This window comes from Pleurodeles waltl, chromosome 1_2 (assembly GCF_031143425.1).
Source record: "Pleurodeles waltl isolate 20211129_DDA chromosome 1_2, aPleWal1.hap1.20221129, whole genome shotgun sequence".
In the NCBI taxonomy this organism is placed as follows: Eukaryota; Metazoa; Chordata; class Amphibia; order Caudata; family Salamandridae; genus Pleurodeles; species Pleurodeles waltl.
This window is the reverse complement of record NC_090437.1, coordinates 852,299,054-852,443,232: the sequence shown is the minus strand read 5'-3', so window position 1 is coordinate 852,443,232 and position 144,179 is coordinate 852,299,054.

Genomic DNA, 144,179 nt, shown 5'->3' with positions numbered 1-144,179 from the left:
ATTATGACACACACATACCAATCCGTCACTATACAGCCACACACACAAGTCTGCCAGCCCAAACGTCAGTGATGAACTGGCAGTAGCAAAACCCACACCATTACGCCAACAGAACCCCCCCTCAACATTATGACCCATGAATCACTGTGGCGGACATTCAATGGCGGTAAACCATTGGAAGTACATACCGCTGCGCTCAAAATACACACACTCAAACAAAATTACACCACATTGGACAATTCAAATTACACACACACCTGACACCCATACACACACCACACCACTATAAAACACACACCCACACTACCCACATCCCTTTACGACTAGAAAGAATTGCCACAAGAGAGAGATACAGCAAGAGCACCGACACAACCAGAGCCACATAACACCATCACCTATACACCATCCACACACCTTACAACACACAACCCAACACATCACCTCACACACCCTCACCCACACCACTACACCCATGGCACCACAACAACACCCCAGGTTCTCAGAGGAGGAGCTAAGGTTCATGGTGGAGGAAATCATCAGGGTAGAGGCACAGCTATTTGGATCACAGGTGCAGCAGACATCCATTGTTAGGAAGATGGAACAATGGTGGAGAATTGTGGACATAGTCAATGCTGTTGGACAGCACCCCAGAACAAGGGATGACATCAGGAAGAGGTGGAACGACCTACGGGGAAAGGTGTGTTCTGTGGCAGCAAGACACCAACTACCTGTACAGAGGACTGGCAGTGGGCCCCCACCTCCTCCCCCACAACTAACACATGGGAGGAGCAAGTCTTGGCAATCATGCATCCTAAGGGCCTAGCAGGAGTAGGAGGAGGACTGGACTCTGGGAAGTCAAATCTCTATTACTATCACCCCACCTACCTGCATGCCATCACAAACCCCCAACCTTACCCTCACTCCCATCACTTCACCACCTCCCACATACCCCACCATCACAACCCACTCATCTCAATACCAAGCCCTGCATGAAACACCAATGCATAGACACCCCTCACAGACCTGCATGGACACCTATCACCACTGCATGCACACTTCAGAGAATCACCTAATCACCACCAAATAGCAACTCACACAAAGGCAAATCTGCCAGGTCAACAACAACCATAGAGGGCAATACACCCATGCACAATATGTCACACACAGAAACAATAACACTGCATTCACATCCCAACAGGTGCCCAAGCCAATGTCACAGGAGAAGAGGTGCCAGCAACATCCAGTCCCCGACCAGAAGAGGCCCACAATGATGACAGCAGCTCTGCTCGCCTGAATCTGGATGACCAACCTGGCATCTCCGGACAGTCAGTTACCCAGGCACAGTCACACACCGCCACAGAGCTTCCCCCTCAGGAAACACTACCACAGCACCCACCAAGCGGACCCATACCTCTGTCCCCAGGACACATCAATCAGCAGTGTGTCCACCAGTACAGGGACCCCAGGCCACCCCACGAACACAGGACAATCAGGGACCTGGGGTCAGTGGTAGTGGGCACACAGTTCAGGGGACAGAGGCACAGGACAACAGGGAAGCTGGGAGGACTGCTGTGCGACAGGGGGAAGACAGGCCCAGGGAGCCGACTATCCAGGAGGCACTCACTGTGTTCCTGGGAGCATACCAACATTCCCAGGATACGCTGGGCCAGATACTGGACAAGTTGCAGGAGAACATGCGGCTGCGGGAGAGACAGTACCTGGGGATCAGGGAGAACTTGAAGGACATCAACAACACCCTGGTCTCCATTGCAGGGGTGCTGGCAGACATGGCCAACACTATGAGGGAAGCAGTGGCACACCAATGGGCCTCTGACACTAGCCAAAATGATGAACAGCCCTCCACCTCCGCTGCCGCTAGTGGACAGGAGGCCCCACCACAGGACCAACAGGCCACCAGCACCTGTCCCCTGCAGAAGGAGAACCACCCCGCAAATGTTCCCTGCGATCCAGGCAGAAGCCAGAGACTATTGCCAATACCCCACCAGGAAATAAGACTTTCCTGATTGTCACCCTTGTGTCCCACTCTGTCACCCTGTCCTCCTTGAACTGCCATTGCTCCCCTTCCTATGCTCCTCTGGACAATGGACCTGTGATACAAATATACTGAACTCTATCCTGGACTTTCCTCCATCATCAACCCATCCCATTCCACTACCCCCTCTACGTCTTAGCACTTTAATAAACACCCTTTGAAAAAATAAAAGTATGGAGTATGTCAAATGATTGAAGTATGTTTTCATTTATCCAGGTTTAAACATTGCAATTCAACTGTACAGTAATGTATACATAGGAAAGACCTGTAGTTGGCTGTAGTCAATACACCAGGAGCAATAGTGGTGCACAAATATCTGCAAATAGAGATGCCAATGGGTACAGCGAGTGGCCATAGAATTGGGAAAAACAGCCTGCCAGTGACAATGTCAAACACAAAACTGTCAATTAAATGTGAAGTCACACTGTCTTACCTGTGTGTCATTGGAAGTATTGACAAATGATTGCATTTCTATTGTCCTCATCCTCATCCTCTGCCTCCTTATCTCCACTGTCTACAGGGTCCACTGCTGCCACATGGCCATCTCCAGCCTTCTCCTCTTGCAGAAAAGGCACCTGGAGACGCAAGGCAAGGTTGTGCAACATACAGCATTCCACGATGATCTGGCAGACCTTCTTCGGTGAGTAGTACAGGGATCCACCAGTTAGATGGAGGCAACGAAACTTGACCGTCAGGAGGCCAAAGGTCCTCTCTATAATTCTGCTTGTTCGCCCATGTGCCTCATTGTAACATTCCTCTGCCATTGTCCTGGGATTCCTCACAGGGGTAAGTAGCCATGAGAGGTTGGGGTAACCAGAGTCACCTGCAAATATCGAGGGGCACCTATTATCCACACACTAACCCTTAGGGCCCACACCATACCCATATACCAACATATACTGGGTGGGAACAAGGGCTCACCTATTAGCCACACCCTGTGCCTCTGGAGTTGAGCCATCACATGTGGGATGCTGCTATTCCTCAGGATAAAGGCATCATGCACAGACCCAGGATACTTTACATTGGCGTGGGAGATGTACTGGTCCGCCAGGCACACTATCTGCACATTCATGGAGGGAAAGCTCTTTCGATTTCTGAACACCTGTTCATTTCGCCGGGGGGGGGTAAATGCAATATGTATTCCATCATTAGCCCCAATAATGTTGGGGATATGTCCCATTGCATAGAAATCAGCTTTCACTGTGGCCAAATCCTCCACCTGGGGGAAAACGATGTAGCTGCACATGTTTTTAATCAGGGCAGACAACACTCTGTTCAGCACTATTGAGAACTTTGGTTGAGACATTCCTGCTGCCAAGCCCACTGTCATTTGGAAGGAGCCAGTTGCCAAGAAATGGAGCACTGATAGCACTTGCACAAGAGGGGGGATCCTGGTGTGGTGACGGATAGCAGAGATTAGGTCAGGCTCCAATTGGACACACAGCTCCGTGACTGTGGCCCTGTCAAGTCTATAGTTGAGGATAATGTGCCTGTCCTCCATTGTTGCCAAGTCCACCAGGGGTCTGTACACGGGGGGATGTCTCCATCTCCTATTCATCCACAGGGATTGCAAACTATGGGGTAAAATAGTGAGCAGCTGGTCATTATCTCTTAATTCCAAACACTACAGTTCAATGCATGATGTGATTGTAACAGCATTCTGTTGGAGATGTCCAAATGGTGCAGTTGTGTACTGTGACGCAGTTAGGATCCATGGCGTCCTCCTGTCCTCTATGGAGGGACAGGTGGAAATTTGGTAATTCCGCTGATGTTGTGTGCTGTTGCGTGAGGCGGTCAAAAACCGCAGTGCAACTCCTCATTGGTTAACATTGGGCCCGATGGGGTACAGTGGCCAATGGTGATGTACGCCCGCGGTGACCGCCATTTTTTATCTGTTCAGTCACTTGCTACCTGACCTTCAACAGGAGAGGACCTACACTGCATGTGCTGCTGTGACCTGTGTCTGGAACTGACCATGGCTCATGTGACTGGGGAAAGGGCCCCTGTCTTCACCTCGGCGGAGATGGAGAGACGGGTGGATGGGATCCTACCCCAGTACCGAATGCTGAATGGGCCTCCAGACCAACAGGTGAGTACAGCCTGAGTATGATGCATGGTGCGTGAATGCATGGGGGGTTGTGTGTGAAGGCCTCATGTAGGGGGTGGGTGGTGGATGCGCCCTGGGCAGCATGCAGCATGTATGGTGGGCCATGTCTGTGCTAATGGGGATGGGCAGGGGCATGGTGGGCCATGAGTATAACAGGCAGGACGGTCAGACTAATAATTTTCCCTGTGTCCATTTCCCTGCAAGGGTATATGGCGTGTCATCGCCAAGGGTGTGCGGACCCTGAGGGTCTACGGCAGGTGGAGCACCCACTGTCGGAAACAGTGGGAGGACCTGAGACGCTGGGCACGGAAGACCACGGAGGCCCAGCTTGGGATGGCCTCCCAATGAGGAAGGGGTGCCCATCAAACCCTGACCCCCCTGATGGCCTGTAGACTGGTGATGGCCTTTCCAGGAGCTGGATGGGCGTTTCGGGGCATCACAGCAGCCACAGGAGGGTGAGTACAGTGCCCCAATATACAACTTGCGCCTAGTGGGGTGGGATCCTGGTGGGGGGTTGGTCCCATGTTGGGCAGTGTTCTGATGTGAAAGTACTCCAACCAAGCTCGTAGGCATCCACTACTGGGCAGGGGTCTGTGGGTCTCAGGTATGCTTCAATTGGCATTAGGCGTCCCTATCCATGACCTGGTGACTAGCATAGTGATTGGTAGTGCATTGCCTAGTGCGTAGGGCTGTTTCCTGTGTGTGTGTCGTGTACGCCAACGGTGGAGATGTTGGCGCCATTGACCAAGTGTATCCTTTGTGTCTCCCTCCCTTTTTGTTTTGTTTTGTCACCCTATTCTTATTCAGAGGAGCAGAGGCACCAGTGACAGAGGGAGCTGCATCCCACAGGTCCCTGGAGGCCGAATCCACCGAAGGTGAGGGCACCAGTGGGACGGAGGGTGAGGGGAGCACCACGGCGGTGAGATGAGGGGACAGCTCGGACACGTATACCGCCTTATATGGAAGCTCCCTGCTGGTAGCAGACACCTCGGTGCCCACCCCAACTACAGGTACAGCCGCCACCCCAGTCCCAGCAGCGCCCTCCCAGCAGCCCCTCAGCGAGTTTCCCGTGCCCGCTCACCCAGGAGGATGGGCATCTCCTTCTCCCCAGGCACCTCAGGCCCTGCCCCAGTTAGCCCTGTTGCCCTGAGTGAGGAGGCTATTGACCTCCTGCGATTCATCTCTGTTGGGCAGTCAACCATTGTGAATGCCATCCAGGGTCTGGCAGCCCAAATGCAACATACAAATGCATTCTTGGAGGGCATTCACACTGGCATGGCAGCCCAACATAGATCAATCCAGGCTATGCCTCCTCTCTGATGGCAGCCATTGTCACTATTTCCAGCCTCCCCCCTCCAACTTCCTCTTCCCTAACCAATTCCCCTCAACCCCAACCTATCCCCAGCACACAGTCAGACCAGCATGCACCCAGGACAAAACACAAGAGTGGACATGAAAAACACAAGCACCACGCTTCATCCCACAGGCACTCACACAAACACCATCTAGAATCAGACATACCAACATCCACTGCTTCCACTGTGGCCCCCTCCTCCTCAACGTCCACCTCCCTCCCAGTTTCGCCTCCACTCACACCTGCATGCACTACATCCTCATCCACTACCCCCATCACCAGCACACCTAACAGCACACGCCCCTCACTGGCAGTCACCACCCCCACTTCCATACACACATCACCTGTGTCCTCTCCCACTGTGTCTGTGCCCCCTCCTGCCACAGTACACAAACGCAAGCACTCCGACACCCAACAGCCATCCACCTCACAACAGCATCCAGCCCATGCCCCTGCACCCAAACACATCAGACAGACACCTCCTACCACCACTCCCTCTTCCTCCACTCCCAAACCATCTCCCTCTTCCCGCCCCAATGTCCCTAAGAAGATTTACCTCTCCACCATTGACCTCTTCCCTACCCATCCCCCACATCAGGCAAGGGCAGTCAAAACCTAGGCAAGCACCTCAGCCAGCCATTACATGGGTACAGTAGTGTCCCCAACTAATCCAGGTGGGAAAGGATCCCAGCCACCAGCCAGGCAGAGGGATAGGGTGCCAGCCCCAAGTGCGTCGAGGAAGGGCAAGGAGTCGGCCTCAGCTGCAGGATGGAAGGGCAAGTAGGCAGCCCAAGCTGCAGGACGGAAGGGCGAGGAGGCAGCCCCAGCTGCAGCAAGGAAGGGCAGGGAGGCACCCCAAGCTGCAGGAAGGAGGGGCAAGGGGCCTGCAATGGCAGGAAGGACAAGGGGCCTGGTGTCGTGACTCAGTCAGAGCCCCCACCACCAACCATGGTGGTGCAGCCATCCGAGGTGGCAGGGGAAGGGCTGGAGCCTCCCCCCACCACTGCCAGCACCGCCACCAGCACTGCCACCAGCACCACTGCCAGCAGCAGCAGCCGAAGTGGGCAGCTGTCTGAGGCTGCAGGGGAAGGGTTGGAGCCTCCCCCCCACCACTGCCAGCACCGCCACCTGCACCGCCACCAGCACCATTGCCAGCAGTAACAGCCCCAGTCTGCAGCCATCTGAGGCTGCAGGGGAAGGGCTGGAGCCTCCACTCACCACTGCCAGCTCCACCAGCAGCACCACCACTACCACCACTGGGCATCCCTCACCGCCGGTACACAGTGTGCAGTCCTGCGTCCATGGGCTGGTGTGTGGCCTGGCCCGAGCAAATCCTGTGGGTCTGACACCCAGCTGAGAGACTGTGACCTTGCACTCCCCATGATCTGCATCACAGGGCACAATGCCCCCTCCAGAACCAGAGGAAGAAGCCATCCACTCACCCCATTCTCCCCAGGACGAAGCACCCTCCAGAACCATTGAGCAAGTCACTCACTTGGGAGACTGTGGCCTTGTACTCCCCAGGACCAAGCACAGGGCATGTTGCCCCCACCAGAGCAAGTGGGCAAGTCACGCACTTGAGAGACTGTGGCCTTGCACTCCCCAGGACAGCACACAGGGCATGTTTCTCCCTCCAGAGTTAGTGGGCAAGTCACCAACTTGAGAGACTGTGGCCTTGCACTCCCCAGGACCAGTGGCATTTTATCATCTTCCGGCTGAGGTGCCCCTCCATTCCCTGTCCCCCTGAGGTGCCTGGCTATTTTCAACCTGATTCCCTTGCAGTGTTCTGCTCATGTTGTTGCAGGAGTGAGGAGGGACCTTGGACTATGTGATGTAGCCCTGTGGCCCACGGACATTAAGGACTGGGCAGTGTTCCTACATTTGTAAATATGTATATATTTGTTGATCTGGATGCATGTATTGCTACTGTATTTATCTTATTACACTCACTTTAATCAATTCATTTTGTCCTTGCATTATTCTCGAGGGGTATGGGGTGAATATGTAATGTTTTTGCAGCTGCTTGTGTGTATGGTGTTGGGGTGGGGGTGTTGCGTGTGTGTGTCACTCTCTTTTTTCTCCCCCTCCCCTGTGTGCTAGGCGGCAGTACTCACTGTGGTCATTTTCACCAGCGTTGGTATTTGTAGTGGAGCAGAAGGTAGAAGATTATGGGGAACACATGCAACTCGGGCTCCATGGTGGGGTGGTTCTTTCTTGAGTCTCTCAAAGTGAGTCGTTTCCCTTCTGTGCAGTGTTTCTGCCAGACTTTTGATGTTGTTGGTACCGCCACGGAAAAGGTGGCAGATTGCTGTCTCATAATACAGTGGGTGGAACATTGTCTTCCACCTGGCTATAGGTGGTTACCGCCGTGGTGTCTGTTGATTTCACCCTGGCGGTCGGTGTGTTAAAGTGGCTGTCTGTCTGAGCAGTTTCTGCCATGGTCATAATTTCATATTTATTACCCCCGGCCTGTTGGCGGTATTACTGCTGCTTTATCACCAGCTGCCAGGGTTGTAATGAGGGCCTTAATTTCTCAGTACTGTGAGCGCTGTTCCTCTCACAGGAGTGCATTGGGAAAGGCCTTACCTATGTCTAAGTGGTATCTTCTGATCTACTGTATGTGGAATAGCGTGGGCATGGTTAGTATGTTTGGAATGGAAGTGAGAAATGCTGCTTACTGGTGTAAGTGGATGTTTTATTACCATTATAGAAATGCCACTTTTAGAAGTGAGCAGTTCTCTGGGCTTATAACTCTAGTGCTTTTGCAGCCTGACTCCAATCCATGTCTAGAACAGAGTGATAGCTCCACTTGGTGCATACTTTCCAGACAGCCATCATACAGGGGGTCTGGGGGTCTGGGTGTGACAGAAGAGGTAGCTGCATACTGATAGTCTTCCTCAGTTGGGGCGAGGGAGGGTCACTCACTCCTTACATGTGAATAGGCTGTGTCCTGCCCTCACACAATGGGCTGATTTCCCCCTACCGATGTCCGGAGACAGGGATGTGTTGAAAGGGTGTTGTACTTGTCTTGAAATGACTCCTTAGCAATTACCCCCTGAACAAAGGCATTTTCTGAGTATAAGTAGTAGGGGCTCTGCCCCTGACAAGAGAGCACTTTTGGAACCAGGACCGAGCCTCTGTCAGAGACACTAGTGGACTTCACAAAGGATTTATCTGAATTGCTGTTTGGTTTGTTGCCCTGCTGCCTGGAGACTGCTGGATGACACAAAGGACTCGTCAGGAGTATTTTTCTGGTTGTTGCCCTACTGGTCAGCTGCCCCCCCTAGACTGGGACTGGACTGACACTGCTGGACTGTTTGTAGAGATCACCCCTACCTGCCTGCAGGGTGCTAGTCCCCCAGTCTGCTGCTGTCAGCCTCTGTGCCCCCCTGAGTGTCTCTGTGGAGCCCAGTGCCTGGGGAGAGCTGTTTCCTGCTCCTTGGTACTTTGCAGTCTTAGTGCATGGAGAGTGCTTTGTTATTGCAGTGCAGCATTGGAAGAGTGCTTTTTAGCCTGCCCAGAGCGCTCCTTGCTTTCTTGTCCACAGAGAGTACTGAGCCCTTTTTTTGTCAGTCTGGGTGCAGGGAGAACACCGTGGACACTGTGGTTGTGCCCCCCTTCCCAACACAGGAGAGGTAGAGAGGAACCCGCCTGCTTCCTCCTGTCTTAGCCTTACTAGCACGCTTCTTGCAGTGCCCCAGGGGCACTGGTAGGTACTTCCTTTGTGGAAGTCACCACCACGATCCGGGCGGGTCCAGAGCAGCTACCACGCAGCTGTGAGGACTGCGGGAGCCAAAGTGGATGAAGGCAGGCTCCCACTGCAGCCAGGGAGAAGTTCTGTGTCCCTGGAGATCCTGCAGGGGGGCCTTACGCAGATGTGACCAATACAGCGAGGCCCAATAACTCTCCCCAATGGCAGGCCTGACCAGGAATCCATGCTGGAGAGGCTGCACTGAACTACCACGGGAGGGGTTAATTTCCCCAGGCACGGCTGAGAGAGGTTGTAAGAGACTTATTCAAGCCCAGACCGACAAGAGTGAGACAGGGTGTCTGGTTACGTGTCAGATCAGACTATCATATTTCCCCTAGTAGGGGGGAATCCTGCAGTGGCCGCAAGCAGCATGCAAGTGTTCCCCAAGTGGGTGGACCCATTGTGTACCCCCCACTTATCAAGCAGCACACCTTTGTTTAGGGGCACTTTTCCTCTTCCTGGCCTCTTCTAGGGATGGAGACTTCGATGGAGGCCTTGTTCCCATGGGAGGAGAAATACCACATCTTGGGTAATAGGAGCGCAGGAGCTCCTGGCTGGACTGAAGTTGTCCTAATTGCCACATTTCATGTAACAGAAGCTCAGTTGCACTGTGGTTTTCGAGTGTTTTTTCCCTCAGTTCATGACCTAATGTTCTGTGATATATTGTTTTCCCCTTGTTTGGAGACGTACCTAGTTCCAGGGTCTATATGATCTAAGTTGGAGGGTGGATAATTGTTTATAAGACTACTGTACTGGTAAGATGTTCCTTTTTGTGGGCACTCACCAGGATGTTATAACATATGCCATATATAAATGTTTTTCAGGATATGTGCATTTATGTTGGTGATAATGATGACTTTCTGTTTGGGGAAGGTTTAATTCTATGTGCATTCATGATGATGTCTTGGCACTAATGATAATGTGTTTATTATGAATATTTGAATTTTTGGTGATAATGATGACCTGACTACTGCTTGTGCTGTGGGGTAGTAGTTACCTAGGTGTTTATTTGACTACTTCTTGTTTTTGCAGACTTAACCTATGTGTTGTTCTGACAACTGCTTATGTAGCAGGGTATTACTGATACATGTTGTGTTGGGTCTGATGTTGTTTTGTGCAATACAGTTTATTTTTATATAACTTGTTGTAACGTTTCCATTGTGGTGTATTCATTGTGTCACTACTGTTGTCTATGTTGTACAAACGCTTTACACATTGCCTCTGGGATAAGCCTGACTGCTCGTGGCAACCTGCCAAGGGGATGAGCGGGGTTATCATAGGTGTGTAGCTCCTTTACCCTGACTACAATAGTGGTCCCTGCCTGGCTGATGTGCCTACCGTAGCCAACCAGGAACCCAATTTCTAACAATGGTGTTCTCCTGTTCTCTCCTGTTCATGCAACAAAGAACAGCAACTTTAGTTGCTGCACTGTGTTGCATGAAATAAAAGTAAATTTGGCTTTGCGTTGCAAAATAAATTCCGCCTATTTAGTATGCCTGGATAGTTTTGATCACCCAGTTTTGAACGTTTTACTGTGGGTGAGTATAATTACATGTGTCTCACACACAGTGATCACCTGGTAATGGACTGTACATGCTTACTGCCAGTGTCAGTCTTTTAAGAAAAGGCCCCTGCAATGCAGCTAGGATAAGGGGCACTTAGCTGGATTCATGCGAACACTTGTGCACACGTGCGTGCCCATGTGTGCAGCCTGCCTGCGTTAGACTACATTTGTGCAGAGCCCAGTAACTGGGCACAGGTAGCCTGGGGTAAACAGGACTGTGCAGGGTTAGGTATTGCCCTGGGATAGGGCTTATCATAGTAGTGGGTACTCCTAGGGGAGGTCAGTATGATTTACTGTTTTGTCTGCATTATATATATGGGTAAATCTACCTTAGAGTGTATTTTTGCTTCCCAGTGGTGTGGGAAAGGGCCTCTTTTTGACATGAATATCCCCCACTTTTTGCCTGATGTTGATGTGTTCTAGAAATTGAAGTGCCCAGGGCCCCTGCTCACCAGGTTCCCTGGGCCAAAGCTCTTTCCCTAAATCTGTAGTGATGCATTGGCACAATTGGATATACCTTTTCTACCACTATAGGTACCTAGTAAAGGGGCACATAGGTGCCCAAGGGCATGGGGTACTATTAGTAGGCCCCTGAGGACAGCAGCACTGATTGTGCCACCCTCTAGGGCCATGCAAGACCTGGAACACCCTCCCCATCCACCTGCAGCTGACCAAGGACCTGCTGACCTTCAGGAGACACCGCAAGACCTGGTTGTTCGAGCAGTGGCAGCACCCCTACTCAGTGCATTGAGACCCTTGCGGGTGAGTAGCACACTCTACAAATGTACTGATTGATTGATTGATTGATTGAATGGATCCAGATGCACCCAGCACTGCCATTGCAGGCTGAGTGTCCTGCTGCAAACCTAAAATGCAGACTCGACATGGCACACTGCATGTGTGCCTTGTACACCATAACTGCATTTGCTATGGGTGAGTCACACCTCTTGCAGGCCTTACAGCCCTAAGGCAGGGTGTTCCATATTATATGTAAGGGAATAGCTACATGAGCAATGTGCCCCCACTGGGTCCTTGCCAACCCTGGGACATAGTGAGTGAACAGAGCAGACATTTTTAAAGCATGTGCTGAACGCTGGTTAAACACGAGTTTCCCAGCTACCTTGGTGGAGAGGCCTGCTTCTCTGGTTTGTAAGACAATGCCCTTCCTGGGTAGAACAGGTAACACCTCTTCCCTCAGGAATGTGCACTGTCCTGGCGGTGAGCTTCAAAGAGTTTACCGCCCTTGAAACTTGACCCCCAAGCCTGATGCTAGTCAAGGGACTTCATGAACATCCTGGACCTTCCACCAGAGTGCCACCGTTGTCCTCAAGGGACATTACCTCCAGCTCCAAAGGGCTCCATTGCGCACAGCTCCTGGATCACCAATGAGCCCTGCATCCGGCTGCCCTGTACCCTGCAACAAGGATCCAGCTGTGCTTCATGGATCCCTAACCCCTTGCGACCTTGACCGCCAGTGGCGACCCCAAGGCACAACCTTTAAGTTTTCAAACCATCTCCTTTTCCAGGTGGCCGCTCTAAGTGGCCCTGTGCCAAGAGACATTCCAGCTATGCTCCCGCCAGAACCGGGAGCCACCCAAGGCTCCCCAGCTAGCACAAGGTGCCCACCGACTGCTTCGCCCATCCTGCAAAAGAAGCAAGTGGTAACTCTACTGTAAGATTTTTAAAATCATAACTCAAAAATTACTTAATGTATCTTGACCATCTTGGTCTTAAAAATTACATAAAAATCTGCAGTATTTTTATGAAATTGGTCCCGAATTATTCCTTGAGTGTGTGTGGTGCATGATGGATACTGTGAGTATAACAAATGCTCAGCACTTCTCCAAGATTAGCCTTACTGCTCGACCAAGCTAACTAAAAAATTAGAGCATTAGGTGATCTAGTTTTTGCCTCTGGAAACTAACATGTTGTTGCCTGGACCCCTGCACAGTGTACCTAGTTTTGTGCAGTACATAGAGGGACGGCCTCCTACACTTGGCCTACAACCTCTAGAGGTATGAAACTGGGTAGAAAGTGTTTACCCAGTTCCTTTTGGCAAATCCCAAGATCAGACATGTACACTTTATGGTTTGTCCCGAATAGTCATGTTTCTCTGGCTCAGGTCACGATCAGATCCCAGGACCTTTGTCACCCTACTAGGCCAAGTTAAATACATTTGACCCCAGCAGAGGGAACAAAGGCCACCCTTCACAAAAAGAGTAACTAAAAGTGCTTCCCTCAGCTCCTGAGGAGGAAGGGGTAGGGAAGAAAATCTGCATCTGTTAATTACCTGCCACACTGTACCAGAGCTGGGAACAGCCCAGTCCCACTGAACAAAGGAGGAAGACTAGACAACTGGAGCCAACACAGGAAGTGGCTCTTCTTAGAAGCTTTGGAAACAAAGGCCCTGGCAGTGATGTCAGTGACTGGAGGAGCTGAGGCCCCAAGAGCAGATGTGACCACTGCCTCCTGGATGACGACATCTTAAAGTGGCCCAGAATGCTATGCAGAAAGGTTGGGACAGGGGTAGAGAGGTGATGTGGAACCCTAGGATTAGCCTGGAGTGCCTGGCTTCTAGAAACATCCATCCCTTGTTAGAAACTTTTCACAAAGGAGAGAGAGGGCTGCTTGTGCTTTTTTCTGCTGAAGCCTGGGACTGTGACAGCCATGAACAACTGGAAGGACAAATCCCCTGATGCCCAAAAGGACAATGGGCTCTGCCTCCAATTGACCCCAAGACCAGCAGGTGTCTCCAAGTGCCAGTGAGGCCTGCCCCTTTACACTCACTGAGGGCCAGTTAGGGGAAGGTTCTGGACCTCTGAGCCCAGAGACATAGACCAGGGGAAAGCTGGTGCAGGGAGCCAATGGAACCAGCTTCTTGTAGGGAACACGATGTTTTAGGCCAGGAAGCCTACTGGAACTGCTCCTAGTGGTTAGGGCTCACCACTATGAGTAAACCTAGGCCTGGATCATCAAAGTCAGCCCAAGGGGTCCAGGGTTATGGCTGTTTTAAGGTTAGCAACCTTTGTCCTTTTCTGGGAATAGAGGCCGTGGAGCTTCACTGCATTAGCTGAAAATACCCTTTGGGAGGGCCAGGGCCTGAAGGTCTCTACAAGGAAACATTCTTTTATAGCAGCAATGGAGGGAGCATGCATAAGGCCCACTCCCCAGGCTCATTTCTCGCTGTAACTGAAACAGTATTAAACACAGGGGAACACAGTCATGCCCTCCCCCCAACAAAAAGAGAGGCCCAGGACTCCATCTTTGGGCCCATTTACAGTGGTGGACCTGTACCCCGCTTACTGTGCCTGTTTCTTCTGAGAGCAGGGCAGACACCAGAAAAAGACACACCCTGCTGCATGGAGCGGGCAGGGGAGAAGCATTCTTCCGGCTCCTGCACCAGCATTCCAAGATGCCAGTCGGGTGGGGAGCCAGATGAGGCAAACAGAAGTGGGCTTACCAGGGTGCCCACACTGTGAGTGACATGTCATGGGTGTTAAAAATCTCAAAGGAAAAGCTATGCAGCTGTCCCTAGCACAGCAAGAGAGCCCCTCTTAAGATACTACTTCTCCTAGATGGAGAGCCACAAAATGCCTTGTGGGATCTTTTGATCTACATATTTTTCTAGATTGTGGTGCCCCATAACGGGCAGGGGCACCACCAAACTGAAAAGGAAAGTGGGGCGGGGGGGTTGCAGGAGTACATCTCCCCCAGTGTGGTCATTTTAAAGGTACTGACCCTATGTTTGAGGGGTCCTGGAAATTAAGACTCCCATAGTATTTTCATCTTTCTATCAAGCACTTCCAAGGGTGGAGTTTTTGCTGGGAGTGTATTGTCCTCTAGGCTGTAGCTCTATTGCAGCATTATTTGTGGCTTAAAAGTGAATAATAAAGACAAATAGAGTGTGATGCTTACTGGGGGATGGTTCTATGGTTGTATTTTATATTGCGTGACTATATATAAAGTGGACACATAAAGAGCAGCGCCCTCTGGGGGCTCATTCTGTTGTTGTATTCTATATGACTTGAAAGTGTATAAAAAGACACAGTGTTAGAAAAGGGGTCTCTGGTAGGCAGTCAGTTTGCACTCTGTCCAAGCAGGGACCCTCACTGTAGTCAGAGCAATGGAGGTACAGCCTGAAGATAACCCCTGCTCACACCCTTGGTAGCTTGGCTTATCTCAAAGGCAATGTGTAAGGTATTTGCACCACAGTAATACAGTGAAAATACTACAAAATGGACACCACACCAGTTTTGAAAAATAGGTAATATTTATGAAAATCAAACAAGATCAAAACTTCAAAAATCCAACATACACAAGTCAAGATATGAATTTTCAAAGTAGAGTCTTACTCCATAGAAAACAATGGAAACGTTGATTTTACACAAAGTACCTGGTTTGCGTCAAAAATAAAGGCGCACGGGTGAGCATGCATTGGAAAAGTCATCAATGAGTTGATTCCTTTCTCACAAGTGAGGCCGTTTATCATTTCTTCTTCGGTTAGGTAGGCGATATGTTGTTTTTCTCCCTCGTAAGAAAGCGATTTCCAAACAGGGTACCTCGAATCCACGCCGGTTCACAATGACTTTGATGCCCAGTGACGATTCATGAGAAATCTGGTCGGACGGTGTTAGAAAACTGCACTGCATGGGGTTTGCGTCATTATCAGCAGCTGCAAGCGGGTGTTGCATTGTTTCTCCAGTCACAATGCGTCAATCTTCCAGCCACGATGCAGGTGGAGCTTTGAAAATGTCCCCGTACAGTGTTCTGTGCGTAGATTTCAGTCCTTGTTCTGCCAACACCACCTTTCAAGGGCACAGGGACTGGATGGGGCACAACTTGGCAGGGCAGGAGCCTCATCAGAGAATCCAGGTGCTGACAGAGGAAGTCTTTGATTTTGACAGCCCTGAAACTTCAAAACAGCAGACAAGCTCAGTCCAAGCCCTTTGAGATTCTTCTTAAGCAGGAATGCACAACACACTCCAGTTTTTGTCCCCTTTCACAGGTATAGGCAGCAACTGCAGGATCGCCCAACAAAGCACAGTCACAGGCAGGGGCAGCACTTCTCCTCAGCTTGTCAGCTGTTCTCCTTGGCAGAGGTTGCTCTTGAATCCAGATGTGATCTAAAGTGTGGGTCCACTACTTATATCCCTTTCTGCCTTTGAAGTAGGAAAAGTTCAAAGGAAAGTCTCTGTTGTTTACAGGATCTTGCCTTGCCCAGGCCAGGCCCCAGAAACACTCCAGGGGGCTGGGGACTGCATTGTGTGAGGGCAGCCCATTCAGGTGTAAGTGACCACTCATCCCTCCACTCCAGCCCAGAAATGCAGGCTACACCCTAGCTCTCTTCACAAACAACCCAACTGTCAGTCTGACCCAGACGGGGAATCCACAAACAGGCAGAGTCACACAATGGTTTAATCAAGAAAAGCCTACTTTCTAAAAGTGGCATTTTCAAACTAACAATCTGAAAACCAACTTCACTAAAATATGTATTTTTAAACTGTGAGTTCAGAGACCCCAAACTCCATATTTCTTCTGCTCTCAAAGGGAAACTGAGGTTAAAGGATATTTAAAGGCAGTCCCCATGTTAACCTGTGAGTGAGATAGGCCTAGGAACAGTGAAAACCGAATTTGGCAGTATTCCACTGTTAGGGCATATAAATCACAGCAGTACATGTCCCACCTTTAACATACACTGCACCCTTCCCATGGGGCTACCAAGGGTCTTCCTTAGGGGTGCCTTATATGTATAAAAAGGGGAAGGTTTGGGCCTGGCAAGTAGGTACTCTTGCCAAGTTGAATTGGCAGTTTAATAACTACACACCCAGCCACTGCAGTGGCAGTTCTGAGCCATGTTTACAGGGCTACTCATGTGGGTGGTACAATCAGTGCTGCAGGCCCACCAGTAGCATTTGATTTACAGGCCCTAGGCACCTCTAGTGCACTTTACTAGGGACTTATTAGCAAATCAAATACGCCTTTCATGGAAAAGCCGCCTACACAGGTAATTTTACATAGGGAGCACTTGCAATTTAGCACTGGTCAGCAGTTGGAAAGTGCCCAGAGTAACAACAACAGTAGAAACAGAGTCTAGCACACAGCAACAACCTGGGAAGTAGAGGCACAAAGTTAGGGGAGACCACGCCAAGGATGTCAGGTCTAACACACAGACACATGTTGTGCTTATTTTTTTTTTTTATCAATCACTTATGTTTACTGTGATTGCTGAGTGTTCTTAAAATGCTTTATTGTCAGTAGTTACTGTATTACACATGGGTATTATGGATTGTTGCATTTACGCCAATGATGGTGTTTTTAAAATGCAGTTTATTAGCCTTTCAATATGGTGGACCTTTCAGAAAGCCACTAGGCTTAACTGATATTTTGATGCCCCTTGATAATGCCAGTAGGCCCATCTTGTTTAAAGTGATATTGCTTATATTGTGATGTGCTGGCTGGTATAGGTGGGGGTACTGTATTTTGAAGGTTCACGACCCTGAGTGGGTCAAATGTGATTTCATAATGTCATCTAAGGTACTTTCAAACTGCCTTATGTATTCATTTGAAAATTAATGTGTAATATTTAGTGATATTTGTGTAATACGTGCACTTTTTCTTTTTCTAATGAAAAAACACTGACTGGTCAATCATTTATGTATTATTATTACATGCCAGCAAGTGGTGATTGCTAGCCCACACCACCTCCCCTACGTAGGCCTTGGATGCTCTGCTTTAATACTGTGAGAGAGTCAAGTGGTACAATAGGGTCCTGTGTTCCCAGTAAGATGATATTGTAGACCTATTACTTGCACACGCCTTTCTTCCTGCACAACGTATAACCCAATTTCCTACACTTAGGTTTCTGTGCTGACTACCAAGACCATGTAAATGTAAATCCTTAAAATCAAGGCATACACAACAACTTTTATCTATTGCTCATGCTCCAGACGCTGTCACTCTCCCCCAATGATGTCAGCAACACACTACTAGCAAGCCTTCCAGATACAATGCTCTCATCTTCTGTGCAGTTGCATAGCTGATTATAGCTCAAAACATGTTTGATTATCTACGTCTCTCTAAAACAATTACAAAACTCTCACTCCCAGGACACAACCTTTTAACCCATTCCATGCTGAGGATAGAATGTTTCCATCCTCAGACAGAGTGGGCGTGTGCTGAGAATGAAACTGTCCTGTCCTCGCACCCACCCACAAGGGAAGCACTTGCACTCCCCTTGTGGGTTGCCCATTTCACCCCCCCACCAGAGATGGCAGTGAAGCCCTTCCTCTGCCACCCAGACACCTCCCCCGTGATCTGCATCAAAAGCCACTTTGACGCATTGCAAGCCATTAGGTAGGTTTCTCCTGCATGGAGTTTTGGCCATACAAAGAGGCATCAGGAGAAAGGAAAAATGTTCTCCTTTCCTCTATGTCTCTTAGCAGTGCATTCCCGCTGCACGATCGCGTGTGGGGGTCGCAATCGTGTAACAGAAATATGCCGACTAGCACAAGGAATTGTGGGGGTAATTGAGGCAAGGGCTGCTCCAAAAAGCTTGGGCATTTTCTGCCCCCCGGTGGCAAATCAACCATAGTTTGAGGCCCATCTGCCCCCAGGGTGGCCAGAAACCCAATAGCACCAGGGAATGATAGTATGTCCATGTTTGGGGGTGGTCCCTTGGGCAAGGGTCACCCCAATTGTGGGGGCACATATATTTGAATTACTTTTGGCCATTCTTTGACCCCCAGAGGCAGATCAGCCATAGTTTGCAGCTCATCTGCTCCCAGGGGGGAAGAAACCCACTAGCATCAGGGAGTAATAGTATGTTTTTTTTTTGGGGTGGCCCTTTCTGCACAGGTCACCCCAATTGTGCGTGCATGTGTATTTTTATTACCTTTGTCTGTTTTATGTACCCCTGGGCAGACTGGCTATAGTTTAAGGCCCATCTGCCCCCAAAGGGGATTGAAAACCACTAGCACCAGGGAATAATATTTTTTTTAGGTTTGGCATCAGCCCCCTGGGCAAGGGTCGTCCCAGTTGTGGGGGTATTTTTTTCTGTATAGTTTGGCCCATTTTTGTGTCCCCCTTGGTGGCAGATTGGCCTTATTTTTAGGCCAATATGCCCCCAAGGAGGGGGGGGGGCAAGAAACCATTAGACACTAGGGAAAGTGTCTGTGTGTGTGTGAACTGGAGTTCAGCTGGTGGTGTGCGTGGTCTGGTGGTGTGTGTGGACTTGCATTTGGGTGGAGACAGCATTTTATAATGTTAACTGTTTAATTTCTTGTCATCATTTGCATTTGTGATTATAATGTTTTATATCTTCTTTTTTATCTAGTGCAAAACTTAGGATTTCTTCTGCTGTGATTCCTACTTGAGGTTTCAGCACTGGTAGATCTGCAGTTTGTGTAGTTGCATGTGTTTGGTAAGAAAAGTTTTTTATACTCTTTACTCTAAATGAGTATCATTCCCCTGCAGGAATGTGTTTTTTTAATGGTGAAATAATAGCAGCATATTTAGCTTCTGTTTATTGTGTGTGAAATTCTCCTTCGATGTGTGCAGGATCTGTATTGTATAGTCTTGTGAGTAATTTTCTTTTGTTTTTCCTTTCTAGCGGGATATTGTTGGTGCTGTGCCTGTACAAAGCAGGTACTGGTGAGTCTAGCTGTCTCTGGCAAGTGAATGGTATCATTTTTGAGTATAGAGGTCTTTGTGTGCCTTGTATTGATTGTTTTTTCCTTCCAGAATACCAGTAGTTTTACTTTCCGTCAGATAAATTCATACATTGTTTATTACTTATGTTGCACATTGTTGGTATTGTTGACTTAGTTGCCAAGTTACTTTTATTAGTTAGGTCTATGGCTGGCTGCAGGATTACTGCTCAGAAGGTTGTTGGTATGCTGTTCAATTTTTCCTCTGACCATGATTATGAGACTGACTTCGCATCTGAGGCAGAGGAGGCAGTCCAAGATTCCGGCAGTGAATTTTATGTCTGAGAGGAAACATCTGATGATGAAGCCACTCTAAGCACACAGGAAGTGCCTCTTTTAGAGGAGGACCCTGATATGCTTATAGTGCAGCAAAAGGCATCTGGATTGCAACCTAGGGCTGAAAGGCTTCCCATTAGAAGTGCTGAACTCTGGGTTGCCCGGAACATGGCACATCTGGCATTGTCTGTCTTTACTGGTGTTGCAGGGTGTAGAATGAATATTGAAAAGTTTTTGCCTATAAATTTCTTTCATTTGTTCATGGACTATGTATTTTTTAATGAGATTGTTGACCGGACGAATTTGCATGCTGAACATTATTTGAGGGACAACAGTGCCGGACATGTGCTCCACTCTAGAGCTAGCTGGTGGACTCCCACAAATCTGGATGAGTAGGAGAAGTTCTTGGGTTTATCATTTTTGATGGGTTGATAAGGAAGCTGTCACTGTCTTCATATTGGTGTACTAGTCCCTTGATGGTAAAGGCTATCTTTCCTGCGACCATGAGTCATGATCAGTATTTGCTTCTTCTGTGGATGCTGCATTTTTCTAATAATGCTTCAGCACTGCCACAAGATCACCTCGATTGTGACTCTCTTTTTAAGATTTTGCCTGTCCTTGATCACTTTGTAGATCGATTTTCAGAGATCTATGCTCCAGGGAAAGAAATAGCTGTGGATGAGTCTTCGGTCCACTTCAAGGGCTGCTTAGTTTTTAGGCAGTGAATTCCTTACCAAGATGGCACATTATGGAGTTAAGATGTATATGCTGTCTGAGAGTAGGACTGGATATGTCTATAATTTCAACGTGTACACTGGTAAAGATTCCAATATTGACCCTCAATGTCCGTCCATGTTCGGAGTTAGTGAGAAAATTGTGTGGGAACTTGGTAGTGGACTTTTTAACAAAGGTCACCATTTATATGTAGATAATTTCTACACTGGTGTGCAACTGTTCAGGGAATTGTTCAAAGTGGACACTGTTGCTTGTGGCAAGATTCACTATACCCATAAAGGTTACCCAAAAGAGCTTGTTTGTAAAAAGCTTGAAAGGGAAAAATGCAGTGCATTGCGTAATGAAGAACGTCTAGCTGTGAATGTTGCAGACAGGAGAGATGTTGACATGCTGACTACCATCCATGATGAAAGTACTTCACCTGTGACTGTTTGGGGTCAGGTTGCTGAAGTGTGCAAACCTGTGTGCATTTTAGACTATAATACGCATATAGGTGGTGTAGATAGAGTAGATCAGAGGTTTAAACCTTACACTGCTGTTCATAATGTTTACATCTGGTATAAGAAGTTGGCTATCCATTTGTTTAATCTAGCATCCTTCAATGCTTTTGTTGTATTCAAGGATGTTTACCAGAGTCAAATATGACATTTGTTCAGTTTCAGCAATCTGTGATAGGTAACCTTGTTATAATCGAACAGGCAAGAGTTCCTAGAGCTGGAGTGGTGGACGGTGTGGCTAGACTGAACGATTCCCGATAACATTCCTTCCATGCCTAAAAACAATTTTCCCAGTAGGAGATGTAAAATCTGTACCTGAAAAGGTGCGCAGAAGGAGAGTCATATGTACTGTCCCCAGTGTCCTTCCAATCCTTAGCTATGTGTGCCCGCATGTTTTGAATTGTACTACATGCAGCAGAGTTATTGGGAGCAACCATAAGTGTAAAAGTAAACTGACTGGTCTGTATCATTTTATATTTTGTGTTCAGAGTTTGCAGTTGGAATTAGTGTGTTGTATTTAGTTAGAGTCACTGTGTTTGTAGGTATGGATTTCATCTTCTTCCAATTGGCTTGTGTTGTCTTTTTTGTTAAAAAATTGTGATGGCAGTGTGCATAGACTGGTACTTATCTGGCCGTGTGTGTGGACTGGCATTTAGCTGGCACTGTGCTCAGTCTGGTGCTTGGCTGGTAGTGTGTATGAGCTAGCGCTTGGCTAGTGGTGTGTATGTGTGAGCTGGCATTTGGCTGTGATGTGGGTGGACTGGCATTTGGTTGGCGGTGTGCATGGACTGGTGTATGGCTGGAGTTGTGCGTGGACTGGTGCTTGGCTGCCAGTGTGTATGATTTGGCGCTTGGCTGGTGGAGTGTGTGAGTTGGCATTTGGCCAAGTGTGTAAGTAGTGACTTACTGCTGATCACTACACACACTGCTAGCAAAACACCAGTCCACACACTCCCCTCATGTCTAGTTTTCAAAATTGTACAGGTTGTCTAGGTTTCCCTAGGTGACATATAAGCTATGGTCCAAAATCTAGAGCTACCACATTGGAAAAAGAGGGTCCGCTTTAGGTGGAAAAATGTGCTGGGTGCATGTTATGTTTTGGCCCATTTCCTGTCGCAGGCAGTAGGTCTACCCACACAAGCGAGGTACCATAGTAATCTGGAGACTTGGAGGAATGCTGGGTGGATGGAAGTTAGTGGCTCCACATGGATTGTAAAACTTTCCATCACAGAAATGTGAGGAAAATGTTTTTATTCGAATTTTGAGGTTTGCAACGGATTCTGGGTAACACAATTTGGTGAGAGCCACACAAGTCACCCCACCCTAGATACCCCTAGGTATTTAGGGCCAGATGTACTAAGGAGTTTCCACATCGCAAACAGCGAATTTCACTGTTTGCGACATGCAAAATGCACTTTGCAATGCACAGACCTCATTTTGTGATTCAGTAACCTGGTTGCCGAATCACAAAACGGGTTTGCGAGTCGCAATTAGGAAGGGGTGTTCCCTTCCTAATTGCAAGTCGCAGTGCAATGCAGGATTGCTTTGTGACCGCGAACGCGGTCGCAAAACAATCACAGTGTGCAACCTTTTGTAATGGGTGGTAACCCATTTGCAAAAGGGAAGGGGACCCCATGAGACCCCTTCCCCGTTGAGAATGGCACTGCTAACAGTTTTTCAGAGCAGGCAGTGGTCCTATGGACCACTGCCTCCTCTGAAAAAATGAAACTAAAACATAAAATTTTTCCTCAGCAGGCCACCATCCCTGGGAGGGCCGCCATTCGCAAGGGGGTTGCAAATTGAGACCCACCTCATGAATATTCATGAGGTGAGCCTTTGCGACCCCCCTGCGAATCGCAGATGTTGTCAGGGACACCATCCAACATTCTGAATTGCGACTCGCAAATTGCGAGTCAGTCTGACTCGCAATTTGCGGGTGGCAATTCAGAATTCTGCTACATCTGGCCCTTAGATCTTAAAAATCCGTGAAGCGGGCGCCATATGGAGGAAAAAACAAATTACGAGAGTCCCACATTGCATGGAGACCAACCAGAACAGCTTGCAGCAGCTCGTATAATTAGGGAAATGTAAGAATCAGTGCGTGCATAATTCACAAAGACTCAGGGCCTGATTACAACTTTTGAGGAGGTGCTAATCCGTCCCAAATGTGACGAATATACCACCAGCCGTATTACGAGTTCCATAGGATATAATGGACTAGTAATACGGCTGGTGGTATATCTGTCACTTCACTGTCACTTTTGGGACGGATTAACACCTCCTCCAAAGTAGTTATCAGGCCCTCAGTGTGTTTTGTTCTTCAGAGATAGTTGGAGCAGTACACTTACAAGCAATGTGCAACGTCGCAACCTTTAAAACAGTAGTCGGCTTTTGGTTACGTTTTTTTGCAGCATTACAATGTGTCTGAACAAAGAACCTTAATACAACTTTATTGCAATGTTCTTTCTCTATGTACAAAAAATGTGGTAAAAGTGCTGAGACAAAGGAGTCAGGCTAAAAACAGACAGGGAACATTTCTCATGGTGGGGGAGGAGTTTGTGTAGCGAGCGCACAGATGTGACAAACTATTTATGGTTTCAGTGAACCAAGACTGTACCCATGGTTTTAGTTCCATTCAGAAATAAAGATAATGCATCCATATGCCGACAGAGACTGAATAGAAGTATTGTATTGGCTTGTTGATAACGATTCTCTGTGTCGCCTCAACATACTGTGATTCTGGGCAAATCATTTCATCACTCTAAGTCTTCAAAAAATGATTATGCCCTTGTTCAATGCAACTGGTGCTCAGGTAAAGTGCTTCAATACTTTCAGGTCCAGTTTGCACTATATTTAAAATAATGCAAAAAAAACTGCAAAATTCATAGACACAACAAGAAAGAAGGTGGGTGGGACCGGGGTTATGAAACAAATAGTGGATGGTTGGGGGTTTTGAAGGAGCAGACTGGAGCATAGGGAAAAACAGAAACATTCACATGGAGTGTTGGAACATAAAACTAGGAGGGATGCCAACACGAGCAGGAAATGCAGCAATGGCTGGGAGGTGGTGGGGTAAAGAAGAAATGCAGGCACAAGCAAACCAGTTAAAATATTAAAAAATATTAAAAATACTATATCACACCGTGAACATACCAATCACAAATTGAACAGCAGGCAGGAGATGGAGGTGGGCATGGCTGCCATATTTAAAGATAGAGCGTGGCATACCGCGCTACAACTATTGAAAAAAAGAGTTTGCCCCAACACCCGATGAAGAATGCAAGTGGAAGGAAACTGTAGTTGAGTGGTGCTCCTATGCGAAAAACAGAAATGACTTATTGCTACGTGGACAACTTAGGAGGCAGCACAGAAGAGTGAATTTGGACTAAACCAATTGTAAGCAGTAGGCAGGGGCAAAATCCTTTATTCAATACAACAGGTAATCCAGACAGAGCACGCACGCTGCCTAGGAATGACCTAGAAAGGGCTCAGCACTGTGAGCGGGGGAGAGGAGTCTTAGCAGTGAAGGGGTTAAAACGCCAACCATTGTCAACACTATCTTGCTGACAAGCTGCTCAGATCGGGGAACCATCTCAAATGCACAGATCTGCAAGTATTGGAATTCCAGATATCGCTCAGAGGCAGAACCAGGAAAAGTGTGCCTGTTCTCTGTACACATGCAGACTCTTGAGCGATCACCCGAAGCAAAACACTCGCCAATCTCCAACAATTTGAGAAGAAAGTTTTCAACTAACTACCACGGAAAGCCCTACCAGAAAACAGTAAGGACTCACCATCAGTGCAATCCACTTCCAGGGGCACGGCTTCCATTGGTGCAGGTGGAGCAACGGCAACAGGGCTTAGAGGTGTGAGGGTCCACTGAACCCTGATTATTTACTGTATTTCACAATTGAAACAACTGCGACGGCCAATTTTCTTCCTTGCACTAGGGCCATGACATACTGGCTATGCCACTGTCTACTGTTAAACTACAATATAAAACTCCTACTCTCATGAACACCGCCTACTTCGAAGTATCTCCTGAGTATGCAGGTGACAGTATTTGCTCAATGTAATCTGCTCACGGGCATTGTAGGAGTCATCATCAGGTGGCACTCAGTAATGAAGCCGTCTGTTGTTCATCTACAAGTGTTACATAAATACTCTTCTGGAGAATATGGTTAAGTCTGTATAACACAACCTCTGAAAATAGATATCGTTGGTGTAGGTAGAAAAATGTTCCTTCTACATTCACTCTCACTGTAGGTTTCAAAAGTGTAGCATTTAGTTATGCCAGTTTACCGGAAATCTGTTTTCTGCATGAGGAACAATCTTGTATGTCTTAGAACAAATTCCCAACTAATAATAGTTCCCTTGCGTCAAATAGACTTAAGACTTTTCAAAGAAAAGCCATGAATCACACAGCTATAGTACTTTCTAAGGATTTCAATTTACACAACCCCATGCCTGTGAGAGCCCAATTGTAACAAGTTCCCAGCAGTGCAGAGGGTAAATACGCGGGCAAGGCACGAGCAGAATCCCTCCATTTGCCGTCCAGAGATTTACTGTTATCCGCAATGGGAGTAGTTTATTTCAAACACCGCAGTTATACAAATGAGCACAGCTTGGGGCAGATGTGGTGCACATAGCATCTCCTTGCTGATCTCGCACATCTCTTGGCTTTTGAGGGTAGTTTGACCAGCAGGAGTGAGCTGATAGATTCCAGCTGGAAATCAAGAAAAAACACAAAATTAGCACCGGTACTGTCAATTGCTGAATCAGGACCTGGCGGCACATCTTCCTTTACTTGAAGTTTTTATGTTTGTTCCAGTCAGTTTTAAAGGAAACACTGAAATTTCGGTAAACGAATGCCATTAACAGCATAGTACTGTATAGAAATAAAAGGGCAGTTCAAGACAATCACTTATTTTATGATCAATAGGATTGCTGTGAATCATTTGAGATTTTTCACATTATCTATTTCAATCATTTATTTTGGTTTTCTATTGCCCAAACCGTACCTGGACCACTGTACAATAAGACATACAAGTAAAAGGATACAAAGGAGATTCAGCGACATAGACAAAAGCAGCCCAGAGGCGTCTAAGTACTGCTAACTTGGCATGAAAGTACTATGCAAGTGGAAGATATTCACATGTGTGTCTTTCTCTATCTCTCTCTCTCTCTCTCTCACACACAGACACAGACACAGACACACACACACACACACAGTGTTAGAAACAAAACAAAACCCATATATTATCATCCAAAAGAGGCGTTCAGCATTTTATGTCTTTAAAAGATAAACTGTGTGTTTGAAGAAGAAAGCCTTTCGTTTAATGTATAGAAATATCATGTCGACCATACATCCAGCAGGATGATGAGCCTATCTAGCACACACTTCAAACAAAAGGGTTTTCTTTTGGTATTTATATAGACCCTTCCCACCTTTTTCAACACAAAACTCTTTATAGATTGTTAAATAGGTAATCTGTAGGACCACGAGGTTGGTTTTTTTCAGGTTTCAGTGAAAAGGGGGAGATTCAATTCAACCTGGAGTCACTCAGTAGGTTAAATATTCTTTCATTAGGTTCTGGACTTCAACAAGAAGCATGTTTGTAGGGGTGACGCAACTAATGTTGGATGGGGTGAGGAATTGCAGCATAAGCCCCATTGTCTGATAAATTAGGCGTCCAGTATTTTATTGACCACTCTGTTAATTGAACTGGCCTATTTGGGCTTTCAGCATGTGGAAAGGGAGTAATGTTTGATCACAGGTGGTAGTTCTGATAGTTGTTCTGAGGGCTCCTCAGAGATTTGCTCTGACAGTTGCTCTCAATGCTAAGGTATTAGGGTTATTGCCGGTTGCCAATCCATACTATGTAACACTTTGGCAATGCTCTGCATTGATTTGCAGCAGGATATGGCCGCAACTAACTATGGGTAGTAAATCATGCTGCCAAAGGATTTTTGACATATGCAGCAGATGCTGACCATAAGGCTCTTCTCTGAAGGACCGTTTATGTTTCTGTTTTTATTTTTGGATATTTTGTGAATTTTGTGTAATTTGCACTTTAAATGACACTTGGTGGAACTGCTATTGCAAACAACCACGGAAAATATTTTTTATTGGTGGTATTGTTGATAGTGCTCTTCCATCTTCCAGTTTCCCAATCCTGGGATTTTGTACTCTGCACGACATTTAGGGGCATATTTATACTCCGTCTGCGCCGATTGTGCGTCAACATTTTTGATGCACAATCAGCGCAAACGTTGCCCCGTATTTAAACTTTGACGCCCGAGCCCGCGGACGGCAAAATTCTGCTGTGTGCGTCATTTTTTGGATGCGGCAACCCGCCTTGCGTTAATTATATGCAAGGTAGGTGTTCCCGTAAAAAAATGGCTTAAAGGGCCGTGCGTCGTATTTATGCTTTCAGGCAAAAATGACGCACGGCCGGGAGGCGGAGCCAGAAAATTACGCACAGCCCGATTTGCGGCAAAATGTAATGCCTGGGTCAGGGCAGGCATTAAAATGGGGCAAACACACCTGTATTTAATCAGAACACACAGAACAAACAGCAGAGCAGCAACAGGGAGCCATGGAGGTGATTCTAATCCAGCATGCACACAGACGCAGAGCCCAGCAGCAACAACAGCAGCTACAACAACACCAGCAGGGACCCCAAAGGCAGCGCAGAAGGCAGGAGAGGATATTCCACCCATGAACAACCCTTCATGGCCTCAGGGAACACGACATCATATAGAGGTACCGGTTGAACTGGCAGGCCATTCAGCAGCTGCTGCGAAACATTGAACAGCAGTTGGCCCCCACTTTGGTGACACCCCGCACCATCCCAACAGAAACAAAGCTGCTTGCCGTACTTCATATGCTGGCAAGTGGCTCTTTTCAAACAACTGGTGCCCTGGTTGGCGGAATATCACAACCATCATTCTCCGCCTTTTTGCCCAAAGTACTGGACGCCATCTTTCAACTGACACCCCGCCACATCTGCTTCCCTAACACACTACAGAAGCAGCAGGAAACTAAACAGGGGTTCTACGCAATCAGTGGCTTCCCACACGTCCTTGGTACAATCGACTGCACACATGTACGCCTTGTGCCACCTGCTGCAACTGAACACCTCTACCACAACAGGAAGCACACACATTCCATCAACCTGCAGGCCATAGTCGATCACCAGGGATTGATCACCAACATCGTGGCTAAATATCCTGGGAGCGTACAGGACTCATACATCTTCCGTCACTGCACCATCAATGAACACTTCCAGGATGGACGGTATGGCAATGGACTACTTGTTGGTAAGTACAAAATCCTACTTATATACACACTGCACAGCAACACTCTAGGACACACAACACATACACCACAACAGCAACTTGTGAACAGGAACACACTGAGGTCGTGACATCGCTAGCCATGTTTCTTAAGTCACCATTGAACCTGTCACACATCGGAATTTACTGTACAGCCTAATGTGAAGACGTCAATGACTTTGGTTGACGAAATGTCACCTTGCAAATTGTAAGTGTCCCAATGACCTTTACAATAATACATTGCATAGGTCTAAAGGTATGGGATGTCCAGGGTACTTTGATATGAACGTGTTAACAACACTTTCAATTTTAACTGTGCATGGAACTGTCATCTCACCCCCAGTGAAGACACACTGACACCTATATCACAAGTCACAATACTAGGGAGGGCACACTGTACTGCAAATCCCAAAACATACTGCTGACAAATGGTTAGCAGACATAACACTCGTTCAGCCAAGGAAACAACACAATGCAGATGGTATAGCCTACAAGCATAGGATGTCACATTAGTACACAAAAGAGTCACAGACAACACAAGACAACTACTGCCCTTAAAGGTCTTTTCAATAGTGCCATCTACATCAACATGATCCCATTCATTTTCTCTTGCAGCTGATCAGGGGTATGGCATCCAGCCATGGATTATGAAACCTTTTGGCAACCCAAGTACTGCTGCAGAGCGTGCATACAACGAGGCCCATAGGAGGACACGCAGCATTGTTGAGCGGACCTTCGGCATCTTCAAGTCAAGGTTCCGCTGCCTCGACATCACTGGTGGTAGCCTCCTATATTCACCCGAGATGGTTTGTAGGATCATCCTCACATGTGCAATATTGCACAACATTTGCATCAGAATAAACATTCCCCTCCTGGAACCAGAGCCACACATGCCTGAAGAGGAAGAAGCGGAGGATGCTGGCCTGCAACTGGAGGTGGAACTACAGAACACAGCTGCTGGTATACGCAGGCGGCAACAGATTGTAAATAATTTCTTCTGAATATGATCACCTTCACCACTTTAGTTAACCAATTTAAATAAACACCTATTATAATCACCATATCATGGTCTGACTATCCCTTTTTACACACCTTCATCTCTACTTATCAGAATAAGAGTGTTGCCTCATGGAGCATTGCTGAGATACTGAGTAGGACACAGAACATCCCAGAGCTTATGGGATCCCTAACATACAATGGTCACATACACACACACTCTTAATGACATATATCATTTACATATCTCCTTTGAAGGCCTATAGCAGAGGACCACAACTATTTCACACATACATGTTGAAAGCAAGGTCCAACGCAGCATATGGCACACAACTATGACACCATCACTCAATAAGGGGAAAACAAGCCTCATACATGAGGATGTCAATGTGCTTTGTCATCACTAACAGGAATGTCTGACAAGACCCTTGACAGCAGTTAGTCCAACTGCATCCAATATTTGCAAGGAATATCTGTGATTAGAGTTCCATAGAAGCAGAACATAGACAGCACAAGTGCCACACATATGACATGCATTGCGCACATGACATTCCATGCACAACTCAGCCCATTTCCTAACTCCTGACACACCCATGCACCTGGTCACAACCCAGCTGTCGGAAGAGATCCCTGGAATACTAAGATGTGTACCCTGATATTACCTCCTCTACAAACACAGACCAACATTAGCAAACCAGTGTGCTACACCCTTTCCTAAGGTATGCATTGTCAAAGAACATCTGACTGCATGGACGTCAGGTCAATTTATACACTGTCTTCTAGTTTCAAAGCCCTGTTAGCACATGTAGATTGCTTCCCCTTGTGAAAATGTCTGTTGGCCCTTAGAATGCAAGTCTCAACTACAGGACTGGTGAGAAACAGATGCAGCCCACACCTGTGATCACCTCCATGCACACCACCCATTACAAAAAGCACTGCCCCTGATGATGCCTGGAACAGCATAGGAGTTGCCATTATGTCAAATACACCGTCAACCATTGATAGTAATTAAGCCGTGTAACACATCCCTTGGGTTCATTTGTCACCTTCAAAAACACAGGACGTACACAGATTGACATGTCAACTATCTAGTTTGTCCTCCAAACAGTCTCAGTCAGACCACTGATTATGTTACTTGTCCAGTAGCTGGCTCCTGAATCATCTTGCATTCTGTCAGCCTGACTGGCAACTGTCTGTGCCTCACACTAAAGTATCCCTGTGTCTACATATGTACCACACTTGCGTTAGCAAACTTGCCATTCATCAGGGGGCATTGGGCATGGCCTTCTACCATGCATACACAAATACATTGTATAGCATCATCTGTCTTTTAACTGTACCATTTGAGTTAAATCCTCTTGGAAATACAAAATTCATGGCCCATCCCTTGTCTGGGTTGCATTTATGCATGAATGACAAAGTGTGACAGTGTCCCAGGGTCATAGGCCAGGATTGGGTACGGGGCTTTCAGCACAACCAGCAACCTCTGATAATGTACATGACTAATACACAAATGTCAGAACCATGACAGTTCACACACAAAATCACAGTGCGCACAACATAGTGATGGGCCATGTGTGGTGAATAGCTGCGAGAATAAACAGCACAGAGTCTATGATTTTTCCCAGATGCAGTGGGAAGTGCAGAGGCCAACCTGTGTACAAATGTTGTAATCACACCTGCCGGAACATGACAATTGAGACATTATCTCACTCAACACACCAAAGTTGCCCTGTTGACTGTCTCATTACACGTCTTTAGTGACAGGGTGGGACCATCCACATGTTGGTTCACATGTCCACATCTACTTTATTCACATTGATCAACAAAGGATACTCAGTAGTTACAGGAATAGCTGCCACTGACTCAGGATGAGTTCTGGTCCAAACTGTGACAAATTACATCCCAAAAAAGCTACAGGATCATCATTGGACCACACACATGAACAAGACACCTATGTGCAATTGATCACTGGAAATATGTGGATACATGCTGTCTTGTATGCTGGTCCACCACAGCCACTTGATAGTTGGGGCTTACTTCTATGGCCTCAACTGTGGTGTCATCATACATATGAGATTGACCCTGGTCTGTCTGTGCAAACAACATGGTACCCACTTCCTTAATACATGTGTATGACTCACTGTGGGATTCATCAACTAGTGCCTAGGAAGCTCTTACCAATACTCTAGGACATAGGTTGTAGAAATTGTGGACCTTTGACATGAACATGCATCTTCCATCAATCTGCTGCATGCTATGTCACAAGTGGTGTCTACGTGACCCTAAAACTTGGAAGTATACTTTGCGGGTGTTTTTACATGTATGACTAACACATGCCCTTGCTCATTCCAATTCTTACTTGCATCTAAGGGTTGGACACATGGACGTCACATTCATACAACCAAATGTACAATAATGCTTCATGTGATGTACACACACACTTGGTCAACCAACAAATTAATTGTCAAAGCACACACTTTGAGCCAAAGTCAATTAGGTATTGTACATATGTGCGTCACATTGCTATCCTCTCCTTATGGCAAACATGCACAATTTGTGCCACACATATATGTAGGCCACACTTATGACCATCTATGATGTCAGCCAACTGTAAACATACTGTGAAGGGTGTAGTGGATGATGTTCCGCTGCAGTATGATGTCACACATGTGAACATACACCATCAACACCATACTGTCTTCAATTAGCCAATCTCTGATGTGTTCCAAATGTAAAATAACCAAAAAAGAAGTAAAAATGCCCCAAACCAGTTAATGCACTGTAATTTTGACGTCCCTAGCGATGTGCCTCATTTTTTGTTTACCAAAACTGTATTTGCGTCATTTTTTTTGACGCACAGGAGTGAAATTTAGCCCGCATCCAGATATTTGTACAGTCCATGTATCATTATGTGGATGCGGGTTCTTATTCACGTCTGTGAGTAAAAAAAAATGACGCAAATACAGTTTTGTGCAACAAAAAATGACGCATAACGCGAAAAAGGCGGGACTTTTCATACAGGAAGTGATGTAATAGGATATCCTGTTTACAGATCATGTACAGTGGGTGTACTTTCACTTTCACTTTGCAGTCTATGATCCTTCCAGACTGTGTGGCTGTGTAGAGAGTGTTGTCCAGAGATTTTGTGCTGTATTTGTTCTGTGTGCTATCTGTAAAGTCCTTTTGTGAAATACATTTTGTTTGTGTATACCGTAGTACTGTGTTTTGTCTACATTTGTCCATTTATCTTGTTTGTGGGAGTCTGTTGTGGGTAGTGTTAGTTTGGGGATAGTTGGGCTCTTTTAGTGTTTAGGTTCACTTTTTTTCTGTCTTTTCACCCCTACTTTCACCCATTTCCCCTTTCTATTTCTTTTACCCCTATTCCTTCTCTTCAATTATAAGTATGTCTGGTAGGCCACGTCTTGGCAGGATGGGGGAAGAGGAGTTGGGGGGCTTCATCTGGCTGGTGACACATTTCTTGCCGCTCATGATCCAGGCAGGGGGCAGGGTCATACAGGGGTACCCGACAGAGGCGCGCAGAATCCGGTTGGGAAAGGTGCTGCATCACCTGCAGCGTGTGTATGCCAGCCAGAGGAGTGACCACCAGCTGAAGCACCGGTGGGCTGACCTCATCACCAGGGAGCAGGATCTCTTGGACCACCTGGGAATCATGATTGGTGGCACTGTTGGTGAGTACGACTATTGTTATTGGGCACAATTAAATGCTCTGTTGTGACATCAGTGGATTAGTGCAATGTTTGCCAGCTAACTTGATGACTGTGTGTAATTTTGGGGAAATATAAGGGGATCATTGATGCACTATGGCAAGGATCACAATTGCTAGCTGTTAAGTAGCACGTGCTCAGCAAACTTACAGGTAACTTTACCATGAAGGAAATTGGTGCGGCCTTTTTGTCAGCACAGCTAACAAAATAGGAGCCAATCATGTCTATATAGGGTATTATTGACAGAGAAGTACAGCTGTACCAACATTTAGGCCAACTATGTTGACGCAATTGCTAGACTGACTTTAGAATCACTACATGATGCTGAAAATGTGTGCTGCCTTCACGACAATTTATAATAGCAAAGTGGCTCAGACATTGGTCTCATGTTAGTCTGATGAATGTGGAAGGAAAGCGTTCACAGAAGTACTATGAATGTGTGGGATTATTGTGTTTCTTGATCTTTTTGGATACATGTCAGTTCATGATTTGAAAACATTGTGAAAAGGTGTAAGGTGCCCTCAGCTAACATCCTAAGATGTTTGTTGGAATCAGTTGAGCCTCAATCCAAATATGGATGGCAGTCCTAGTGAATGCACATGGCTTTACAGCTCCATGGTTGGTGCAAATCACCATAGCTGGGCCACATCAATTGACTATACTGTAACAACAGGATGGCTTACAGGAGTCCCTGCCCCTCCCTCTGTACATTTGGCCTATGTGCACTAAATGTGTCATGGCCACAAGGCATGTTTGACTGGTAATGCAGTCCTCAAGTAACCAGGCGTTGGATGTTTCTCTTGGATGCACATGATGAGACGATGACACTCCATATTTTTTAGTGCTCACCAACTATGGGGCAAGTTTGCAATCACATGATAGTTAGGGCCAATGTACGTGTGCAGATATGTGTGTGACTGTCACAGGAGACCCATGCTATGTACAAGTTGGCCGTGAAATATCAGATGCAGTACCATCATGTCTGAATGGCTGCCATTTACTTATTCAGCCTACATATTGTAAATTATACTGAAAATGTTGCACTGTGCACAGATTTTGAGCACATTTCTTCCTTCCATACCTTACAGGTGGACTGGCGCCCTACACTGTGGGAGAGGTGGCGACATTTGAGGACCCCGACCACTAAAGTAAGTGTTGATATGCCTGTTATGTGTTGTGTTTGCTGGTTATGGACTCGTGTGAGTTGGACGCGTAGCAAGGTGTGATGCTGTGGTCAAGTTTTTCACTTGTTCCATGAGTGGGAATGCAGTTCTCACATGTTTTGAGTTAGCCAATGCGTATCCAATGGTATCATGTAGGGATTGTAGGACATCCCTGTAGGCCCCACTGTGAGTACAGGGGATAGTCATGTCTCTGACACTTGTATCACCAAGAGTCGCAATGGAAGTCAACCCCTATTTAGTCAGCCTGTCAGACCCACAATCTCTAATATTGGTGGAGCTAATAGCTTCCCAATAGACACCTGCTTCCCTATTTACCTACGTAAGTTTGAAACAGTAGGTAGAACATCCTAGCAGCATGTACTTCCACATGTAGTGTATCAAGTCTGTGGAACCTGAGTGTAATGGCCTAGGTGTTCATGCAAGTCATGATCATGGGTGTTCTAGCAACTCTGTGTCTGATGTAAGTCAGGCCTCACTGGAAGTATATGTTGTGTACTAAGTTCTGATTTTCCTGACATGTCTGACCTATGAGTGCTCGAGGGTTTGCTGACTCTAAATTGTAGATAGACCTTACCTGTGGTGTGTCTGTAGAGACAAATATATGTGGATTAGCCTATACACTCCTCAGTGTACATGTTGTTGGCAAATTATAGTTGTGTATCCACCGCCCCCCCTCAAACACGGCCATGGGTTTGTGAATGGGGTACCTAGTACTAATGCTACCAGTATGTTACACATACCTGTGAATAAGTGACGGTTTGGTTGCATACTAGTATACACACTCAGGTTTGGCACTTGGTACCATACTGGAAAGTCCAGTTACAACTTGCAGACCATGTGGCTTTAGTTTTGCTTTCCATACACTGACATTTGTAGCCCAGCTCTTGGTGGAGGATATGCAGCATGATTCTTAGATGTTATCTGTCAGAACTCAGATTGCAAGTCAAGGCCAGTTGTTACCCTTCTTGTGGGTTATGAATGTGCTTTGTGTGATGTGACCTTTGTTGTTTGGCCTGCCATGTACTTCCTCAGGGACATTCGATGCGCTGTATCATGATATGATCTGTTAGACGTACACTAGATGTAATGTCTGATTAATTTGCTGTGCTGTTTTACACAATGCAGTTACTAATGTGGCATATCTGCATTTGTCTTCACAGCAGCTAACATGACTCCAGACCAGGTCCGTGAATTTCAGCGTCGGGCCATGCGATACCAGCACATCCTGCTGGTGGAGTCGGGGTTCCGGAGGATGGCCCGGCGATATCACATGTGTGTCTTTCTCTCTCTCTCTCTCTCTCTCTCACACACAGACACAGACACACACACACACACAGTGTTACAAACAAATCAAAACCCATATATTATCATCCAAAAGAGACGTTCAGCATGTTATGTCTTTAAAAGATAAACTGTGTGTTTGAACAAGAAAGCCTTTCGTTTAATGTATAGAAATATCATGTCGACCATACATCCAGCAGGATGATGAGCCTATCTAGCACACACTTCAAACAAAGGTGTTTTCTTTTGGTATTTATATAGACCCTTCCCACCTTTTTCAACACAAAACTCTTTATAGATTGTTAAATAGGTAATCTGAAGGACCACGGGGTTGGCTTTTTTCAGGTTTCAGTGAAAAGGGGGAGATTCAATTCAACCTGGAGTCACTCAGTAGGTTAAATATTCTTTCATTAGGTTCTGGACTTCAACAAGAAGCATGTTTGTAGGGGTGACGCTACTAATGTTGGATGGGGTGAGGAATTGCAGCATAAGCCCCATTGTCTGATAAATTAGGCGTCCAGTATTCTATTGACCACTCTGTTAATTGAACTGGCCTATTTGTGCTTTCACCATGTGGAAAGGGAGTCATGTTTGATCATACAGGTGGTAGTTCTGATAGTTGTTCTGAGGGCTCCTCAGAGATTTGCTCTGACAGTTGCTCTCAATGCTAAGGTATTAGGGTTATTGCTGGTTGCCAATCCATACTGTGAAACACTTTGGCAATGCTCTGCATAAAATTGCAGCAGGATATGGGCGCAAATAACTATGGGTAGTAAATCATGCTGCCAAAGGATTTTTGACATATGCAGCAGATGCTGACCATAAGGCTCTTCTCTGAAGGACCGTTTTTGTTTCTGTTTTTATTTTTGGATATGTTGTGAATTTTGTGTAATTTGCACTTTAAATGACACTTGGTGGAACTGCTATTGCAAACAACCACAGAAAATATTTTTTATTGGTGGTATTGTTGATAGTGCTCTTCCATCTTCCAGTTTCCCAATCCTGGGATTTTGTACTCTGCACGACATTTAGGGGCATATTTATACTCCGTCTGCGCCGATTGTGCGTCAAAATTTTTGATGCACAATCAGCGCAAACGTTGCCCCGTATTTAAACTTTGACACCCGAGCCCGCGGATGACAAAATTCCGCCGTGTGCGTCATTTTTTGGATGCGGCAACCCGCCTTGCGTTAATTATATGCAAGGTAGGTGTTCCCGTCCAAAAAATGGCTTAAAGGGCCGTGCGTCGTATTTATGCTTTCAGGCAAAAATTACGCACGGCCGGGAGGCGGAGCCAGAAAATTACGCACAGCCCGATTTGCGTCAAAATTTAATGCCTGGGTCAGGGCAGGCGTTACAATGGGGCAAACACACCTGTATTTAATCAGAATACACAGAACAAACAGCAGAGCAGCAGAGCAGCAACAGGGAGCCATGGAGGTGATTCTTATCCAGCATGCACACAGACGCAGAGCCCAGCAGCAACAACAGCAGCTACAACAACACCAGCAGGGACCCCAAAGGCAGCGCAGAAAGCAGGAGAGGATATTCCACCCAAGAACAACCCTTCATGGCCTCAGGGAACAAGACATCATATAGAGGTACCGGTTGAACTGGCAGGCCATTCAGCAGCTGCTGCGAAACATTGAACAGCAGTTGGCCCCCACTATGGTGACACCCCGCACCATCCCAACAGAAACAAAGCTGGTTGCCGTACTTCATATGCTGGCAAGTGGCTCTTTTCAAACAACTGGTGCCCTGGTTGGCGGAATATCACAACCATCATTCTCCGCCTTTTTGCCCAAAGTACTGGACGCCATCATTCAACTGACACCCCGCCACATCTGCTTCCCTAACACACTGCAGAAGCAGCAGGAAACTAAACAGGGGTTCTACGCAATCAGTGGCTTCCCACACGTCCTTGGTACAATCGACTGCACACATGTACGCCTTGTGCCACCTGCTGCAACTGAACACCTCTACTGCAACAGGAAGCACACACATTCCATCAACCTGCAGGCCATAGTCGATCACCAGGGATTGATCACCAACATCGTGGCTAAATATCCTGGGAGCGTACATGACTCATACATCTTCCATCACTGCACCATCAATGAACACTTCCAGGATGGACGGTATGGCAATGGACTACTTGTTGGTAAGTACAAAATCCTACTTATATACACACTGCACAGCAACACTCTAGGACACACAACACATACACCACAACAGCAACTTGTGAACAGGAACACACTGAGGTCGTGACATCGCTAGCCATGTTTCTTAAGTCACCATTGAACCTGTCACACATCGGAATTTACTGTACAGCCTAATGTGAAGACGTCAATGACTTTGGTTGACGAAATGTCACCTTGCAAATTGTAAGTGTCCCAATGACCTTTACAATAATACATTGCATAAGTCTAAAGGTATGGGATGTCCAGGGTACTTTGATATGAACGTGTTAACAACACTTTCAATTTTAACTGTGCATGGAACTATCATCTCACCCCCAGTGAAGACACACGGACACCTATATCACAAGTCACAATACTAGGGAGGGCACACTGTACTGCAAATCCCAAAACATACTGATGACAAATGGTTAGCAGACAAACACTCATTCAGCCAAGGAAACAACACAATGCAGATGGTATAGCCTACAAGCATAGGATGTCACATTAGTACACAAAAGAGTCACAGACAACACAAGACAACTACTGCCATTAAAGGTCTTTTCAATAGTGCCATCTACATCAACATGATCCCATTCATTTTCTCTTGCAGCTGATCAGGGGTATGGCATCCAGCCATGGATTTTGACACCTTTTGGCAACCCAAGTACTGCTGCAGAGCGTGCATACAACGAGGCCCATAGGAGGACACGCAGCATTGTTGAGCGGACCTTCAGCATCCTCAAGTCAAGGTTCCGCTGCCTCGACATCACTGGTGGTAGCCTCCTATATTCACCCGAGATGGTTTGTAGGATCATCCTCACATGTGCAATATTGCACAACATTTGCATCAGAATAAACATTCCCCTCCTGGAACCAGAGCCACACATGCCTGAAGAGGAAGAAGCGGAGGATGCTGGCCTGCAACTGGAGGTGGAACTACAGAACACAGCTGCTGGTATACGCAGGCGGCAACAGATTGTAAATAATTTCTTCTGAATATGATCACCTTCACCACTTTAGTTAACCGATTTATATAAACACCTATTATAATCACCATATCATGGTCTGACTATCCCTTTTTACACACCTTCATCTCTACTTATCAGAATAAGAGTGTTGCCTCATGGAGCATTGCTGAGATACTGAGTAGGACACGGAACATCCCAGAGCTTATGGGATGCCTAACATACAATGGTCACATACACACACACTCTTAATGGCATATATCATTTACATATCTCCTTTGAAGGCCTATAGCAGAGGACCACAACTATTTCACACATACATGTTGAAAGCAAGGTCCAACGCAGCATATGGCACACAACTATGACACCATCACTCAATAAGGGGAAAACAAGCCTCATACATGAGGATGTCAATGTGCTTTGTCATCACTAACAGGAATGTCTGACAAGACCCTTGACAGCAGTTAGTCCAACTGCATCCAATATTTGCAAGGAATATCTGTGATTAGAGTTCCATAGAAGCAGAACATAGACAGCACAAGTGCCACACATGTGACATGCATTGCGCACATGACATTCCATGCACAAGTCAGCCCATTTCCTAACTCCTGACACACCCATGCACCTGGTCACAACCCAGCTGTCGGAAGAGATCCCTGGAATACTAAGATGTGTACCCTGATATTACCTCCTCTACAAACACAGACCAACATTAGCAAACCAGTGTGCTACACCCTTTCCTAAGGTATGCATTGTCAAAGAACATCTGACTGCATGGACGTCAGGTCAATTGATACACTGTCTTCTAGTTTCAAAGCCCTGTTAGCACATGTAGATTGCTTCCCCTTGTGAAAATGTCTGTTGGCCCTTAGAATGCAAGTCTCAACTACAGGACTGGTGAGAAACAGATGCAGCCCACACCTGTGATCAACTCCATGCACACCACCCATTACAAAAAGCACTGCCCCTGATGATGCCTGGAACAGCATAGGAGTTGCCATTATGTCAAATACACCGTCAACAATTGATAGTAATTAAGCCGTGTAACACATCCCTTGGGTTCATTTGTCACCTTCAAAAACACAGGACGTACACAGATTGACATGTCAACCGTCTAGTTTGTCCTCCAAACAGTCTCAGTCAGACCACTGATTATGTTACTTGTCCAGTAGCTGGCTCCTGAATCATCTTGCATTCTGTCAGCCTGACTGGCAACTGTCTGTGCCTCACACTAAAGTATCCCTGTGTCTACATATGTACCACACTTGCGTTAGCAAACCTGCCATTCATCAGGGGGCATTGGGCATGGCCTTCTACCATGCATACACAAATACATTGTATAGCATCATCTGTCTTTTAACTGTACCATTTGAGTTAAATCCTCTTGGAAATACAAAATTCATGGCCCATCCCTTGTCTGGGTTGCATTTATGCATGAATGACAAAGTGTGACAGTGTCCCAGGGTCATAGGCCAGGATTGGGTACGGGGCTTTCAGCACAACCAGCAACCTCTGATAATGTACATGACTAATATACAAATGTCAGAACCATGACAGTTCACACACAAAATCACAGTGCGCACAACATAGTGATGGGCCGTGTGTGGTGAATAGCTGCGAGAATAAACAGCACAGAGTCTATGATTTTTCCCAGATGCAGTGGGAAGTGCAGAGGCCAACCTGTGTACAAATGTTGTAATCACACCTGCCGGAACATGACAATTGAGACATTATCTCACTCAACACACCAAAGATGCCCTGTTGACTGTCTCATTACACGTCTTTAGTGACAGGGTGGGACCATCCACATGTTGGTTCACACGTCCACATCTACTTTATTCACATTGATCAACAAAGGATACTCAGTAGTTACAGGAATAGCTGCCACTGACTCAGGATGATTCCTGGTCCGAACTGTGACAAATTACATCCCAAAAAAATCTACAGGATCATCATTGGACCACACACATGAACAAGACACCTATGTGCAATTGATCACTGGAATTATGTGGATACATGCTGTCTTGTATGCTGGTCCACCACAGCCACTTGATAGTTGGGGCTTACTTCGATGGCCTCAACTGTGGTGTCATCATACATATGAGATTGACCCTTGTCTGTCTGTGCAAACAACATGGTACCCACTTCCTTAATACATGTGTATGACTCACTGTGGGATTCATCAACTAGTGCCTAGGAAGCTCTTACCAATACTCTAGGACATAGGATGTAGAAATTGTGGACCTTTGACATGAACATGCGTCTTCCATCCATCTGGTGCATGCTATGTCACATGTGGTGTCTACGTGACCCTAAAACTTGGAAGTATACTTTGTGGGTGTTTTTACATGTATGACTAACACATGCCCTTGCTCATTCCAATTTTTACTTGCATCTAAGGGTTGGACACATGGACGTCACATTCATACAACCAAATGTACCATAATGCTTCATGTGATGTACAAACACACTTGGTCAACCAACAAATTAATTGTCAAAGCACACACTTTGAGCCAAAGTCAATTAGGTATTGTACATATTTGCATCACATTGCTATCCTCTCCTTATGGCAAACATGCACAATTTGTGCCACACATATATGTAGGCCACACTTATGACCATCTATGACGTCAGCCAACTGTAAACATACTGTGAAGGGTGTAGTGGATGATGTTCCGCTGCAGTATGATGTCACACATGTGAACATACACCATCAGCACCATACTGTCTTCAATTAGCCAATCTCTGATGTGTTCCAAATGTAAAATAACCAAAAAAGAAGTAAAAATGCCCCAAACCAGTTAATGCACTGTAATTTTGACGTCCCTAGCGATGTGCGTCATTTTTTGTTTACCAAAACTGTATTTGCGTCATATTTTTGGACGCACAGGAGTGAAATTTAGCCCGCATCCAGAAATTTGTACAGTCCATGTATCATTATGTGGATGCGGGTTCTTATTCACGTCTGTGAGTCAAAAAAAATGATGCAAATACAGTTTTGTGCAACAAAAAATGACGCATAACACGAAAAAGGCGGGACTTTTCATACAGGAAGTGATGTAATAGGATATCCTGTTTACAGATCATGTACAGTGGGTGTACTTTCACTTTCACTTTGCAGTCTATGATCCTTCCAGACTGTGTGGCTGTGTAGAGAGTGTTGTCCAGAGATTTTGTGCTGTATTTGTTCTGTGTGCTATCTGTAAAGTCCTTTTGTGAAATACATTTTGTTTGTGTATACCGTAGTACTGTGTTTTGTCTACATTTGTCCATTTATCTTGTTTGTGGGAGTCTGTTGTGGGTAGTGTTAGTTTGGGGATAGTTGGGCTCTTTTAGTGTTTAGGTTCACTTTTTTTCTGTCTTTTCACCCCTACTTTCACCCATTTCCCCTTTCTATTTCTTTTACCCCTATTCCTTCTCTTCAATTATAAGTATGTCTGGTAGGCCACGTCTTGGCAGGATGGGGGAAGAGGAGTTGGGGGGCTTCATCTGGCTGGTGACACATTTCTTGCCGCTCATGATCCAGGCAGTGGGCAGGGTCATACAGGGGTACCCGACAGAGGCGCGCAGAATCCGGTTGGGAAAGGTGCTGCATCACCTGCAGCGTGTGTATGCCAGCCAGAGGAATGACCACCAGCTGAAGCACCGGTGGGCTGACCTCATCACCAGGGAGCAGGATCTCTTGGACCACCTGGGACTCATGATTGGTGGCACTGTTGGTGAGTACGACTATTGTTATTGTGCACAATTAAATGCTCTGTCGTGACATCAGTGGATTAGTGCAATGTCTGCCAGCTAACTTGATGACTGTGTGTAATTTTGGGGAAATATAAGGGGATCATTGATGCACTATGGCAAGGATCACAATTGCTAGCTGTTAAGTAGCACGTGCTCAGCAAACTTACAGGTAACTTTACCATGAAGGAAATTGGTGCGGCCTTTTTGTCAGCACAGCTAACAAAATAGGAGCCAATCATGTCTATATAGGGTATTATTGACAGAGAAGTACAGCTGTACCAACATTTAGGCCAACTATGTTGACGCAATTGCTAGACTGACTTTAGAATCACTACATGATGCTGAAAATGTGTGCTGCCTTCACGACAATTTATAATAGCAAAGTGGCTCAGACATTGGTCTCATGTTAGTCTGGTGAGTGTGGAAGGAAAGCGTTCACAGAAGTACTATGAATGTGTGGGATTATTGTGTTTCTTGATCTTTTTGGATACATGTCAGTTCATGATTTGAAAACATCGTGAAAAGGTGTAAGGTGCCCTCAGCTAACATCCTAAGATGTTTTTTGGAATCAGTTGAGCCACAATCCAAATATGGATGGCAGTCCAAGTGAATGCACATGGCTTTACATCTCCATGGTTGGTACAAATCACCATAGCTGGGCCACATCAATTGACTATACTGTAACAACAGGATGGCTTACAGGAGTCCCTGCCCCTCCCTCTGTACATTTGGCCTATGTGCACTAAATGTGTCATGGCCACAAGGCATTTTTGACTGGTAATGCAGTCCTCAAGTAACCAGGCGTTGGATGTTTCTCTTGGATGCACATGATCAGACGATTACACTCCATATTTTTTAGTGCTCACCAACTATGGGGAAAGTTTGCAACCACATGATAGTTAGGGCCAATGTACGTGTGCAGATATGTGTGTGACTGTCACAGGAGACCCATGCTATGTACATGTTGGCCGTGAAATATCAGATGCAGTACCATCATGTCTGAATGGCTGCCATTTACTTATTCAGCCTACATATTGTAAATTATACTGAAAATGTTGCACTGTGCACAGATTTTGAGCACATTTCTTCCTTCCATACCTTACAGGTGGACCGGCGCCCTACACTGTGGGAGAGGTGGTGACATTTGAGGACCCCGACCACTAAAGTAAGTGTTGATATGCCTGTTATGTGTTGTGTTTGCTGGTTATGGACTCGTGTGAGTTGGACGCATAGCAAGGTGTGATGCTGTGGTCAAGTTTTTCACTTGTTCCATGAGTGGGAATGCAGTTCTCACATGTTTTGAGTTAGCCAATGCGTATCCAATGGTATCATGTAGGGATTGTAGGACATCCCTGTAGACCCCACTGTGAGTACAGGGGATAGTCATGTCTCTGACACTTGTATCACCAAGAGTCGTAATGGAAGTCACCCCCTATTTAGTCAGCCTGTCAGACCCACATTCTCTAAGATTGGTGGAGCTAATAGCTTCCCAATAGACATCTGCTTCCCTATTTACCTACGTAAGTTTGAAACAGTAGGTAGAACATCCTAGCAGCATGTACTTCCACATGTAGTGTATCAAGTCTGTGGAACCTGAGTGTAATGGCCTAGGTGTTTATGCAAGTCATGATCATGGGTGTTCTAGCAACTCTGTGTTTGATGTAAGTCAGGCCTCACTGGAAGAATATGTTGTGTACTAAGTTCTGATTTTCCTGACATGTCTGACCCTATGAGTGCTCGAGGGTTTGCTGACTCTAAATTATAAAATTGTAGATAGACCTTACCTGTGGTGTGTCTGTAGAGACAAACATATGTGGATTAGCCTATACACTCCTCAGTGTACATGTTGTTGGCAAATTATATTTGTGTATCCACCGCCCCCCCTCAAACACGGCCATGGGTTTGTGAATGGGGTACCTAGTACTGATGCTACCAGTATGTTACACATACCTGTGAATAAGTGACGGTTTGGTTGCATACTAGTATACACACTCAGGTTTGGCACTTGGTACCATACTGGAAAGTCCAGTTACAACTTGCAGACCATGTGGCTTTAGTTTTGCTTTCCGTACACTGACATTTGTAGCCCAGCTCTTGGTGGAGGATATGCAGCATGATTCTTAGATGTTATCTGTCAGAACTCAGATTGCAAGTCAAGGCCAGTTGTTACCCTTCTTGTGGGTTATGAATGTGCTTTGTGTGATGTGACCTTTGTTGTCTGGCCTGCCATGTACTTCCTCAGGGACATTCGATGCTCTGTATCATGATATGAGCTGTTAGAAGTACACTAGATGTAATGTCTGATTAATTTGCTGTGCTGTTTTACACAATGCAGTTACTAATGTGGCATATCTGCATTTGTCTTCACAGCAGCTAACATGATTCCAGACCAGGTCCGTGAATTTCAGCTTTGGGCCATGCGATACCAGCACATCCTGCTGGTGGAGTCGGGGTTCCGGAGGATGGCCCGGCGATATCGCCATGAACGTGCCTCCGGGGCATGGCGAGCCTTCCCACAGGGTGGGCCTACTGTGCCCACCACAGCCACCACAGAAACAACCACCAATGAGAGCCAGGTGGCCCCACCCACAGCTGCCTCTGTTGAATCTACATCTGCAGGACTTCCTGGCCCCAGCATTGCCACCGGTGCAGGACAGCCCACACAGACCTCCTCCACCGGTACCCAGACTGCCGCTGCTCCATCTGTTGACCCTGCAGCCTTCAATCGACTTGAAAACAAGATAGACAAAGTGCTGCGCAAGGTGAGCCACCTGAGCCCGGACGTGCGGCACATTAAACGGCGGGTCAAGGATATAAAGAGGACCCTCCGGAGGGCCAACCTCTAGACTGTTGATTCAATGGACATGATACCCTCCCCTCCCTCCTCTTTCCTTGTTCTTATAGTTATTGGGCTTAGGGGGCTTAGTGTTAGGTTAGTATAGGCTGTTAGTTTAGTCAGTGTTAGTGGGTGGGCGGTAGGGGGTCCAGCTTGTTTCTTTTTTTTTTACTTATTACATGTGTGGGTGGGGGGCTATGTTGGGATTCTTGTGTGTAAAAAAATAAAAATACAAAAAAAAGCAAAAACAATTTTTTTTTTTAACAAAAATACATATATTTGTTTAGGATAGTATAGTATGTGTTTAGGTTAGTATGTGTTGTCCTCAATGTGTCCGTCTCATAAGGGGGGTGGGAGGGAGATGTTTAGAACGTTTCGTTACATGTGATAAGTAAGTGTAGCTTAGGTTAGTTAGTGACAGTTGTGGGTAATGAGTAGTCAGGGTAGATTAGGGTAGGTAAGTTTTTCCCTCAGTTTCCTCATCTATGGTTAGCTTTTAATAAATATTTGGTTACCCCTTAATAGTATGTGTTGAATGGTACTTGATCGTGGGTTTGGATTCCGTGTACATCTCATTTGTACTATAACATTTGTGTCCAATGCTAAAAACAAATCCAAACTGAGCAGTACGATTGGCAGCTAACCCAGAGCTACCTTGCAAAGTTAATATGGATGACAATGTGTTTCTGTTGATAAGTGTGTTTTCAAAGTCACTAACAGTGCTTCCAGATTTGATATTGGGGAAACAGTTTTAGGTCTGACTGCAGTGTGATGATCATGCACACCCTTATAAGATGAGTTCTCATTGGCAATCTTGTATTCTTGTCTTCATGACCCTCATACATCATTTGTGACACAGTTCAGCATGATTACCTATTTGTATGTTAACTCAGAAGCCTTCATTTGTGCACTTTTTTTTTGTATTTACTTAGATTTGTGTGGCATGTTTATTGTGTTATTTTTGCATGTTGACAACATTTAGCGGTGCACTATTTGATGACTTAGTTATCCCCTGAGGAAGCATTCTTCTGTCCAACACAGGATGGTGGTGTATGTTTTCTCACTTCATCAGATTATTCCCTCAGGATGGGCAGAGTATGATGCAATCATGGTCACTGTGCAGATTTCTCTAACTACATAATATCTGGACAGTTGTGTTGACAAGCTACGTTATTTGACAGTAGGGACATTTCAATTTTCTAATGCGCTGTTGATATGTCACATTACCCAGAGACAAATTTGTTGTGTAAGTGCTATTTATTGAAAAGTGCTGTAGTGCTATGTGTACATTGTCCATGATTGTGAGTCCATTATAGTGATATCTTCCAGTGTGATCCAACACAAGGGGTAACCAAAATGCTTTTGTCATGCTGGGGTTGTTGTTTCAGACAGTGCAGAGGGACAGACTTAGCCAATGAGTAGGAGAGAGACAATCACTGGGCTGGGTGACAAGTTATACAGTGGTTAGCAGAACCGTGCTTGAGTACAGTTGTTGCAAGACTGGCAAGTTACAAAGCGCAGGGCTTTGGTAATAGTTGGCCATGTGGCAGGGACTAGTGCTTCCGGGTCATTTTCCTTGTGAATGTGATCTGTTCCATGTCTTCTTCTTCTTCTGATGTGTATGTTGCCTGCTTTGTCCTTGCTGTTGTTGGTTGTGAAGGGGCAACACACACCTCAGTGTTGAAAGACGTGGAGTCAGACATCCCGGTGGCTGCTCCCTGTGAAGGTCTTAAGGGCAGTACTGCTGCAAGGAGGGCCTGCTGGTTCTTGAGAATAGCAGCCACATCACGATGGTAGGCAGCCAGGTCGGCCCTGATGGGTTCAATGTTGCATTCGTGCATGCGTTGACAGGATTGCTGTTGTAGGTGTTGGGTCAATTGTATTACAGCTGTGCTGATTTCCTTCTGGGTTTTCTGCAGTTCCTGCAAGATAGATGTTAGGGCTTGTATAGCTGCTGCCTGATCTGCAGATGACATCATGCACGAACGCACCCCCTCTAGGCTGGCTGCCATAGTTTGCCTCCCCACCCGCACCTCCTTGGCCAGCTCCCGCTGTACTCCATCTACAGTTCTCTCAAAGCTGGTGCCAGTGTCGTCTGAGTCCTCAGCTGTATTGGAGCTGGCAGGTCTTACAATTGGGGTGGTGGGTGGATCCTCTGTGATGGCTGCTTGTTCTGTGCTTCTCCTTGTGACTGAAGGTGGGGTCTGGAGGGTTTCAAGGACCTTTTGGATAGTCTCCTGGGGAATGTTTATCGGCTCGTCATCCATGTCATCAGGGAAATCTGGGACAGGCATATCGGCAGGAGATCCATCTTCCTCTGCAATGAAACAGGGTACAATTAGTGTGTCTGTGTTGTGGAAATTTTGATGTGACGTGCCTGCCTTTTGGTGAATTCACTTTGTGATCTTGTTTTGTGTTAATATCTCCAGTCCTTCAGATGGGCATTGTTTCAGGCCTATGGCCCACCTGTGTGTCACATGTATGTTATTGAGTTATCAGACTTGTCAGCCTCATCGCCTCTAGGTGTTGCTTTATGCCACATAGAGAATTGCCACCTTCTTGTCCTACTCAACCCTCCGTGTATATCCATTCTCATGGTGAGACCTTTCACTGGCTGTGGGTGTTCTGATGGCCATGGCAGCACACTTAACTATCAGGACCTGCCCCAATCCCTGATCGTTCACATCGACTTATATGTAATTTACATGTGGCATATCCTATGCATGGCAATGTTATGATCCGATATGGATGTTGACATTGTTAATGTGTCCTGCTGATGTTGGGTAATGTGTGTTACATTGGATTGCCCTGATAGTCGTATCAGTGTCCTATTTCGTCCTCTGACTGTGCAGGTGTATTTCAGTGACCAGTTACATGTGTCCCCTCCTCAATGGTGTTGTCTGAGCAGTATGACATTTGTGATGTCGCCTTGTTACCCAGGCACAGGATGGACCCTGACATATGCAGCATGGGTGTGTCCTTAGTGCTGTGCCGCTCCTATTGTTGTTTACTTTGGCTGCCGTTTGTGACAACTATGGGCATTGACATTTGAGTGTACTGGGGCCTTTGTCTTGTTTCAGGAGATTGTTGCAGTTGTCATCCTCACCCCCTAATTTAGGTGTGTATGATCCATGGGGAGGTTACTGCCATTGGCTACTTGAGCTGCACACAGAGCAGAGGTGGTAGTGGCAACTGTTGTCGCAGTTACATTCCAGTTGTCAGTATGGCTAGAGGTTGTTAACAGGGCCCTAGTTAATGTAGGGGGTATGGTGGCTGATGTGTGCAGGGATGTCAGTTTGACGTAGTGGCCTTCCCTCCTGTCGTGGCTTTCCCTTTGCTCCATCGTTGGCATGACAGCATGCCCCAATGGGACTGTTGTTGGTGTTGTGTAATGGTGTGCCCCGGGTCTTCTCAGAACGGGCCCCTTTACCCATGCCACTCCATGTATTAGATGACTTCCATGCATTTAGTGGTCGGTATCCCCCCCCATGCTCACAGTTGACATTATTGCATTTTAATTCCCCATGCGACTTACCCTGCATGTGCGTTGTCTCCTGGTAGTCTGCGCTGTCCTGTCCTTGAATCCCTGTGACGATCTCCTCAGGGATGACGGCTGCGACCATCTCCTCCATGTGGTCCAGGGCCTCCTGGTGTGCTGGACTCCCCCCTCCAGTCTGCAGTGCTGCCTTCCTGTTCCTGGCCATCTTTTCCTTGGTCCTGCGTTTGCAGTCATGCCAGCGTTTTTTGCACTCGATGACTGTTCTGCGTACTTTAGCCACACTGTTAATCTTGTCGACAATTTGTTGCCACATAGCCTCTCTCCTACTGATTGGCAACTTTGATGTGACAAACAGTTGGTGCTGGTGTTCCGTCACCTCTTTAACCAGGATTTCCTGCTCCTCTGCACTGAAGCAACACTTTATTTTCTTCTTAAAAGTGTCCTGGTTCTTGTGTGGGTCCTCCTGGCTGGTTCCTGGTCTGCTGTCATCTTCCTGAGGTCTGTAGTGGCATCTGGGATCCATTTTGGCTCTCCTCTGGTGAAATAGCTGTGTTCGCTGTGTTTAGCGTAAAAAAAAACGGCGCATATCCGGTTTGCGGTGTCGTAAATCGACCCACAATCATTTCCGCCGCTTTAACGTCGTTTTCCTTTACAACTTTACGCTGCGGTGTGCGTAACAAATAATGACTCCCACCTGCTGTTTGCGCCGCCGTGCGTCAAAGTATAAATATGACGCCCGCACGGCGCACCAAAATGCCGTTAGCCAGCGGTAATATTTTTGATGCAAAACTGCGCCGGCGCAGTTTTGCGTCAAAAAGTATAAATATGGGCCTTAATTTGTAGTCCATACAATATAGTACAAAGTTGTTCAGGAGGAGATTGCATTTCTGTTGTATTTTCTGCAGCACCGGTCTAGGTACATGTTGTTGAGTTTCTGTGTGCCGGCAAGCTGGTGCTTGTTCTTTTTGGGCCAGATGTATGAAATCGTTTTGCATTCGCAAATGGTGCGAATGCCCGTTTGCGAATGCAAAAAGCCATTTCAGAATGTTTAAAAGCATTCTGAAAGCAATTTTAAGGAATTGCTAAAATAGCGATTCCTGTTTAGAGAGTCGCAAATTGTGACTCTCTAAATAAGAAATTGCAAATAAGGATTCCTTATTTGCGATTTCTAAGCACATGTAAGAAGCAATTTCTTAATGCGAATTGGGCATTAAGGAATCGCTATTTACCACCAAGTTGAACTTGGTGGTAACCATGTGCAAATTTTAAAAATGCATTTAAAATACATTTTTAAAATGTACATGGAAAGCACACATGCCCTTTTGGCATGTGTGCACCTTACATGTCCTAAAAAACATTTTGGGGTGCAGCAGAGGGGGCCTTAGGCCCCCAGCACCCTGGGGTTTTGCATTTCCAAAATTGCGATTTCCAGTGAAGAAATCGCAATTTTGGAAATGCAAAAATTTTTCAAATATGGGCCTAGAGGCCCACAGGTGCGAATGGGGCCAGTATTGCAATTTGCGATTCGGTAATAGTATTTGCGATTTTTAAGAAATCGCTATTACCGAATCGCAAATGTGATACATTGCATTTTGCTAATCAGAAATAGCGATTTCTTAAAAATCGCTAATTCCGACTCGCAAAAGGCCTTCTTGGTACATCTGGCCCTTTGTTCTTACTGGGATTTTAGAGACTGGTTTCCAAATTATGACTTCTAATGTCTTGTTAATTTTGAAGTTACAAATGAGCACAGACCTCTCTGTCCCATTCTCAGTTGCTGGTCACAGAGGTTGCAATTTACACTTCCATTACTAAGGCCCATATTTATACTTTTTTAGCGCCGCATTTACGTTGTTTTGTGATGCAAAAGCAGCGCAAACTTCCAAAAAACAATTGTATTTTAGAAGTTTGCTCCGATTTTGCGTCAAAAAACAACACAAATGCGGCGCTAAAAAAGTATGAATAAAGTATTTTGTCTCCTGGGGATGAGTGAAAAATTCACAAAAGGTGGCATAGTTAGCATGTGTTTTCTGGTTCCAAATTCTTCCCAGTGCAAATAACTTCATCATCTTTATCTTCTTGTGGTGAAGTAGATGATAGTCCTGGAACCTCCTTATCAGCTTTGTCAGCTCGGACACGGAGGTGGAATACAACACTGACGCTGTAAAGGGAATTCAAAGTACTCCTGTATTTGCAAGATGGTGGATAATGCTGCTAGGTGTGCAGGGTCAGGGGACTTTGGTTGTAACATACTGACATGGTGCATTCCTAAAAAAAATTAGTTCACTATAAAACACAACTCCTGAAATATAATATGGTACCAGACCACACCTACATAAAAATATAATGCGAAAATAATGATTGTACTATATTTATAATGGCGACCAAATAAGCGTGGAGCTGCTGACTCGTGATAGACCAAAATGCAAGTGTAGTCCATGAGCCAAGTTTGCCAGCATAGAGGCCCCTAGCCCACTTTGGGGTCACAAACCATAAGATAAAGTTTTGAGAACCAATGATGGCAGTATGTTTTTTTTTAATGTAAACTCTAATGGTCTAAGTGTGCCTTCCATAACCAGGTGTTGGGGTCAGGGTGTGCTCATCTGGCCCATTATGTGGCCATTTTTTTTTTATCAAGATGCAGAATACCGCATATCTTGTAATGGTTTTTGCAATATAACATTTTCTGTTGCAGTCAGCTATTAAGATCTTTTAGGTTTGCAGGCCCGACCCTTAGTCAGCACACCTGATAATCACTCTCCTGCCACACTATCACTCTACTGGTAGATGGCTAATTACAGGATCTAATTCATAATCCTCAGTCTTGTCCATACAGCCTTGCCCAATAGTGCCAAACAATCTTTCCAAACTTCTGCTTTCATACAACATGTAGGGAGGCCTAGAGTAGGTCTCCTAGAAACATCTCACTATATCTGTTCCCAACAAGACAAAAACAATTATGAGAGTTGATCCTAGCACACACAAAACCCTCCCCATCGCAACTCCTACCCACTAGCTTGCTGCATCAAAAAAGACTTGAAACACACTAATACATCCAACAAAGAAAATAAATTGATCTCACTTATGTCCTGTGCATATTCTTTTTCTGCCACTTTTCTCACCACAGTCCCACAGCACCTAAAAGCATACACCTTGTTACTACAGTTCTGTAAAAGTAATACATAAAATTAAAGTGCAGAATGGATAACTTGCTACTTACAATTAACCCAAGAGCAAACATCATCCATTAAAATTTAATCTAGGCAAAACATGAATGCTTGAATGAGGGAATGCTTCACTTACCCAGGGTGATTTGCCCAACTTGTTTATCAGGGGTTTGCTTTAGAATCAGCACTAAGACAGCCACTCTAAAGGTACTTGTCAGTATTAATTAAATATTAGAACATTGGAATGTTGGGAGCCCCATTGAAAACAATGAAGTGCTCCAGGCTTCTGATGGCCGTTAGAAGCCCGGAGCTCAAACATGCCAATGTTTTTGTTCACAGCTGCTGCTGTGAACGAAGGCCTCATGGAGCCTGTTAGAAATGGGGTCTTTGGTTGGCAGTCGGGTTACCCCCTGTCCAAGCAAGGATTCTCACTCTAGTCAGGGTAAGTCACACACAATTCAAATTATCCTGTGCCCACCCTCTTGTAGCTTGGCTTAACTTAGAAGGCAATGTGTAAAGTATTTGTGCAATAAACCATACAATAACACTATATTGCACCACAAAAATACACCGCACAGTGTTTAGAAAAATATATAATATTTATCTGGATATTTGCAGGTCAAAACGATAAAAGTTGTAATAAGAAATTGTAGCGATATCACTGAAAAGTGATATGAAGTGTCTCAAGTCTTTAAAAAGCAAACAAAGTCTCTTTCAAGCGCAAAGTACCTGGTTTGGAGTGAAAAATCTCTGCAGAGGGCTGCAGAGGAGGAGATGCGTGGAAAATGGTGTGTGTGTCGGTTTCGCCCCTTCACACACGGACTTGTGTCATTATGTTTCAAGAGGGGAAGACGTTGCGTCGATTTCCGGCACACGGACAGGTCTCCTCTGTGGGTCGCAGGGTTTTTAGATGCCCCGGGGTCTCTGCGTGGAATCCTGGGCTTGTTGTCCGGCTGCACGTCGTTCCGGTGGGCTGTGCGTGGAATTTTCTTCCTCACTGCAGGCGCTGTGTCGATTTCCTCTCTGGAAGTCGTGCGGCGTTGTCCAGGTGGGCCGTGCGTCGAAGTTCCGGTCGCACCGCAGGCGTCGATCTTTTCCTCGCTGGGACGAGCGGCGTCTTTCCGGTTCAGTGTGCGGTGAATTTTTCACCGTGGAGCAAGCTGTGCGTCGAATTTTTCGGCGCACAAGGAGTCCAGTTGAAAGATAGAAGTCTTTTTCGTCCTGAGACTTCAGGGAACAAGAGGGAAGCTCTATCCAAGCCCTTAGAGAGAACTTCTGCATCAAGGCAAGAGTTCAGCAAGGAGGCAGGGCAACATCAAGGCAGCAGTCCTCTGTAGAAAGCAGTCAGGTGAGTCATTTAGGCAGCCAGGCAGTTCTTCTTGTCAGGGTGCTGGTTCTGTTTCAGGTTTCTTCTCCAGCAAGTGTCTGAGGTGGTAGGGCAGAGGCCCTGTTTTATACCCAAATGTGCCTTTGAAGTGGGGGAGACTTCTAAGAGTGGCTTAGAAGTGCACCAGGTCCCCTTTCAGTTCAATCCTGTCTGCCAGGGTCCCAGTAGGTGGTGTGGCAGTCCTTTGTGTGAGGGCAGGCCCTCCACCCTCCCAGCCCAGGAAGACCCATTCAAAATGCAGATGTATGCAAGTGAGGCTGAGTATCCTGTGTTTGGGGTGTGTCTGAATGAATGCACAAGGAGCTGTCAACTAAACCCAGCCAGATGTGGATTGTAAGGCACAGAAAGATTTAAGTGTAGAGAAATGCTCACTTTCTAAAAGTGGCATTTCTAAAATAGTAATATTAAATCCAACGTCACCAGTCAGCAGGATTTTGTATTACCATTCTGGCCATACTAAATATGACCTTCCTACTCCTTTCAGATCAGCAGCTACCACTTCAACAATGCATGAGGGCAGCCCCAATGTTAGCCTACGAAGGGAGTAGGCCTCACAGTAGTGTAAAAACAAATTTAGGAGTTTTACCCTACCAGGACATGTAAACTACATAGGTACATGTCCTGCCTTTTACGCACACAGCACCCTGCTCTAGGGGTTACCTAGGGCACACATTAGGGGTGACTTATATGTAGAAAAAGGGGATTTTTAGGCTTGGTAAGTACTTTTAAATGCCAAGTCGAAGTGACAGTGAAACTGCACACACAGGCCTTGAAATGACAGGCCTGAGACAAGGTAAAGGGGCTACTTAAGTGGGCGGCACAACCAGTGCTGCAGGCCCACTAGTAGCATTTAATCTACAGACCCAGGCACATATACTGCACTCTACTAGGGACTTACAAGTAAATCAAATAGTCCAATTGGGTGTGATCCAAGGATACCATGTTTTAAGGGAGAGAGCATATGCACTTTAGCAGTGGTTAGCAGTGGCAAAGTGTGCAGAATCTAAAAGCCAGCAAAAACAGTGTCCAAAAAGTGGAGGGAGGCAGGCAAAAAGTTAGGGGTGACCACGCTAAGGCTGTCAGGTCTCGCACAGACCCTTAGGGGATTTAATGTCCCTTGGGCTCCAAGTGGCCTTTGTTTTGTTTATTAGAACATCTGCCTTCCAGTGGCAGAATGTTCTAATAGCCTTATAGCCCTCTGCAGCTCCCCTTCAGCCTTTAACACTGGAGCAGGCCTTTATTGGCAAGTATAGCCTTCTATGGTGGGCTATAAGGCTATATTAGCCAAAGGTGAACCCCTCTTAGTAGTAATGCTTGCCCTTTCAGCATTATTGAAAACTGCTGACCACCAGAGGCTCCTGACTGTGGTAAAAAAAGAAAGGTGGTCTGGCAAACAAGCATAAGAGTGGTTTTTGTCTTTCTTCTTACAAAATAAACATTTGGTGAACGCAAGAAAGTGGGTTATTAATTGGATGGATGTAATTCCCCTCCAAGGCACAAGACCACAAACTTATTAGAGGAAAACAGAGTTCCAATAATTTAAACCTGGTTTCAACACTTTGGTAGCTAAGCAAACAGGCTTAACTTATGAAATTGTGTAAACTATTTAGCAGTATGAAAACGGTTAGAAAGCTAAAACACAATCCAATAAAAATCCAACAGCCAATTTCCTAAAATAGATAAAAAGTTTAATGAGTAAAGTGACACCAAAGCAATAAAAATGTATTAAGAGTAACTGGAGATATGAATTTTTAAAGTAGTCTAGCAAAAAGCACCAAACAAATTCAAGCACCAATCATTAGCCACTATTCATTGCTAACCAGAATCTATTTGTGATTTGAAGCGGACTGCAATTGAGTGTGGGTCGGATGCATCAAGAGGGCACGCTGGTCCAAAATTTTTCCTTCTCGGTTAGTCTCTGAAATATCATTCAAAATCCTTCAGTGGAACAAGGTTGCAGGCTGTATCCCCAAAAACCCTCTCAAAATCCTATCATTGGACAATGTCCCACTGAGGGAGTTGATTTTGGAAGATAAAGCTCCGAGGAAGAGATATTCACATTTCAGGGCCACTGAATTAGTTGCCTTTGGCAGATACTTTTCGCACCGTAGCCCATTCAAGATTTCTACTTTCAGACACAGGGCCCCATTTAGATCTGGCAGAGGGAATACTCTGTCACAAATGTGATGAATTTCCTGTCCTCTGTATTACGATCCCCATAGGACATCATATGATCATAATACGGCAGATGGGATATCCATCAAGTTTGTGACTGAGTATCCCCCGCCACCCAGATCTAAATCAGACCAATAGTCGTTCTTATGGAGCTACAAGTCCTTCATCAGCGAAAGTCTGAAGCTGTATCTGATGAAGTTTGTTCGAAATGAGACACTGTTATTGTGAGGGTCGACTGACACTACAGAGGGCTTGGAATTACAACCATTTTCTAAGTCTCAGATTTTCAGGGTTTCTGCAACAGCTTCCCTTGGTCACCTCTGAGGCTCCGGACTTCAGGGGCAGCACTTAGGGTCAGTACTCACTCCAGCAGAGGCCACTGGCAGGTTCTAGGCCAGGTTCAGTTGGTACTGGTCAGCTTGAACCTTCAGGAAAAAGACCTAAAAGCTTGTTGTGTCCTTGTTACCACACAGGAGGTCAGCCAACTGACCCTTGTAGTGTACTTCTTAGTCCTGGATTCAAGTGGGGGCAGCCAGTCCTTCAGGCCTCCACACATGCCTCAAACAGAAAGGTCCACTTTAGTCAATGGATGGGGATGACTCCTGGACACTCACTAGCCGATGAGGAAAGTTTCCTGATGGCAAACCTTCCTGCTTTTGCAGCATAGCCGGTTTGCCTTACTGCAAATGATCCCACATTGAGCTATTCTAAGTAAAATCCAATATGTTACAGCCTTTCTGCACTTGGAGGTGGCTTGAGTGCTAAGAAGGCATGTGTTTATGGAAATGAGTAGTTCCTTCCTTGATACCAAACTAGTTCTGTGACCAGCTCCTCTTTCCATTGGCTGATGCCAAACTGTCAACAGAGAGCCCAAGAAATTTCTTTTCGGCTGGGTGCACTTTACACTTAACTAAGAATGGGCAGGACTCACCCTGGTCCTTTTCTGGTTAATGGTATTCCTGAACCCTCCCCAGCTGCCCTTCCTGGGCAGATTGATGAAACATACCTCGCAATCAGGTCTTAGGACCAGATGTATTAAGCTTCCGGTTCGCATTTCTTAATTAGCGAGTGGGTGTTGCACAGCGCTCTATTGAGGAGATACGAAAGCGATGGTACGACATGCGCTCACATGCCAAAGAGTGGGTAGCCAGCAGGCTAAAGGAGGCAAGGAGCACCGGAGGAGGACAACCCACCCAGACACCATCCACACCAATGGAAGACATGGTGGAGTCGACACTGCTTCCTGAAGCTGTCAGTGGTGTCACTGACATTGGCACCTGAGGCACACCCAGCACCAGCAAAGGTAAGGGCAGTAATGATGTGTCTCCCCATATCTGCATGTACACATGCCCCTTAGAAAATAGCTATTGACACCATGCAAAGTGATTAGTAGTCCATGCCACATCTTACATACAACACAACAATGCCTTAAGGGAGTGGTAGTCCACACCCCTAAAGTGAAAATACCACATAAATAACAAGCTAGTGTTAAGCCAAATAGAGACACAACACAAAAGACTCTTAGTAATACTATGCCAGTGTACATTTAATGCTATTATGCAAGTATTTGAGTACTAATCAAAAATTACATGCTGCACATTGTTGTTGCAGCTGTTTCAGGCCCTGACGCAGCAGAAGGTGCAAATGTGGGAGATAGCGAAACTCAGCCACAGTCTGACTCAAACACCAGTGAGTCCTTCATAGATGCACCAACTAGACGCAGTGCAAGAGTGCTATCTCTCCCTGAATATAACTTGGACTCTGATGAAGTGCCGGATGAAGAACCCACACCACCCCCAGAGGCTAGAAGCACAGTAAGCGTCAGTCCACTCCCCTTAGGGGGTGTCGCGAAGCAGGCAGACAGTGCACAGAGGAAGGTGAGGGCCCATCAGTCTTTGGCGGCCTTGAGGCTTCCATGCTGAAAGTGCAGTGCCTGCAATGTAAACACATGAGGTCAATGCACAGGCAGTTGGTGTCAATCGATCATAACATGGGCACAATGCATGGGCAGTTTGAGTCCCACAATTACAACATGGGAACAATGCACAAGCAGGTGAATGCACTCAATGAAAACATGGGGGCAATGCACAAGAAGTTCAAGTCTCTTAATGAAAACATGTGAAAGCTGCATGAGGGACAGCAAACAGCAGCAGAAAACGCAAAGGAGATAACAAATGCCATTAGGGAACTCTGCACTGTGATGCAGCAGGAGCATGTCAGCCACTGTAGGCGCCATCCCCAATTGATGGGCAGGTTGGATGGGTTCTGCAGATCTATCAATCGGCTCACTACCACAACTGCCTTGATATCACGACATGCTGTGGGCATACAAGTGGGGATGGCACATTGCAGTCGGGACGTTGCACAAGGATTGGTGCAAATAACCAATGTTTTGGAGACAATGCAGACAGCCCGGAGGGCTACAAACAGCGAACTGGGTGGTGGGGATAGTGAGGAGCTATCTAGCCTCAGCAGTCTCACAGCCCCTGTGATGGATCCTAGGCATCGCAGTACCAGACACAGTATTGTCTTTGAACCCGCTACAAGAGCTGCCACAAAGGCCACTGAGCACTCAAGTGGAGTGTGTAGATGTAGGAAGTAATGTTGAGTGGTACAGGGGACTAGCTTAACTTGTAGCAAAACAGTTATACTATGATGCTAATGGTGTGAAACTATTACTCGCACTTGTTTGTGTATAGTGAATAGCTATGTCCTAATCACACATATATTACCTGAAGTTAAGGTAATAAAGATGCTACCTACAGCAATACACAAAATAGACGTGGTATTGTCATTACTTACATCAGAAATAGTTGAGCGTGATCTCAACATGTCTTTGTCTGCCCTCTGCTGCACTTCTTCTGTCTGCTGGGTGAAGGTGTGACAAGGGATCATTATCCTCGCATGAGTCTGTCTCTGTGGGTTTTACAAATATGCCCCTCGTTGTAGCAATGTTGTGCAACATAGCACATGTAGCCACGAATTTGGATGTTGTTTCATGGCTGTATTGTAGTGCGCCACCACTCTTCTGTATGTATCTGAAGCGGCTCTTCAGCAGGCCAAAGATCCTCTCAACAATGCTGTGGGTTGTCCTGTGAGTAGCAGTATACTTCCTTTCAGCTGGCATTGCTGGACTCAGGTAGGGCGTCAATATGAATGACCGCACAGCGTAGGCACTGTCTCCTGGAATGACAGAAGAGTAAAATGAGTAATTGTTATCCGTGACATCACATATACATCAATGCAACATTTTCAACTATTACATTACCCAGTAGGTATCCTTCGCCGAACTCCCCAGCAATTGGTCTTCTGTAAATTCCACTGTGCCGAAAAATGTAGGAGTCATGTGTGCTACCTGGGTATCTGGCGACAAGATTGGTTATAATGTTGGAGTCATTGCTAATTACTTGTATTTTCATGGTATGTGTACTTTTACTGTTCCGATAAACATACTCTGTGGCCGATGGCGGACAGCTAGCTACATGTGTCCCATCGATGGCGCCTATTACATGTGGAAATTGGGCAATTTGGTAGAAATTGAGTTTTGTCTGTAGTAATTCCTGTGGGGTGTTGGGGAATCTTATGTGCTGTTGAATTTTGCTCAGAATGGCATTGAGAAATGTATTGAAAAATTGTGAGAGAGCTCTCTGTGAGACCCCCTCCAGCTGCTGCTATGACCCCTTGATAGCTCCCTGAGGCTAATAGGTGCAGGGAGCATAATACCTGCACATGGGTGGGTATATTATTTGTCCTGTATGTGTTGCGCTGCAGTATGGGTTGTAGATAAGCTATCAGGTCAAGTACCATGGCTGAGCTTCACCTCTACTTACCGTATGTTTCCTCCTCTGTCTGGTTAAAAAGGGTAATGCGCACTCTAAAAATGCGTTTCTGTCTCCTCCTCCCTCTCCTCAAACCAGCCAGGATCCTCATCGTCCTCGCCATCACGTTGAGTGCAGCCGTTGTGGAAAAGAGGCTGAGTCATTCTGGGCCTCTTTATATAGGTTGCCCCTTGGTTACCACCTGATTTCACTTCATGGTAAAGTGCACGTGCAAAAGGCCATTCTGCAAATATTCGCTGTTTGCGAATTGTCTTTGCATTGCATCGCGACATGATTTTGCAAATCGCATTCTGCGTATCACAAATATCGACATGAGTTCAAGATTTGCATTCTGTGATTCGCAAATCCAGATCGCAATCTGTGAATCACAGATTGTGATGCGCAAAATCATGTCACTATTTGCGATACGCAGAATGTGACCCACAAATTTATGTCATAGTTGCAAGGAATCGCTATTTTTCCAATTCCCTATTTGCACTGCAAATGCCTTTTGTACATCGTGGAAGTCAAATTTGCATTTCCAAACGACAAAATTTACTGATTCGCACCGTTTGCGAACGCGAAATCCTTTGATACATCTGGCCCTTAATGTTAAAAGACCTACGTCATTGTGTCTGCTTTGGGGAAGTTGGCACACCTCATTATGGGGAAGCACTGACAACCAGGTGGTGGCAATCTAATGCTAATCAGCCAACTGAAGGTTTAGGCAGATAAAGTCTATGGTCACTTCACTTAAATATTTTTCAAAAATCCGATTTCCACACTAAATTGGATTTTAATGAACATTAAAATAGTATTTGAATTATTCTGGTAGCTTGTCCTACACAAAAGTTTATCAGAGTTATGACTTTACTTTTTTGTCATAGGACTACAGCCCTTCACAGTGAAAATAGCTTTTAGGGGCTATTCTCTGTAGGTACATACCAACATTGTATGCTAGCATGTACCACTTTTCAATACTAGGTACCGTAACCTGAGGGCAACAATGCCCCCTTAGGGGTAACTTATTTATTAATTCCAATTAGGATTGTTTTGTGTAAAAATGGTAGCTGGACTTTGTGCATTCCCTCTAGACAGTCACACACAAAGTGAACCCCTGAATAGGGCTGTGCCTGCCTCCACACAAAGAGTTGAATAACCCAATATAGAGTGTTTTGAGCCAGGGAAGCAACAGCTGGGACCTTGTGTACTTCAAAGGCCTCTCTGAAGTCTCCTCCACTTCAAAGGCTTAACTGGGAATAAGTACTTGGCCCCAAACCCCATCAAATCAGAACTCTGCTGGAACAAAGGACATTCTGCAAGGAGGAAGGGCTGCTGTGCTGCCAGGAGGAACTGCCGCTTTGCTAACTGCATTGGTATGTTGGCCTGTGACCTGTTAATTGTTGGGCTGTAGGAGTGTGGGAGCTGGCCTGGTTTGTAGTGGGTACCAAAGGTACTTACACCTTATGCCAGGTCCAGTTATCCCTTATTAGTGAAATGTAGTCAGTGTCTAGACTCAGGAGGGGGAGAAAGAGGGAGGCTCTCAGCAACTCATAGAGCCCTCAGAAGACCAGGCAGTATGCACAGGAGTCCCACAGCACAGGGACACAGAATTTGCAAATGGAGGCCCACGCATAACAACACAAAGCGATCCCACCCCGCTGGAGAACCACTCAGGATGCTGTGGATCACAGGATGGAGTACTGGGGGCCTAAGCTGTGCTGTGCGTGAAGAACTTCTTGGAAGGTCCCACACAAGCCTTGGCAACTGCAAGTCATGGCGTGAACGAGGGTACTGTCTTGCATGGGGAGGCAAGCTCTTACCTCCACCAAAGTTGGACAGCTGGACGTTAGGACTGTCGGATTCACTTTAGTCCACCACCCATTTTGCTGGATCCACGCCTGTCATCTGGAGAAGGGACACAAGCCACTGGTCGCGCTGCAGAGAGGTGTCTGCTGAAGCAGGGAAGTGACCCCATCACTCCACAGGAGATTCCTTCAGTTCTTCTGGTGCAGGCTGAAGACAGGCAGTCCTCGGAGGATTCATGACCTGGAAACTGTTGCAGTTGCTGGCAGGAGCTGAAGTTACAATGTTGCAGAAGTCATCTTTGCTTCTTTGTTGCAGTTTTGTAGAGTTCCTGGAGGATTCAGCTGCCGCTCCATCTTAGAAAATGAAGTAAAGGACACAGAGGATTCCTGATGGAGTCTTGCATTCCGAATCTGAAGAAACACCCAGAGGAGAGATCCTAAATAGCTCTGAAAGGGGGATTGGTCACCTAACCAGGTAAGAACCTATCAGGGCGGGTCACTGATGTCACCTGCTGGCACTGGCCACTCAGATGCTCCCAGAGTGCCCCACCACCTTGGAATCCAAGATGGCAAACCCCGGGGACACTCTAGAGGAGCTCTAGGCACCACCCCTGGGATGTTGATGGACAGGGGAGTGGTCACTTTGGTCCTGGGATTGCCATTGATACATTCATTTCAAGGTGGGAAATATGCCATTTAAAATGCTACCTTTTCTATGTTGTAAAAAAAGTATCCCATTGTTGCTGATACTTTAGGGTTTATGATGTCCTGGATCATATTATTTGTCCTTTAACATCTTCCTGTTAAATTCCTTATAGCAGTTTTGACCAACAGTGTCTGAAATAAGTATGATTGACCAGGTATGATATTCTTTTAAAAGATTTTTTGTACCACCTGGAGCTATCTTCTTCAGCGAGAGAGAGAGAGAGAGAGAGAGAGAGAGAGAGAGAGAGAGAGAGAGAGAGAGAGAGAGAGAGACAATTTAGCATTCATTGTAACCGACCTTAACCTTACCACATTAACACATGTGTATTCCACCACTTACAGCTGTAAATGAGATGACTCTCCACCTTACAGAAGCTTTGGAGTCTGTATAAACCTTTGGGATGGGAGCAGAATCATCGTTATCTTTCAAATTTAGTTTACATAGAATCCGTTTTTGGGGTGGCTAAATTATTCTCCCTTAGAAGCTGTAACGGTAAGCAGACTGATCCGAAACATGAACCACAAACCTTGTTATTCTTACATCATACATCATGCAGATTATGTGATGTTAGTTGATCTTGTAGATTGTTATATACTTACCTGAAATGCAGTTATATCCTGATACTATGTATCGATCAATAGTAACTGTTCTTGTAGATGACGTAGTGCTCAACGAGTCTTTGGTTTGGTTTGACATCTATTTCTATTTGTGCAATGAGGATGGGGAGACAAGACACAATTAAAATGTCCTTCAAATATACGTTTAACCATTCAAGAGAATGCTGAAAATTACTTTCTGCTGCCTTCAGCTCAACTAACTGACAGGCAGTACAATACTGATTGTATTTGTTTTCCAATCGTGTATATCTCATTGTTTCCTGATATGTTTATTTTTACTCTTTACAATGCTCAGTTTTTGTGTTTACAGCAAATGTTCTGAACATTGATACGGTAATTAAAAGAAAAAATATTCAGAGAGTGTTATTAGTTGTTTTGATAAAGCATTCCCAGTATTTGGAAACAGGGTGGAACCATGGTTAGTCTTGCGGGCAAGAAAGTGTGCCCATGCATGACTAAAGAAAATAACTAGCCTGTGTCTTTTTCAGTGGTGTAGACATAGGAGTGGTTTATGGGACATTTGTTTGAAGGAGTTTTATTTCTGCTTGAACAGTAGTCTGAAGTTTAATAAGTTTCCATTTAAGGTCAAAACAACGAGTTTGAACTATATTATGCAAATTGACATGGTTAACAGGAAGCAAAGTGTAATTTCCTTTGAATAGTGATGTGTAGTATCCAGTAGCTGCTTGTCTTTATTTGTCCTAAGTCCGGGATAGAGAAGTGTGCAGGCACTTTGTACAGTTGTTCCTACGAAATAATTAAGAAAACTGCCGTGCCTCTCTGGAGCATTAAGAGATGCAATAGTGGGTTAATTAGCAGAGGTCAGTGGCAGAGAGGTGCAGCGCTTCGGCAAAACTTTAAGATGTGCTGAAGAAAGAAAAGGGGGGATATGTTTCAAATGAATGGAAAAAACAGAAGGCATATTAGTTTAGCACAGCTCAGTGGAATAAAACAGAAGTCACGGTACTTCAGCTCAGCTCGAAGACTTGGGAAGGATAGGACTCCCCATAAATATTAATTCCGCTGAGTTAATGATAATATGTTTTGTTTGATGCTTTGACGACTGAAAGACATTCAGGGATCTATGAACATAAGAGTGTCCATTCACAAAAGCATCCTATGGGTTTTGTTGTGCAATTGTCTCTGTAGAGGTACAAAAATATCATATTAATACTAAAACTGTACTCATATTTCCCTATACTAGTCCACCACAAATTCCTTTTGGGTTCCGGAGTAGCGTGCTACTCGCCGAAAAGCGCTTCGACGCCCCGTCAGGGGTAGCAAGCACTATATAAATACTATTACAATACAATACAATATGTCTTCACAAGCAGGCGTAGCTGAAAGACGCTCATTTGTAGCCTGGATTGTCAAGACTAGCATTCAGAAACATGAGCAAAGCACGTAAGCTAGTGCAAGAAAGAAATGATCAAACACACATCCATGAGTTAATTTAAAGGTTTACTAGGCACATGCCTTTTGCCATTACTTTGGCATTTAAACTGGCACGGTTGGGCAGTTATTTTTCTCTCTGATCATCTTAAATGTATCGTAAGTTTGGCAGTGGATGTTACAAGAGCAGACGGGTTTCATGCAGAAGAGACACAAATCAGAGCTGAAGGTCTCCTCCTTTTGTAAACTCAAAGGATGATCTCACCTTCATGAAGCATGGCTTGTTAGTTTGGCTACAGTGGTGGGGGAAATAGTGTGCACCCCACTCCGCAAAATGTTTTCGTTTTGAGCAATAAGTGCCTCAGTATCTTGAATCTATGAATTCTTGTAGCTCCATTAGTAGATGATTGCATGCTATCTGCAAACAACTTCTAAACCACAACATATTGACCAGCTTTCGCCAGTTATTTCAGACATGTATCCTTGCGCTGCATTTGGAGAGGCTGTGGTTAAATTACGGTAGCGCTGATGTAGTGGTGTAAAAGTAGCCAACGCATTGTGGGGGGTGGGGGGTGGGCACCGAGTTCCAGGGTTGAGGGGGTGGCGGTTCAGCACAGTACACTGAGCAAGGGCAGCAGGTGCCTGGCCTGAGAGCTTCTCAGTGGGTGAGGGGGACCTCCATGTATTTTGCAGGGCTCCCCCTCAAGTCTCGTTATCCATGTTGGAGGTATATTTTGTTATAGACAGAAGTTCTCTCTATGCTCCCTTTGCATTACACATCCCTCTTTACAAATTCCAAGATCCTGTGTGATCTAGTTAGATCGAGACAGCCCAGCGCCTCCCGCGGGCCTCAAAGGTCGTTCTTAACTTGCAATGTGCATAATGCATATGGCTATAATGAGTACCATAGCACGAGGCTCTTGAAAACAACGGACATGTATTTTATAAGGCACATTCCTCATCACACAACCTAAAGATAAGCAGTGGATCAGTGTGATAATGTGCACGATTCAAGCCGGGTGCTACTTCTTCAAATGCAGTTGTTAGCTGAAGCAATCCTACCAAGAGTTACACAGGCATATTTGCCACTAGTTGTGGATGCTTTACAAAGAGATTCAGGCACAAGGCTAGCTGTTTAAATCAATTTTTCTACTCTAATTGAAAGAACACCACTATCAGTAGAGAACAGTATACCTAGATGCACAGACCAGCTACCTCTTATGACTATGAATACTCTGTGTAATGCTTCGGAAAAAAATGAGAAAATTATAATTTTATGATGCAGAACATTTTTATGGGAACCTGTATTACTTTATAAACTACAGCGGATGTTATGATGCCGGGTTTGTTTATTTGTTCGCTTGTTTGTGTTGGCTTCGCTTACACTACTCAGAGACTGGAAATGTGAGAAACGCCTGTAGGCTCCTGCAGGCACATGCAACGTTGCCAGGATATCCTACTTTGTACAATAGCATTAGCTGTCTTCTGGGTAAGCAGGGAAATTATGGAGGCCATGGCATTAATTAATTATTCATGCCATGCTGCAACGGAGGGCGTCTGATGCCATGAGCTCGTTTGATGAAAACTCGCAGTGCAATTTTAATATTAGTAGCAAAACAAAATTGACAAAAAATTCAGCTTTTTCTTTCGTACAAAAAATGTTGGTATCAAGAAACAAAGAGGGTCATTCTGACCCTGGCGGCCGGTGGCCGCCAGGGCCACCGACCACGGGAGCACCGCCGACAGGCTGGCGGTGCTCCAATGAGCATTCTGACCGCGGCGGTTCAGCCGCGGTCAGAAGCGGAAAGTCAGCGGTCTCCCGCTGACTTTCCGCTGCTCATTGGAATCCTCCATGGCTGCGGAGCGCGCTCCGCAGCCATGAGGATTCTGACCCCCCCTACCGCCATCCAGTTCATGGCGGGAAAGCCGCCATGAACAGGATGGCGGTAGGGGGGGTCGCGGGGCCCCTGGGGGCCCCTGCCGTGCCCATGCCAATGGCATGGGCACGGCAGGGGCCCCCGTAAGAGGGCCCCAAAATGTATTTCACTGTCTGCCTTGCAGACAGTGAAATACGCGACGGGTGCAGTAGCACCCGTCGCACCTTCCCACTCCGCCGGCTCGATTACGAGCCGGCATCCTCGTGGGAAGGTCGTTTTCCCCTGGGCTGGCGGGCGGTTTAACTGGAACCGCCCGCCAGCCCAGGGGAAAACTCGTAATACCCGCCGCGGTCTTTTGACCGCGGCGCGGTAATTTGGAGGGCGGGATCCTGGCGGGCGGCCTCCGCCGCCCGCCAGGGTCATAATGAGGCCCAAAGTATCTGCCGTGAGGCAGAGAGCTTAGTGTCATGCATAAACCTCACACAAATCACACAGTGATGCCGACTCCCAATCCATTAGACGTCTTACGGCCTGATAACGGTCTCTAGAACTCTTGGGTGTTAATTAAAATATATACATTTCTCTATTTAACTTAAAAGTCTTAAAAGTACAATTACAATGACCGTTAAAATATCTCTATATGCTTGAGTGACTGCTAATTCTAGCAAAGATTTTACAAATCATAACATTTCAAAAGCATTTTCTGCTAAATCGCCCATAAATCACATATAATTCACCTTTTAAATAATTCCCATTAAACCAAGGACCTAAAAACTCAATATAATTCATCTTACATTTTCAATAATCTATTTTACAATAAAGCGTCCTCGTTTCTAGACCACTGTGAGTAAAATTATTTATGACCAGACAACACATTGCAGTTGGAAGACGCTGAAATGCCATCATTGGTGGCTTACACTGTTTATATTGAATGCTCCTAAGATCGGTAGTAAATAACGTTTCTTAGCGGCAGAATAAAAGGTGCAAAATAAGACAAAGTGCAATGTACTGTGTTCTGAGATTTTATCACATGAGCATAACACAGTAGCGGCTTGTGGGAGGAAGAAGGGGCGGGGCGGCGTGTGGCAGGGGGTGGGAGGATAAAATAAAATAAAATAATTTTAAAAACACTTAACTTAATTCCGTGCTGCGCTGTTCCACTTCTTCGTCCTCGAGTGCCTGAACAGGCTCCCAGCCTGCCCTGTGGCCAATCCTGATGCTGCTCAGAGCAGCGTTAGGATTGGCTTGGAGCCTTTGCCTGCTCTCTTCAGCTGAGCAACATAGTGCCAGGCTGAAGAGAGCCTACTGCACATGTGTGTTTGGCCAGCCCAAGACGGCCTGCCAAACATACATGCACAATGAGGGGGAGTGCTGTGCAGTGCTTGTCACAATCCGTGGCCCCACACCTTTTAATACAAAACGATTATAACACAGTTTATTATCATTTTGTATTAAAAGGTTTGCAGCTGCTGGCAGGGAGCCGTGCCTGGCATAACAAATGGTTCCTAGTTCGATTGGCACTGTCTGAAAACAAGACAAGGGCTATGTACAATGTTCGGTGTAAAACGTGCAGCTAAAACTTATATTCAGGGCTCTTTACTAGGAGACAGGTCTCTGGAGACTGTTCTGCCCACATGCCTAAGAAAGAGGACCTATTTGTTGCTAATCTGAGCCATTCCTAGTCACAAGTAGCCTTTTATTTGTGAAAAAAACATGTGATTTATAGAAATCTAACATGTTCTTTTGACATTCTATTTATAATTCTGTTTATTTTATGTGTTGTTTTTGACCTTGCAAATCTCCACCCCTTTGGACTGTCTTCCTCTATTAATCCATTGGCTGTGTCTCTGCACCCATCTCTGGATTAAGTGCCTCCTTGCTTCCACTTCTCCGTTTGCTATTAACCCTTGGCATTGTCTCTTTGCCTATCCCTTGTCTTTTCCTTCATCCTGGGTTCTCTCTTGCCCATTCAACCATTCACTTTGTAAAACATTCATTCCTATGTATTTTCCTCACCATCTTTCCATTGGCCCTCACTTTCCATTTTTCACCTGTCTCTCCATCAATACCTTGATCTTGTATCTGAAAGTATACCTTTGTCTTGGTCTCAAAACCAGTGTATCTGTTATCCCCAGTTTCTCAGCAAATCCGTATCTCATCGCACATGCACAAGCCATGACTCACACCCCTCCTGTCTTCCTTCAGCCCACACTTTGGCTCTGTTTTTCCACCAATATTTTTAGAGTATCTATCTACCTGTTCCTTAACCCTGGTTTTCCCACTGGTTGCTGGTCACTCCATGCAGCCAATGGCACACGGTCTTCATCTATCCAGTCCTGCAACCTTCCCTTGCCCTTAACCTCCATTATCTGCACACATCCCATGCCCCTCCATCTATTCTGTTTCTTAACCCTGACCTTGCCTCTAACCATTATCATCCTATCTGGGCCACACCATTCCTTGGCCTCCTACCTGCCCCTTTTCCCTCCACCTACCCCTTGGCCTGGTACTTTGAGACAATCCACATTTTAAATTATAGATAGAGCTGATTATGTTGCCATGTTTAAAAGACTTGCACAGCAATGTCTGATATCGAATACCAAGATGGGAAGTGATTTCGATTCCCTACAGGAAAGTACGTTTAGCTCCAGAGATAGCACAGGTGGTTAATGTGCTAGCTGTGGTGATCAGCATGTAGCCTGCCGGTTATGTTCACATTCTGTCAAGGATGGCCTGGCTAAGTATTTCATCCTTCAAGGAAGGGCGCCTGAAGTATGCAGGGTAACACATCTGTCTGCATGACCTTAGAAATATTGTGCCTCATTTGTTCAAGTACCCCACCTCCCTCTCTACTGCCTCACAGCACGCAGTGTTCTCTATCTGACTTTCGAAGGGTTTTCTGGCACTGCTGGCCTCCCAAATGTACTCAATTCTCCTTTCCTCCCTACTTCTACTCCTTACCTCCTTATTCAGTTACTCTACCCCAACACAGCAACTTTTAGACTCATGCTGCACTTTGGATAATTTTGTTCTCTTGTGTGGGCAGAGCCAGCTCCTTCTTAAAAGAGGTAGTATTGCAGGTCAGACTTGTAGCCCCTAGAGTCGGGCTGCCAAATTTGGTTGTTCAGCTAGTTAGTGGACTCTAAATAGTCAGCTGAAATAGGTATGTGTTAGAAATGGGGTTTCTGGTTGGTAAGGGTATGCACCTAAGCCAGGCAAAACCCACCCACTCTAGTCAGGGCAAGGGAGTTACACGTCCAAGATAACCCCTGCTCACCCCATTGGTAGCTTGGCACGAGCAGTCAGGCCTAACCCAGAGGCAATGTGTAAAGCGTTTGCACAACACACACAAAACACATGACACACTATCCTCACCACATAGAAAACACAACACCAAGCTATATAAAAATATACTGTATTGTATATAACGCAATTATTAGACCAAACATCACATATCAGTAATATCCTGCTACCTTAGCAGTTGTCAGAACGTTACACATTAGTTACTCTGCAAAACTAGCTGTAGTCACATATAACACACAGGTTCCTCAGTATTCTGCAACATAAGCAGTAGTCAGGAAACACGTTATTACACCAAAGCACTTGTCATAAGAATATCATAAACACCCATATTAGGAAAATTATAAAACATGTGGCAAGTCAGTAAAACATATTAGAAAGTCATGCCCATAAAAGGAACATTTGCATAAACACATGAAAACATCATAAAAACAGGTAGGCAACATATAAACCAATAAAGTCTCTAGAAAGAACTTATGTCATATACATTGTCTCTGAGTAGTACCTGGTTTAGATGAGTGCACCTCCAGTGCCCTTGGAATGAAAATGAGACCCTGGCGCTCCTCTGCGCCAAACGGGGGCCTCCCAGGAGTCCCAAGGATGAAGGGGGTGCCACACACCTCCTCTGCATTACTGATGGGCCCCTCCTGGGGTCCGTGATCACTGGGGACCCCTGGGCCTCAACTGGCCCTCACAAGGGGGGGCCAAAGTCAGCAAATAATTCAGAAAGGAGGGGAGCACCATCCTCCCCCTCCGCTTTAATAACAGGCCCCTTCTGGGGCCCGCAATCTATGGAGGCCCCCCCAAGGGCCTTCACTGGCCCTCCAACAAGAGGGGGGGGCAACTCAATGGTACTGGCCGACAAGGGACCAAAAAAATGGGACCGGCGGTGCGGGTGCCTCCGACGAGGCTTCCGCCCCGCCTGTGGTCCTGAGGAATGACTTCGGGCTCCGTTGGGGCAGGTAGAGGCTTCCTTCTCCCCTGCCCATGCACTCAGGGGCTTCGGGGGCTGGAGAGCCTCCATTGAGGCTTCCTTCCCCGCCCGCTCCTCTTCTCTCAGAGAAAAACGTCTCACCTGGGCCGCAACAGTGATCGGCCCTAAGTCAGGGGCTTCTGGTGCCCCCGGGCACTCCTCGAGCGAACCTCGCCCCAGGGGCACCGCTAGGAGCACGCTTGCTCCAAGTTCCTTTGTCCTCAGTTTTCTCGTGCCCCGGGGGCACAAAGAGCAGCGCGACTCCGGCGCTGCACCAATCACAGCCCGGGTCGAGGTGGTGATTTCTGTAAGGGCAGCACAGTAAGCGCTCTCCAGCGCTGAGGGAAATAAAGGTGTAGCGCTTTTCCCCAACCGCTGGTTCTATTAAAGGTGAAGTGCTTTCCAAAGCGCTAGTTCTTTCAGGTACTGAAGCACTCCTTGTTCTTCACATGGTTGCAGGGGTCAGGGGCCACAACACCCTGCCACTAGGGAGCGGAGTTCAGGAAGAAGGAGCACAGGGGACAGTGCCCAGCAGCAGACCAGCGCAAGGGGGATGCAGACAGTTCCTTACAGTGACCAAGCAGGTCACAAGTCAGCACAGCAGCAGCAGTCCATTCTTGGTGAGTCCTTCCAGCCTTCTGTGACCAGTTCCAAAATGTCTCCAAGAGTCTCCAAATTGTAGGGAAAACTCCCCTGTACTTATACTCAGTCTTTACAGTGTTTTACAATGGTAGGGGAGAGGAGGTTCCAACCAGTTACAACTGGTTCTGGGAGTGCCCCCTCTCTCCTCCAGCACAGGCTCCAAACATCAGTTGGGGGTAAACAACCCTACTGTGTGAGGCCAGGGCACATCCTTAACAAATATAAGTGTACCCGCCTCTCCCTTCTCCCAGCCCAGGAAGACTATTCAGTATGCAGATGCACCTCTGTGACACCTCCACCCTCCCTGTGAACAGGCTGTCTGAAAAATATGCACAAAGCCCAACTGTCACTCTGCCCAGACGTGGATTGGAGTCAAGCTGCAAAACACCAGAGTCATAAACAGAGAGAAATGCTCACTTTCTAGAAGTGGCATTTCTGTAATAGTAATAAAAAATCCACTTACACCAGTAAGCAGCATTTCACATCACCATTACAACCATTCCAAACATGCCTTTGCTACCCCTCATACATCAGACAATACCCCTTACACATACAGCAGGTTATTTCTAATGCAATCCTATGATAAGGCAGCACTCACAGAAGTGAGACACTAAGTTAGGCTGTTTATCACTTCCAGGACAGGCCACGCAACCTGGCACATGTCCTGCCTTCTACATACATGGCACCCTGCCCATGGGGCTAACTAAGGCCTACGTTAAGGGTGACTTACATGTAGCAAAATGGGAGTTCTGGGCCTAGCAAGTAAATTTAGATGCTAGGTCCCTATGGCAGAAAAATGTGCACACAGGCCCTGTGCTAGCAGGCCTGAGACAGGTTTGAAAGGCTACTTCAGTGGGTGGCACAAGCAGCGCGTCAGGCCCAATAGTAGCGTTTAATTTACAGGCCCTGGATATCGAGATACCACTATACAAGGGACGTATAGGTAAATTAAATATGGCAATTAGGTATAAGCCAATTATACCAACTTTAGATGGGAGAGCACCTGCACTTTAGCATTGATCATTAGTGATAAAGTGCTCAGAGTCCTAGAGCCAACAGCGAGAGGTCAGAAAAAATAGGATGACTTAGGCAAAAAGTCAGGGGATGAACTTGCCACAAGGGCCAGGTCCAACAGTATGCTCATTTTCTTCTCTAATCGGCCCGGTGCTGTAGATGTGTACTGAAGGCTATGAATGTTGGACTATGGTGACTATGTGGCCATTATATGTGTTATGAGTCGTTTTGCTGTCTGGAAGATCTTCTGGTTTTGGAGAAGGCAAAAAATGATAGGCTTTTCAATTGTGTGATACGCATAAACTGTGAGCCCTCTGGAATTCTAATAGTTGTTTGAATTAAAGTTTGAGAAAATAAGGGAGGAAAGCAGACAGGAAGCCTGGTATATCATTTTGTTCTTCCATTTCTGGCACTTCATATAGTCAAAGTTTGTTACCCCTGCTCCTGTTGTTCAGTTCCATGATGCATTTAACCTTATTTCCCTAGTCAGGAGTATTCAACATTGTGGATTGAAGAGCTTCCAGACATCTGTCTGACAGGTCTAGCTGTGTGAAAAAAGTAACTTTCATGTGGAGGGATTTGAGCTCCTTGGCCCTGTCTGTGGATGACTGTTCCACAACACTGACTGAGGATATACATTTTCCATTAGTTCTTTCATGAGAGTATCCAGTATAACTGTTGTAAGGCAGTCTTCCTTTTGGGCAGAGTGTTTTTGCATAGATTTAGATCTTTAGAGAACAATCATTTTCTGGATAGTTTTGAGTTGTGCATTGTGTCAATAGATCACCTGTTGGGAAGAATGAGAGTTTGGCCCAGTGATCCAGTAGTGTCATTTGGTATACTGTTGCCTTGTGCTGAAATTAGGTTAGTGCTGCAGTCTGAATGTCGAAATTTGTCTTCTGTCCACATCGTTATATGAGGGGTTGGACCGTTTTCTGTGGGCAGTGGAGCTCTCCGCTGAATGTTGCTCCGGTATGTAGGAGTGGGCTGGGTCTCTGGTTTCTCACAATCAGACAATCACAGTCTAAACCAATATGGAGAGTGGTGGTGACCCCAGCCAGGGGGCTATAGCTCTAGTTACCAGGTGGCAGGTTGGTGTCAGAATAGTTTGCTGGTAGCATGTTTTGCTGGTGGTGGGGAGATCTTTGAGACCCTCAAGGGGTGTAGTGCAGCAGAGAGTGTACAATACATACCTCAAGGCTGAGAGGAGGTGCCTTACTGCTGTGACTGGTAGCATAGCATCTCCTGATGTAGGCCCCTGTAAGTTCATGGTCCTGGGTATCATTATCAGGGCCATAGGCAGTGAGGCCTGCATAATAGAGGATGGCATTGAGCTGCATTTGGCTCAGACCAGGAGACAGAAAGTGGTCACTATCCATGGTATTTGTGAAACTGCTGTGCCAAGTCGCTCATGGTCTCCATCCTCTAGAAGAGTGGGTGAACCATTACACAGTACAGATGAAGATCATTGGACCATGGTTCAGTAACCGTAGATGACTCATCCCACATAGCCTGTTGTCACGCCCAAACCCCACCTCTCCTTTATTGGATTTTTGTTGTATTAGTTACCTTGAACATTATCTAACTATGTACTAATATGCCCCACAAGGTGAGCATTCTTATAATTGAAAAGAGTCTGATGCTCACCCTTGACTGCATAAAGTTCTAACAACTACTTATTTTAAATACAGCAATCAGTATTACCAACAATGTGATGGGACTTTGATGGGTGCAGTTTTTGCACTGAATCTGGCTAACATTCATGTAGATGCATTTAAAAATCAATTTGTTTTGACTGATGATAATCCATATAGGTCAATCAATCAATCAGTCATTTATAGAGCATGCTACTCACCCATAGGGTCTCAAGGCGCTGTGGGGTGTGTCCTCAGAGTTCAGTCAAACAGCCAGGTCTTGAGGTCCTTCCTGAATTGAGGAAGGGATGGCGACTGTCTGAGGTGGAGAGGTAAGGTGTTCCAACATTTTGCCACAAGGTAGGTGAACGATCTTCCTCCAGCCGATGACTTTTTTATGTGGGGTACAGTGGCGAGTGGTTGCTTCGTGGAGTGGAGGGGTCTGGCGAGGAGTATCAGGCAATGCGGTGGTTGAATTAGCTGGATCCAAGGTTGTAGAGGGCTCTGTAAGCATGTACGAGGATTTGAAATTGATCGTCTTTTTGACTGGGAGCCAGTGGAGGTCTCTCAGGAGTCTTGTGATGTGTTCTCGGCAGGGGATTTTCAGGACGAGTCTGGCGGCAGCGTTCTGGATTTGTTGCAGCTTGCTCAGGTTCTTCTTGGTGGTTCCGGCATAGAGAGCATTGCCGTACTCAAGTCTGCGTGTGATCCGGGTGTTTTGCGGCGGTCACTTGGTATCCATCTGAAGATTCTTCCGAAGGAGCCGGAGGGTGTGGAAGCAGGTGAATGTGACAGAATTGATCTGTCTAGTCTTAGAGCACGCTGAGTCGAGGACGACACCAAGGTTTAGTGCTTGGTCTGTGGGGGTGGGGGCTGCCAAGTGTTGAGGGCCATCTCAGGCTGAGGAGGATGGTCCCAGGATGAGGATCTCAGTCTTGTCAGAGTTCAGCTTAAGCCAGATCTCCTTCATCCAGGCAGGGACTGCTTCCCTCCCGTCTTTGAAATTCTTCAATAAAATGCTAGAAACACTACATTGATGATATTCTTTCTATAACGGAAGCCTTATCCCCTGGAATAGAGAAATTTGTTGCTTATTTCAATCAGTCACAGCCTAATTTACAATTTACATGCCACTATGACAGCCAACAAATCCTGGTTTTGGATCTTCTAATCCAGAAAAATAAGGACGAACTGATCACATCTTTATACAGAAAACCAACCAACAGAAACACACTCTTGTTATACCAGAGCTTCCATCCATGATCCAATGGAGATGGTCATTTTTGAAGATTATGGTGCAATTGCACCAAAAAAAGTGATTATTTTAACCTGGAGATGAGGACATAATGGCTCCATCTTCACCCATGGTGGTCGTGTTCTGAGGACAGAACAATTCCATCCTCTGCACATGACTACTAGGATTTGATTTTTTTTTTTTAGCCTCTGGAGCTGGGGAAGAGCTTCCCCAGCCACTTGAGGCATATTTTTCCAACGTAACGATGATTGCATGCATGGTGCGCTGCCGTCATTACATTGAAAGTGAAATGAAAGGGAAATGACCTGATCAGCTGATTTTACTTTCACTGCTTCAGTGTTTGTGAGCTATCTCAGTCCCCCAAGCACCAAATCTCATGAGAGAGGTATCTTTGGAAAGGGAAGAATTTCCCCTTTCCAGTGGTACCTTTTCCAAGTGGATCCCTGCTTAGAGATTGCCCATGAAGGGAGATCCCAAAGCAGGGATCCACTCCACTAGACACCAGAGATGTATTTTTATGGAAGGGAGCAGCCCCTTAAGCAAGGGCTGCTCCCCATATTTGTAAATATTTTAGGAGTTTTTCTGCCTCCCCCACCCCCGGGGATGGATTGGCCGTATTTCTAGGCCTATATACTCCTGAAGGGAGTAGAATACCACTAGACACCAGGGATTTTCAAAATCTATGCTGGGAAGTGGTCCATTATATGAGGCATTTTTATGGCCATTTTTCGCACCTCCTTGCCCTCCAGGGGCAGATCAGCCCTCTTTGTAGGACAATCTGCCTGGGGGCAGCAAACCACTAGACACCAGGGATTACATTTTTTTATTTGCAGGGGTGGGGGCTGCCAAGCATGGGTATGACCATGCCCCAACCCCCCCAGTAACAGGGAAACAGTCTATCTGCTCCTCTGGTGGGGCAGATAGGGCAAAAACCCCTATCTGCCTCCCTGTGGGACTAGAAAGCCCATTAGACCCCAGGGATTACTTTTTTTTAAAGTTGTATTGGTGGGGGTTGCCGAGCATGGGCATGGCCATGTCACCACATCCCCAAAATAGGGAAACAGTCTCTCTGCCCCCAGTGTGGCAGATGGGGCAATTAACCCCATCTGGCCCTGGGTAGGGGGGGACAGAAAGCCCACCAGGCATCAGAGATTACTTTTTGTATTTCTATCAGTGGGGCCTCCCCAGCATGGGCATGGCATGGCCCCACCCCCAACAAATAGAAAGTCTGTCTGCCTCCCAGGTGGGTCAGATGAGGTAATGCCCCCCATCTGCACCCCAAGGGGCAGAAAACCCACTAAACACAAGGGATTACTTTCATTTATTTGCATTGGTGGGGGCTGTCTAGCATAGGCATGGCCATGCCCAATCCCCAGAAAATGGGGAAACAGTCTTTCCAGGAGGCAAGTGGGGGCGATTACCCCCAGAAAGCCCACTAGAAACTAGGGATTATTTTTTATTTTTTATCGGTGGGGACTGCTCCGCATGGCCATAGCCATGCCCTTACCCTCCTAAAAAATGTAAACATTATATCTGCCCCCATGGTCAGATGACGCAATTACCCCATCTGCCCCTGGGGGACCAGAAAGCCCACTGGACACCAGTGATTACATTTATTTATTTGTATCGGGTGGGGCCCCACCCCCCAAAATAGGGAAACAGTTTTTTTGCCCTGCCAGAGGGCAGAAGGGGGCAATTACCCCCATCTGCCCCACTGTGGGGGAGGGGCAGAAAGCCCACTAGACACCAGGAATTACTTTTTCTATTTGTATTGGTGGGGGTTTCCCACCATGAGCACGGGCATGCCCCCACAATGCCCCCAAAAAAGGGGAAACAGTCTTTCTGCCCCCAATCTGCCCCATCCCCATCTGCAACCCCCCAGGGGGACAGAAAGCCCACCACTGGTTACTTTTTTTGTGGGGGTGGGGGCTGGCCACCATTGGCCTGGCCATCTCCTCACCCCCTCAAAAATGGGGAAACAGTCTTTCTGCTCCCCTGTGGGCTGAAGCATGTCATCCCAATGGCAAGCAGGAGGATATTTTATTCTTTTGGCAGTCACTTTTACAAATGGGCCAGTAGAGTTTCATCCCACTTGCAATAGTGAACAGCTGCACTTTTTGGGCTTCGGTAGGCTGCTACCTGGAAAAAAATTCCGGACCCAAACAGTTCTGAAAACTAGACATCTGGGGAGTTCAGGGTGGTGTGCTTCGCATCCATACCACACCATTTCCTTATCCACAATTCCCCGAAAACCTCAGATATTTAATAAAACATACATTTTCCTCACATTCTGTGATTTTTCCGGAATCCACAAAATTCCTACCACCCAGCATGGCCCCACTTCTGCCGATAGAAATGCTGCACCACTTGTGCGGTTGAGTCTAGTGCCAGTGATAGAAACGTATCCAAACAATGTGACTAGGAGTATCCTTTCAAGGGCCCAATTGCCCTTGGCTTGATAAGTTTCTGACACTGGCACTAGGACCAGCCACACAAGTGAGGTATCATTTTTATCAGAAGAATTACCAGAATGCTGAGTGGAAGGATGTTTGTGGCTCTGTGCAGATTCCAGATCTTTCTATCACAGATATGTGAGGAAAATGTGCTGAGGTTTTCAAGGGAGTCTGGGTAACACAATCCGATGAGAGCCAAGCAAGTCACCCCATCCTAGAATTTCCCTAAGTACATAGGGTCTGGTTTATACTTCTTTAGCACTACATTTGAGTAATTTTTGACTCAAAAGTGGCACTAACTTACAAAATATAATTGAAGTTTGCACTGCTTTTGCATAAAAAATGACGCAAATGCAGCACTAAAAAAGTATAAATCAGGCCCATAGTTTGAAAAAATGTACAAGTTTGCTAGGTTTCCTTAGGTGGTAGCTGAGCTAGGGCCCAAAAACCACAGCTACCCACTTTGCAAAAAAAGGTCAGTTTTGCATGGATAAATTTGATGTCTCCATGTTGGGCTTGACCCATTTCCTGTCACATGAATTAGGCTTACCCACACAAGTGTGGTCCATTTTCATCAGGAGACTTAGGAGAATGCTGGGTAAGGGACCTGTGTGACTCTGTGCAGATTCCAGAGCTTTCCACTGCACAAATGTGAGAAACATGTGTTTTTTTAATCAAAGTTTGAGGTTTGCAAGGGATTCTGGGTAAAACAGCCTGGCGAGAGCCATGCAAGTCACTCCACCCTGAATTCCTCTAGGTGTCTGGTTTTAGAAAATGTACAGGTTTTCTAGGTTGTCCTAGGTGCCAGCTGACCACAGCTACCCACTTTGCAAAAAAGGGTTCAGTTTTGCGTAGAAAAATTTGAAGTATCCATATTGCGTTTTGGGCCGTTTCCTGTCACAGGCACTAAGCCTACCCCCACAAATAAGGTACCATTTTCATTGGGAGACTTAAGGAAACAGAGAACAGTAGAACATGTGCTACTACCAATTGTATTCCTCTGCTTTTGCACCTTCTAAACGTAATACAATGTGTAAAGAAGAGATACAATGAGAAACAGCCTCTAATTCACATGCTAGTATGCATATCCACAAATTTAGAGATGTGCAAATAAGCCCTGCTTCTAAACTTCATATCTTGTGCCCATTTTGAAAATACACAGGTTTCCTGATACCTGTTTTTCACTAATTATATATAACCATATGAATTGCTCTATACCCGGTATATATTGGAAAACTATTGGATGGTGCAACTCAGTTATTGGCTCTGGGTCCTTTGAGATCTTTGAATACCCACAAGCCCTATACATCCCCACCACCAGAATAGTCTAGCAGATAATGTTAATGGTATTTAGCTTTTGTGATCAGCCACTGTGATGAAAAGCTACAAATGAAAACGCTGTCACATGCCTGCTTTGTCCCACTAATTTTAGTATTGTTTTATTTTGACAGTTGATTTCTTTGGGAACACCTTGAAGGTTCTACACAAATGACTACTTGCTGAATTCAGAACTTTGTCTAGCTTTCAGAAACATATAGGTTTCCTGGATCCACCATGTGTTTCACACCTTTTTCCACCACAAACTGAAAATAGGAAAAATGGGCTATCTTCCTGGTAAGTGCCAAAACTGTGTTAGAAAATTATATTTTCTGAATCAAGTCTGCCTGTTCCTGAAAGCTGAGACTTTCTTCTGAAGCACTTTTTTGCACCCCACCTCCAAAAATAAAATGTAGCTATATTTGGCCTCATTTCTCTGTCCCCTCCAGGGAAATGCACAAACCCTGGGCCCCTTTAGATTCCCTAGGATGTTTGAAAAAAAGGATGCACATTTTGTGTGGGTAGCTTATGTGGACAAAAAGCTATGGAGGTCTAAGCCTGAACTACTCTAAATAGGCCAAAAAGGGTTAGCACTGAGGGAGGGGGGAAGGTCGACCAGTGAAGGGTTAAGGAGGCCACTATCTTGAAAGGTAAATTGCGAGGAAGGGGATACCCAAGAAAGACTGTGAAATCTGCCCTCAAGAAGATCTTTTAACAACTAAAGTAAATAAAATGCAACCAAATGGTTTATGTTACCACTTTTTGCTAACATAACAAAATAAAATCATCCCTTAAAAAAACAATGACACATCATACAATCTATAGACCCCTCCTTGGAACTGCCATTCTTTATTTTAAGAGGGGTAAGAATATTTGTGATCACTTGATGCATTCCGCAAACCTAATTGTTGGAAATGGCTCTTTTCAACAGGGTCATCCCCAAACCTTTTGCCTGTTTGAGTGTGTGTGCATCTCCCCTAAACATGGTAACATTGGAACATACACAATTGGCATATTTAATGTACTAGACTCTTGTATAGTGTTATACCATATACCCAGGGCCTGTAAATTAAATGCTATTAGTAGACCTGCAGCACAAATTGTGCTAGCCAGTTCAGTAGCCCTTAAACATGTCTCAGTCTTGCCATTTCACAGCCACTTCAACTTGGCATCTACAACCCCTTGCCAAGATTTAAAATCCCCTTTTATTACATACAAGTCATCCCTAGGTCCTAGTAGCCCGTAAGGTAGAGTGCTATGTACGTTAAAGGCAGGACATGTACTTTTAAGTTTTACATATCCTAGTAATGAAAAAGTCCCAAAGACATTTTTTACTACTGTGAGCCCTACTCCTCTTATAGGACAGCATTGGGAATTATTTAATATACTTCTAAGTTGCAATTCCTGATCAGAAAGGAGAAGCTTTATCATGTTACATATCTTTGGAATGGTAATGATAAATCCTCTTTACTGATAAAGTTGGATGTGAAATTATTGCTTTAGAAATGCCAGTTTAATGTTGTAGGCATGTCTCTACTCTTACTGTTCTGTGTGCCTTGCAACCCGTCTCAATACACGTCTGAGGAGAGTGGCGGCTACACTTTGTGCATTCCCTCTAGACAGCCACAAACACTGGAAAGTTAGGTGTGTCTGAGCACTCATATGTGTTAATTTGCATTCTGAAGGGCATTCCTGGGCAGGAAGGGTAGATGGGAGCTAGCACTAACACATGAATAGGGAAGTGCCTGTACCCACACCTGAGGGCTGATTATCACCTATTGATAAGCTAGAGCAAGGGCTGGATTGAAAGGGGACATGTACACTTCTAGAAGCTGCTTTGAAGTCACCTCCACTTCAAAGGCAGATTTGGGTATAAGTACTGGGACTCTGACCCTACCAAGACAGTAAACTACTGGACCTGGGAAGACATCTGCTGGAGTAAGGACTGCTGTGCTACAAGGATTGCTACTCTGCTTGACTGACTGTTCTGAGGAACTGCTTTACTGTTTTGCTGAGCTGCTCCTGCTGCCTTCTAATCAAAGCCCTGCTGAGGAAAAGGACTTGACCCATCTCACTTGAACCAGGAGTGACTCCAAGACCTAGCTGTTCTCAGCGAGACAAAATACTTTCTCCAAATCACCTACTACAACTGTTGGATCAGTCTTCAACCAGCTCCTGACACCCAAGAGGTGCCTCATCAGTCCTGGGCCCTTGAAATTGGTCTTTGTGCTCTTTTGCTCTTCAAATCAAGCTTTTGGGCACTTACTGTACATGAACGTGCCCGTTCGCTCTGGAACCGCACCACTCACACAATGGATCAGTGCGAGAGGGTGCAATTTCATCTCAGCAGAATCACTGCTCATGACCGCAAGGCTCCAGCCCATCTGTCCACAACACCCGGTGGCTTTTCACACCAGCGAACAGACTCTTGACACCAATCTGAGATAGAAATACGTAAGTAAGATTTACCTGGAACTGTGTTAAACCGAGGCTCTCCAACCCATGCTCCATCGTGGTCCGCCTGAACTTTGGATTTGCCCCGGTCAAGCGCAACCTTAAATAACCTTTTTGCACTATTGACTTCTAAGCACTGTTTTTGGATTTAATGTTTAAAAATTCATATATCAACTTCTACTTATTGGATTTTCTTCTATTTGGTCTTGTTTTACTCATAAGAATATTCTCTATTTTCCTAAAGCATGCAGAGTATTTTTGTGGTGTTTTCATTGTGTTACTGTGTGTGTGTGTTGCACAAATACTTTACACATGGCCTCTTAAGTTAATCCTCACTGCTCTGTGCCAAGCTACCAGAGGATGAGCACATGGTAATGTGGGGTATGTATCTCACTTCCCCTAACTAGAATAGTGGTCTCTACTTGGACAGGGTGGATACATCTGCCAACTAGAGACCCTAGAATCACAGAAAACAACACCCTTGGCAGTTTATGGGGCACCCATCATTAAAAGGTCAATATAAGCATGGAAGTTATGTTGTTTGCCAATACACAATAAATACAAAATTCTTTGCTAGTGTGGTCTATTGTCTATGTGCCCATGTTCTTGTATTTACATTGGACAGACTCCCCAACAGGTAAAGGCACAGATTGAACAACATCAAAGCAGGATCAACTGTGGAACTATTACAGCTCCATTGGTAACACATTACATGGAGGAGCAGCATACTGCTGATTACATCAGACATCAGATAGCAGAGACTGGATGCTACCAAGGTCCAAGAAAGAAGAGGTGATATTTTGGTCATTTTGAAAATACTTGAATGTAATGGATCACATTGTGTCAACACCAGAGCAGTACACGCTCTATTGGCGACAAAAATGCAAAAACCCAGCACTCTCAAAACAAAGTAATTTATGCATTGTGCTGATATGTTGTGGTTTAAACTTTTGCATTGCAGAGTTCAATCCTGAAAACTTATTTTTAATATGCTTACAAATACTGTTCCTTTGCAATGTATTGCTGCAGGTTTTCAGAGTGTGTTAGGGTGTGGCCACTTTCCAGGGCCTTCCAGAGACTCTCCCTGCAACATGCCTGGGCATGGTTCTGGGCTGGGCCAAGACTCTATAAAAGAGAACCAGCCCAACTCCCAGTGCTCACTATTCAGAGGTCCCGGTGCAGAGCAGCAGCTTCTTCCTGAGCTCCTGTCCCGGCGGCCTATTTGGATCTTCCAGACTTCTGCCCTTCATCCTTCATTGGTGATCATTGTTCCAGGCGGTAAGACGGTGGTTGGACTGTCCCGACACCGTTATTGAGAATTTTCATATTCTTGGTTTAATTCTTAAATGAGTAACAGATTACTTGCTCGCTACATTTCTTGGCATTTATGTAGTTTACAAATAGGCAAGACGCGTGATTTGTTTCATAAAGGTTTGACTTTGTTATTCATTGCGTGCTACCATTTCTTGACATTGGCATGGTGGCTTAAGAATCGGCAAGACGCGCAATTCGTTTTATGGTGTTTAAACATTGTTGTCCATTGCGCGCTACTATTTCTTGACATTTACATGATGTTTTATGAATTGGCAAGACTCGCAACTCGTTCCATGAGGATTTAACTTTGTTGTTCATTGCGCGCTACCATTTCTTGACAGTTACATGGTGGCTTAAGAATCGGCAAAAGAAGCGCGATTCGTTTCATTGTACTTTGATCTTGTTATTTATTGTGAGCTGTTATTTCTTGACATTTACATCGTGTTTTACGAATCGGCAAGACGCGCGATTCGATTAATGATGATTTGACTTTGATATTCATTGCGTGCTACCATTTCTTGGTATTTTACATGGTAACACTCGAATCGGCAAGATGTACGATTCTCTCCTCGAGTTTATTTCATGTTGTTTATTGTATGCCACTATTCTAAGATATTTATTATGTAATATTCGAGTTGACAAGTTATGTGATTTGTTTCCTGAATCCATATTGTGTTATTCATGGTGCACAATCCTTTTATGGTGTTTACTATATATATATATATATATACAATATGCGCAATTTGTGTTGAAACATTTTAAGAGTACACAGAAGGCCAGAGTTTCTAGATGCAATATTGTATGGCCCTAGTATACTTTCTCAAAACAGGATTTATATGACTGGTTTAAAATTTAGTCAGAATGTTTTTCTGATTCTCATGTAAAGGAGTCCTTCAATAAGAAAGTTTTCATTTAATTCATCTTGATTCCCCTACAGGTATCCGGCCATCTTGAAACTTTGTCATTTTAAACTTAACTCTTAGATTGTTCATGTTTTCAGAGTGAATAGGCTTAGAATCATAGTCTAGTATTGATTTCAGGAGATATAATTTTCATATTGTGTGTTCTAAACTTTTTCTTACTACAGGTCTCCTTCCCAGCTGTTCCCTTCCTAATCCCCTCTTCCCCTCTTGAACTCTCTCAGTCTCTGTGATTTATCTATCAGAGTCTTGGAGCTGTTCAGTGGTGGACGTGTTGAGAACGTGCACAGACCCTGAGGATCTGGTGACTCTGACACATTGTGTGATTCATTTTCAAACAAACCAAACTCACTAGAAGAATGAACGGGACTTGTTCAGTTACTTCATGAGTAATCTTGGCATGCTCTTCATAAAGTTTAGAGAAGGCTTTAATTTTCATTATGAGGCAATTTGGATTATAGCAAGTGTCATTATTGTTTCCTCTCTTATTCTTCCTTCCACTGCCCCTCCTTTTTCCTATATGTGTGTGTGCATGTGTGTGGATGTGGGTGCATGCATGTGTGAGTGTATATATAATTAATTGTGTATAGATATTGTTAGAAATGGGGTTTTTGGTTGGCAGTCAGCTTACCCTCTGTCCAAGCAAGAACCCTCACTCTAGTCAGGGTAAGTCACCCAGTGTATGGACCCTGATTTGTCACTTTCCCTTTCGATTTCACAGATGTGGGTCCCACTGTGTGACCTCTGCTATGTTACCTCATGGACTAAAGCTGTGTGACATAGGTATGTTGACAATACAATGGACATTGGTATTTTCCGCATGTTATAAATGGGGTTTTTGGTTGGCAGTCAGGTTACCCCCTGTCCAAGCAAGAACCCTCACTCTAGTCAGGGTAAGTCACACACAATCCAAAATTAACCTGTGCCCACCCTCTGATAGCTTGGCACGAGCAGTCAGGCTTAACTTAGAAGGCAATGTGTAAAGTATTTGTGCAATAAATCATACAATACCACCATATTGCACCACAAAAATACACCACACAGTGTTTAGAAAAATATATAATATTTATCAGGATAATTGTACGTCAAAACGAATAAAGTTGCAATGTGAATTTGTAGAGATATCACTGAAAAGTGATATAAAGTGTCTTAAGTCTTTAAAAAGCAAACAAAGTTTCTTTCAAGCACAAAGTACCTGGTTTGGAGTGGAAAATCTCCTCAGAGGGCCGCAGAAGGAGAGATATGTTGAAAAATGGTGTTTGCGTCGATTTCTCCCCAGCACACACGGACTTGCGTCGTTATTTTTCACGCGGGGAAGTCGTGCGTCATTTTCCGGTGCGCGGACAGTCTCTTTCTGTGGTTCGCGGGGATTACCAGATGTCCCTGGTCTGTGCGTGGATTCTCCTGTGTTTTCCGGCTGTGCGTCGTTCTGCGGGGCTGTGCGTCAAAGTTTCGCTCTCACGGCAGGCGTCGCGTCGATTTCTCCTCTGGAGGTCGGGCGGCGTTGTCCTTGCGAGGCCGTGCGTCAAAGTTCCGGTCGTCCCGAAGGCGTCGCGTCGATCAGCGTCAGTGTGCGGCGTTTTTCTCGCCGCGGAACAAGCTGTGCGTCAAAAATGTCGGCGCACGGAGCGTCCAAGTGAAAAAGAGAAGTCTTTTTGGTCCTGAGACTTCCGGGAACAGGAGGCAAGCTCTATCCAAGCCCTTGGAGAGCACTTTCACAGCCAGACAAAGTTCAGCAAGGCAGCAGGCCAACAGCAAGGCAGCAGTCCCTTGTAGAAAGCAGACAGGTGAGTCCTTTGAGCAGCCAGGCAGTTCTTCTTGGCAGGATGTAGTTTCTTCTCCAGGAAGTGTCTGATGAGGTAGGGCAGAGGCCCTGTTTTATACCCAAATGTGCCTTTGAAGTGGGGGAGACTTCAAAGAGTGGCTAAGAAGTGCACCAGGTCCCCTTTCAGTTCAATCCTGTCTGCCAGGGTCCCAGTAGGGGGTGTGGCAGTCCTTTGTGTGAGAGCAGGCCCTCCACCCTCCCAGCCCAGGAAGACCCATTCAAAATGCAGATGTATGCAATGAGGCTGAGTACCCTGTGTTTGGGGTGTGTCTGAGTGAATGCACTAGGAGCTGTCAACCAAGCCCAGCCAGACGTGGATTGTACGGCACAGAAAGATTTAAGTGCCAAGAAATGCTCACTTTCTAAAAGGGGCATTTCTAGAATAGTAATGTAAAATCCGTCTTCACCAGCCAGCAGGACTTTGTATTACCATTCTGGCCATATTAAATATGACCTTCCTGCTCCTTTCAGATCAGCAGCTGCCACTTCAGCAATGTATGAGGGCAGCCCCAATGTTAGCCTATGAAGGGAGCAGGCCTCACAGTAGTGTAAAAACGAATTTAGGAGTTTTACACTACCAGGACATATAACTACACAGGTACATGTCCTGCCTTTTAACCACACAGCACCCTGCTCTAGGGTTTACCTAGGGCACACATTAGGGGTGACTTATATGTAGAAAAAGGGGAGTTCTAGGCTTGGCAAGTACTTTTAAATGCCAAGTCGAAGTGGCAGTGCACACACAGGCCTTGCAATGGCAAGCCTGAGACAAGGTTAAGGGGGCTACTTAAGTGGGTGGCACAACCAGTGCTGCAGGCCCACTAGTAGCATTTAATCTACAGGCCCTAGGCACATATAGTGTACATTACTAGGGACTTATAAGTAAATTAAATAGTCCAATCAGGTATGATCCAAAGTTACCATGTTTAAAAAGGGAGAGAGCATATGCACTTTAGCACTGGTTAGCAGTGGTAAAGTGTGCAGAGTCTAAAAGCCAGCAAAACAGGGTCCAAAAAGTGGAGGGAGGCAGGCAAAAAGTTAGGGGTGACCACCCTAAGGCATGTCAGGTCTAATATATATGTATATATATATATATATATATATATATATATATATATATATATATATATATATATATATATAAATTTACTTGACAGGCCCAGAACTCCCCTTTTACTATATGTAAGTCACCCCTAAGGTATGCCCTAGCTAGCCCTATGGGCAGGGTGCTATGTATGTAGAAGACAGGACATGTGCCATGTAGCGTGGCCTGTCCTGGTAGTGACAAACAGCCTATTTGGTTTCTCACTGGTGTGAGTGCTGCCTTCTCAAAGGATTGCATTGGAAATGCCCTGCATTATGTGTAGGGGGTATTGTCTGATTTGTGAGGGGTAGCGTAGGCATGTTTGGTATGGTTGTAATGGTGATGCGAAATGCTGCTTACTGGTGTAAGTGGATTTTTTATTCCTATTACAGAAATGCCATTTCTAGAAAGTGAGCATTTCTCTCTGCTTATAACTCTGGTGTTTTGCAGCTTGACTCCAATCCAAGTCTGGGCAGAGTGAGAGTGGGGCTTTGCGCAGACGTTTCAGAAAGCCTGTACACAGGGAGGGTGGAGGTGTCACAGAGGTGCATCTGCATGCTGAATAGTCTTCCTGGGCTGAGAGAAGGGAGAGGCGGGGCACACCTGCATTTGTAAAGGCTGTGCCCTGGCCTCACTCAATAAGGTTGTTTACCCCCAACTAATGTTTGGAGCCTGTACTGGAGGAGAGAGGGGACACTCCCAGAACCAGCTGTAACTGGTTGGAACCTCCTCTTCCCTTCCTTTGTAAACACACTGTAAAACTGAGTATTAGTAGAGGGGAGTTTTCCCCACAATTTGGTGACACTTTAGACCTTACTTGAAACTGGACACAGAATGCTGGAGGAACTCACCAGTAACCGCCATGGACTGCTGCTGCTTGGTCACTGTGAGGAACTGCCACTTGCCTGCATCCACTTTGCGCTGGCCTGCTGCTGGGCCCTGCCACCCTTGCACTTTGTCACCCAGGGGCAGGGTGTCATGGCCCCTGACCCTGCAAATGCCTAAAGCACAAGGAGTGCTTCACCACATCAGATAGTGTCTGGAAGACACTTGGCTGTGCCTTTACTGAGCACTCCACTTGTTTTGCCCCATAACTCCTTGGGGTGCTTTTGTGTTCCTCTCCTGCGCTTTGTAGCACATTGCTGCCCGAAATCACCGCCGTGACCTGAGCTGATTGCCTGGATGACGTCTGCTGGCCGAGATCACCGCCACAGCCAGGGCAGGCTGTTTATGTATAACAAGTGAATACCGCTGGTCGGTGCCCCTGGGGCACTGGGAGAACACAAAGAAAGTAAGAGAGGAGCGAGCACGCTCCTATCAGGCCGGTTACCAATGTGGCCCGGGGAATCTGTGTTCGGAGCCGGGAGGGCAAAGGAAGCCTCACCGGAGGCTCCCCCAGGCCCCAACGGAGCCCTTGTTGGGTGGGCTGAGACCCCGGGAGGGGCAGAAGCCTCAATGGAGGCCCCACTGCACCGCAGGTCTCCATTGATGCCCCCACTAGTTGTTTTGGGGCATTGTTTGCCCCCCCTTTGTTGGGGGGCCGTGGAGGATGAGGGAGCCCCCAGAGATTGCAGGCCCCAGGAGGGGCCCGCTACAAATATCCTTGCTGCGGGTGGGGTGGAAGCCTCATCGGAGGCTCCCCACACCACTGGGCCCCATATTGTAGTGTTTAGTACTGTGGCCCCCACCTCTGGAGGGCCAGTTGAGGCCCAGAGGAGGCCCCCTGAGATCACGGGCCCCATATTAAAGAAAGAGGGGGTGCGTGCCACCCCCTCCCCCCCAAATCATCGCAAGGCCCCCGTTTTGCACAGTGGAGCACTGGGGGCCCCCTTCATTCTCCTCTTGGCAGTGGAAGTGCCTTTCTCATCATAATACAGGTACTTTTTAAAGACAAATGATCTATAATGTTCCTGATATGGACATGGCATATTCTTATGTTAACCTGTTTTAATGATGATGTGTTGCATATTTGTGCTGATGTTCCTTTTTATGGGCATGACCTGCTAATATGTGCTTCTGACTGGCTATATGTTTGATAATGTTCCTGATATGGGCGTTTATGATATTTCTATGACAAGTGCATTGGTGTAGTAATGGGATTCCTGACTACTGCTTATGTTGCAGAATGATAAGTAACTTGTGTGTTATATGTGACTACTGCTGGTTCTGCAGAGGAACTAATGTGTAACGTTCTGACAACTGCTAAGGTAGCAGGATATTACTGACATGTCGTGTTTGGTCTAATAATTGCGATGTGTACAATATAGCATATTTTCATATAACTTGGTGTTGTGTTTCCTTTGTAGTGGGGCTAGTGCATCACATGTGTTGTGTGTGTTGTGCAAACGCTTTACACATTGCCTCTGGGATAGGCCTGACTGCTCGTGCCAAGCTACCAATGGGCTGAGCAGGGGTTATCTTGGACGTGTAACTCCCTTGCCTTGACTAAAGCGGGTGTGTTCTTCCTGGCTTAGGTGCATACCCTAGCCAACCCAAAACCCAATTTCTAACATATATATACATATATATTTATATATGTGTATGTGTACATGTATCTATATATATTTATATATGTATATGTGTACATGTATCTATATATATATATACACAATTTTTTCTGATACAAATATTTGGCATTTTTGTATTTTATTACATTTTCAGGGTATTCCACATTTCTATCATCTTTTGAGGGCTGAATATAATATATATATATATATATATATATATATATATATATATATATATATATATATAAATCCTTGAAGTGGCGAGTCACTGGGTATCATCTATCTTTGTTTTTAATTGGACTCAAATGTTGACGTATTCTTTTGTGAACCAGTAGTGTTGTGCTACCAATGGATTTCAATTCGCAATGGGCAATTCAAAACATAGATAGTAAATGAGCTTTACAATTGTAACACCCTTTTATTTGCTTTCTTGTTTTAGAGAGTGGCAAACCATTATCCTCCCTATTTATGCTATGCTGGCATGCTTTGTACTTTCCACATTTCATTAAGCCAGTGATGCCACAAAACCAGTTATCGTTCTGTTCACATTCTGGTGAACTCTTCACTAAGTCATCATTCATAGCTCTAGCCCTTTTAAAAATCAGACCTGGTCTTCTCTGGGCATCCTTCCCTATTACTGGATCGTTCCTAATTAGATGCTAATATTTCTGAAATATTTTATAGATTACACCCACCTCTGTTAAAGATGGCTAGTAAAATAAACTGAGATGCTCCTGTTTGTGCCAATTTCTTTTTTCTCCTTTTGAACATTAACTCTTCTCTGGTCTTCATTTTTGCTTTATGAATTGCTTCATCGGAATTTTTCTGAGTGTGTCCACTCTCCTGAAACCTTTGGGTCACAGCTCTTAAAGTCTTTTTCTCTTCACAATCTTCAATACAGTTTCTCCTGACTCTAAAGCTTTCACCATATAGGATACTTCTTACCAGATTTTGAGGAATTCCTTGACGCTCCCATTCACGCTATGTTTTTCATGTTCAGGAGCATAATGCATGTTCTCACGATGAAAATATTGCACGAAAAGCACCACGCCTTTCGCATGGGTGCAGCCATTTAGTTTTCTATGTATCTCTGTGCATGATGATGGGTTTACCTTTAATCCACCCTTAATCTTTTCAATCCCACCCTTTTCTAAATTATCCACTCCTCGTTTTGCTTTTTGTGTCTTTGTGTTTGTGTATTTTACATTTCTGTCATTTTTTGTGTGTTTTTCGTGACTTTTTTTAATACTTTACTTTTTTTGCTTTTCCCTTTACCTCTTTATTTTTTCTTTCTTCCTTCTTTCTATTTATTCACCTTTCTTTTTTCCACCCAGTGCCATGGCAGTGCAGGGCAGCAGAGGGAGTGACCATGCCGGTGCAGCTGCTAGCCACTTAACTTGTGGACATTAGCGCCACCAAGGGGTGCAACCCTGCTCCACATTTACCAAGATGGAGATGGCAGCACTTGTGTTTTTGTGCTGCACCACCTCCCCTCCATGCTGGCAGCATGTGGCAGGCCTGGGAGCAATTACTCCCTTTTGGAGCGTTCACTACTGTGTGGGAAGGTGTGGCAGCGTGGTCATTGGCACACTGGGGTCCAGCGCACCCACCAGCAGTTGGCCCACTGTTGGGCTACATACTGGACCACGAGCAGGACCTGCTCGACCTGCTGGGCATCAAGGTGTTGGTCTTGGTGAGTAAATGGTTATTTTATTGTTTGTGTGTGTTCCACAATGCTAATTGGTTTTCTAACTGAGGTGCTGACTCTCAGAGGTAAGTTAAGTTTATGTTAGGACGAATATTACGTGATCCAGTTTGAACTATCCAGGAGCTCAGTCAGGGCTTCCTAATTGTACTCATCGGCGCATGTTTGGGCTGAATATTTAAGAAGCCATGCAGACTGAGACTCGTCCTGCCACCAAAAATAAGATAGTGATAGTAGTGGTAAGTGATATCAGTGAGTTAGCATTCTCTTCTCTGTGCCTTTTTTATGTCACTTATGCAGTCCTTACTAATCACAATCTCCCAATGATGTATAGTATCATAATATGCATCTATGCATTGAAAAAAAGGAAACTGAGTAGGCCCATCAAAGTTGGTTGAGAAGCAAAGAGCATTCATTGCAATTTGAATACATTAGTAGTGGTACATAGTAGCAAAGGTGGTTTAAGTTTAGAAAATTTGGAGTAGGGCTTAGGTGTAGGAAATTAATACTGAACTTGAGGCAAGTCAATATTAGTAATAGGGGATCTGATTTAGTAAAGTACAAAGTTATTGTGTTTGCCTTTGCCTCTCACAGTATTTATCGGGAGAGAAACTGTACCACTAATCTATTTTTTTATCCTCTTTATTTCTTACCTCAGCATTAAGGGGAAGAAGAGGGAAACATCTGTGGAGGGGTCCAGGAGACGAAGGTGCCAGTGCCACTACCAGTGCGGCAGCTGGTGGATCTGCTGGCCCCAGTAAGTCTTCCTGTGATATTGTTCTTATTTCCTTAACTTTCACCTCTCATCATTTAGAATAATGTTTCTTTTATTTTTACTGTGTCTGTCTACCTTTTTTGTACTTATTTGTATTCTATCTAAGCTTTGTTAAATTCTTGTTATCCCTTCATTTTGTTCTTTTTCATGTTTCTGTACCTGACGTCCTCCTGTCTGTACTAGTATGTAGCTTTCTTCAGCTTTGTTGCTAAGCTTAGCTTTCCCTTCTCCCCTTAAATATCTTGCAGGCTCATACTATAATACTACGAGGACAGATTTTTAGGACAGGTACTCTACCGACAAGATTGCATGCCCAAGTCAGCTTTTCCATGCATGTTTGTGAAGGTTTGCTTTTCCTTGCTCATCCCCATTGCATTTAGCAACCAAGACCTCACCATAGGTCTCCTGGATGGATCCAAATACTCCACCCCTTTATTGCTCTTAAGTGACATATCTCTACCCCCCCATTATGAAAAGTCGCGGTTTACTTGATCACCTGGTTTTTCTAACATGACAAACTGATAAAGTAAATGAAAGAAGAAGATAGAACAGTAGTGATCTTTTGTGGTCATATTTTGTTCAATTAGTTCTGAAATAACAAGAGGAGGTGTATCTGGCCTCTAAAATGTGTAACATTTTTTCCAGCAACATAGACCATTAGTGCAGGGGCCCACAGCAGCACCAGTGCGCTGGAACTGTCAGCGGTCAGTGGGGGAGAATTAGCAGCAGCAGGGACGTGTGTTGGTAAGTAATATTGTTCTTACTTATTGACAATTACTAGTATACTCTCCGCAAGGGTGTTGCTTGTGACCCTCCTGCTTTAGCAGCAACATCGGGGGTTGAGTGCTTAAGGGCCTCCTCTATCTGTGACTCAGCAGACAAAAGCTCATAATGAACGGACACTACAAATGATAGATTAATGGAAAAATGAACAAAGGATGGACGGCTGAAAGAAAGAATGGGTGAAATTGTATACGAGTGAAAGGATGTATGGGTGGGTGAAAGGATGCACAGCTGAGTGATAACAGATGCATGGGTGGGTGAAAGGATGGATGAAAGGGTATATGGGTGAAAGGATGCCTTAGTGGTGAAGGGTGGATGGCTAAAAGGAAGCTCGGTTGGTTAAAGGAAGGGTGGATGGTACAGAATGATGCGTAGGTAAGTGAATGCATAGATTGTTGAAAGGGTGGATACTAGATAGATGAGTATATGGATGGACAGATGGGCATATGGATGGCTGGATTGGAATGGTGAAAGACTGGATGAGAAAGAATGTAAAGCTTAAATGGTGAGTATCAAAGGGTGACAAGATGAATGAAAAGATAAATGGATAATTGCTTGGACCAAGAAATAAGGGAGCTTTTCTGTAGAGGGACATGTCAGTTCACCTACTTCGCTTGGTTTGCATGGTTATCAAAGCTTTGGTTCAAAGTAGGGGTATTTTAATTTTCTATCTATTCCCTTAACTCACCGTAGATGTTCAGCAAGCCAGATATGTATCCTCCCACCCATCATCACACCTCCCACCCAATTAGTCACCCATGCCACTATTATATAACTGCAGCATGGCTCAATTCAGCAGTACAATAGTGTTACAGTGTACATCTGCTTCCGTTAATGCAGCATTTACAAAGTTGTCAATGCATTGCAAACTTAAAACAAGGTGTGTTTCCCTTCCCTACCAGTGCCCACTCTGTCACTTCCTAGTACTTCAGTATTTTATTATTTCCAAAGTTCTGTCCCAGCCACCCAGCACAAATTGAAAAATCCCTTTTGGTATGTGTCACATTTATGTACAAGTGGGACCTGCAATGTACTGCTACTGTGACACTCTTTTTAAAAAATTGTTTGCACAGAGCACTGTTTATAATTTGTCATTTTCTTTCTTGTTATGTTTACTCCTGGAGGAAATTTTTCTACTCACCAGCAGATAGCAGCCCGGCTGCAGCAGCAGAGATCAGAGGCCATGCGCAGAGAATAGCAGCGGCTGGTAGTTCTTCGGGAGAAGGAGGATGAGGCCCAGGCAGCTGCCAACATGCCCACTGATCCATGCTCCTCCAAAGGGGCCACCAGTGCCTCAACCATCCCAGTGGCACCATCAGTGCCACCACCAGCTGGCATCAGCCCATCTGCATCCCACCACTGCTGCCCCTCCTCATGCTTGGACCACATTTTCCAATGCCACCTAGACCGCAGCGTGGCACACATAGAGGAATCCCTCGATGATCTACAGACTCGAGTGGAGAACGTCCTCTTTTAACCCTTTTTTAAATTAGTTGTTTTGGTAGGAATGACTCTTCTGGTTAGAGAGGGTGGGAAAGGGAGTTGGGACCAGGTTTTTTCACTTTGGACTTTCGCTGGACCTTTGTTTGAATTTGGTTGGGAATGGGGTGATTTGGTTGGGGAGAAAGGTGGGCCTGCTGTGGGTGGAAAGGATGGGGCTTGTGTTTGTAAAAAATAAAAGGGGAATCATTTATTTGCATAATTTATGCCTCAAATCTTTATTTTGGTCTGTTTATTTACACTGCCGTCTTTTCGTGTAGCCTGTTTTTTTAAATCTGCTTTAAAAAGTTTATGTTTGTTAGTCATACCCTTGCTCTATTGCCCTCTATAACTATATTGACCACTAGGGAAGGAACACCACTGCCTATTTCACTTACATAAATCTACATACACACAAACAACATCTTCTTCAGTAGAAGTTAATTACTAACTAAACAAGTTCACTTCAATCCATAGTTCTCTCACCTAAATAGATGAAGTGAGGGCTAGAAACTCAGGCCCTCATTACAACATTATCCGTAAAAGCCGCTTACCGCCATGCAGAAGACCGCCAACACACCGCAGCGGCCGTGGAATCCTGCTACAGCTATTACGACCCACTGCTCAGAAACCGCCAAAATCTAGACACCCTCACAAGTCCGCCACACCAAAGGTCAGTGATAAACTGGCGATAACAAAACCTCCACCGTCACGCCAACAGGAATACGCCCACACTATCACGACCCACGAATCCACGTGGCGGTCTTTCAACCACGGTAAACAATTGGTGGTACACACCGCTGCGCTCAAAATACACACACTTTTACAAAACGCAACCACATTGGACAATTCCAAATACACACACCTGATACACATACACACACCACTCCCACACACCCAATACAATATAAAACACACACCCACATTACCCACAAACCCTTACTACCCAAAAATCCTAAGAAGGCCAGAGAGACAGCAAAAGCAAAGACCACACCAGCATACAGAGGCACACAACATCATCACTTACAACAACATCCACACACAAAACACCACACACCCCTAAACATCACCCCACACATCACAACACATACCACCTCACACATCACCACACCACCCCATGGCACCGCAAAGACACCCCAGATTTTCAGAGGAGCTCAGGGTCATGGTGGAGGAAATCATCCGGGTAGAGCCAAAGCTATTTGGATCACAGGTGCAGCGCACCTCCATAGCTAGGAAGATGGAGCTATGGTGCAGAATCATGGACAGGGTCAATGCAGTGGGACAGCACCCAAGAACACGGGATGACATCAGGAAGAAGTGGAACGACCTGCGGGGGAAGGTGCGTTCCGTGGTCTCAAGACACCACATTGCGGTTCAGAGGACTGGTGGCGGACCCCCACCTCCTCCCCCAAAACTAACAACATGGGAGGAGCAGGTCTTGGCTATACTGCATCCTGAGGGCCTCACAGGAGTAGATGGAGGAATGGATTCTGGTAAGTTACATCTTTAACTACTTCATCCCCCACCCTACCTGCATGCTATCACATACCCCCACCCTCGCCCTCACCCCCATCACTCCAACTCCTCACATATGTCCCACTATCACAAACCACACATCCCAACACCAAGCCCTTCATGCAACAACAAAGCATGGACACCCATCACCAATGCATGTCCACTACACATACCCACACAGACCTCTAAACAACTATCACACAAGGTCCTACACAGGAATGGAAGCACTGGGGTACAGGGTCACCCACCCATTGCACACCATGGCACACACAGATACTAAAACTATGCTTTTACACCCCTGCAGGACCCCTACCCAACATCACCAGACAGGAGGTTCCAGACATGTCCACTCCCCCCACAGAAGAGGCCCACAGTGATGACAGCAGCTCTGTCCAACTGGATCTAGATGACCAGCCCGGCCCATCTGGGACCTCAGTACATTCGGTTCCCCTCACATAGTCACAGGCCACCACAGAGCCTCCCCCCTCAGGAAACACCAGCACAGCACCCACCCACCGGACCCATACCTCTGTCCCCAGGACACGTCAAGCACCAGTGTGTCCACCACTACAGGGAACCCAGGCTAACCCACCACCCCAAGAACAGCAGGGACCTGGGGGCAGTGGCAGTGGGCACACGGTTCAGGGGACAGAGGCAGAGGAAAACAGGGGTCTGGGAGGGCTGCTGTGTGACAGGGGGAGGACAGGCCCAGGGAACCCACTCTCCACGAGGCCCTTTTCAACATCATGGGAGCCTACCTTCATTCCCAGGAGACGATGGCAAAGGTACTGGCCAAGTTTCAGAGACCCAGCGGCTGCAGGAAGAACAGTATTTGGGGTTCAGTGAGGAACTCAAGTCCATCAATACCACCCTGGGCACCATTGTAGGGGTGCTGAAGGACCTTGTGAACACCAGGAGGGACACTGTGGCACCACAAGGGGCCCCTGACACTAGCCTGGATGATGAACTGCCCACCACCTCCGCCGGCGCTAGTAGACAGGACGCACAGCCACAGGACCACCACACCAGCTCCCCACCCCCTGCAGATGGAGAACCACCCCGCGAACGGTCCCTGAGATCCAGGACAAAGACAGAGAACAGTGCCAAGACCCCCGCCAAGAAATGAGACCACCCTGATTATCATCAATAAATCATACAATAACACAATATAGCACCACAAAAATAGACCACACAGGCCCTCGTTACAACCCTGGCGGTCCAAGCCAGCCAGGGCTGTTTTGGCTGAAGCACCGCCAACAGGCTGGCGGTGCTTCAGAGGGGATTACGACCGCGGCAGTAGCGCCGCGGTCGCACCGCCAGGACCGGCGGTTTCCCGCCACATTTGCCCCGGCGGTTTGAACCGCCAGGAAAAGGCTGGCGGTACGGGGAGTCGCAGGGCCCACTGGCATGGGCAGTGCAGGGGCCCCCTGACAGGGCCCGTGCAGCTTTTCACTGTCTGCATAGCATAGCAGACAGTGAAAAGCGTGACGGTGCAACTGCACCCGTTGCACGGCCGCAACACCGCCGGCTCCATTTGGAGCCGGATCCCATGTTGCGGCCCAGCGGAGATGTCATTATGGGCACCGCGGGAGTGCGCCCGCATTGGCGGCCGCACGGCGGTTACAACTTGGCGGGCAGCAGTTGCCGCCCACCAATGTTGTAATGACCCCCCTAGTGTTTAGAAAAATATATCATATTTATCTGGATATTTGCAGGTATTTACGAATAAAGATGCAATATGAAATTGTAGAGATATCACTGAAAAGTGATATAAAGTGTCTTAAGTCTTTAAAAAGCAAACAAAGGGGGTCATTCAGACCCCGGCGGGCGGCGGGAGCCGCCCGCCTGGAGGGAACCGCCATATGGCCGCTACGCGGTCGAAAGACCGCGGAGGCCATTCTGGCTTTCCTGCTGGGCTGGCGGGCGACCGCCAGCAGGCCGCCCGCCAGCCCAGCGGGAAACCCCTTCCCACGAGGAAGCCGGCTCCGAATGGAGCCGGCGGAGTGGGAAGGTGCGACGGGTGCAGTTGCACCTGTCGCGAATTCCAGTGTCTGCTGAGCAGACACTGGAATTCAAAGTGGGGCCCTCTTACGGTGGCCCCTGCAGTGCCCATGCCATTGGCATGGGCACTGCAGGGGCCACTAGGGGCCCCACGACACCCCTCACCGCCATCCTGTTCCTGGTGGTCGGAACCGGCAGGAACAGGATGGGGGTGAGGGGTCGGAATCCCCCATGGCGGCGCAGCAAGCTGCGCCGCCATGGGGGATTCCCAGGGCAGCGGAAAACCGGCGGGAGACCGCCGGTTTTCCTGGTCTGACCGCGGCCAAACTGCCGCGGTCAGAATGCCCTGCGGGGCACCGCCAGCCTGTTGGCGGTGCTCCCGCATCCCCGGCCCCGGCGGTCCTTGACCGCCGGGGTCGGAATGAGCCCCAAAGTCTCTTTTAAGCACAAAGTACCTGGTTTAAAGTGGAAAATCTCCGCAAAGGGCCACAGGGGAGGAGATACGTGGAAAAATGGGGGGTGCTTCGGTTTCGCCCCTTCACACACGGACTTGCGTCGTTATTTTTCACGCGGGGAAGTCGTGCTTTGTTTTCCGGCGTGCGGACAGTCTCCTTCTGTGGTTCGCGGGATTACCAGATGTCCCGGGGTCTGTGTGTGGAATCCTAGGCTTGTTTTCCGGCTGCACGTCGTTCCGGTGGGCTGTGCGTGGAATTTTCTCCCTCACGGCAGGCGTTGCGCCGATTTCCTTTCTGAAGTCGGGCGGCGTTGTCCAGGCAAGGCCGTGCGTCGAATTTCCGGTCGCACCGCAGGCGTCACGTTGAGCGGCGTCTTTCCGGCGTGTGGTGAATTTTTCACCGCGGAGCAAGGTGTGCGTTGAATTTTTCGGCGTACAACGCGTCCAGTTGAAAAAGAGAAGTCTTTTTGGTCCTGAGACTTCAGGGAACAGGAGGCAAGCTCTATCCAAGCCCTTGGAGAGCACTTCAGCAGCAAGGCAAGAGTTCAGCAAGGCAGCAGGGCAACAGCAAGGCAGCAGTCCTTTGTAGAAAGCAGTCTGGTGAGTCCTTTAGGCAGCCAGGCAGTTCTTCTTGGCAGGATGCAGGTTATGGTTCAGGTTTCTTCTCCAGCAAGTGTCTGAGGTGGTAGGGCAGAGGCCCTGTTTTATACCCAAATGTGCCATTGAAGTGGGGGAGACTTCAAAGAGTGGCTAAGAAGTGCACCATGTCTCCTTTCAGTTCAATCCTGTCTGCCAGGGTCCCAGTAGGGGGGGTGGCAGTCCTTTGTGTGAGAGCAGGCCCTCTACCCTCCCAGCCCAGGAAGACCCATTCAAAATGCAGATGTATGCAAGTGAGGCTGAGTACCCTGTGTTTGGGGTGTGTCTGAGTGAATGCACAAGGAGCTGTCAACTAAACCCAGCCAGACGTGGATTGTAAGGCACAGAAGGATTTAAGTGCAAAGAAATGCTCACTTTCTAAAAGTGGCATTTCTAGAATAGTAATATTAAATCCAACTTCACCAGTCAACAGGATTTTGTATTACCATTCTGGCCATACTAAATATGACCTTCCTACTCCTTTCAGATCAGCAGCTACCACTTCAATAGTGTATGAGGGCACCCCCAATGTTAGCCTATGAAGGGAGCAGGCCTCACAGTAGTGTAAACACGAATTTAGGAGTTTTACACTACCAGGACATGTAAACCGTATAGGTACATGTCCTGCCTTTCACCCTCACAGCACCCTGCTCTAGGGGTTACCTGGGGCACACATTAGAGGTGACTTATATGTGGAGAAAGGGGAGGTTTAGGCTTGACAAGTACTTTTAAATGCCAAGTCGAGGTGACAGTGAAACTGCACACACATGCCTTGCAATGGCAGGCCTGAGACAAGGTAAAGGGGCTACTTAAGTGGGTGGCACAACCAGTGCTGCAGGCCCACTAGTAGCATTTAATCTACAGGCCCTAAGCACATATAGTGCACATTACTAGGGACTTGTAAGTAAATTAAATAGTCCAATCAGGTATGATCCAAGGTTACCATGCTTGAAGGGAGAGAGCACATGCACTTTAGCACTGGTTAGCAGTGGTAAAGTGCACAGAGTCTAAAGGCCAGCAAAAACTGTGTCCAAAAAGTGGAGGGAGGCAGGCAAAAAGTTAGGGGTGACCACCCTAAGGCTGTCAGGTCTAACACCGCAGTTATTGCAAATACACATTTGTGAAAGCACAGACTGACTCCAGATTGTTTTGTGATTCAAGGGTGTTTATTTAAGTGCAAATTTGTTTAGGGGGTTGTAGAATGGTCGGGGGAATCCAGTCTATTAGTCTCACAGGTGCATTGTCCAATGGGGCATAGGAAGTGGAGTTAGGGCAGTTTAAGGATGGACAGGGTGACAAAGTGGGACAGAAGGGTGGCTTGGACCGCCAGGGTTGTAATGAGGGCCTGTGTGGTCTATTTTTGTGGTGCTATATTGTGTTATTGTATGATTTATTGCACAAATACTTTACACATTGCCTTCTAAGTTAGGCCTGACTGCTCGTGCCAAGCTACCAGAGGGTGGGCACAGGATAATTTTGGATTGTGTGTGACTTACCCTGACTAGAGTGAGGGTTCTTGCTTGGACAGGGGGTAACCTGACTGCCAACCAAAAACCCCATTTATAACATGCGGAAAATACCAATGTCCATTGTATTGTCAACATACCTATGTCACACAGCTTTAGTCCATGAGGTAACATAGCAGAGGTCACACAGTGGGACCCACATCTGTGAAATCGAAAGGGAAAGTGACAAATCAGGGTCCATACACTGGGTGAAAGTGACAGACAGATGAGAGGTCGAACAATTTTATCAGATGTAGGAGGCAGTGAGGTCTTCTTACCTGTGTCTCACTGGAAGTATTGATGGATCACTGTGTTTCTGTTGTCTATGTCCTCTTCTTCTGCCTCCTCTTCTTCACTGTCTACAGGCTCCACAGCTGCCACAATTCCTCCATCTGGACCATCCTCCTGCAGAAAAGGCACCTGTCGTCGCAAAGCCAAGTTGTGCAGCATACAGCAGGCCACGATGATCTGGCACACCTTCTTTGGTGAGTAGTATAGGGAGCCACCTGTCAAATGGAGGCACCTGAACCTGGCCTTCAGGAGGCTGAAGGTCCTCTCTATAACCCTCCTAGTTCACCCATGTGCCTCATTGTAGCGTTCCTCTGCCCTTGTCCTGGGATTCCTCACTGGGGTCAGTAGCCATGACAGGTTGGGGTAGCCAGAGTCACCTGCAAATGTCGAGGGACAACTGTTAGACACACACTAACCCTTAGGGACAACCCCAGACCCAGACAACGATTCACACTGTATAGGGTCCATGTCCTCACCTAATAGCCACACACGGAGTTGCCCCATCACATAAGGGATGCTGCTATTCCTTAGAATGTAAGCGTCATGCACTGAGCCAGGAAACTTGGCGTTCACATGGGAGATGTACTGGTTGGCCAAACACACCATCTGCACATTCATTGAATGGTAACTCTTCCGGTTTCTGTACACCTGTTCACTACTGCGGGGGTACCAAGGCCACATGTGTCCCATTAATGGCACCTATGATGTTGGGGATATGTCCCAGGGCATAGAAGTCACCTTTCACTGTGGGCAAATCCTCCACCTGGGAGAAAACAATGTAGCTGTGCATGTGTTTCAGCAGGGTAGACAACACTCTGGACAACACGTTAGAGAACATTGGCTGGGACATGCCTGATGCAATGGCCACTCTAGTTTGAAAGGACACACTTCCCAGGAAATGGAGTACTGACAGGACCTGCACTAGAGGGGGGATAACTGTGGGATCGCGGATAGCTGACATCAGGTCTGGCTCCAACTGGGCACACAGTTCCTGGATAGTGGCACAATCAAGTCTGTAGGTGACTATTACATGTCGCTCTTCCATTGTCGACAGGTCCACCAGCGGTCTGTACACCGGAGGATGGCGCCATCTCCTCACCTGCCCCAGCGGACGTGCTCTATGGATGAGAACAGCGATCAGAGGGTCAGCCAACACTGAGGTACGAAATAAACAACTTTATTGCACACATTTGTCAATCCGCTATGTGCCTGTCTTCGTGTGTATGCAAGGCCTAGATATGTGTGACGCATTTAAAAATAATGCCATGTGGCCCCCTGAAATGGCGGCTGCCTGACCTGTAATGTGGGACAAGGGGATATGAGGTAACTGCACTGGCGTTGTACACCGTCACAGTAGGCGGTCGAAGACCGCAGCGCAATCCTGCATTGGTTAACATTGGACCCTATGGTTCTGAGGAGCCAATGATGATGTACGCCGGCAGTGACGGTACGCACCGCCGTGGATGTGACCGCCATTTTCAATCTCTTCACTCACTTGATACCTGATCTTCGGCAGGAGAGGACCTACACTGCAAGTGCTGCTGTGACCTAAGTCTGGAAGCGACAATGACTCAAGTGTCTGGGGAAAGGGCCCCTGCCTTCACATCGGAGGAGTTTGGACAAACTAGTGGATGGGGTCCTCCCCCAGTACACGCTACTCTACGGTCCTCCAGACAAACAGGTTAGTACACTGTGAGCATGCTGTATTGGCAATGCCTGTTTGGAGCGGTGTGGATGGGAGATGGGGGGGGATGAGGCGTGCATGAAACAACAGTGAGTGGATGTGCGTCAGGGCAAGGGTGGGAACGTGGGCCAATGACTGTGACGGTCCGGACAGTTATAGATTTTCCTTTCCCCTGTACTATTCCTGTAGGTCAGCGCCACACAGAAGAATGATATTTGGTGTACCATCGCCAAGGAAGTCCAGACCCTGGGGGTCCACCACAGACGGAGCACCCACTGCCGTAAAAGATGGGAGGACATTCGCCGCTGGAGCAAGAAGACGACGGAGGCCCAGCTGGGGATGGCCTCCCGAAGCGGGAAGGGTGCCCGTCGCACCATGATCCCCCTGATGTTCCGGATCCTGGCGGTGGCGTATCCGGAGTTGGATGGGCGCTTAAGAGCATCACAGCAGCCACAAGGGGATGAGTACAATCACATTCATCTTATTCAGCGCGCATGGGAGGTGTCTGGGTGGGGGAGATGGGTAGTGGGTTCTGTGAGAAAGTAGCCTCTTTCTAGCCTTGTTACCCCCACTTTTGGCCTGGTTGTGAGTGTATGTCAGGGTGTTTTCACTGTCTCACTGGGATCCTGCTAGCCAGGGCCCAGTGCTCATAGTGAAAACCCTATGTTTTCAGTATGTTTGTTATGTGTCACTGGGACCCTGCTAGTCAGGACCCCAGTGCTAATAAGTTTGTGGCCTATATGTATGTGTTCCCTGTGTGGTGCCTAACTGTCTCACTGAGGCTCTGCTAACCAGAACCTCAGTGGTTATGCTCTCTCATTTCTTTCAAATTGTCACTAACAGGCTAGTGACCAATTTTACCAATTTACATTGGCTTACTGGAACACCCTTATAATTCCCTAGTATATGGTACTGAGGTACCCAGGGTATTGGGGTTCCAGGAGATCGCTATGGGCTGCAGCATTTCTTTTGCCACCCATAGGGAGCTCTGACAATTCTTACACAGGCCTGCCACTGCAGCCTGAGTGAAATAACGTCCACGTTATTTCACAGCCATTTACCACTGCACTTAAGTAACTTATAAGTCACCTATATGTCTAACCTTTACCTGGTGAAGGTTAGGTGCAAAGTTACTTAGTGTGAGGGCACCCTGGCACTAGCCAAGGTGCCCCCACATTGTTCAGGGCCAATTCCCCGGACTTTGTGAGTGCGGGGACACCATTACACGCGTGCACTACATATAGGTCACTACCTATATGTAGCTTCACAATGGTAACTCCGAATATGGCCATGTAACATGTCTATGATCATGGAATTGCCCCCTCTATGCCATCCTGGCATAGTTGGCACAATCCCATGATCCCAGTGGTCTGTAGCACAGATCCTGGTACTGCCAAACTGCCTTTCCTGGGGTTTCACTGCAGCTGCTGCTGCTGCCAACCCCTCAGACAGGTTTCTGCCCTCCTGGGGTCAAGCCAGGCTTGACCCAGGATGGCAGAACAAAGGACTTCCTCTGAGAGAGGGTCTTACACCCTCTCCCTTTGATAAATGGTGTGAAGGCAGGGGAGGAGTAGCCTCCCCCAGCCTCTGGAAATGCTTTCATGGGCAGATTTGGTGCCCATTTCTGCATAAGCCAGTCTACACCGGTTCAGGGACCCCTTAGCCCTGCTCTGGCGCGAAACTGGACAAAGGAAAGGGGAGTGACCACTCCCCTGACCTGCACCTCCCCTGGGAGGTGTCCAGAGCTCCTCCAGTGTGCTCCAGACCTCTGCCATCTTGGAAACAGAGGTGCTGCTGGCACACTGGACTGCTCTGAGTGGCCAGTGCCACCAGGTGCCGTCAGAGACTCCTTCTGATAGGCTCCTTCAGGTGTTGCTAGCCTATCCTCTCTCCTAAGTAGCCAAACCCTCTTTTCTGGCTATTTAGGGTCTCTGTCTCTGGGGAAACTTTAGCTAACGAATGCAAGAGCTCATCCGAGTTCCTCTGCATCTCTCTCTTCACCTTCTGCCAAGGAATCGACTGCTGACCGCGCTGGAAGCCTGCAAAACTGCAACATAGTAGCAAAGACGACTACTGCAACTCTGTAACGCTGATCCTGCCGCCTTCTCGACTGTTTTCCTGGTGGTGCATGCTGTGGGGGTAGTCTGCCTCATCTCTGCACTAGAAGCTCCGAAGAAATCTCCCGTGGGTCGACGGAATCGTCCCCCTGCTACCGCAGGCACCAAAGAACTGCATCACCGGTCCCTTGGGTCTCCTCTCAGCATGACGAGCGTGGTTCCTTGAATCCAGCAACTGTGTCTAAGTGACCCCCACAGTCCAGTGACTCTTCAGTCCAAGTTTGGTGGAGGTAAGTCCTTGCCTCCCCACGCCAGACTGCATTGCTGGGAACGGCGACTTTTGCAGCTACTCCGGCCCCTGTGCACTTCCGGCGGAAATCCTTTGTGCACAGCCAAGCCTGGGTCCACGGCACTCTAACCTGCATTGCACGACTTTCTAAGTTGGTCTCCGGCGACATGGGACTCCTTTGTGCAACTTCGGGTGAGCACCATTTCACGCATCCTTGTAGTGCCTGTTTCTGGCACTTCTCTAGGTGCTACCTGCTGCTGAGAGGGCTCCTTGTCTTGCTTGACGTCCCCTCTGTCTCCTGGCGCAATGTGCAACATCCTGGTCCCTCCTGGGCCACAGCAGCATCCAAAAATATTAACCGCATGATTTGCAGCTAGCAAGGCTTGTTGGCAGTCTTTTGGCGGGAAAACACTTCTGCACGACTTTCCACAGCGTGAGGGATCCGTCCTCCAAAGGGAAAGTCTCTAGCCCTTGTCGTTCCTGCAGAAACCTTAGCTTCTCTTGTCCAGTAGAAGCTTCTTTGGACCCACAGCTGGCATTTCCTGGGCATCTGCCCATCTCCGACTTGCTTGTGACTTTTGGACTTGGTCCCCTTGTTCCACAGGTACCCTCGACTGGAAATCCATTGTTGTTGCATTGCTGGTTTGTGTCTTTCCTGCAGAATTCCCCTATCACGACTTCTATGTCCTTTGGGGAACTTTAGTGCACTTTGCACTCACTTTTCAGGGTCTTGGGGTGGGCTATTTTTCTAACCCTTACTATTTTCTAATAGTCCCAGCGACCCTCTACAAGATCACATAGGTTTGGGGTCCATTCGTGGTTCGCATTCCACTTTTGGAGTATATGGTTTGTGTTGCTCCTCTCCCTATGTGTCCCCATTGCATCCTATTGTAACTATACACTTTTTTCTAAGACTATACTGCATATTTTCGGTATTGTGTATATATATCTTGTGTATATTTCCTATCCTGTCACTGAGGGTACACTCTGAGATACTTTGGCATATTGTCATAAAAATAAAGTACCTTTATTTTTAGTATAACTGTGTATTGTGTTTTCTTATGATATTGTGCATATGACACTAAGTGGTACTGTGGGAGCTTCACTCATCTCCTAGTTCAGCCTAAGCTGCTCTGCTAAGCTACCATTATCTATCAGCCTTTGCTGCTAGACACCCTATACACTAATAAGGGATAACTGGGCCTGGTGCAAGGTGCAAGTACCCCTTGGTACTCACTACAAGCCAGTCCAGCCTCCTACAGGTTCCCCTAGGCCAGGGCGAGTTTTGTAGGCACGTCCCTTCATGAGGCAGGCTATGTGGCACCCCACCCCACCAGTGTTAAGAGCCATCTACCCCTAGTCATGCTCCTGTGACTTCCATGTGTGCAGCAATCGGGCATAGGCCTTATACCCCTTGGGCATGTGATTAATCTAGGAACTCTAAATCCATGGCGTAGTGCAGAGGGCTGCTGTGTTTGTAGTGTCTGCCAACGGTAGCGGTACTGCATGCACTGAACATGTCTTTCTTCTTTCTTCCCCCCCCTTTTTGTGGTCTCCCTGTTCTTGTGTGCATTAGCATCATCAGGCGGAGGAGCAGTGCCACCGGAGCAGGAGGGAGCTGCATCCCACATTGCCCTGGAGGGCGAGACTATGGACTCCGAATTCTCCAGTGGGACGGAGGGCGAGAGGAGCTCCAAGGCGGGGACCAGAGATGACATCAGCGACAGCGACTCTTCCTCTGATGGGAGCTCCCTTGCGGTGGTGGGCCCCTCTGTGCCCACCGCATCTACAGGTACAGCCGCCACCCCCCCTACCAGCACTGCCCTCCCAGCAGCCCCTCAGCGTGTGCCCTGTGGCCACTCAACCAGGAGGGTGGGCATCTCCTTCGCCCCAGGGACCTAAGCCTCTGCCCCAGTCAGCCCTGCTGCCCTAATCGAGGAGTCCATTGACCTCCTCAGATCCTTCACTGTTGGGCAGTCTACCATTCTGAATGCCATCCAGGGTGTAGAGAGGCAGTTACAACAGACAAATGCATACCTGGAAGGCATTCATTCTGGTCAGGCAGCCCAACAGCAAGCTTTCCAGACTCTGGTCTCAGCAGTGATGGCAGCCATTGTCCCTGTGTCCAGCCTCCCCCCTCCAACTTACTCCACCCAGACCCAATCCCAGTACCTCAGCCTATCCCAAGCACACCATCAGACCAGCATGCACACACCTCAACACACAAGGGTAGTTCTGGCAAACATAAGCACCACACATCCCACAGGCACTCACACAAGCATCATCCCCATGCAGACATACCAACAGCCACTGCCTCCACTGTGTCCCCCTCCTCCACGTTTCCCTCCTCCCTCCCTGTCACATCTCCACTCACACCTGCATGCACTACATCTTCAGCCACTTCGTCCATCAACTGCACGACTATCACCACACACCGCTCATGTGCACTCACCACCCCCACTACCATTCACACATCCCCTGTGTCCTCTCCCAGTGTGTCAGTGAGCCCACCTCCCAAAGAACACAAACGCAGTCACACACCCACCCAACACCCATCCACCTCACGACAGCCTCCAGCCCATGCACCTTCACCCAAAGTCAGCAAACAAACACCTCCTACAACCACTACCTCTTCCTCCACTCCCAAACCCCCTCCATCTACCCGTCCCAGTGTGTCTAAAAAACGTTTCCTGTCAAACCTTGACCTCTTCCCTCCACCTCCCCCACCCCTTCCGTCCCCTAGGGCCCGCCTTTCCAGGTCCCAACGCAGCACCTCAGCCACCACATCACCGGGAACAGTGGTGCCAGCAGTAACCGGCTTCTGCAGTGCGCCAAGCAGCAGGGCAGCCAGTGTCCCAAGGAGCCAGGCCAAGGACATTCCCCCACCTCAAAAACAAAAGAAGTTGGCCACAGCCCAGAGGAAGAATGCCAAAAGACCTGACACCAAGGGCTCTGCCAGGACAACAGTTGGGAGTGGCAAGACAGCTGTGCCACCATCCAAGGTGGGAAAGGCCCAGAGAAAGAAAGGGAAGTCTCTGCCAACCTGCACGGCGGACAAGACCGCCACCTGCACCACCACATGCACCGGGTAACGCCGCTCAGGACACCGCCGCCAGTAGCACGCTCGGTGAGCCCCCCACCAGCACCGCCGCCCAGGACTCCGCCGCCAGCAGCACGCTCAGTGCATGCTCAGCTAGCCATCCACCAGCACCGCCACCCAGGACACCGCCGCCAGCAGCACGCTCCGTGAGCCCCCCACCAGCACCGCCACCCAGGACACCGCCGCCAGCAGCACACTCAGTGAGCCCCCCACCACCACCGCTGCCCAATGAGCGCAGCAAGCACCGCCGCTACTGAGGCCGCCGCCAGCACCGCCAGCGGCCACGCCACATTGCACCATGTTGGCCCACCGTCAGTGGAGTGTCAGATCCACTACCTCAGTCCTTGGCAGGATGAAGTACTCTGGGCACAAAGCCCCCTCCAGAACCAGTGGAGAAAGGCATCCACTACCTCAGTCCTTGGCAGGATGAAGCACTCTGGGCACAAAGCCCCCTCCAGAACCAGTGGAGACTGTTATCCACTTGAGAGACTGTGGCTTTGCACTCCCCAGGATAAAGCAGTGGGCAAACCACCCACTGAAAAGACTTGAGAGACTGTGGCTTTGCACTCCCCAGGATAAAGCAGTGGGCAAACCACCCACTGAAAAGACTTGAGAGACTGTGGCTTTGCACTCCCCAGGATAAAGCAGTGGGCAACCCACTCACTGAAAAGACTTGAGAGACTGTGGCTTTGCACTCCCCAGGATAAAGCAGTGGGCAACCCACCCACTGGAGAGACTTGAGAGACTGTGGCTTTGCACTCCCCAGGATAAAGCAGTGGGCAAACCACCCACTGAAAAGACTTGAGAGACTGTGGCTTTGCACTCCCCAGGATAAAGCAGTGGGCATACCACCCACTGAAAAAACTTGAGAGACTGTAGCTTTGCACTCCCCAGGATACATCAATGGGCATGGAGCCCCCTCGTGGAGCTGGCGTCGTGCACTCATCCGGCTGAGGTGCCCCCCCTTCCATTCCCCCTGAGGTGCCTGTTTTATTTCGATCTGATGCCCCTGCAGTGTTCTCTCCGTTTGGATCGGGTATTGAGTGTGGGCCTCGCCCATGCATTTTGGGCCCAGTGGTCCACGGACTATGTAGGTGCAGTACATGGACTTGAATTCTTGGTGTACATATTTGTTAATAGTGTATATATATTTTTCACTAATGGATTTTTCCTGATTACAATCATTCAACTCATTTCCTTTTGTCATTGCGTTCTTCCAGGGGAAGTTTGGGGGTGTAAATGTAATGTTTCAGCATGTATTGTGTGTGTGTTGTTGTGTGTGAGGGTGGGGGTGTTGCGTGTTGCGTGTGTGTGTCACTCTCCTTTCCCTCCCCCCTCCTCTGTGTTGTAGGTGCAGTACTCACCGTGGTCGTCGCCGCCATCGGTCGTGCTCCTAGTAGAGGAGCAGCAAGTCAATGGCAGGTAGAATTTGGAGTTCCAGCTCCATGGCGTCCTGGTTCAACGTGGGGTGTGTAGAGGTGAGCGTTTTCCCTTCCAAGTCCAGTTTCCGCCGTGTTTTTGTTCACGGTGAATACTCCTCGGAAAAGGTGGCGGATTGGCCTCTCATAATGGTGTGGGCGGTACATTGTCTTCCGTCTGTCTGTTGGCAGTGACCGCCATGCTGTTTGTTTGTACCACCATGGCGGTCGGAGTGTTAAAGTGGCTGTCTATGTTGGCGGTTTCCGCCGCAGTCATAATTCCATTTTTTTTACCGCCGGCCTGTTGGTGGTTTTACCGCCGCTTTACCACCGACCGCCAGGGTTGTAATGAGGGCCTCAGTCTTCTTACTGCAGGGTTTTCCCAAGGTGGCATCTTATCTTAAGGTGGTGGTAGTAGTTGTAGCAGGCTAGCACGCTAACAGGGGAGACACAAGGTGCCACTCCCACCTATGCAAACTCCAACTGTAGGATTAATCAAAGGGTTATCCATCACTGTCAACTATATTGAAAGAAAACAGAGAGTTTGTGGGTTATACTATATCACAAGTTTAGAAAGACTGAGACCAGGCTACCATGAAGACAAAGAGGACCTGATATGATAATAAAAACTAGCAATATCAACTCATTCTGAGCAATGAGGAGCTAGTAGTTAATGAAAACTAAACTTAAGAAATTAAGGGGGTTATTCTAACTTTGGAGGAGTGTTAATCCGTCCCAAAAGTGACGGTAAAGTGACGGATATACCACCAGCCGTATTACGAGTTCCATAGGATATAATGGACTCGTAATAAGTCTGGTGGTAAATCCGTCACTTTTCCGTCACTTTTGGGACGGATTAACACCTCCTTCAAAGTTAGAATAACCCCCTAAATCCTCAAGTCAGGAGTAAGAAGTGGTGTGGACAAGGTTAAGTGTTTACGCAAGGCCTGAATGATGATGTTACTAAATGATGCATGGGTGGGTAAATGGGGATGGTGTGGGCTATTGCTCATGTAACAGAAGATTATGCAACCCGTGAACTGGTGTAACTTTCACCACATCCACCCTAGCAAGTGTGTTATCCATTTATGGTGGAGAATTAAGTCACACCTCAATAAAAATCACACAGCCCGAGGGAGGGAGGTTAGGGGTTTGATGAATTGATGGGAAAGGGGATTTGGTGAAAGGTGTGACAGAGACAATCACTACACACAAGCAACAACAAGTATGTTCACCGGGGCACTGAGGATCACACAATGATCAATCTGTTGTGGAAGGAAATGAAGGAATGAGTATGACACAGTTCAGTTAAATGTATTGCAAACAATCCTTCAGCCACAGAGAGACCAAAGATAGTATATCTCTAATGTTCTATCTTCTAGGTTTGAAAAATACACATAATGGCGGAGTGAATTTGACACACCCAGTTCTAAAAATTATGATTGTTAAAAGGAAAATGATACAGTAATGCCAAGTTGTGCAGAGCATCTCCGTTCTTCTTGGAATGTCCGTCACTCTTGGGTGCTTGGCTGAACCTGTCCAGTAGGTAAGCTGGAGTGTTGAGCTTGCACCAAGTTTCATTTGTGAAGGTGAGTACTAGGAGAAGTCCTGCATATTTAAAAACAGTAACTGTATTAAAGACTAAAGGAGAATGATAGAAGGAAGCAAGGTAAGATTCATGAGGAGTCAGGTATATACCAAGAAGACTCAGAGGCAGAGCAAGAACATAAGGAGAAGTTTCACGATTGAGTCAGCAATGTAGCAAGCACACACTCAGCAGCATTCCCCAAATCAACGCACCTCTCTCCAGTCCACAGAACTGAGTGAGGACTAGGCCTCTGAGTCTTCATCATCCTCATAATTTCTCTTTGAAGTTGATACATTTCTTCTTCTAGCTGTGGAGGTAGTCCCACCCTGAGTCCTTCCACCCTCCTCCTCCTGATTCTGAGTAACTCTATCTCATTCGCAAACCGATTGCGGTAGACCTGTGTAGTGCGCTGCTGTTGAAGAACAAATGTAGAAACAGAATTGGAGTATTTTGTGTAGATCTGTGTTTGGTAACTAAAAGGACTGGTCAGGTCTCTGAAGAACCAGAAAAAAAAGTAGTGGACCTTGCAGGTACATTTAGCTAAGTTTGATAATCAATCATCACTCACAATCACTCACTATATCATCACTCATTGGTGCAATGTTAGTAATTACCTCTTCCAATCCAAACACAGTGGTAGGTACATTCTCTTTGATGCTAGCAACACACTGAAATTTGGCATTGTTACTGGCAGTCTTTTAATCAATGATCTTCTGGGGCAGCCTTTCTAGATGATGTAAAAAAAGAATAGGCAATGGCATGTGAGGGAGGCAGACAGTGTCGCCAGTGTCCTGAAGGGAATGTGGAGGCTTCTTCACTGCACATTGGTCCAAATCCAATCCAACCATATATGTGACTAAAACATGGTGGCAGCATAAATCTGACACAAACTTAATGCTCCACTAGCTAATGTTTTTTTTGCACAGAAAGAAATTCAATGAGATGTAATGAAAAGTTCTATGGTGGCACTGGCATGCTCAGCCTGGGAAGTAGAGTTTGTCCTCAATCTCAGGTGGTTCGCTCAGAAGTTTGTCAGCTAACACACTTGAATCTGACCAATCATCCTTCTCCTCCTCCTGTGACATTTCAGGAATGGTGTAATCAGCTAGTATGAAATGTTGGTTGATTTTGATCATGGTCAATCTCTCCTTGTTTTAAGGCAAAAGACTGGTCCTTCTCACTGTAACAACTGTGGCACCTGCACTGAACACACACTCAGCAGACACACTGGCTACAGGACAAGCCAGATAATTTATTGTCAGCCTGTTGATCTCTAGACATTGGTGCATCTTCCCATACAAATAAACCAATGAGTTTTGATCCAATTACATCTCTTTTGGGTCCTCCAGATAGTCCTGGAACACCTTCTGAATGATCATTGGTGCTGCCATTTGCTCGACCTCTTTTGCCTTCGCCCCTCCACTGAACTTAAGACCTTCCACTTGAAACCAAGCCAATGTAGAGGTTGGGTCTGATTCTTCTATTACTGTTGTTGTTGGTAATCTTGTTGCTGATGTTGGCTGCTGTGAGACCAGACTGCCCTCACTGGAGGTTGAAGGCAGCACCCCAGATTGCAGAAGGGGACTCTAAGTTCAGCTATTCTTTTTCCAGGTCTCTTGCTTGCTCAACAATCCACCTCCTGTATTTTATAACATCACCTTCAGAAAAAGGAATGAAAGTGTGAAGAATGTTTCTGTAGCATGGGTCAAGTAGAGTGGAACAGATGTACGCTTCGGACGAGACAATGTCATTTTGCAGCTTTGGATTACAAGTGAAGCAATAGCTTAAGCTCTCAACCAAGGCATGAGCTTCTATGTTTTACTTCACACTTCCAAGTGCAAACCTTTCAGACACCTTCTTAACCTGGTCCCGTGGCAGATGCAACAACGGAATAGCTTGGCCCATCATACTGTTGTCTTTATCAACTTTCTATCTGAAAAACTCAAAAAGGAGCAGCATCTGTGTCAGGCATTGACTAAGCCCCATTTGTCTGCATCCATGGTCATAGCTTTCCCAATTGCATCCCCTCCTCTTTGAATGACATAGGGGGTGATTCTAACCCTGGCGGTCGGTGATAAAGCGGCGGCCAACCCGCAAACAGGCTGGCGGTCCAAAAAATGGAATTCTGACCCCGGCGGGAACCGCCAACACAGCCCGCCACTTTAACACTCCGACCGCCACGGCGGGACAGACAAACAGCGCAGCGGTCACCGCCAACAGGCAGGCGGCAGACAATGTACCGCCCACACTATCACAACTCACCAATCCGCCACCTTTTCCGGGGCGGGAGCACCGCCGATAAAAACACAGCGGAAACAGACTACGAACGGGAAAATGCTCACCTCTACTCACTCCACGAGGAAGGAGGACAGCATGGAACCCGAATTAAACATCCCACCTGCTCTCGTCTACCTGCTCATCTACCACGAGTACGAACGCCGGCGCAGACGACAACGGTGAGTACCGCACCTACGACACAGGGGAGGGGGGACGAGAAAATGTTACGGGCACACACATATGCGACACCCCCCCCCCCAATATGTACACACCAATGCAGAGCAACAAGTCACAGTGACACCACCCAAACCCCCATAAAAAATGCAATTACATAATCAATTTGGGAATAAAAGTTTATGTACAAAATAGGCTCTGAGAAATATTGGTCAACTATCAAAAATATTTACATTTCAAAAAGTCCATATACACAGCAGTGGATAACCGAAGCAATTAGCCTAGCAAATGTTACGAATTTCGATTTGTCCGTGGGCCAAAGTTTTGCGACACAAGGGCAAAGCCCACACAGGAGACCTGAGTCCTTTGGAGAGAACACTGCAGGGGCATCTGATGACAAAACTACAGGCACCTCAGGGGGAAGGGAAGGGGGGGCACCACAGCCACATGAGTCCACGACACCAGATCCACGAAGGGGCCACCATGCCCACTGTGCCATCCTGGGGAGTGCAAAGCCACAGTCTCTCAATGTCTCTACAGTGGGTGGGGTGCCCACTGTACCATCCTGGGGAGTGCAAAGCCACAGTCTCTCAATGTCTCTACAGTGGGTGGGGTGCCCACTGTACCATCCTGGGGAGTGCAAAGCCACAGTCCATCAGGTGGATACATTTCTCCACTGGTCAAGGAGGATGCATGGTGTGCACAGTGAACCGTGAACAGTGCTTGCATGAAGGGCCCAGCGGAGCGGTGCTTGAGACGGTGGGGCCCAGCGGAGCAGTGCATGACAGGAAGGGCCCAGCGGAGCGGTGCTTGTGACGGTGGGGCCCAGCGGAACGGTGCTTGAGACGGTGGGGCCCAGCGGAGCGGTGCTTGAGACGGCGGGGCCCAGCGGAGCGGTGCTTGAGACGGCGGGGCCCAGCGGAGCAGTGCTTGACAGGAAGGGCCCAGCGGAGCGGTGCTTGAGACGGTGGGGCCCAGCGGAATGGTGCTTGAGACGGTGGGGCCCAGCGGAGCGGTGCTTGAGACGGCGGGGCCCAGCGGAGCGGTGCTTGACAGGAAGGGCCCAGCGGAGCGGTGCTTGACAGGAAGGGCCCAGCGGAGCGGTGCTTGAGACGGCGGGGCCCAGCGGAGCGGTGCTTGACAGGAAGGGCCCAGCGGAGCAGTGCTTGAGACGGTGGGGCCCAGCGGAGCGGTGCTTGAGACGGCGGGGCCCAGCGGAGCGGTGCTTGAGACGGTGGGGCCCAGCGGAGCGGTGCTTGAGACGGTGGGGCCCAGCGGAGCGGTGCTTGAGACGGTGGGGCCCAGCGGAGCGGTGCTTGAGATGGCGGGGCCCAGCGGAGCGGTGCTTGACAGGAAGGGCCCAGCAGAGCGGTGCTTGAGACGGTGGGGCCCAGCGGAGTGGTGCTTGAGACGGCGGGGCCCAGCGGAGCGGTGCTTGAGACGGTGGGGCCCAGCGGAGCGGTGCTTGAGACGGCGGGGCCCAGCGGAGTGGTGCTTGAGACGGTGGGGCCCAGCGGAGCAGTGCTTGAGACGGCGGGGCCCTGTTCAGCGGTGACTGTCTTCATGGCGGGGCCCTGTTCAGCGGTGCTCTTCTGCACGGCGGGGCCCTGTTCAGCGGTGCTCTTCTGCACGGCGGGGCCCTGTTCAGCGGTGACTGTCTTCACGGCGGGCCCTCTTCAGCGGTGCTCTTCTGCACGGCAGGGCCCTGTTCAGCGGTGACTGTCTTCACGGCGGGGCCCTCTTCAGCGGTGCTCTTCTGCACGGCGGGGCCCTGTTCAGCGGTGACTGTCTTCACGGCGGGGCCCTGTTCAGCGGTGCTCGTCTTCACGGCGGGGCCCTGTTCAGCGGTGCTCTTCTGCACGGCGGGGCCCTGTTCAGCGGTGACTGTCTTCACGGCGGGGCCCTCTTCAGCGGTGCTCTTCTGCACGGCGGGGCCCTGTTCAGCGGTGACTGTCTTCACGGTGGGGCCTTCTTCAGCGGTGCTCTTCTGCACGGCGGGCCCTGTTCAGCGGTGACTGTCTTCACGGCGGGGCCCTCTTCAGCGGTGCTCTTCTGCACGGCGGGGCCCTGTTCAGCGGTGCTCTTCTGCACGGCGGGGCCCTGTTCAGCGGTGACTGTCTTCACGGCGGGGCCCTGTTCAGCGGTGCTCTTCTGCACGGCGGGGCCCTGTTCAGCGGTGACTGTCTTCACGGCGGGGCCCTGTTCAGCGGTGCTCTTCCAGTAAGTCTAGGGAGCCAGACCTGGCCTGGACTCCCTGCTCATTCGCCCTCCGACCGTGCAGTGGCAGGCCCCTTCGGGGACAGAGTCCTGGGCCCTTTGTTCTCGTCCCTTGCAGTCGGGATGGGGCTTGTGGGGCCCTCCTGCTCCGCGCTCCTGCTGGCTGACCTCTCCGCCCTGCTGCCCTTTCGCTCCTTAGATGGGGCTCTCGGGCCCTTCCCTCCCCTGGCTGTTGTGGCAGGTGAAGTGGCCGAAGTGAGCTCCTTGGGGGCAGCCGTGTCGGTCCTCTCACGGCGGCCCTTTAGTTTCCGGGTCCTCTTGCCTGGGGGGGGCTGGATGTGTCCTTGCTGCTGAGTGAAGTGTCACTGCCGCCAAAGGGTGGACTCCAGAACCCATGCACCACTGTGACACTCGAAGCAGGGCTGGTGGTGGCTGAGGTGCTCTTGGGACTCTTAGCAGATGGAGGGGGTGGGTCAGGGGAGGGAAAGAGGTTAAGATTAGAGAGGTAATATTTCTTAGGACCAAGGTAAAGGGTAGGAGTAGTGGTGATGGAAGTGGAGGAAGAGGATGTGGTTGTAGGAGAGTCAGGTGTGCTGTCTTTGGGTGCAGGTGACTGAGACGTAGGCTGTCGTGAGGTGGTTGGCTGTTGTTTGGGTGTCTGTCTGCGTTTATGTGTCTTGGAAGAGGGGGTGACAGACACAGTGGGAGAGGGCACAGGGGACGTGTAAATGGCAGTGGGGGTGGTGACTGCACGTGTGCGGACTGTACTGGAGGGTGTGCTGGTGATGGGAGTACTGGCTGATGGTGGTGTGCATGCATGTGTGAGTGTAGACGTCACAGGGAGGGAGGAGGGAGACGAGGAGGAGGGGGACACAGAGGTGGTAGTGACTGTTGGAATGTCTGCATCTGGGTGTTGCTTGGGTGAGTGTTTGTGGGATCTGTGGTGCTTGTGTCTGGATGAGCTGCTCTTGGGTGTTGAGGTGTGTGCATTCTGGTCTGATGGTGTGGATGGGATAGGCTGAGGAACAGGAGACAGAGAAAGGGTGGAGGCAGTTAGAAGAGGGAGGCTGGAAACAGGGACAATGGCTGCCGTCAGTGCTGAGGCCAGAGCATTGAACGATCGTTGATGGGCAGCCTGCCCCGAATGAATGCCCTCCAGGTAGGCATTGCTCCGATGCACCTCCCTTTCTACCCCCTGGATGGCATTCAAAAGGGTAGTCTGCCCAACAATGATGGTCTGAAGGAGGTCAATGACCTCCTCACTGAGGGCAGCAGGGGTGACAGGGGCAGGGGCTGAGGTGCCTGGGGCGAAGGAGACGCCCACCTTCCTGGGCGAGCGGGCACGGAGCGAAGGCTGAGGGGCTGCTGGGAGGGCGGTGCTGGTGCGCTGGGTGGCGGCTGTACCTGTAGAGGCGGGGGCCCGGATGTTGCCGCCACCGCTAGGGAGCTCCCAACCGAGGACGTGTCCGTGTCGCTGGTGTCTTCACCGGTCCCCGTGGTGGTGCTCCCCTCGCCCTCCGGATCACTGGTGCCCTCGGTGTCTGTTCCAGTGCCCACCGGGGCCTTGTGACTTGCAGCTCCCTCATGTTCCGATGCCAAATCTCCTCCGCCTGATGATGCTAATGCACACATGCACATGAAGAGATAGAAAAAGGGTGGGGGGAGAAATTAAAACAGGTTGAGTGCATGCCATGTCAACACCGTTGGCGGAGAGGACAGACACAGGTTCCTCATGCACTAAGCCATGCAATCGGGGTACACTACTCAGTATTTCTGACTCGGCCAACAGGTCTAGGGACAACAAACGCGCACATGTGTGATGCAGGACCATGGTTAGCTGTACTTGGCACCCTACAGAGGTGGGGGGCGGGGGCACAGGGCCATGTCTAAGGGAGGGGACTACACTACAGAAAGCGCCCTGGCCTACTGTCACCCACAGCCCTCCTCCCCCACCCAGACGCCTCAACTGCGCGTAAAGATAGCAGAATGTGCAGATACTCACCCCCTTGTGTCTGCTGTGATGTCCTCAAGCGCCCATCCAAATCAGGGTAGGCCACCGCCAGGATCCGGGACATCAGGGGGGTCAGGGTACGACTGGCACCCCTCCTAGGTCGGGAGGCCATCCCCAGCAGTGACTCGGCGGTCTTTCTGGTTCCGCGGCGGATGTCCTCCCACCTCTTGTGGCAGTGGGTGCCCCGTCTGGTGTAGACCCCCAGTGCCCGGACTTCCTTGGCGATGGCACGCCAAATGTCGATTTTCTGATGGGCGCTGACCTGTTTGACATGTACAGGGTGGGAAAGAAAAAACTTTATTTTACTGCTTGTTAGATGTGAATGCCCCCCCCTCCCCAACCTTGCCATGTGGCACATTCTCTCATCTGCCGTGCCTTGCACTCCTCATTTTCTCCCCACCCCACCAACTTACATCCACCCCACTCCACACAGGCATAACCCATTCAATGTGCACTCAGTGTACTTACCTGTTGGTCTGGAGGACCGTAGAGTAGCGCATACTGGGGGAGGACCCCATCCACAAGTTTCTCCAACTCTTCAGAAGTGAAGGCAGGGGCCGTTTCCCCAGTCGCAGCAGCCATTGTATCTTCCAGACCGAGGTCACAGCAGCACTTGCAGTATAGGTCCTCTCCTGTGGATGATCAAGTCTCGAGTGATTAAGGAGATAGAAAATGGCGGTCACGCCCGCGGCGGTGCGTACCGCGGCGGTGCGTACCGCGACCGCCGGCGCACATCGTCATTGGCTCATGAAACCCATAGGGTTCAATGTTAACCAATGTGCCTTCGTACAGCGGTCTTCGACCGCCCACCGCCACGGTGTGCCATGCTAGCGCAGTGACCTCACATCCCATTGTCCCACTTCACAGGTCAGGCAGCCGCCATTCCAAGGGCCCACATGGCATAATTTCAACTGCGTCACAGAGGCCTAGGCCTTGCATTGCCACTCATACAAGCCTTTCACTGCATTTCGAGTCAATTACTGTGCAAGCTGTGGTTACGTACCTGTGATTTGCTTGACTCTGTGCTCCATGTTGTCCTTCCTAGGCACCGTCCGCTGGGACTTGCGATGAGAAGGATGAATCCTCGCGTGTACCGACCGCTGGTGGACCTGTCGACAATGGAAGAACGCCATATAATACTACGCTACAGACTTGACCGTGCCACTATACATGAACTGTGTGCCCAGCTGGAGCCAGCCCTGATGTCCCCCATCCGCCAACCCACAGGGATCCCCCCTCTAGTGCAGGTTCTGTCAGTCCTCCATTTTTTGGCAAGTGGGTCATTCCAGACAACAGTGGCCATGTCATCTGGAATGTCTCAGCCTATGTTTTCAAAATCTTGTCTAGAGTGTTATCTGCCCTGACGAAACACATGCGGCGCTACATTGTATTCCCTGAGGAGGTTGATTTGGCCACTGTGAAGGGTGATTTTTATGCCCTTGGACATATCCCCAACATAATTGGTGCCATTGATGGGACCCATGTGGCTTTAGTACCCCCAAAAGACGATGAGCAGGTGTACAGAAACAGGAAAAGTTACCATTCGATGAACGTCCAGGTGGTCTGTTTGGCTGACCAGTACATCTCCCATGTGAATGCCATGTTCCCTGGGTCAGTGCATGACGCGTATGTGATGCGAAATAGCAGCATCCCTTATGTGATGGAACAGCTACAGATACAACGTGTGTGGCTAATTGGTGACTCTGGTTACCCCAACCTGCCTTGGCTATTGACCCCAGTGAGGAATCCCCGGACCAGGGCAGAGGAACGGTACAATGAGGCCCATGGGCGAACTAGGAGGATCATTGAAAGAACCTTTGGCCTCCTGAAGGCCAGGTTTAGGTGCCTGCATATGACAGGGGGTTCCCTGATGTACTCACCAAAGAAGGTGTGCCAGATAATTGTGGCCTGCTGTATGCTTCACAATCTGGCATTGCGACGTCAGGTGCCTTTCCTGCAGGAGGATGGTCCAGATGGTGGTGTTGAAGCAGCTGTGGAGCCTGCGGAGAGTGAAGAGGAGGAAGACGAAGAGGACGACCCAGACAACAGGGACAGAGTTATTCAACAGTATTTTCAGTAGCACACAGGTAGAAATCAGCCACGCCATTTAACATTTACAGAAAGCCCCCTGCATCTTTACTTTGTGTATTTCCCCCCAATTCTTTTAAACTGATGTTTGATTTTCCCTTCCCTTTTCAGTGCTGTATGACCCACTGCGTGACTTCGGCTTTGTTAGCCCATGGACTAATGCTTATTGACATCGGTATGTTGTCATCACATAAATTACAGAACATTATTGATAAGTAATGTGTTATACATTTGTCAATAATACAGGCTGACTCCAGAATGATTTCAGTGCAATGAGTGATTTATTTTTAGTGCTAGATATTGGTACATGATATTAAAACGGTGATGGGTGAGGGTGGAGTTATGTCCATGGCAGAGTCCAGTTCTCGGTCGCACAGGTGCATTGTCCATATGCCTGTGGAAGGATGGAGCAGGGGCAGTTCAAGGTTGGACAGGCTGACGCTGTGGGACAGTGGAATGACATCCGGGGGCATATTAGGCTGGCGGGGTCTTGGCATCCTACTCTGTCTTCCTTTGAGATCTCAGGTTCCTCTTGCGGGGTGGTTGTTCTTCAGCAGGAGGTGGGGTTCTCGTCAATCTGTGGGGGCCTCCTGACCACTAGCGCCGGCGGAGGTGGTAGGCTGTTCCTGGCTAGTGACAGGGGCCCTTTGTGGTGCCACATGGTCCCGCAATGTTGTTTCTATACGGTTGAGGGCCTGGACTATGGTCCCCATAGCGGTAGCGATGTTCCTGAGTTCATTGCTGAACCCCATGTACCGTTCATCCTGCTGTGCCTGGATCTCGGTGAACCTGGCCAGTACCGTCGCCATCGTCTCCTGGGAGTGATGGTATCCTCCCATGATGGTGGTGAGGGCCTCTTGGAGAGTCGGTTCCCTGGGCCTGTCCTCCCCCCATTGTCGCACAGCAGCCCTCCCAGTTGCCCTGTTTCCCCGGGCCTCTGTCCCCTTGACGGTGTGCCCACTACCACTGCCCCCAGGTCCCTGTTGTTGTTGGGGTGTTGGGTCAGCCTGCGTGCCCTGTAGTGGCGGACACACCGCTGATTGACGTGTCCGCGAGACAGAGGCATGGGCCCGCTGGGTGGGAGCTGTGCTGTTATTCCCAGAGGGGTTTGGGTCTGCTGTGGCCTGTGTCTGTGTGTGGGGAACCGACTGTCCAGAGGTCCCCGATGGTCCGGGCTGGTCGTCAGGTTCTAGGTCGACAGAGCTGCTGTCCTCGCTGGGGGCCTGTTCTGGGGGTGGGATGGACAAATCTGGACCCTCCGTGGCGGTGTGTTGGCGTTCGGGCCCTGCAGGGGTAAAGGAGTATGGTTATTGTTTCTGTGTGTGCCATGGCGTGCATTTTGAGTGCCCTTGTCCCCCAGTGCTGGCATTCCCTTGTGGGAGGTGTTGTGAGGGTTTGGGGGGGGGGGTGTATGGGTATGTGCAATGGTCATGCTTTGGTGGTGGCTGTCTATGGTTTGTGTTGGCATTCAGGGGTTGGTGTTGTTTAGGGTGGGTTGTGCTGGTGAGACATTGGCAGGGAGGTTGTGTGCTGGGGGGTTGAGATTGGGGGTGAGGGGGGGGGGGTTGGCATGCTGGTGGTTGGGGGGGGTGAAGTAGTTGAGATTCTACTTACCAGAGTCCATTCCTCCATGTACTCCAGCGAGGCCATCAGGATGCAGGATGTTTACCACCTCTTGCTCCCACGCTGTGAATTGGGGTGGAGTGGGTGGGGGTCCGCCGCCAGTCTTCTGCACAGCGATGTTGTGCCTGGAGATCATCGAGCGCCCTTCCCCCGTAGGTCGTTCCATCGCTTTCTGATATCTTCCCGATTTCTGGGATGCTGTCCCACAGCGTTGACCCTGTCTACGATCCTTTGCCATAGCTCAGCCTTCCTTGCTATGGTGGTGTGCTGCACCTGTGTGCCGAAGAGCTGGGGCTCAACCCTCATGATTTCCTCCACCATGACCCGGAGTTCTTGGTCCGAAAACCTTGGGTGTCTTTGGGGTGCCATGGGGTGGTGTGGATGAGGTGTGGGGTGGTGTTTGTGGTGATGTGCGTGGTGATATGTGGTGATGTGTGCGTGGATGTGGTGTGGGTGATGAAGTTGGGTTCCTGTGTGTGTTGGGGTTTTCTATTGCTGTGCTCGCTCTCTCTATCTCTATCTCTCTCGCTCTCGCCTTCGCTCCGATTTCCAAATAGTGGGGGTTTGTGGGTGATGTAGGTGTGTGTTTTATATTGCAATGGGTGTGTGGGAGTGGTGTGTGTATGTGTATCAGGTGTGTGTATTTCGAATTGTCCAATGTGGCTGTGTTTTGTAAAGGTGTGTGTATTTTGAGCGCGGCGGTGTGTACCGCCAATGGAATACCGCAGTTGAAAGACCGCCGCATGGATTCGTGGGTCAGAATGGCATGGGCGTGTTTGTGTTGGCGTGACGGTGGAGGTTTGGTCATCTCCAGTTTTCCGCGGCCCGCTGATGAGGCGGCCTTCCTTGGATGTCGGATTTTTGGCGGATTCACAGTTGTGGGTCAGAATGACCGTGGCGGTTTACCGCGGCGGTAGAGTGGCGGACTTCTGACCGGCGGTAAGGGCCTTTTACCGCCAAAGGTCAGAATGACCCCCATAGTCATTGATCTGGTTGTACTGCTCAAACAGACATTGCAACAAATAATAGGTTGAGTTCCAACTTTTTGGCACCTCCTGCATCAGGGCTTTAACTGCTCCTCTATTAGCACACCAAATAATCAGCATCTGCTTCTGGGCTTTAAAAGAATGGCTGAAATCAGTGCAGATTAATCTGAAAGTGATCAGTATGTTGCTGGCTCTGTTTTCTTTTCTGAGAAAGTCTTGCACAACCAGGTTGATGCAATGCGCCAAACACAGGATCCTGAAATAGCCACCACCTGAAAGGGCCATGACTATGTACCTGCCATTGTCCAGGGCAACAAATCTAATTAGGAGACCTCTGGGTCACAGCCATTCCGACACCTTGCTGTAAAATTCTTTCAAAATGTTTGTAGATGTATTTGCTTTCTCCTTGGTGAACATGGCTACTGTTGCATGGCACCAAACGCTGTTAAAACTTTATTCAAGGCCAAGACCTGTAGATAGCTTTTGCTTTACCCCTGCAAAAGATATCCAGTGTAGATTGATGCACATGTAATCAATCGCCTGACAACTGGTTCACATGTTAATTGTCAGGTGGATAGGGTGGATAACACTTTGCTGCAAAGCTTGTCCAACCAATTGCAGCACATCAGGATGTAGCACTGGAATAGCAACTCTGGCAAAATAGCTCCAAGTTGGAACCTTCCATTTTGGGCATATGGCTGCCACAAATTCTAAAAATCCCACTCCTTCCACAAAAGAAAAAGGGAGGAGGTCCAGTACTAACATTTTTGCCAGCTTCTCATTGTACAAACATGCCATTGGGTGGTTGCTGTCATAGGGCTCCTTTTGCCTAAACATTCCCCTGACAGTAGCCTGGATTTTCTTCTTTTCTGGGGCTACTGAAGCAAGTGACTTTCTAGGAGAAGGGGGTGGTAGACCCAATGTGTATCATGAAGCAGTTACTATATACTGTGGTGTCTCCATCTGACTCTGAGTCTTCTTGTACCATTGTGAGGTCACTGAGGCAGGGATTCTGGTGCACTGCTGGGAACAGGGTGGCATTGCATGAGGTTGTCACCCTCTTCTTCCTCACCATCCACTGTGATTTGATTAGTTGTAGCTGATGTTTCCCAGCTTTCCTCACCTTCAAGACCACAACCACGTTCAGCAATGTTTTTAAGGTGCTCCTCCCACCGGATTGCGTGTTTTTTTCACATGGGTCATTTGGCCTTCAATACCATAATGTGAACCAGGGTTACCTTGACGAACACTTGTGTGACAAAGTGAGCATAGTGCAATGTTCTCCCCCTGTTTTCTAAGTGTAAAAAGTCTGAAGCTGGGGAGGAGTACTTTCTTAGCAGTCCACTGCCAATGTCTGAAGAAGAACTAGAGGTACTTGGGTGTGCCGATTGCCTCTCTGCTGTGCATACTTCTATGAGGTATGGGTTGATTCAGGTCTCAGCTGGGGCCTTAGAAATATGGGAGCTGGTGGTGTTTCCTGAGCCACAACCCTCAGAGCAGGTTGAATAGTAATGTCGTGGCTCTTCATCCTCATCATCCCCTTCCATTATTCTAAGGCTTTCAGGAACTTTGCTTTTCCCTTGCCTCTCTTGGCATCTCATTGACTCTGCTGGGGTCCACTCCATGTTCCCACCTTCGTCATCAGAAGTGGTGCTTGGAGAAGATAGTGGAGTAGTACCCTTTCATTTCCTTGCTGGAGATCTGGGAGGCAATGATTCTAAGGAAGTCTTGCTCAGCAGGAAGCTCAACCTTCTGTTCTGCTCCAACTTCAGGAAGATCTAATACTTCTGGATGTGGCTCTTGTCCACTTTGCTCCATTTCCTGAAATGATTGGGTACTATTTTGAAAAAGGTACAAATACAATTCAACATCAGTGCTCATCGGCATCACCATTGTTGCAGTGGCTGCCTCACTGACAGACATGGTCTTGAGCTTAGGTTGGGGTGGTGCTGTTAGTGCAGAAGTGCTGCTCCATGGTTCCTCCCCAGATCTTGCTGTGACAGGCACACATCTCCTGAAAAAGGATGCGATCGGCATGCCACTGATGGAAAGCTGCCTCTTCTCACTGACCACTTTCTTGGGAGCAACTTTCTTAAAGCTCTTACTTGGCAGTGGCACTAAGCTGCTGTTTTGCCTTACTTTTGACTGAGCCAAAATACACTGAAGTCTTGAATAGCCAAAAGTGTACTTCTAAAATATTCAACAATGAAGTAAGACCATGTACACAGAATCTTCAATCTATAAACAGCAAATATATACATGCAAGGATACAAACACTTATATTCATCTTTCTCCTGCTAGCAAGCTGATGACCATGTTCGACTGAGTGAAAGAGAGAACTCTACCCTCACAAGAAATATATATCAGGCATTCGATGTCTAAAATCCTGATTGAGGTTTCTGAATCTCCCACTGTCGATCTGGGTCTCATATATTTTAAACAAATGAGGAAGGAGCTTTCTGGAAAAAACCCTCCCGCTGCGCAAGATGTATTAAAAAATGCTGGCTATTTTAGGTCAGCTTTGAAAGAAGCATGCTGGGACTTGGCCAAAATCCTGAGGTGTCTTTCCCAACACCAAACTGTTCCCTGCTGTACCATAAACATCAGTCTAGTACATCCTTATCTTGCTAACTGACTCCTCCACCTTATGTCCTAGCTCTTCGGTAAGAAAAAGAACATGCAGAAAAGAAAACACGTTTCATAACATATTTGTACGGAACACTACTCGCACCTTTAACGTGGCAGTGAAGCTAAGGCTAAGCTAAATACAAAATGGAGTCTGTAACTGGTGATCACTAATGTGACGGTGGACAGCTAAGATAAGTGCAAAGTGGTGTGACACGAAGTCAGTGGTCAATATTCATATATCACTAGAGCTGCACAAGCAGAAGGGATTGAAGGACTGAAATCACTGTACAGGCCTTCTCTTTGGGAGTACTGCCGGTGATGTTTCTTCTTCTGTTGTGCACCTAAAAGCAACCAAGCAAGAAAAACATGTAGTTAGTGAAATGTGGCATTGTTGCAGGTTGAAATACTACAGGCACATGCAATATTAGTGCAGTTGGTTACTTATGTAATAGATAACAATGTATCCAAAAATTGTAAGGTCAAACCACACGACCACCATACCATACAACTTCATTATAAATCAGGCAACACAACATACAGATATGGCTCCTGTGGTAGTCAGAGAGGTGCATGGGTAAATGAAATAATCCTTAAAAAAATATGGCAGCCAGGTGGTCCAGGGGAAATGGAATTATCATTTAAAACATGAATGATGCTGCTGATGTGTCTGCAGTGCACCACAGGCAGGGTGTCTAGGACAAAATGGAATTATACCTAAAGAAACAATGCTGTTGAGTTGCTTTGTGTCTGTGATGGATGTCTGGATTAATGGATTAAGGCAAAATACAAAAAAATTAAATACATATATTCGGAAGATACAAAAATAATACTAAAATGAACATAATTAAAAAAAATAAAAAGTAAACACAATTAAAAATATGAAAATTAAACTGTACCAAATATAAAATTAAAAAATTAAAATGAAAAATATACATAAAAAATAAAAAATTTAAAATTAAAGAAAAATTAATTACATTTAAAAAATGATCAATATTTGTCAATGTTTGTATGGCAGGACAAGAAGAAAGAGGCCTAAGAAGGAGGTGTAAAATAAAAAAAGCATGTAATAATATAAGCACTGTTCATCAAAATCAAATTCTTAGTATACATAGCCTACAGTGGTCCTCAAGCATGTCATTAAACCGGTATCACATCCATTAAACCGGTATCACATCCATCCATGCAAGCGCAAGGCAAAGGCATGCTGGCTGGTTGCATAAAATGGCTCTCAGCTACATGGTCAAAAAACAACAGTGAGCACGGAGGCATGGAGAACACATGCAAGCATATGGCAAAAACACACTGGCTGGATGCAAAAAATGGCCACTAGTCATATGGCCAAACAACAGCAGCGTGCAAGGAGGCATGGAGAACAAAGAACACATACAAGCCTACGGTAAAGGCACACTGGCTAGATGGACAAAATGGCTGCCAGCCACATGGCCAAACAACAGCAGCGAGCAAGGTGGCATGGAGAACAAAGAACACATGCAAGCCTATGGCAGAAGCACACTGGCTGGATGCACAAAATGGCTGCCAGTCGCTTAGACAAACAACAATGGCGAGCAAGGAGGCATTGGGAACAAAGAACACATTCAGGCCTATGGACATAGACTACACAAATTGGCCCCTGGACACATGGCATGGAGAACAAAGACAAATGCTAGACAATGACAAACACACACACATGCACACACACACACACACACACACACATTCACACACACACACACTGGCCAGAAAAAGGAGGCGTGGTGGTAACACTAAAGAAAACACTGGCATTAATTCAGCACTGCAAAACACAGAATTAATTGAGCTATACAAATATTACAACAACACACATTCTCCTATTACCCTACGTATTCACGTTTTGCAGAAAAAAATGAAAAGCAAACAATAGCCAACATTTTTAATTTATTCCAATGCCATCCATGTCCTAAATGAAGTTTTAAAACTATATACCACAGAAACATTTCTTTCATACACTGATGACAAGTACTGGGCCTACTGGCTAGATGGCCCATTGGAAGTCTAGTCACAAAGTAAAATACATGAATGTTGCAAATGCAACAGACAAGAAAAAAAAGGTACTGAGCTGTACAACAATTTTCATTTACAAAAGAGGAAAAATCAATGGGATGCAAAGAAATAGCTAGGCCCCTACTTAAATTCCAGACCACCCACCACAATGAAATCTAAAAATCATATGAAAGTACAAAGAAATACTCATGCATGCCTTATCAAGCAAACAACATCCTTGTACAATATTTTTTTTAACTTACGTGTATGACATCACAAAAACAAAGGTGCAGATTTAAGAAAAGTTAGCACTGCCTTTGTGTCATTTTCCTATGCAAAAGTGGTGCTAACCCAGTGACATATTTAGATTTTGTCTCTCTAACAATACTAACGACAACATTTCTGACTTAGCGTCATTTTTTGGGAGCACCACCTCATCTTGTGTCATTTCACGACAACGATATGCAAGGTAGACGTTTCCCCTCCCAAAAATGATGTTAGCGCATTAGCGACATATTTACAAGCCGACGGAAAAATGACACACGCATAGGACCGGGTCCAAAAAATGACGCTAAGGCCCTCATTACGACCCTGGCAGTGAGTGATAAAGTAGCGGTAATACCGCCAACAGGCTGGCGTTAAGTACCGCCAAATTATGACCATGGCGGCTATAACTCCCACACCAACCACCAGGGCGATAGCTGTCAACAGCCAGGTGGAAGACAAAGTACCACCCACCATATTATGATACACGAAACCGCCACCTTTTCTGAGGCGGTACCAATGCTAACAAAAGCCTGGTGGAAACAGAGCTCAGAAGTGAAAGGATTCACCACTGGAGACACAGGGAAGAACTACAGCGCCATGGAACCCGAATTGCAAGTCTTTCAAATGATCTTCTACATCATGCTCCACCTGGAACACCAACGCCGATGAAGACGACAAAGGTGAGTACAGCCGCCTAGCACACAAGGGAGGGGGAGAGGAAAACTAGAGTGACACACACACACCATACACACAACCAGCTGCACACGTAAACCAATGGCACACAACACACAGCAGAATAAAACACGGACTGTAATGCTGGAGTAACGACAATGTATTAGCATAGCAAAATCCACCACACTAACTAAATATATAAAAATGTCCATGAAGGGTCAATGCCCAGTACAAAGTCATGAGGGCACAGTTCAAGGCCCAACATGTCTCCTGACACAGCTGGAGAGAACACTGCAGTGGCATAATTTTGCAAGTGGGAAGGCACCATAGGGGGATGGTGGGGCACCTCAGCCAAATATGGGAACGTCCCCACTGGTTCTGGATGGGGCAACATGCCCATTGCTTTGTCCTGGGAAGTGCAAAGCCTCAGTCTCTCGAGTGAGTGACTTGCCCACTGGTTCTGGAGGGGGCAACATGCCCATTGCTTTGTCCTGGGGAGTGCAAGGCCACAGTCTCTCGAGTGGGTGACTTGCCCACTGGTTCTGGAGGGGGCAACATGCCCATTGCTTTGTCTTGAGGAGTGCAAGGCCACTGTCTCTCTAGTGGGTGAATTGCCCACTGATTCTGGAGGGGGCAACATGCCCATTGCTTTGTCCTGGGAAGTGCAAGGCCACAGTCTCTCGAGTGGGTGACTTGCCCACTGGTTCTGAAGGGGGCAGCCCACACACCAGTCCCTAAAGGGTGGCCTACATGGTGTCCACTGGCAGTGACGGCTGCACTGTGGTGGTGGTTGGAGGAGCCTCCTGGGCAGCCCCTGCACTGTCCGATGGCTGCACTGTGGTGGTGGTTGGAGGAGCTTCCTGGGCAGCCCCTGCACTGTCCGATGGCTGCACTGTGGTGGTAGTTGGAGGAGCTTCCTGGGCAGCCCCTGCACTCCCTGATGGCTGCACTTCCGCAGCTGGTGGTGGGGGCCCCTTGACAGCTGGTGGTGGTGGCGGTGTTAGCCTGACAGCTTCTGCTGGCGTAGAGTACCTTGTCTCCTCCTGTCCGTGGGTCATGGATCCCTTACCCTTCCTGGCAGGGGTGGATGGGCTCTTCCCCTCTCTGCCTTGTGGTGAAGGCTCCTTCCCCTTCTTCACAGCTGGTGCAGGTCCCTTCCCCTTCTTCACAGGTGCTGCAGGCCCCTTCACACTCTTCCCTGGTAGTGCTAGCAACTTCCCCTTCTGTGTTGTAGGTCTGGTATCCTAACGACCACGAGTAGGTGGTGCTACCACTGTCCCCGTGTACTGTTTGGCTGAGGTGCTGGGCTGTGTCCTTGGTACTCTGCCCATACATGCTGGACGGGGTAGGGAAGGGGTCAATTTGGGAAAGGAAAAGCTTTTTATGGACGTTGGGGCGGGAGGAGGGAGGAGTAATGGGAGTGGAAGATGATGGAGTAGTTGTTGGAGGTGTATGTCTGCTGGACTTGGGTGCAGATGCATGGGCTGTATGCTGATGTGAGGTGGGTGGCTGTTGGGTGTGTGAATGCATGCGTTTGTGTCCCTTAGGAGGGGGGGACAGACACGATGGGAGAGGACACAGGGGACGTGTGCATGGTTGTTGTGGCGGTGTCTGCCAGTGAGGTGTGTGTTCTGTTTGGTGTGGTAATGCTGATAGTGGATGTTAATGTAGTACATGCAGGTGTGAGTGTGGAAGTGACTGGGAGGGAGGTGGAGGAGGAGGAGGGGGAGACAGTGGAGGCTGTGGATGTTGACGTGTCTGCAACTGTATGGTGTTTGTGTGAGCGCCTGTGGGATGAAGTGTGGTGCTTGTGTTTTCCTGTGCCACTCTTGTGTGTTACCTTGTGTGCATGCTCATCTGTATGTGTGCCTGGGATGGGTTAGGGTGGAGGGGAGTGGTACTGGTAAGTGGTAGTTGGAGGGGGGACAGTAGAAACAGGGACAATGGCTGCCATCAGAGAAGGAGGCCAGAGCCTGAATCGATCTCTGTTGGATTGCCAATCCTCTGTGAATGCCCTCCGGGAATGCATTGCATTGCTGCATCTGGGATGCCAGCCCCTGGATGGCATTCACAATGGTTGACTACCCTACAGAGATTGATTTCAGAAGGTCAATAGCCTCCTCACTCAGGGCAGCAGAGCTCACTGGGGCACGGCTTGAGGTGCCTCAGGTTAAGGAGATGCCCACCCTTCTGGGTGAGCGGGCATGGGCAACTCGCTGAGGGGATATTGGGAGGGAGGTGCTGTTACAGGGGGTGGCGGCTATACCTGAAGCTGGGATGGTCACAGAGGTGTCTGCCACCACCAAGGAACTCTCATCGGAGGAAATATTAGAGTCTGTGTTGTCTCCTCCAATCTCCGCTGTGGTGCCCCCCTCACCCTCCGCCCCACTGGTTCCCTCGGCGTCAGCGGACTCTGCCTCCAGGGTCATGTGGGATGCAGCTCCCTCTGTCACTGGTGCCCTGCACCAGATGATGCTAATGCACATAAGGACAGGATGACAAAAAAAGAAGGGGGGAGAGAGACAAAGGATACACTGGGTCAATCACTGCACCAACACCACCACTGGTGTGCACAGCACCCTCACACAAAGGGAATAGGCATACGCAATATGCAGTGCACTACCAGTGATATGGCTAGTCACCAAGCCATGATGAGGAGCACACACCGCCAACTGCAGCACACCTGGGACTCACAATGCCCTGCCTGAAAGTGACTACTAACAAGCTAGGTTACCTCTATTGGCCATGCAACCACTATCCTTCAGAGGACCCATGCTGAAATGTCTGACCTGGCCTTAGGAGCACCCACTAACACACAACTACCACCCAGATACCACCCCACCAGCCAAAATAAGTAATGATACCCACTGTACTCACCCCCTTGTGGCTGCTGTGATTCCCTCAAGCACCCATCCAGCTCAGGGTACGCCACTGCCAGTATGCGGGCCATCAGGGGGTCAGGTTCAGATGGGCACCCCTTCCTCGTTGGGAGGCCATCCCCAGCTGGGCCTCCGTGGCGGTCTTCTGTGCCCAGCATCTCAGGTCCTCCCACCGTTTCCGACAGTGGGTGCTCCACCTGCCATAAACCCCCAGGGTCTGCACTTCCTTGCCGATGGCACGCCATATTCCCTTCTTTTGATGGGCACTGACCTGCAGAGGCAAAAAAAGACAGGGGAACACCGTTAAACTAACAGTCCAGCCTGTCACAAACATGGCCCACCATACCCGTTTCCATCAACATTGGCACAAACATTGCCCAGCGCACATCATGTACACCACCAACAGATAATCCTCCCTTACACAATGCCTTCACACACATCTCCATGCCTCCATGCCACATGCATTGTGCCCACAGTGTACTCACCTGTTGGTGTGAAGGCCCATACAGCAGTCTGTACTGGGTAGGACCCCATCTACCAGTCACTCCAACTCCTCCAAAGTGAAGGCTGGGGCCCTTTACCGGGTCACACAGGCCATGGTAGGTTCCAGACACAGGTCACAGCAGCACATGCAGTGTAGGTCTTCTCCTGTTGAAGGTCAGGAAACAAGTGAGGAATGATTTAGAAAATGGCGATCATGTCCGCTGAGGTGTACACCATCACCGCCGGCGTAGATCCCCATTGGCCATAGTGCTCCATAGGGCCCAATTTTATCCAATGAGGAATTACACGACGGTTCACGACCGCCTACCGCCATGACGCCCAACGTCAGCAGAATTACCCCACTTCCACCTGTCCCTCCACACAGGACAGGCGGTTGCCATTTCAGGGGGGCTTGAACAGGCCTATCAATAACTGCTGCATCACAGGATAAATAGGCACAAACTTAGAAATGTATACTGTCCCAACAAGTAATTGCACGATGTGGACTGCTGTTGTGGTTTAGTTGTTCAAATTGTGACAGCCTACTCACTCTTGTGTCCCTTAGATACCTACTGCTGTGGATAAATAGGAGATGGAGACATACCCCAGTGTACAGACCCCTAGTGGACTTAGCTACACTGGACGACAAGCACATTATACTCACCTATAGACTGGACAGGGCCACAATCACAGAGCTGTGGGCACAGTTGGAGCCTGACCTGATATCAGCTATCCATCATCCCACTGGGATCCCCCTCTTGTGCAAGTTCTATCAGTTGTCATTTACTGGCAACATGTTCTTTCCAAGAGACAGTAGGCTTGGCAGCAGGAATGTCACAGCCAATGCAATGTTCTCAATCGTGCTGGCAAGAGTCTTGTCTGACCTGGTAAAACACATGTGCAGCTACATTGCTTTCCTCCAGGTGGAAGATTTGGCCACAGTGAAGGCCAGATTCTTTGCAATGGGACATATCCCCAATAGTATTGGTGCGATTGATAGGACACATATTGCGTTTGTCCCCCCCCCCCCACCAGAATGAACAGGTGTAAAGGAATCGTAAAAGTTTCCACTCCATGAATGAGCCAATGGTGTGCCTGGCGGACCAGTACATCTCCCACGTCAATGCTAAATATCCTGGGTCGGTGCATGATGCCTTTGTCCTGAGGAATAGCAGCATCCCAAATGTGATGGGCCAACTACAGAGGCACAGGGTGTGGCTCATAGGTGAGCCTTGGTCCCCACCCGGTGTATGTTAGTGTATGCCTCTGATGTTAACCTAATAGGATAGTGTGTGGCTAAGTGTTGTCCCTCAATACCTGCAGATGACTCTGGCTACCCAAACCTATTGTGGCTGCTGACCCCTGTGAGGAATGCCAGGACAAGGTCTGAAGAATGGCATAATGAGACACATGGGTGAACCAGAAGGATCATTGAGAGGACCTTCGACCTCCTGTAGGCGAGGTTCAGGTGCCTCCATCTGACAGGTGGATCCCTGTGCTACTCACCCGAGAACGTCTGCCAGATAGTAGTGGCAGGCTGCATGTTGCACAATCTGGCCCTCAGACGCCATGTACCTTTTCTGCAGGAGAAGAAGACTGGAGATGCCCGTGTGGCAGCAGTGGACCCTGAGGACAGTGAGGATGAGGAGGCAGAGAATGAGGATGTGGACAACAGAACATCAGTTATCAGTCAGTACTTCCAATGACACACAGGTGAGACAGTGCAACTTCACATTTCTATGACTGTTGGTGTATGCTGTGCAGTGGTGGCATGATGGCATTACCCACTTTTTACCTCCACTTATTGTCACTTCTGGATTATCATTTTCCAGATGTTGATGATATGACACAAATGTCCTGATGTGATCACTACAGCCAGCTACAGGTTATTCTTTCTATGCTCTCACTTTGCACAGTTCATTTGCAATGGATGTAGCTGTTTCCATCAATATAAATTTTCAATACATGAAATACTAGTAGTCAAGTTTTTTCCGAGGGTGTTTATTGTAGTGCTAAGAAATTGAGGGGAACGTGCAATGGAATGGGGTGATGATGGAGGAAAGTCCAGGATATTGTTCCAGTCTGTTTGTAGCACCGGTACAGTGTCCAAGGGGCCATAGGAAGGGGAGCAATGGCAGTTCAAGGTGGACAAGGTGACTGAGTGGGACACAAGAGGGACAATCAGGAGAGTCTCATTTCTTGGCGATGGTCTTGGCAAATGTCTCTGGCTTCTGTCTGGCTCGTAGGGAAATTTTGAGGGGTGGTTCACCTTCTGCAGGGAGAGGGGTGGTGGCCTGTGTGTCCTGTGGTGGGGCCTCCTGACCACTAGAGGCAGCAGAAGTGGAGGTCTGGTCAATGGACTGGCAAGTAGTAGGTGCCCCCTGGTGTGCTGTTGCCTCACTCATGATGTTGACCATGTCTGCCAGGGCCCCTGCTATGGAGATCAGGGTGGTGTTAATGGCCTGCAAGTCCTCCCTGATCCCCTGATACTGTACCTCCTGAAGCCGCCTGTTCTACTACACGTTGTCTAGGATATGGCCCATCGTGTCCTGGGAATGTTGGTAGGCTCCCAGGATCTCGGAGAATACCTCCTGGAGAGTCGGGTCCCTGCTCCTGTCCTCCCACTGGAGCACAGCAGTCCTCCCAGTTTCCCTGTTGACCATGTCCCTGTCCCCTAAACAGTGTGCCCACTGCCACTGAACCCAGGTCCCTGATTGTCTTGGGGGCGAGGTGTGTCCTGGGGTCCCTGTACAGATGAGCACACTGCTGATTGATGTGTCCTGTGGACAGAGGTTTGGGTACGCTGGGTGGGTTCTGTAGTGTTGGATCCTGATGGGGGAGGCTCTGTGGTGGTCTGTGATTGTGCTTGTGTGACCAGCTGTCCAGTGGTCCCTGATGGGCCAGGTAGGTTCTCCAGATCTAGAAGTCCGGAGTTGTGATGTATTATGCTTCAAGTGTATGCCATGTGTACATAGCTAGCTTCCCCTCTATGGTTGGTGTTGCCCTGCCAGTTTTTGCTTGTGTATGGTGATGCATTGTGGGATTGTTAGTTTCCCTATGCTGTGCAAGCTTTAGTGATGGGTGTCCATGCAGGGCTTGGAGGAGTGTTCACGCATTGGTATGGCATGCAGGGCTTGGCATTGGGGTTAGTGAGATGTGCAGGTGCAGTGTGTGGGTTGGAGTGGAGTGTGGGAGTGAGGGTGTGGGTGTGAGATGGCATGCAGGTATGGGGGCGTGATGATTAGTAAATGTTGACTTACCAGTGTCCAGTCCTCCTGCTACTCCAGCGAGTCCGTCAGGATGCAGTAATGCCAGTACTTGCTCCTCCCTTGCTCTGAGCTGTGGGGGAGGAGGTGGGGTCCACCGCCAGACCTCTGAATGGCGAGCTGGTGCCTTCCCCATAGGTCGTTCCACCTCTTCCTGATGTCATCCCTTGTTCTTCGGTGCTGTGCCACGGCATTCACCCTGTCCACGATTCTCCACCATAACTCCATCTTCCTGGCAATGGATATCTGCTGTACCTGTGCTCCAAACAGCTGTGGCTCTACCCTGACAATTTCCTCCACCGTGACCCTTAACTCCTTCTCAGTGAAACGGGGGTGCCTTTGTGGTGCCATGGGTGTTGTGTGAGATGTGTTGGTGAGGGTGTTTTGGGTAATGTGATAGGGTGTGTGATATGGAGTGCGTGAGGGGTGTATGGGTATAAGTGGTGTGTTTGTCTAGTTGTCTCTGTGCTCTTCTCAGTCTCCTAGTGGTAATAATTGGTGTTGGCAGAGGGTTGTGGGGGGGTGTTTTATAGTGCTGTGGGTGTGTGGGTGTGGTGTGTGTATGGGTGGCACCAGTAAAAGATACAGCAACATCACTAAGTGCACCAGCACCACCACAGCAGCCTCAACCACCACCACAGCAGCCACAAAGGCAGCACAGACGGAGGGAGAGGATATTTTGCCAGTTTGCATCCATCCTTGGCCTCAGGGAAGAAGAGGTGATCAGACTCTACCATCTGAAGCAGGAATTCATTGTACACCTGCTCCACCACATTGTGCCTGACATCAGAGCAAGAGTGGAGAGTCACACAACCATACCACCCATGACTAGTCTATTGGCTGTCCAACACATGCTAGCCTCAGGATCATTCCAGACCACTGCTGCACAAGTGGGTGGTAGCTCCCAACCATCTCTTTCTGCCTTCCTTGCTATGGTCCTGGATGCCAGCTTCCCGCATGTCCTGGGTGCAATTGACTGCACCCATGTCCAACTTGTCACTCCTGCTGCAACCAAACACCTCTACAGGAACCTCAAACATACCCACTCTATCAATGTGAAGGCCATTGTGGACCACCATGGAATTGTCACCAACATCCTAGCAAAATATTCCGGTAGTGTCCATGATGCTTACATCTTCAGACACTCAACTATCAAACAACGATTCCAGGATGGACACTATGGCAATAGCCTACTAGTAGGTAAGCCAGCAAACAAATCATAACACAGAAAACACACCAAACTTGTGGGATAAACATTACATACACCACCTAAACACACATGGACAGGGAAACACATATGTTTAAATAACAACACATTTACCACATGCCATACTACACCGCATTCAATGCACATCACCTTCACACACGTTCATGTTCTTGCCACCACCTGACTGATGCTTTACGTGATGGACAGGTGGTGTTATGTCCTCTTTACATACAAAAGCTGGGCTCAAACCACTACACGTGTCCACATGTTGACAAAAAAATACAGATCCTTTACACATAAAACTTAACAAGTAATAGCTCAGCTATGTGAAATGCATCAGCCATGCCACCGGCAAATAACTCACATATTGGGACTGCCCCACATTTACCATGCTGTAGAAACCTCAAGCAGCATCAACATCAAATGCCACAGAGTGGTGCAATTACCATCTACATATCACCAAAACATTCCAGATATACTCATTGTGTTACCTTTCGCTTTTTTGGGGCATAGTGCAACATACTTTGAAATACAACATTGCCATCAATGAAAGATTGTGTGAGTGCTACTTTACTTGCGCCCCTTAGTGTCCTCTTACCGCCACCATGTGTGCGCTGTATTAAATATAAGGTGCACCATGGGGGAGAGTAGGTGCAATAGTGTCAAGATAATGGATGCCGTTGATGGACTGTGTAGGATTGGAGCCAAATTACACACATACAGGCCCATTTAAAGCAATGGTGTGCCCACTTCTAACACCTGCTCTCTGCAGGCATTGAAAGTATCTGCTAAAAATGACACATTGAAACCACTTAGATTCCTCTGCACCTTGCACACATGATGCCTGGCACAGGCATAATGTGGCACAAAGGGTCACTAAGTGTCACACTGCATGCGTAGTGCCACTTTGCAAACATGACGATGTGATTTTGGCCCTGTTGGGCAACAATAGTGAAAATCAAAATCTAGCTAATGTGGCGCAAGGAGGTGCTAGGTCCTCCTGAATTGGGCCTCAGGGTCAAATATAGACAACACAATACACATTCAACATGGGTGAACTGTCAGACCAGAATTTAAACAACAATCACGAGGGCCCTGAGGCCACCTTACACCACCTTACACCAATGCAACCATCCATCCACACACAATACCAGATGCAAGTCCGAAACACCACTCCACTCAAAATAAATATGTGCCAAGGCACATAACAAATAACAAATATGCATGACTGACACATATTCTCACATTCCTTTCCAGCAGACCAAGGCTACGGGATCCAGCCATGGGTTATGATCGCTTTTCGGAATCCTACAACTGATGCAGAGCGGGCTTACATTGAAGGCCACCGAAGGACCAGGAATCTGGTAGAGAGGACATTGGCCTAGCTCTAACAGGAAGAAGCCTGTTATATGTACCACCCCTTGTCTGCAAACTGATCCTTTTGAGTGCTATTTTGCATAACATTTGTCTAGGCACCAATATCCCCTGGGATGAACAGGTAGATGTCCCAATGAGGAGGATGATGACAATGGTGCCCTACAGGAGGAGGGGGAACGACCAAACACTGCTGCTGGACTACACAGAAGAGAACAAATTGTGCACAACTTTTTCTCATAAACACTGTACAAGATTCACCATTTAAATATTAAATATTTCAATAAAATCACTTTAACCCAGAATGCTCATGGCATACTCATTATCACCATCACATACCATCTGTAACTTACCCATAACTCAGAGAGCATGAATACACCACAACAGCTGTAAACAACTTTGAAACATAGGCCTAGGTTTCACCCCTTCGCTGCCAGGCCTTTCCCCCCTCAGGTGCAAAGCATTTTTGGCTATTTGGGGCAGTTTGCGCTTAGGCCCTCATAACGTTGTCCACATAAGCTACCCATGCCAAATTTGTGTCCTTTTTTTCCAACATCCTAGGGATTCTAGAGGTGCCCCGAGCTTGTGGGTTCCCCTAGAGGAGATCAAGAAATTAACCAAAATACAGCAAAATGTTTGATTTTTAAAAATTGGAAAAAAGGCTGCAGAAGAAAGCACGTGTTTTTTTCCGTTGAAAATGGCATCAACAAAGAGTTTGTGGTGCAAAAATCACCATCTTCCCAGCTTTCAGGAACAGGGAGACATGAATCAGAAAACCACATTTTTTAACACAATTTTGGAATTTTACTAGGATATACCCCATTTTTACTACTTTTTGTGCTTTTAGCCTCCTTCCAGTTAGTGACAGAACTGGGTGTGAAACCAATACTGGATCCCAGACAGCTAAACATTGCTGAAAAGTAGAAAATATGCTAAATTCAGCAAGGGGTCATTTGTGTAGATCCTACAAGGTTTTCCTACAGAAAATGACAGCTGAAAAACAAAAAAAATGAAATTGAGGGAAAAAAACCAGCCATTGCTCTCCACGTTTTACTCTGTAACTTTTTCCTGCGATGTCAGATTTTTAAAAACAATATATCGTTACATCTGCTGGACTTTTCTGGTTGCAGGGCTATATTGGGCTTAAAGGTTCATCAAGAGACCTAGCTACCCAGAGCCAATAAATGAGCTGCACCTTGCAATGGGTTTTCATTGTATACTGGGTTTGCAGCAAATTATCTGGTAAAAAATAAAGAGTCAAAAATAGGTATCAAGGAAACCGTTGTATTTCCAAATGGGCACAAGATAAGGTGTTGAGAAGCAGTGGTTATTTGCACATCTCTGAATTCCGGAGTCCCCATACTAGCATGTGAATTACAGGGCATTTCTCAAACAGATGTATTTTATACACACTGTCTTACATTTGGAATGAAAAACTGTAGAGAAACACAAGGGGGAATAATACTTGTTCTTCTATCCAGGATGGGGTAACTTGTGGCGCTCTCACCAGTTTCTGATACCCAATCCTTTGCAAACTGCAAAATCTGGCAAAAAAAACACTTTTTCCTCACACTTCGGTGATAGAAAGTTCTAGAACAAATTTCCTTCCACCCAGCATTCCAAAAAGTCTACAGATAAAAATGCCACCTCACTTGTGTGGGTAGGCCTAGTACCCGCAACAGAAAATGCCCCAAAACACAATATGGACACATCCCATTTTTCCAAAGAAAACTGACCTGTTTTTTGCAAAGTGCTTTGCTGTGGATTTTGGCCACTAGCTCAGCCGGCACCTAGGAAAACCTAGCAAACCTGGACATTTCCAAAAACTAGACACCCAGGGGAGTTTAGAATGGGGTGCCTTGTGCGGCTGTCACTGGGTTCTGTTACCCAGAATGCTTTGCAAACCCCAAAATTTGGCAAAAACACTTTTTCCTCACATTTCAATGATAGAAAGTTCTGGAATGTGAGAGGAGCCACACATTTACTTCTGCCCAGTATTCCCCCAAGTCTCCTGATAGAAATGGTACCTCACTTGTGTGGGTAGGTCTATTGCCCACAACAGGAAATGCCCCAAAACAGAACATGGACACATCACTTTTTCCCAAAGGAAACTGACCTGTTTTTTGCAAAGTGCTTTGCTGTGAATTTTGGCCTCTAGCTCAGGCGGCACCTAGGAAAACTGAGCAAACCTGGACATTTCTGAAAACTAGACACCTATGGAAATTTAGAATGCGGTGCCTTTTGGGGCTCTCACCAGGTTATTTTACACAGAAACCTTTGCAAACCTGAGAAATTGGCACAAAACACTTTTTCCTCTAATTTTGGTGATGTAAATTTCTGGAATATGAGGAGAGCAACAAACTTCCTTCTACTCAGCCTTTCCCCAAGTCTCCCAATAAAAATAGTACCTCGCTTGTGTGGGTAGGTCTACTGCCCTCAAAAGGAAATGCCCCAAAACACAACATGCACACATCACATTTTCCCAAAGAAAACTGACTTTTTTTTTTTGCAAAGTGCCTAGCAGAGTATTCTGGTCTCTAGCTCAGCCGACACCTAAGAAAAACTACCAAACCTGTGCATTTTTTAAAACTAGACACCTTGGGGAACCCAAGATGGGGTAACTTGTGACACTTTCACCAGGTTCTGTTACCCAGAATCCTTTGCAAACCTCAAAATTTAGCAAAAATAACACTTTTTCCTCATATTTCGGTGATAGAAAGTTCTGAAATCTGAGAGGAGGATCAAATTTTCTTACCCCAAGCATTCCCCAAAGTCTCCCGATACAAATGGCACCTCACTTGTGTGGGTAGGCCTAATACCCACAACAGGAAATGTCCCAAAACACAACATGGACACATCACATTTTTCCAAAGAAAACAGACCTGTTTTTTCCAAAGTGCCTAGCAGTGGATTTTGGATTCTACCTCAGCTGGCACCTAGGGAAACCTAGAAAACCTATATATTTTTTTAAAACAAGACACCCAGGGGAATTAAGAATGGGGTGCCTTGTGGGGCTTTTGCCAGGTTCTGTTACCCAGAATCCTTTGGAAACCTCAAAATGTGGCAAAACATACTTTTTCCTCATATTTCGGTGAAAGAAAGTTCTGGAATCTGAGAGGAGCCACAAATTTCCCTCCACCCAGCATTCCCCGAAGTGTCCCGATAAAAATGGCACCTCACTTGTGTGGGTAGGGCTAGTACCAGAGAAGAGGAAATGCCCCAAAACACAACATGGACAGATTACATTTTTCCAAAGAAAACTGACCTGTTTTTTGCAAAGTGCTTTGCTGTGGATTTTGGCCACTAGCCCAGCCGGCACCTAGGAAAACCTAGCAAACCTGGACATTTCCGAAAACTAGACACCCCGGGGAGTTCAGAATGGGGTGCCTTGTGCGGCTCTCATCAGGTTCTGTTGCCAAGAATCCTTTGCAAACCTCAAAATGTGGCAAAAAATCTCCCGATAAAAATGGTACCTCACTTGTGTGGGCAGGTCTACTGCCCGCAACAGGAAATGCTAAATAAAAACATAGACAAATCACATTTTCCCAAAGGATACTGACCTGTTTTTTTGCGAAGTGCTTTGCTGTGGATTTTGGACTATAGCTCAGCCGGCACCTAGGAAAACCGAGCAAACCTGGACATTTCTGAAAACTACACACATATGGAAATTTAGAATGCGGAGCCTTGTGGGGCTCTCACCAGGTTCTGTTACCCAGAATCCTTTGCAAACCAGAGAAATTGGCACAAAACACTTTTTCCTCACCTTTTGGTGATGGAAAGTTCTGGAATATGAGGGGAGCCACAAACTTCCTTCTACCCAGCCTTTCCCCAAGTCTCTCGATAAAAATGGTACCTCGCTTGTGTGGGTAGGTCTACTGCCCTCAAAAGGAAATGCCCCAAAACACAACGTGCACACATCACATTTTCCCAAAGAAAAGGTTTTTTTTGGGGGGGCAAGGTGCCTAGCAGAATATTCTGGTATATAGCTCAGCCAGCACCGAGGAAAAACTACGAAACCTGTGCAAATTTTAAAACTAGACACGTGGGGGAACCCAGGATGGGGTAACTGAAGGCGCTTTCACCAGGTTCGGTTACCCAGAATCTTTTGCAAACCTCAAAATTTGGCAAAAAAAACACTTTTTCCTCAAATGTTGGTGATAGAAAGTTCTGGAATCTGAGAGGAGCCGCAAATTTCCTTCCATTGAGCATTCCCCAAAGTCTCTTGATAAAAATGGCACCCCACTTGTGTGGGTAGGCCTAGTACCCACAACAGGAAATGCCCAAAAACACAACATGGACACATCACATTTTCCCAAAGAAAACTGACCTGTTTTTTCCAAAGTGCCTAGCAGTGGATTTTGGCCTCTAGCTCAGCCGGCAACTAGGGAAACGTAGAAAACCTGTATATTTTTTAAAACAAGACACCCAGAGGAATTCAGAATGGAGTGCCTTGAGGGGCTTTCGCCAGGTTCTGTTACCCAGAATCCTTTGCAACCTCAAAATGTGGCAAAAAACACTTTTTCCTCATATTTTGGTGATCGAAAGTTCTGGAATCTGAGAGGCGCCACAAATTTCCTTCCAACAAGCATTCCCCAATGTCTCCCGAAAAAAATGGCACCTCACTTGTGTGGGTAGGCCTAGTAGCCATGACAGGTAATGCCCCAAAACACAACATGCACACATCACATTTTCCCAAAGAAAACTGACCTGTTTTTTGCAAAGTGCCTAGCTGTGGATTTTGGCCTCTAGCTCAGCCGGCACCTAGGAAACCTAGCAAACCTATATATTTTTTAAGACTAGACACCCAGGGGAATTCACAATGACGTGCCTTTGTGGTGCCCTCGCCAGGTTCTGTTACCCAGAATCCTTTGCAAACCTCAAAATGTGGCAAAAAACACTTTTCCCTCATATTTTGACAATAGAAAGTTCTGGAATCTGAGAGGACCCACAAATTTCCTTCTACCCTGCATTCCCCAAAGTCTCCCGATAACAACAGTACCTCACTTGTGTGGTTAGGTCTACTGCCCGCAACAGGAAATGCCCCAAAACACAACATGAACACATCACATTTTCCCAAAGAAAACTGACCTGTTTTTTGCAAAGTGCCTAGCAGTGGATTTTGGCCTCTAGCTCAGCCGGCACCTAGGAAAAACTAGCAAACCAGTGCTTTTTTAAAAACTAGACACCTAGGGGAACCAAGGATAGGGGAACTTGTGGCGTATTCACCAGGTCCTGTTACCCAGAATCCTTTGCAAACCTCAAAATCTGGCAAAAAAAACACTTTTTCCTCATATTTCGGTGATAGAAAGTTCTGGAATCAGAGAGGAGCCACAAATTTCCTTCCGCCCAGCATTCCCCAAAGTCTCCCGATAAATATAGCACCTCACTTGTGTGGGTAGGTCTACTGCCCGCAACAGGAAATGCCCCAAAACACAAAATGGACACATCACAGTTTCCCAAAGAAAAATGACCTGTTTTTTGCAAAGTGCTTAGAGGTGGATTTTGGCGTCTAGCTCAGCCGGCACCTAGGAAAACCGAGCAAACCTCGACATTTCAGAAAACTACACACCTATGGATATTTAGAATGGGGTGCCTTGTGGGGCTCTTACCAGGTTCTGTTACCCAGAATCCTTAGCAAACTTAAAAAAATTGGCAAAAAACACTTTTTCCTCATATTTTGGTGATGGAATTTCTGGAATATGAGAGAAGCCTCAAACTTCCTTCTACCCAGCCTTTCCCAAGTCTCCCGATAAAAATGGTACCTCGCTTGAGTGGGTAGGTCTACTGCCCAGAACAGGTACTGCCCCAAAACACAACATGCACACATCACATTTTCCCAAAGAAAACTGACCTGTTTTTTGCAAAGTGCTTTGCTATGGATTTTGCTCTCTAGCTCAGCCACCACCCAGGAAAACCTAGCAAACCTGGATATTTCTGAAAACTAGACACCTATGGAAATTTAGAATGGGGTGACTTGTGGAGCTCTCACCAGGTTTTGTTACCCAGAATCATTTCCAAACCTCAAAACTTTGCAAAAAAAATACTTTTTCCCTACATTTTGGTGATGGAAAGATCTTGAATATGAGGGGAGCCACAAGATTCCTTCTGCAACGCCATCCCCCAAGTCTCCCAATAAAAATGGTACATCACCTGTGTGGGTCTAATGCCCGCAAGAGAAAATGCCCCAAAACACAACGTGGACACATCACATTTTCCAAAAGAAAACTGACCTGTTTTTTCCAAAGTGCCTAGCAGTGGATTTTGGTCTCTAGCTAAGCCGGCACCAAGGAAAAAACTACCAAACCTGTGATGTTTTCAAAATTAGACTCCTAGGGGAACCTAGGATGGGGTAACTTGTGGCCCTCTCACCAGGTTCTGATACCCAGAATCCTTTGCAAACTGCGAATTTTGGCAATAAAAACACTTTTTTCTCACATTTCGGTGATAGAAAGTACTGGAATCTGAGAGGAGCCACAAATTTCCTTCCACCCAGCATTCCCCAAAGTCTCCAGATAAAAATGGCACCTCACTTGTATGGGAAGGCCTAGTAACGCGACAGGAAATGCCCCAAAACACAACATGAACACATCAAATTTTCCCAAAGAAAATGTACCTTTGTTTGCAAAGTGCCTGGCAGTGGATTTTAGTATCTAGCTCAGCCAGGCACCAAGGAAAAACTAGACACCTATGGATATTTAGAATGGGGTGACTTGTGGAGCTTTCACCAGGTTCTGTTACCTCTTTTTGCAAAGTGCCTAGCAGTGGATTTTGGAGTCTAGCTCAGTACAAAATTTGGCAACAAAAACTGTTTTTCCTCACATTTTGGTGATAGAAAGTTCTGGAATCTGAGAGAAGCCACAAATTCTCCTGATAAAAATGGCACCTCACTTATGTGGGTAGGCCTAGTACCCGTGACAGGAAATGCCCCAAAACACAACATTGACACATCCCATTTTCCTGAAGAAAACTGACCTGTTTTTTGCAAAGTGCTTAGCTGTTGATTTTGGCCTCTAAGTAGCCAGGAACCTAGGGAAACCTAGCAAACCTATATATTTTTGAAATATAGACAATCAGGGGAATTCAGAATGGGGTGCCTGGTGGGTCTCTCTCCAGGTTCTGTTACCCAGAATCCTTTTCAAACCTCAAAATGTGGCAAAAAACACTTTTTCCTCACATTTCGATGATATAAGGTTCTGGAATCTGAGAGGAGCCACACATTTCCTTCTGCAAAGTATTCCTTCAAGTCCTCTGATAAAAAGTGTACCTCACATGTGTGGGTAGGTCTACTGCCCGTGACAGGAAGTGCCCCAAAACACAACATGGACACATCACATATTCCCAAAGAAAACTGACCTGTTTCTTGCAAAGTGCATTGCTGTGGATTTTGGCCTATAGTTCAGCCGGCACCTAGGAAAACCTAGCAAACCTGGACATTTCTGAAAACTAGACACCTATGGAAATTTAGAATGGGGTGACTTGTGGAGCTCTCGCAAGGTTCTGTTACCCAGAATCATTTGCAAACCTCAAAAATTGGCAAAAAAAAACACTTTTTCCTCACATTACGGTGCTGGAAAGATCTGGAATATGAGGGGAGCCACAAACTTCCTTCTACCCAGCCTTCTCCCAAGTCTCCCGATAAAAATGGCACCTCACTTGTGTGGGTAGGTCTACTGCCCGCAACAGGAAATGCCCCAAAACACAACATGAACACATCACATTTTCCCAAAGAAAACTGACCTGTTTTTTGCAAAGTGCCTAGCAGTGGATTTTGGCCACTAGCTCAGCCGGCACCTAGGAAAAACTACCAAACCGGTGCATTTTTTAAAACTAGACACCTAGGTGAACCAGGGATAGGGGAACTTGTGGCATACTCGCCAGGTCCTGTTACCCAGAATCCTTTGCAAACCTCAAAATCTGGCAAAAAAAAAACACTTTTTCGTCATATTTCTGTGATAGAAAGTTCTGGAATCAGAGAGGAGCCACAAATTTCCTTTCACCCAGCATTCCCCAAAGTCTCCTGATAAATATAGCACCTCACTTGTGTGGGTAGGTCTACTGCCCGCAACAGGAAATGCCCCAAAACACAAAATGGACATATCACAGTTTCCCAAAGAAAAATGACCTGTTTTTGCAAAGTGCTTAGAGGTGGATTTTGGCGTCTAGCTCAGCCGGCACCTAGGAAAACCGAGCAAACCTCGACATTTCAGAAAACTAGACACCTATGGATATTTAGAATGGGGTGCCTTGTGGGGCTCTTACCAGGTTCTGTTACCCAGAATCCTTTGCAAACTTAAAAAATTGGCAA